This window comes from Vipera berus, assembly GCF_964194415.1.
Source record: "Vipera berus genome assembly, chromosome: 2".
Lineage (NCBI taxonomy): Eukaryota > Metazoa > Chordata > Lepidosauria > Squamata > Viperidae > Vipera > Vipera berus.
In genome coordinates this window covers 58,184,386-58,328,564 of record NC_138203.1, presented here as the reverse complement: position 1 = coordinate 58,328,564, position 144,179 = coordinate 58,184,386, and the positions used below count along the sequence as shown (strand labels likewise).

Here is a 144,179-nt window from a genome sequence, read left to right as displayed (position 1 = left end):
AGAATTTTGTCATTAAGCCTTTCTGCATAGGGTTGCAATCATAACTGCTTTATTTAAAATACAGGTAGTCCTCGACTTACAACAGTTCATTTAGTGATCGTTCAAAGTTATAATGGCACTGAAAAAAGTGACTTATGACCATTTTTCACGCTTACGACCTTTTCAGCAGCCCCATGATCATGTGATCAAAATTTGGATGCTTGGCAACTGGTTCATACTTATGACCGTTGCTGTGTCCCAAGGTCATGTGATCCCATTTCGCAACCATCTGACAAGGAAAATCAATGGGGAAGCCAAATTCGCTTAACAACTAAGTCATCCATTGCAGTGATTCACTTAACAACTATGGCAAGAAAGTTCGCAAAATGGGGCAAAACTCACTTAACAAATGTTTCATCAACAACCAAAATGTTGAGCTCAACTGTGGTTGTAATTTGAGGACTAGGTGTAATGCTAGTCTTTCTGCAGCCAGGAGTGGTCTTGACACCTGACTGAGAGTTATGGAATGGATATTAAGAACCATTTCAAATAAGAGCACACCCCTTCTCTTTTGTCTTTAAAATTTTCATTGGAAGGGACTAAGTTCAAGCAATAGAACGGACCTAAAATGGAAGAAAATGTAGCAGAGGATTTCACATTGGATAAATATACTGCATACTGTACATTGGGCATGAGAAGAATATATGTAATGAGGAAAATAGATCGATGTAAAGCTGGGAGGGATGAGAGAATAGCTTTGAGAAGCAAAATGCTGTAGAACAATAACTAGTGACTTACACTGAAAGTAGACAAAGCAGGAAACCAGACTGAGGCAAGGTAGCAGAACTGTGTTGCTATTGTGAAATGCTTTGACGTGCCAAAATATATGTTCCATGATATTTTTACAGCAATTGTAAGTTCAAAATGGCATCACAGCATGATTTATTTAGGAAAAGGTGCTGAATCATTATACTGGAATAGGCAAAAGCCATGAAGATGAATGAAGATATAGAACAGCAGGTAATATTTTGTGCCAAAAATAACATTTTTTTTCTGGCCTCATTTTCATTCTGAAACATGTGTGGCTTCTAACTGGGTAATAAATTTAAATGTGGCTTTCATAACATTCAGTTGTTCCATCAGATTCTAATGCTTTTGACTGGGGGACCAAATTATGTAAACCAAACTGGTGTCGGTTGTCCCAACCACCAAATTTCTATCAACTGTGTAGTTTTGGCAGAAACCAGACAATACCAGTCAAATATGTCCAAATATGGAATGTGGAAAACTAGAAGGTAAAATGTTATTTCTGGCAAAAAAAGAATAGCTTCTGGGTGATGTAAAAATGTGACTATTCTTGACTCGCATGATCTGCTTATATGCATTATTGGCACCTTTTTACAACAAAATTTAAATAGATTTATAGAAAAATCTTTTAATGTTAAAATAAGTTAATGTTATATCAAATTATATCCCCTCCCCCCCGGCCATATGTGGTGTTTTGTTATTTGGCTATATTGAGTGTGGGGAATTGCTGAGAGAATTAATTTGATACATTGGATAGATTCAACATATTAAGCACTGGATTAAGGAGATCTAGCTGGTAAAGGCAATCTTTTCTACTAATAAAAAAATAATGCAGTATGTTTCTCTTCTCTTAGATTTCATTACATGTTAGGACAATACAGTCCCATCCTTTTTTAAATTAGAAATTTTAAATAATATTTGCCTTGAAGAAATTTCCAGATAGGGAGTGCGATTTCTACTTACTGCTGCTTTTCTCATACAAAGATTTGAAAATAACTTCTCAAGTAACCAAGTCCTGTGCTATCATTTGTATGATATGCTGTATCATAGTTTAGGATTGGAACTTCTTATGTTAGTAATTTACTTATTTATTATTAAACCTTTATGCCATCCATCTCACTGAGGTGACTGTAGGTGACTTAAAGTCATTTAATAATAATATTATACTTCTTATAATAGTAGTTTATTCTGATTTATTTTAGTATTTATGTTCTCCATTATTTTTAGACTCTATTATCCTTATTATTTTTCTCTAATAGATATAAGTATATATCTATGTAATACATCTTTTATCCAATATCTTGTTTGTATCTGGCCTCAGGGCTGTATTTGAAATAGATATGCTTTTATTGTGTATAACTTTTGTTTCTTTTTTGATGATTTGGTTTGTTATTTTCAGTTGGAAGTATATTTGGGATATTTTATTATTATTATAATTTACAAGGTAGTACTTTAGAGAAGCCTGGCTTAGTATATCTGAAAAAGAGTTTTTGAAGGAAGAGATCAAAGTAGGTATAATGAAAGCTGGAATTTATAAGAAAGCTGGAATTCTTAGATACCTCAATGCTATGCTCCTTCATTAATAGGAAGAAGAAGAATTTGTTTCTTATCCCATGAGATCAACAGGATATTAGCTTCTAAACCCTTGTAAGAATTCAGTCTTTGATCCTTTCTATATTATAACATTCTAAAAAAAAATGCCTAATTCAACTTACAGTGGATGACCTAGCACTAAGAACAAGTTACTTATATTCTTCCCCCCCCCCAATCAATATTAATTCATTTTGATGAAAGCAAAGCAGGGCAGATTTTTTTTAGTAATTGTTTCAAAGGAGAAGATGATTTTGAGACCCTTTCATGGATAGAGGATGACTTTTTGCAACGATTTCTTTGAGAAGTGCCCAGGATTGTGTGTTAATGTTCTATGTTTTATCACATGCTCTTATTTTCTACAATACTTTTCTTTTGACCTTCTTTTGACCTTCTTTTCTTCTATTCTCTCTCTCTCTCTCACACACACACACACACACACACATATCCATGTGTGTTTGTGTGTGTTACATATTGCACACACACATTTAAGCTCAAGGGAATATTTCTTGATTACAAGGAGTGTTTTACAGTAGGAGCAATGCTATACCACAGTTTATGGGAGATGCTATTCTTGAGAAATGATAGGAGAATTTCTTATTCTGCTGTAAAATTTAAGAAATTATCCAGTCACTTTTCGTGTCTGCCAATTTAGTTCAAGTCGTCCTCACTTACTGACTGCCTCATTAAGTGGCCATTCAAAGTGATAATGGTGTAAAAAAAACAAACCTTTGCAACCAATCTTTGCATTTTCAATCATTCCAGCATCCCACAGTCATGTGATTGCCATTTGGATGCTTCACAAACAGCACATAGTTATAAACATCACAGTATCCCATAATCATATGATCACCAGTCCCATGCTTCCCAACTGGCTTGCGACAACCAGAGTTAATAGGGAAGGCAGAAATAAAATCATAAGTCACTGCCACATGATGTTTTGCTTAACAACTGAAGGGGAAGGGAGGTTGTAAGCCCACTGCACCCATGTGATTTTCCACTTAGCAACCAACAGACTTGGTGGTCAGTTGTGGTTGATAACTAAGGAATACCTTTACAGATATTTGAAGGACAACCTGACCCAGTTCCAGAATAAACTCACAATTTGCTTCTTCTGTCTTAAAAGAAGTAATGCCATGATGCCAGGCATCTATATAGATAACGGCTGTTTTCTATAGAGCAATAAGAAGCAATTCTCCTGCTATACAAGCTGTTCCAGGGCCTACTTTTTTGAGAAAGCAGTCTTTTTGAGTAGAGAAAAGCAGTCCTTTAGAGAAAGCAGTCTTCTTCTCTGCTTATATAAACAGTTCTACTGATATACAGCACTTTGTAATATGTTGGTAGTGAATTTGTTTTTTCCTCCATTAACCTGATGATAATAATGTTTTTGTTTTTAACATGTGTAATCATGATTGCTTTTTAACAGCAGTAGCTCTAATTGAACCAATTAGGAGTGTCAGGTTTTTTCCCCTCTTTAAAGACATCAAGCTGGGACTCTGGATGGGTATCAGAAGAAAAGGAAGATGAGAAGATGGAGGGCATCCAATGAGTGGCAAGCAGTAGGAGGTCTCCCATACATCATAGAAGGTTCTAAACAAAGCCAAAGGAAAGGAATTTTTAGCAGGACTTTTAATGCTTGGACTGGTAGTAAGTTCCTCTAAGTCAGGGGTGTCAAATTGCTGGCCCGCGGGCTGGATGCATCCTCAGAAACCGTGCCACCCCAGCTCCGGCAAAGAGAAAAAAGTCACAATACGTTGCAACATGTCATGTGACATGGCGAGTTTGACACCCCTGCTCTAAGTGGTAGACCACAGATCCAGGCCTTGGAAATAAAAATTCATAAAATTTGTGATGCCTGGTTCAGAGATGTAGAAGGTCTTGAGGCCAAAAGCTTTTTCCAATCAAACTGCTATAAAAGGGATATCTTAGAAATGGAAACTTTATAGTTGAAGAAAAGTGACACCTTTGAAAGGAAGAAAAAAATCATTGTATGAAGACAAGCTGGAGGGAATGACTTAAATTTAATGATTTAATTAGTCCATATGGATTTTTATAAGCTTTAACATATGTATTGAAAGAAAGCATTAAGGTAGCTTTATATACAGCTCAAAAAAAATAAAGGGAACACAAGATAAGACATCCTACTATTAAATACAGTACATTGTGTTGTTTAAGTGTTCCCTTTATTTTTTTGAGCAGTATATTTATACAATAAGTTTGTAAATGTATGCCCTTGGGGTGTGGGGGTGTATTTTGTTTGTTTGTTTTCTTTTTGTTTGTTCTTTCTGTAATACTGTGAAAGCCCTAATGTCGTTTTGGGTTTAAAATGAAAAAGGTTTTTTGTTGTTGTTTGTTCTGTTTTCATTTTTATGTATAATTTTTGAGTATTGCTTAAAGTTAGTAAAATATCAAAACTAGGGAAAGTGTTTTCTCCCTTTAGTTGTGAACTAAAATTCCAGAAATTGTACTTTTGCAATTGAAAGGTCAAAGAACATCTTTTGCTACAGCCGTTCTTCGGGCATCTGCTTCCATTTTTAATTCCCTGTGATTTCTACATTGCACTTTTGAGGTGCAGCTTTACCTCAGACAATATATGTAACATGCAGACACATTACCTTTGTCAGAAGGAGAAATATTATTAAGTCAACATGTCAGAATTATGTCTCAAATGTTACTGTTTCAGAAATGAAACAGGCTGTTATTGTCTTCCTGACTGCATTATCAACAATTGGCAAAAAGAAAACCTAGAATATATTTTCACTAGATTATTACATATATGAAACTTTCTTCTCCTTGCTGTTGATATTGTGAAGGTGATGCTAATTTTGTAGCAACTTCTTGATTCTATTCTCTTTTGAAATACGTAAAGAAAGCCCTAAAATAACATAATGTTCAAAGTCTGACAACCAGAAAGGATCAATGGAATGGAGATTATAGCATTTATTTTTTTACTCCATTACCTTTAGTATATTTGAATTGTTTTGGTTCTATTTTTATGAACTTGTGTAACAATTAGTGCTGCATAATAAACAAATCTAAAGAAAATAGTTTGATGCAATCAAGCTGGAGCAAAGCAGAATGATTTTGCACTTCCTCAGGCCAAGTATTTTAAAGAATATTATATCATTTCTCTGAGTCTTCCATGCTGATTTTGTGCAACTCTAAAAGCTATAGGTGGAATATCTTACCACTCTAACACCATATAATAGAATACTAAAGAATGGTTTGATTGACTCCATGTTTACAACATCCAACAACTGTAGTCTTGAGATAGCTTATCATCAATTACAAAATGAATTGGTTTAATAATAAAATATTAAAACTCAAATAGATCTATAAAAATAGGTTCTTGAGTTCTTTAAACCAAAAAAAGATGCCTGAGGTCAACCACAAGATTTGTGGAAAACCTAACAAGAACAAAAACATAAATTTTTTATTTGATCTATATCTGAACTCATTTTACTTTCCCTTTTTACACATTTATATACTTTTCTTATTTCATTAATAAATTTCTGTTCAGCTGCTTTGCTGTATCATTTGTTAAGCTTAAAAGAAGCTAACTCTAGAAAATATAAAATGGGCCAAATTGTTTATATGACCAAAACTTCCCTTGCCTGTATCTATCTACTGAATCGGCTACCACTGATATTTATAGAAGTTAGGCTCTATATAATGCAGTCTTCTCTGATCTGATGCCTACCAGATATGTTGGATAAGTTTATTTACTACTTATATTCTGCTGGTTACACATAACCGTTGATGGTATGAAAAAATGCATTTTTTGAAGGGGTAGCTTCTAGTCAGTGTTGCTGACACCTAAAAAATAACTAGATTAGTCCCTGCAATTTGATCATCAAGAATTTGGATGTGGTTAGCCATTAATTCTTACTAGAATTAAGAGAAAATGACAGGCCTAGGGTCATCCAGCCAGCTTTCTGCCTAAAATGGGACTAAAATTCTTCTGTTTTTCAGTCTGGTGTGTTAAACACTATACCAAATTGCCTCTCTAGAAATGCATTAAAATAAACCAATGTAGTATATACCATCATACTCGGTTTTTAGAGAAGTTGGGAGGAAGGAGAGAGAAAGGAAGAGGAGAGGAGAGGAGAGGAGAGGAGAGGAGAGGAGAGGAGAAGAGAAGAGAAGAGAAGAGAAGAGAAGAGAAGAGAAGAGAAGAGAAGAGAAGAGAAGAGAAGAGAAGAGAAGAGAAGAGAAGAGAAGAGAAGAGAAGAGAAGAGAAGAGAAGAGAAGAGAAGAGAAGAGGAGTGCTTTTAATGAGACCAAGTCATGGATTATTCCTGAGCACTGGAAAACAAATGTTCTGGAATCTTCATATTATTTCTTCATTCATTCTTATATAAATATGGAATCTGCATAGAAAATTATTGCCTTGGCTGTGTATGTCTTTGACTGATATGCTAACATCTCCCAGAATTAATTATGTACAACCTGACATCTGTAATATATATATATTATATTATATATATATTATATATATTATATATATATATATATATCCCAGAACACTATTGTGTATTATCCCATAAGTCTTTTAAAAAGAGTAATAACCTATTTTGATAATATCTATGGTCAAGATGTAGTTTCATTCAAATAAACTAAAATATTTTCTACATTCATCTTCAATTATCTAATGGAAAATATTTCACAATCCAATTTTCCAAACAGATTAATACAAATTTAATTGTGCTAAATTTAGAATGCAAAAGGCTACAGGAAAGAGAGAATTTTCCAGCTGTTTTTATTCAAACAGCAAAAAAAAAATCCACCCCACAACTCAGATCATGTTCTAAAATCAGAACTTAGAAGGGAAGGGAGAGCCACACATCAGGCACAAGACAATGAATACAGACTGCAGTGGTAATTATGGGACTGAAGGATGCTGGGAAGGTCATAAATGAAATTAGTCATAAAATATTTTATAACACTGACGTAACTTTAAACAGTCACTGAATGAGACATGAGGTAAGCGAGGGCCTCATACATGTTTTACCATTTAAGAATGTTGCCAATTTATCAGACAATATTGTTTGTGTTTATTAGACTCCTCTAAGAATGTTTAAATGAGGCTGGATATCTTACTGATTATTACTGTAAGAAATTTGAGGTGATTATTCATATGATTTTGTCTTGTTTCTTTTTCTTTAAATTGTAGCACATGTTAACACTGTCCTGGGGAAAAATATAGTTTATAAAGATTAAAACATAATGTTGAATTGCACTCCTAAAATATGGAATTTGACATTTTATTAAGCTATTCAACTTTGTTGAGATCAAACTCAGCAGGAAGAGTACTTTTATATAAATGTAAAAAAGTTATATGTAGTCAATTTTTGAAATACTTTTATATTCTAGAAATGAAAAGATGGAACAGCATGTTTCTATATTATCTAGATTTAATGATGATTAAGGACTGAATAAATCTCATGTTGAATGCTATGTGTTACTTATTTAAAAAATAGTTTTTCTTCTTTTATGTTTAGTTTACTTTAATCACTGTAATTATTTAGGTTTTTTAAATTTACAGTCACTGCTGTATCTTTGTTGTTTGTTATATTTTGGTGTGTTCTTTTAATCTTTAGCACTACATTGAAACAGGCACGCTATTTTTCTCACCCTCTTAGGAACCATACCTACAGTTACTGAACTTCACTATAAACAACATTTCATAAATGGCGTGAGGAGAGGCGGCGGATGGATGACCTGAAACTAGGGGAAAGCAATGCCAACTTTCCTCACATGAGAATTACTAGATTTCCAACAAAGGGTTAGTTACTATGTGAATTTTAAAAGTTCCACATAAAATGTTATTTATTCTTTATATGCCATCTGTAATTGTAATATATTTGCAAAATGGCACTTGACAAGCAAACTGCAAACAATGTACATTACTATATGATTAGAAATATACCTGATTCAACAATGTGAGCAGTCACAATTGACCATTGCTCTGGAAAGCATTTTTAGATCTCAGTCCCCTCAGGGAGCCTATTATTATTATCCCCTGCTGTTTTTACTTCAGGCATCACTTTCAGCCTTCAATTCTGAAAGGCAAACCATTGACAGCTTGTATTCAACAAGGCCAAGCTCTTGCAGACTTTCTCGCAGATGATTATGCATCAGTGAAATCTATTTTTCCCTACCCTCTGACGTTCAAATTATTCAGAAGACATGTTTCCATACAGCACAAACGTTTATGATGAATGGATGGCATCTCTGCCATCTGAACCCAAATGAATAGGCTAGATTAGCATGTGCTGAGCAAATTATGTCATTTAATCTTGCCTGTAGTTAAAGTGGATTTTTCACCCCTTTTCGTGAGGCTTTTCTATAGCAGAATTCAAGAGTGCTGCCTAGTCTTTTGGGTACAAAAAGCCTTCTGTGCAATGTTTGTGCTTCTTAACCATTGCTATTTATATTACTCCAGTTTTAAGCAAAGAAGGCACTGATGTAGAACTCAAGATTAGTGTCAAAGCCGTCCACGCTGAAAGAACGACAACAACGTGGTACGGGTAACGACGAGGTTTTCTTTACTTCAGAAAAGCTTAGCAGATACAAAGTCAGCGTTGGGAGCTAGCCATCCCAACGCGTCTTTTATACATTGGGGGTGATTAGCCCCACCCCTCCCCATGCAAACCAGCATCCGGCTGAGTCTGCTCAAAACCCGCCTCCTTCCCAGCTCTCCGCACATCACCCCGCCCTTTGTGCCTGAGCTCCCACACAGCCTCCAGGTGAGTGTATGCCCCTAACCCCCCCTTTTGTGCTCCCCCATCCCTCCTCTGTGCTCCCCTCCACCGTCCAGCGTGTCAGTGTTACAGCCCCCCTAACAGCTCCCCACAACGCCCCGCTGTCCGGACTGCGTTCTGAGCCGCCCGACACCCCCTCTGAGCTGCCCGACGCCCCCGCCAAGGAACAGGCGGCTGGATAATCCCAGGACGAGCTGCGGCTGCCGGTCTGACTGCCTGTGGGTCCCTTCAGCAGCTCCATCGATGCAGACACGCCAGAAAGCCCCGGAACAGCTGCCCGTCGGTGGCATGGCCATGGGACTTGTGCAGCTGCCCGTGGTAGCTGGCGGCCGTTTGACTGCTGGATGTGCTGTTCTCGGGTAGCTCCAGCAGGAAGGTTCGGGTGGGCAGTTTGCGCGGCGTTTCCCCTGCTCCCCTCATGATGTCGAGCCCACGGGGCTTGACAATTAGCTTGGAATGAATACGGATAACATGTCCTCATTTTGGAGATTCTGTAGTTATTCCCCAGAGGGGGTCCTCCTTGCCATCAAGTAGTTAATGGCCGATGAGCTGTTTGCCAGCAGTCTTTAAAATTACTGCACAAAATACCTACATAATATCTGGTTTAATTTGTTCAATTTGTGCTTATAATTTTAAAAGACCTTTGCATATGAAAGTTGGCACATGATTACTTTAGGAGAAGGTTGTGTGAAGTTATGGTGCAAACATATGCCTTATGTGTGAAAGAGACTTAAGATGACATTTGACCTAGTAACAAGCCTGACCCCTCCCAGATCACAGTAACACTTGTCTGTATAAAGGTGTTGCATTTGTAATTAAAAAATAATGCTGCATTTCAGATGGTCTCTTTTTAAAGCTTGATGTGCTTTACAGTGTGAATATGCAGTCAGAAGTAAGCAGCTGGGAATTCAATGAAGCTTAGGCTCAGACAAATAACTATGCATAGTGATTGTAGTCATGTCCCATGTAACTGGAGAGATTTTATTAGTCTTCGCTTGTGATTTTTTTTATGGAGGTTTCTTTAAGTACAAAATAAGAGAAAGTTGTGCTGGATTTTTGATGTTGATGAAATGATAGAAAAATAGGATATAAATATAGTCTTTGGGCAGTCATACGAATCTAACTGGAAGCAGGGATATAGAGGCAGTATTATCTACTAAGCTATCATCTAATCAGAAGGCACTTAGATCTGGGCAAACAAGCTTGGTTTCTGGGTCTGCACTTAACATCCTTTCCTAGCCTCCTACTTTCTAGAAGTATTAATTGCAACGTGCATAATTTTTACTTGCAGTCTCATCCTGTATGGATTTGCTGGTATGAAAATCCTGGTCTAAATGATATGAAAAGTAATTAAATGCGCCATCAGGCTGAATAGTAAAATGAATTCATTTTAAAATAGAAACACATTTTTTAACATTCTATTTAATAGAGAAAGCAAGTCAAGAAGAAAAAGAAAGAAAAAGGAGATATTTCATAATACCTTTAAAGCAGATAGCCCTTAATCACATGATTCCATATCCCACAAGGGCCTGAAAGAGTTAGAATTGGGAATGCTGAGTAGGGAGCAAGATCCAAGGGATGAACAAGCAAATTGAACAAGCCATTGAAGATGGTTTAATGTAAAAAGTTATTACATTTGTCCAGAATGAACGGCTTTCAATTTTTTAATCAAAAGTAACTGTTTGGTTCTGATAGACGAGGACTCAGAGTGGTTTAACAAGGAATGAGTTTATTGAATACACAAAGTCAACTGCCAACTGTCAAATGTTGCAACCTTTTTATAGTGGAACTGCTTGAACTGTAACCAATCGTTAGAGACTATTTTCCCGCTTCTTGTTTATGGCAACCAATGATTGCAACAGAATCTCCCGCTCAAACCCCACTACCTTTGCAATCTGCAATCTTCCCTGTTTGCAACTATTTACATACACAACACCCCTTACCCCCCAGTTGTTGTTATTTCTGAACAAAATCCTTTAGATATTTTGGTGGCTTATGGATTCTAGAAGGGTATCTATTGCTCTGGCTGCAAGGGACCCCTTTTTCAGAATTTATGCTTGGCTGATTGTCTCTGTTGGACCTGGGCTCTTGGCTACCCGACTCTGATGTTTCCCTGTTGCTGATTTGTGTATTTGTTTGTGCTTGAAGATTAGTGGTCACTGGCCTACCTCGCAGGGGCGCTACCCAGTCAAATTGACTAAAAGGTTGTTGTTGAGTACCAGGGGGTGAATTATTTTGCCTTTCCTCTCCCTCACTCTCTGGCATGATGTTATTACTGAACCTGGATGTACTATTTCCCCCCAATATATTTTGGTCCCCATCTTCTGGCAAGCATCCACTAGATCTCTTCCTCAGCTGATCTAGATGTCTTTTAATGATCCTATTCCCTTCCCCCTCAATAATGTACGACAAGGGACCCAAGATTTCAGTAACCACCCCTGGAATCCATTTGTCCCCTTGGGTATAGTTCCTGGCCCAGATTAATTCCCCCACTTTAAATGTTCTGTTTGGCATGTCCAATTCAGCGCTTGGTATAAGTCTGTCAGGGTGTAATCTGTCCAATTTGGTGGTCAACCTCCTTCCCCACCTCATTTCAGCTGGACTTTTGCCTGTAGCAGCGCATGGGGTCGAATGTTGGGCCAGCAAAAATTCGGCCAGTCTTTGATGCCAGTCACCCCGAATGATTCTTTTTAAGGCGTCTTTCGTGGTCCTCACATTTCGTTTAGCCAAGCCGTTGGTGGATGGGTGGAAGGGTGCCGATGTCTTGTGCTTAATCGAGTTGGCCTTGAGGAAATCCTGGAATTCAATAGATGTGAATTGTGGCCCATTATCAGACACAATGACATCCGGTAACCCATGAGTGGCAAAGAGGCCCCTTAATACCTGTATTGTTCTTCCTGAAGTTACTGAACTAACTGGTACTACCTCTAGCCACCTAGAGAAACTATCAACCACCACCAGGAATGTTAACCCTTGGAAAGGTCCAGCAAAGTCAATATGAATCCTGGACCAAGGATTTCTAGCTATCTCCCACTTATGCGTACGGGTGTGTTGTTGTTCTGGCCTAGAACGTTGGCACAAATGGCAATTTGCAACACATTCCTCAATGTCGTTGTCCAGACCTGGCCACCACAAGTGACTCCTAGCCAACGCTTTCATCCGAACTATTCCTGGGTGTCCTTCATGTAATTCTAATAGAATAGCTGATCTGTGGATCCCAGGAATAACCACGCGATTTCCCCACAGTAAGCAACCCAGATGAACTGATAGTTCATCTTTCCTTCTAAAATAGGGAATGTATTTTTCATCCGGGTTGGCATTTGGCCACCCGCTCAGGACCCAGGCCATTACTCTCTTTAAAGTGTGGTCATTATTTGTTGCCGCAGCTATGTCTCTAGCAGTTAGAGGCAAGTCAGGGATGTCCTGTAGGGACATTATTTGTCCCACTGGGGCAGGGTCACCCTCGGTGATGTTTAAGGGCAGTCTGCTAAGGGCATCTGCGTGCCCCATGTCCTTGCCCGGTCTGTATTGAAGAGAGAATGAGTATGCTGAGAGGAAAATGGACCATCTCAGCATCCGGGGTGACATGATTTGGGGAGTCTGTTTATCTGTGGTAAACAGTCCCAACAGGGGTTTGTGGTCTGTCAGTATGGTAAAGTTCCTTCCATACAGGTAGTCATGGAACTTTTTAACTCCAGCCACGATTGCTAATGCTTCCCTGTCTATCTGAGCGTAGTTCCGCTCTGCCTTGGTTAGTGTCCTGGAATAATATGCTATTGGTCTTTGCATTCCTTGGTTGTCTAAGTGGCTGATCACGGCCCCTACACCATAAGGTGAAGCATCACACGCTAGGTAAATTGGTTTATTTTCTATGAAGTGGGTTACAGTTGATTGGCTGGAAAGAATGTCTTTTAACGTTTGGAAACTAATTCTATGTTTCTTCTGCCACTGCCAAGGAGTCTTTTTATCTAAGAGCCTATGGAGAGGTTCTGCAATGGCAGCCTTGTGGGGTACAAATGTATGGTAGAAGTTTACTAAGCCAAGGAAGGCTTGTAGTTCAGCCTTGTTCCTAGGCTCAGGAGCTAATTTAATTGCTTTTATTTTTTCAGGGGTTGGATGGACCCCATTTTTGTCTATCCTGAACCCCAAGAAATCAGTGGACTTAACCCCAATGCAACATTTTTCCCTTTTTAGTTTTAAACCAGCCCTTCTAAATCTTCCCAATACCTGTTCCAGCCGCTCCACTAGCATTTCTTCATTTTTCCCAGCTATCAAGACATCATCAAAGTAAGGGCATACACCTGGTATGCCCTTTAAGGTCCTCTCCATCACTTCTTGAAAGATGCCTGGAGCTGCTGCAATGCCAAATTGCAGTCTGTGGACTCGGAACGCCCCCTTGTGGGTAACTATCGTCTGTGCTTCTGCAGCCTCTTCGGAAACAGTCAACTGTAAGTACGCATGCGCCAAGTCTAGCTTGGCAAACATGGCGCCGTCCTGGATCGTGGCGAGGACCTGCTTCACCGTCGGGACCGGGTAAGCATGTTTTTTCATTCCAATGTTCAGGGTGGCTTTGTAGTCAGCGCAGATTCTCACATCCCCATTGGGTTTGAGGGGTGTGACAATCGGCGTTTCCCACAAACCACCCTCAACAGGTTCTAACACGCCTTGGCCTACAAGCCTCTCGAGCTCGGCCTCGATTTTTTCCTTCAGGGCGAAAGGCACCCTGCGGGCCTTAAGCCTGATAGGTTTTACTGAGGGGTCTAGATTGAATTTAATTGGGGGTCCTTTGTATTTACCGAGGGATCCGTCGAATACGTCTGCAAATTCATTGCAGACTGATTCGAGGGTCTTATTTTTAATTATTGAATTTATTCCCCCGATCCAAATGCCCAGGGCAGGGAACCAGTTAATGCCAATTAGGCTAGTCCTATGACCCTCAGTTACTATTAAATCTAAATTCCCCTTAAATCCCTTAAATTCTACGCGAAGACTAATTTTCCCTTTAATTTTAATTGGGCTTTTTTGGAAATCGGTTAATTGAATTTTTGTTGAACTAAGTGGAATTTTTCTTCCACTTATTTGTTCAATCCTATCAAGGGTTTCACTGGAAATTATTGATACTGAAGCCCCTGAGTCGATTTCCATTCTGCAAGGAACCCCTTGCAGATGGACTATGATTTTTAATTTTCCTTCTGGAAAATTGCCATTTTTCCCAATTCTCCTGCGGTTGACTCGAGCCACCTCCCCTAATTTTGGAATTTTTACCCAGGGTTTAAGGGACTCCTTGCCACTAACGTTAGGGGTTACCTTACCTTCGGGCCACACATCGACTTCGTGGAGGCGGTTGTCTCGAGCACGGCTCCTGCAGATGGCCTGGATGTGGCCGGTCTTCCCACACGCCCTGCACTTTGCGGTGCGGAATTGGCAAGATGCGCGGGGATGGTTGCCGCCGCAGCTGCCGCACCGGTTCTGTGGTTCATTTTCGCGCGGTCTGGTTGCGGTGTCCCTCCATGGGCGTTGTGGCCCTGTCGCTTGTCTTTGCGGAGTTGCGGGTTGTTGACGTCGGTTAGGTTCGGGCCCTTCGCTTCTGGGTGGTCTTGGCGCCAATTTTCCGAATCGCCTGGAGACTTCGGCGATATCTTCTTCCCACTGCTGGTCCGCCTCCCCGCAGTCCACATAGCCCTCTTGGTTGATCTCGGACGATGCTGCCATGCTACTGCGGGGGGTGTCGCGATACCCGGTTGATTCGTACGTTAGAAGTTCGTTGATCACCTCCTGCAGATCGCCAGTGGGTTTGGATATAATTCTGTTTTGTAGCTGCTCGTCCCTCAAGCCCAGTACTACACGGTCACGAATTCTTATTTCAAGATTATCGTATTTACATCGTACTGCGGCTTCCCTGACGGCAGCGACAAATTTTTGTATGGACTCTCCCGACCTCTGGTTTCTTTTCTCGAAGATGCGCCGCCAGAATAGTTCGGATCTCCTAGGTGTAAAGTGGACCTTTAGTTTGGCAAGGAGATCGGCATACGGCACGCTTGAGACCGGTTGCGGTTGACACAGACCGACAGCGACTCGATAGACCGGTGTGCCGCAAATCGTCAGTAATGCTGCCGCTTTTTTCCGGTCGTCGGTGATTCCGTTCACTAGCAGGAACCCTTCGACCTGTCCGACGTATTCTTCCCAATCTTCGGGGAAGTTTGGGTCGAATTCCTTCAATGACCCAATCTGCGCCATTCGGAGAATTTTTTTATTCTGCCGCGGCCGCTCGGTTGACTTTGACACGTATTCGAATTTGCCGCCTTTGCGCGACAATTCCGCCAATTCTCTGGTCTTCTGTCTATCCCACCTTCGTCGCCAATTGTTTGGTTCTGATAGACGAGGACTCAGAGTGGTTTAACAAGGAATGAGTTTATTGAATACACAAAGTCAACTGCCAACTGTCAAATGTTGCAACCTTTTTATAGTGGAACTGCTTGAACTGTAACCAATCGTTAGAGACTATTTTCCCGCTTCTTGTTTATGGCAACCAATGATTGCAACAGAATCTCCCGCTCAAACCCCACTACCTTTGCAATCTGCAATCTTCCCTGTTTGCAACTATTTACATACACAACAGTAACTGAACTCCATATTAATTGAAAAATCAAAAAGAAATTCAATCAGCTCATGCACTCTCAGAAGCTTAAAAATGAACAAGTCTTTATTCCTAACACAAAAAAATACACACACACACACACTTCTACATCATCATGTCTTGACTGGCTGCCAGATTCTAGACGATGTATTAAGCTGAGAATTGCAAAATCTTTAGCTATCATCATACCAAAAGGGAGGGCCTGTAAAAGTATTAGTACTACCATGTTTCCCTGACAATAAGACCCAACTAGAAAATAAGCCCTAGCATGATTTTTCAGGATGCCTGTAATATAAACACCACCCCCAAAATAAGGCCCAGTAAGATTGTCAGCCAGACCAACACATTTAGTACTGTATTTCTCCAAATATAAGCCCTAACAGGAAAATAGTCCCTAATCCATCTTTTGGAGCAAAAATTAATGTTAAGACCCAGTCTTATTTTGGGGAAAACACAGTAAGAGACTTTTCATCTCACCACAGGACTTCTTTTGAATTTTCCTGTCCTGCCTGATACAGTAAAGATCAATGGCATAAGAAAAAAATGGTTCAGATCTATATCAAGCGTATTCATAAAACAGCAGTATGAAACAGTTAGTGGTAATAAGAAATCCATTCTGAAAATGGCTTTTTAAAATTCTATGTAAAACCTGAGTCATAAAGGATCTTAACAGACCACAAAGAAAAATAAGCAGAAGAAGGAGTATTATATATGTTCACCACCTTGAGTTACTTATAAAGTAATTAAGAGGAAACTAGAAAAACTTCAGTTGGTTAGGACACTGAGCTTATCGATCAGAAGATCGGCAGTTTGGCGGGTCGAATCCCAAGTGCTCCGTAGCAGAGTGAGCGCCTGTTACTCGTCCCAGCTTCTGCCAACCTAGCAGTTCGAAAGCACGTAAATGTCGGGCCTCGGGAGCCTGACACTCTTGGGGGGGCCCCTCCACCTCCCCGGCACCCCCTGCCTGGCACCCGCCAAACTTACCTGGCTCCTCAGCGGTCCGAGAGGCTCCGGAGGCCGCGCCGGTTTTGACCGGCTCCATGGCGGCCCGAAAGGCTCCGGGGCCCGCGCCGCCGCTTCAGCTGCCTCCAGACGCGCCGCGGCGGCCGTCTTCGCCCGGTGGCGCGTCTGCGCAGGGCTTCCTGGCCCACGGCGTGACCGGTAGAGGCCCGGAACCACCCTGCGTCTTGGCGGCCTGGGAGGCTTCGGGAGCCTCGGCCGCGCTACAGAAAACTTTGGAGACCCCGCCGCTGCGGCTGTCCCCTCCGGCCGACGCCATGCCTGCACGGGGCTCCCCAGCCGGTGGCAAGCCCAACGGACGCTCCAGGCCAGCTGAGGGCGGGGCCGCCGCTTCGGGAGCCTGCAGCATGACACCGGCCTTTCCCCGGCGTTGGCTGCCGGAGCTACGTTCAGCGGACTGTGTTGTTCGGGAGCTGGCGGGCCCGTTAGGGGATGGGTCCCTCCCCGCCGCGGTGCCTGGGTGGCTGGGGGTCCCGAGCGTGGACGATGATGGGGGGGTTCGGAGTTGGGCACGGCAGGGAGGGGGTGAGGGAGAGGAGCATGGTGGCGGCAAAGCACGGGAGGGGGCTTACCTGACTGGGCATCGGGCGAAGGGGCTTGTAGGGGAGGGGTGGGGAAGTTATAGGGAATGGGGGGGCGTGGGCGTGTTTGGGTGGAGTATGGGCGGGTGTTTCGGGTGTGTATATAGTAGCGTTGGCTGCAGGTAGCGGCCAACGCTGGCTTTGTTTCTTGTTGTGGCTGTTGCCTTGGAAAATAAAGTGCTTCCAGACTGCAGCGGAAGTCTCTCATTCCTGTGTTCGGCAGTCTGCCCTGCTTGCTGCAGGACGAGTTTTGACAGAAAGCCAGCGTTGCATAGCACTGCGGCCTTTCTGCCTTCCTGCTGTGTTCCATTTTGTGTGCCATGGCAGAGGGCTTGCAAGGAGCCGCCTTGGAGACTGGAGTGGAGGAGGCTGGTGTGGCCGGGGCGGAGGCGACACCACCTGTGGAGAGGGAAGTGGAGGACGCCCAGCCAGCTGTGCGGCCTAAGGTGCGGGAAGCACCACCAGCAGACCCTGCGGTGGAGTCCCAGGGTGCCAGTAGCCAGACCCTGGGGGGAAGTGGTGGCTGAGCTCGTTCCTGGGGCGCACGGGACTCGAGCAAGGACGAACGGGCTGGCCAGCTCCCGAACAACACAGTCCGCTGAACGTAGCTCCGGCAGCTGAAGCCGGGGAAAGGCCGGTGTCATGCTGCGGGCTCCCGAAGCGGCGGCCCCGCCCTCAGCTGGCCTGGAGCGTCCGTTGGGCTTGCCACCGGCTCGGGAGCCCCGTGCAGGCATGGCGTCGGCCGGAGGAGACAGCCACAGCGGCGGGGTCTCCGAGGTTTTCTGTAGCGCGGCCGAGGCTCCCGAAGCCTCCCAGGCCGCCAAGATGCAGGGTGGGTCCGGGCCTCTACCGGTCACGCTGTGGGCCGGGAAGCCCTGCGCAGACGTGCCGCCGGGCGAAGACGGCAGCCGCGGCGCGTCTGGAGGCAGCTGAAGCGGCGGCGCGGGCCCCGGAGCCTTTCGGGCCGCCATGGAGCCGGTCAAAACTGGCGCGGCCTCCGGAGCCTCTCGGACCGCTGAGGAGCCAGGTAAGTTCGGCGGGTGCCAGGCAGGGGGTGCTGGGGAGGTGGAGGGGCCCCCCCTCGAGTGTCGGGCTCCCGAGGCCCGGCAGTAAAAATGCAAGTAGAAAAATGGGGACCACTATGCTGGGAAGGTAACAGCGTTCCGTGCGCCTTTGGCATCTAGTCATGCCGGCCACATGACCACAGAGACGTCCTTGGAAAAGCGCTGGCTCTTCGGCTTTGAAACGGAGATGAGCACCGGCCCCTAAAGTTGGAAACGACTAGCACGCATGTGCGGGGGAACCTTTACCTTTACCTTTTTTTTTAGAAAAACCTAACAATAAGATTATATTATTGTTGTTGTTGTTGTTGTTGTTGTTGTTGTTGTTGTTGTTGTTGTTGATGATGATGATGATGATGATGATGCAAGCAAAGGTAGTACCAATAGTAATAGGTGCCTTGGGTGCAATCCCAAAACAACTGGAACACCACTTGGACACAATTAGCACTGACAAATTCGCCATCAGTCAATTGCAAAAGGCAGCCTTACTAGGAACAGCTTCCATCCTGTGAAGATATCTGTAATACCATCAAACATCCACACATCAAACATCAAACATCTGCCTATTCCAGGTCCTTGGTAAGGAATCGATAAGTGGACAAAAATGCCAAATGCAATCTGAACATCTGGCTGACTGTGCAATGATCAATAATAATGATAATGATAATGATAAATAATAATGATAATGATAACAACAACAACAATAATAATAAATGGACCAATTTGCTTTTAATTATGAGACCATCATCTCCACATTTCAAAGCCCTAATAAAAGAGATGTGGAAAAAAAAATACAAGTTCTATGAGTGAATGCAAGTTTTCAACCCACACCCCCATGTTTGCTATTGATTAAAAGGGGAATCTGTGTTCAACAACATAGAAAAAACCTGATAGAAGCCAGGCATGTTGGGATCTAGGTGTATTGGATGTGCATTCCATGCCCTGTAATGAATAAAATTTGTTTCATTTTCTTCTCACATTATCCAGATGCTTACAGTAGCACATATGGAAGACAAGCGCACTTCACAATTATAAGAAAAGATTTGGTTGCTACTTTGAGAGAAGCTGAGAAATTATTTTTTATTACACATTGATTAGCCCATTTATTTCACTATACATTATTCGCAGAGGAGACAAAAAGGAGGATATATTAATACTGGTATCATCAGAAATAATGAGAATATAGTTTAGGCTTAAACTGAAGAAAGTAGGGAAAAGCACTAGGCCACTCAGGTATGAATTAAATCATATCCCTGTTGAATATACAGTAGAGGTGACAAATAGATTTAAGGAATTAGATCTGATAGACAGAGTGCCTGAAGAACTATGGTCAGAGGTTCGCGACATTGTACAACACGTAGCAACCAAAACCATCCCAAAGAAAAAGAAATGCAAGAAAGCAAAATGGCTGTCTGAGGAAGCTTTGCAAATAGCTGAGGAAAGGAGGGAAGCGAAAGGCAAGGAAGAAAAAGAAAGATACGCCCAATTGAATGCAGAATTCCAGAGAATAGCTAGAAGAGATAAGAATGCCTTCTTAAATGAACAGTGCAAAGAAATAGAAGAAAACAATAGAATAGGGAGGACCAGAGATCTTTTCAAGAAAATTGGAGAAATGAAGGGAAAGTTTAATGCAATAATGGGCATGATAAAGGACCAAAATGGCAGGGACCTAACAGAGGCAGAAGAGATTAAGAAGAGGTGGCAAAATTACACAGAAGAACTATACAAGAATGAGCTTAACGTCCCTGATAATCACAATGAGGTGGTCACTGACCTCGAGCCAGACATCCTAGAATGTGAAGTGAAGTGGGCCTTAGAAAAGCTGAGCAACAACAAAGCTAGTGGAAGTGACAGTATTCCAGCTGAGCTATTCAAAATCTTAAAAGACAGTGCAGTAAAAGTGCTACACTCAATTTGCCAGCAAATTTGGAAAACTCAACAATGGCCACAGGATTGGAAAAGATCAGTTTACATTCCAATTCCAAAGAAAGGCAGTGCCAAAGAATGTTCAAACTATCGCACCATTGCACTCATTTCTCATGCTAGTAAAGTCATGCTTAAAATCCTACAAGCTAGACTTCAGCAGTATGTGGATCGAGAACTACCAGAAGTACAGGCAGGATTTCGAAGAGGCAGAGGAACTAGAGATCAAATTGCCAACATACGCTGGATCATGGAGAAAGCTAGGGAGTTCCAGAAAAACATCTACTTCTGCTTCATTGACTATGCTAAAGCCTTTGATTGTGTGGATAATAACAAATTGTGGCAAGTTCTTAAAGAGATGGGAGTACCAGACCATCTTATTTGTCTCTTGAGAAACCTATATGCAGGTCAAGAAGCAACAGTGAGAACTGGACACGGAACCACTGATTGGTTCAAAATTGGGAAAGGAGTCCGGCAAGGCTGTATACTGTCGCCCTGCCTATTTAACTTATATGCAGAGCACATCATGAGAAAGGCAGGGCTAGATGAATCAAAAGTTGGAATTAAGATTGCCGGAAGAAATATCAACAACCTAAGATACGCAGATGATACCACTCTAATGGCAAAAAGTGAAGAAGAACTAAAGAGCCTCTTGTTGCAGGTGAAGAAGGAGAGTGCAAAACTTGGGTTGAAACTTAACATTAAGAAAACCAAGATCATGGCATCTGGCCCTCTCAATTCCTGGCAAGTAGATGGGGAAGAAATGGAGGTAGTGACAGATTTTATTTTCCTGGGCTCCAAGATCACTGCAGATGGGGACTGTAGCCAAGAAATTAAAAGACGCTTGCTTCTGGGGAGGAAAGCCATGGCAAATCTAGACAGCACACTAAAAAGCAGAGACATCACCCTGTCAACAAAAGTGCGTATAGTCAAGGCTATGGTCTTCCCAGTTGCAATGTATGGCAGTGAAAGTTGGACCATAAGAAAGGCTGAGCGCCAAAGAATTGAGGCCTTTGAACTGTGGTGCTGGAGAAGACTCCTGCGAGTCCCTTGGACCGCAAGGCGATCAAACCGGTCAGTCCTAGAGGAGATCAATCCTGACTGCTCTTTAGAAGGCCAGATCCTGAAGCTAAAACTCAAGTACTTTGGCCACCTAATGAGAAGGAAGGACTCACTGGAGAAGAGCCTAATGCTGGGAAAGATCGAGGGCAATAGAAGAAGGGGACGACAGAGAATGAGGTGGCTGGATGGAGTCACTGAAGCAGTAGGTGTGAGCTTAAATGGACTCCAGAAGATGGTAGAGGACAGGAAGGCCTGGAGGAATGTTGTCCATAGGGTCGCGATGGGTCGGACACGACTTCGCAGCTAACAACAACAAGCCCATTTATTTCACTATACATTATTCGCAGAGGAGACAAAAAGGAGGATATATTAATACTGGTATCATCAGAAATAATGAAAATATAGTATTTTTGCAGTAACAGCTGTCTAAAATACTTTCCCTTCCTCTCTCTCTCTCTCTCTCTCTCTCTCTCTCTCTCTCTCTCTCTCTCTCTCTCTCTTTCTCTCTGTGTATAATTCTTTGTGGCAACCCCTGAGATATAGCAGTATTCCAATATCTCAGGGGTTGCCATAAAGAAGAGGGAGTCAAACTATTCGCCAAAGCACCTGAAGGCAGGACAAGAAGCAATTGATGGAAACTAATCAAGGAGAGAAGCAACCTAGAACTAAGGAGAAATTTCCTGACAGTTAGAACAATTAATCAGTGGAGCAATGTGCCTCCAGAAGCTGTGAATGCTCCAACACTGGAAATTTTTAAGAAGAGACTGGACAGCCATTTGTCTGAAATGGTATAGGGTTTCCTGCCTGAGCAGGGGGTTGGATTAGATGACCTCCAAGGTCCCTTCCAACTTTATTATTATTGTTATTGTTATTATTAAAAATGTCTCTCTTTATCTAGAAAGATATCTTCCCTCTATGAATACTATGATGAACAGGCTTCCTCCCCATTAATTTATAGACTTTCAGGTTAACATTTTAATTTTTTTTGTAATTTAAAATGTGATAATTTAATATCTTTTCCTAGATTTACATATGAAAAAAATAAAAATATATTGCATCACTAAATAAATTAATTCTCTAAAGAAATTATATTAGATGGGATAGAGAGAACTATGTGCCAAAGAAAAGTGTGCATCTGTATGGCTGATAAAGTAGCTTCAGATTGCATGGAAGTAAGAGAAAAGAAAGAATGGCACTTTATTTAAAAGATTACATTTATATTTGGAAATTGATATAAATGCCACCATGCATTCAATTTTAATTCAGCAGGAATAAATACTAATGATACAAGAGCAGTGCGGTAGCCTCCTTTTGAAGACACTTGCCTCCAACTTGGAAGGTTGAGAGTTCAATCCCAGGCAGTGACAGATGTTTCTCTATCAGGGCACAAAGAGAAAATATCTGCTGTGTACTCCACATAGGCATCAGGAAGGGCATCCAGCCAGTAAACACTCAGCTCCGTTCAGTCGCCCTGAGATGAAGTCATAAAAAGAAAACACTAATAATACAATTACCAAATAATGTAATCTGTTTTGATTATGTATAATCAGTGCTTTTTTTGTAAAAGAAAAAGGTGCCGGAACTCACACGTGTCATACAACCCGCCTTGTCTACCCTACAAGGTTCTATCCAAAAAAGGTGCCGGAACTCCGTTTTGAGCGTTCTATGAGAAAAAAAGCCCTGTGTATAATGATGTTGGTGTCAACTCTTAGCAACCAAAAGACATACTTTCTCCATGATAATCTGTCCTCAACCTGGTCTTCCAGGTTTTCCAATGATCACCCCAACACCACTGTAACTGAGTCCATCCACCTTTTTGCTAATTGTCCTCTTCTTCCATTTCCTTCTATTCTTACTAGCATTAGACACTTCCCTAGAGAGCTCAAACAAAATACATGTGAAGTAGGATAATAATTAGAGCCATATGTGTCTTGAGTGAAAACTCAGGGTTTATTTATTCAATTATCCATTTATTGTATTTCTTGGCTATCCATACTATTTTCAGGAATCTTCCCCAGCAACAACATTCAAAAGCATCAATACTTTTCTTATCTTGTTCCTTCAAAGTTAAATTTTTGCTTCTCTAGAATATCATAGGGAATAACATTGCTTGCCCTATTTCAGTCTTTGTAGGTATAGACAAATCATGGCATCTGAATATATTTGCCAGAGACTTCATGGCTTCTTTACCAAGTTCTGCAGCATATTTCTTTTACTGCTTATTCCTTTAGTATTGATAGTATAAGGCAGAAACTACTTTGATATCTTCATTATCCATTGTAAGAATAGTTGTTGTATCTGTTATCATTAGCTTGACTTCAAGATATTAGCATTCCAACAGATTCTACTTTCTACTAGACTGTCTCCTGCTATGCCCACACGCCTCAATTGTTCCCTCCATTCGACAAGCAAGAAAAATAAATAAATAATTGAGTTATCTCTACTTGTTTCTATTGCCCTCCTGAAATACTGCTGAAATAGTTCAGAATGTTATTGGCTGTCAACTCACGTTAACCAGCACTGATGATAGCTCTACTTTTAAACAACCTAGACTTAAGAATTCCCATGAGGATAACATGACCAGGCTCCAATTCCATAGCAATTTTTTGCACGTAAAGTGGACAAAATGTGTAATTGAGAGGATGCCAGAGATGATGTCCTTAATAGATGTTGTTTTAGGTACTGTCAAAACTTTCTATCTTTACTTAAATTGTTTTGTCAGAGCTGTGATGTAGGAGAGTGCTTCTGCTATCCATTCAAAGTTCCCTTTGAAAATGACTCCCAAGAACTATTGCACTGCAGAAACAGCACAGTATATGTTCTCTTTGTTAAGAGCATGAAAAAACTGAATTTGATGGATGATGACTTTGTTGGTGGAAGAAGAGATTGAAAGTGGTGATCTCTGGTAGATAACAACTGCTGGAAAGAATCACATCAACTACAGCTGAAATTGTTGAGAAATCCCAAAGCCATTTATATTTTTTAAAAAATCTCATTTTAAAACAGAGCTGTAAGACCACTTGCCCTTTTAAAAAATGAATTACTTTATAATGGGTTTTGATAAAGGGCAAACTATCAGATTTACTTTCTTTTTATATATATATTCTCACCTTCAGTGTAAACTTCCCTGATGGTTAGCACGTGTGCTTACCACCAAAATCTATAAAATGTGAAACATAAATGAGCATCTATTTTTACTTATGCCCCTTCGCTTTCCTAGCAATGGAACTGGTAGGATACTGCTTCATCCATTGTGTTCGATCTTTGGTTTGAAAGAGGAAGAACAACTGCTTGGTAGTTTTGTCTACAGGATTTCTGAAGTTCAGTTCTTATCTCCAATTAATAGGATCAGATGAAATTATTAGAGGCAGTACTGTCTCAATTCTAATTGTTGGGGAATTAAATGTGAGATGCTACTGCCTAGTGACTTTTCTATATATATATATATATATATAGAAATCCTGTAGACAAAACTACCAAGCAGTTGTTCTTCCTCTTTCAAACCAAAGATCGAACACAATGGATGAAGCAGTATCCTACCAGTTCCATTGCTATATAGTATTTATTTATAAACCAAACGAAACATTAAATCAATAGCAGTCTACATATAGATTTTTCCCTCAGTAATTTTCTAACTCAGCTCATCTGCTGTAAGTTAGTGACAGCTCTGGTAATGTTGGTGCATATAATATCTATGCCTAATCTCTTAATATTTTTTTTATTATGATGCTAGTTGTTCCTGCTTACATCAATTTTCTTCTTATTTACACTATCTGCCATTATTTATGCTACCCTAGTTTCTGGCTTGAAAGACAAAATGTTAACAACAATTGTCCCAATACATGATAAAAAGGACAGCTGCACCATTTCAGCAGAGTTTTTTTTTATTGAAAAGTTTTTCAGTACATTTTATCTTTAACAAAACAAAACCCCTCCCAACCCCCTCCCCTCTTCCCAACCCACCCCAACACCTCCCTCCCTCCCCTTCCCCCCTCCCCGACTTCCCAGAGCTAAATACAAGGTATAAAAGTAAAAACAATCATAATCTACCATATGCAAACAACAATAAGCTATTAAATCTATCGCACTTTAACTCTTATAAAATGACTACAAGCAATATAAATATCACATCAATACTTATTCAAATGCTAAATGAAACTTTTTAGTCCCATATTTATTCTGGATGTAATCAATCCATTTTTTCCACTCCACAATATATCTCTGTTGCGAATGGTCTTTCAAATACGCTGAGATCTTTGCCATTTCCGCCAGGTTCGAAACTTTTAAAGTCCATTCATTTCAGCAGAGTTTTTAAAAACAAAGCAAAACTGAATGTGGATTCAAGGTTTATTTTTATTTATTTTATTTTTATTTTAATTCCATTTATATCCTGCCCTTCTCCGAAGACTCAGGGTGGCTTACAAGCTTAGCAGTAGCCTTCATTCTATGTATATGCCTGCTTATTAGGGCTTTCACACACACCCCAAGCGGCATTATTACAAAGTCAGCTTATTGCCCCCAACAATCTGGGTCCTCATTTTACCTACCTCGGAAGGATGGAAGGCTGAGTCAACCTTGAGCCTGGTGGGATGCGAACCTGCACTAATTGCAGGCAGCTGGTGTTACTTAAGGAAGCATTAGCCCACTGCTCCACCAAGGCTCCACCAAGGTTTATATGATGACATGGAAGAAGTGAAGTCACCTTGTTAAAATATCTGTAGGTTAAGAAACGTAATTGTCATTGTCAACATTATCTGCTCCAATTCATGTTAATTAATAGAAACAATTGTGAAATATGACAAGCATTTTATTAAGCAGTTGAAGGTTATCAAGGCTAAACAAGTAGACTCAGAACAAGTTAGTGTTATTAAGTGAAATTGATGATGAAGAAAGTTAAGAGAGCTTCTTCAAGGACAAAGATTTTACAGTAATGCTTTCAGAGGAATTGCATTGCTATGAAAATAAATTATGTTCAGGAATACTTGCTTCAATTAAAGCAATCCCTACAATTTAATAGTTCCTTTTGCCAGTTTGTGTTCATTCATGCAAATGAACTCATTTGGCTTCTATTCAAGTACAGATCCCCTTCATGGATTACTGCCTTGTCGTGGCGAAGGGGCTTGCGTAATTCAATGAAGCTATGAGCTATGCCGTGCAGGGCCACCCAAGACGGACAGGTCATAGCTGAGAGTTCTGACAAAACGTGATCCACTGGAGAAGGAAATGGCAACCCACTCCAGTATCTTTGCCATGAAAACCCTATGGACAGTACCAAAAGGCAAAACGATATGACGCTGGAAGATGAGCCCCTCAGGTCGGAAGGCATCCAATATGCTACTGGGGAAGAGCAGAGGGCTAGTACTAGTAGCGCCAGAAAGAATGAAGCGACTGGGCCAAAGCCGAAAGGACGCTCAGCTGTGGATATGTCTGGTGGTGAAAGGAAAGTCCGATGCTGTAAAGATTTTTTCTCCATAGGAACCTGGAATGTAAGATCCATGAATCAAGGAAAGCTGGACGTGGTCAAACAAGAGATGACAAGACTGAACATCGACATCTTAGGTATCAGCGAACTAAAATGGACAGGAATGGGTGAATTTAATTCAGATGACCATCAGGTATACTACTGCGGGCAAGAATCCCTCAGAAGAAATGGAGTAGCCTTCATAGTCAATAAAAGAGTAGGAAAATCAATACTGGGATACAATCCTCAAAATGACAGAATGATCTCAGTTCGAATCCAAGGCAAACCATTCAATATCACAGTAGTCCAAGTCTATGCCCCAACCACCAGTGCTGAAGAGGATGAAATTGACCGGTTCTATGAAGCCCTACAGCACCTTATAGAAGTAACACCAAAAAATGATGTCCTTATCATCATGGGGGATTGGAATGCTAAAGTAGGAAGCCAAAAGATAACTGGAATAACAGGCAAGTTTGGCCTTGGAGTACAAAATGAAGCAGGGCACAGGCTGATAGAATTTTGTCAAGAGAATACGATGGTCATAGCAAACACTCTTTTCCAACAACCCAAGAGACGGCTCTACACATGGACATCACCAGACGGTCAACACAGAAATCAGATTGACTATATGCTCTGCAGCCAAAGATGGAGAAGCTCTATACAGTCGGTAAAAACAAGACCAGGAGCTGACTGTGGCTCAGACCATGAGCTTCTCCTTGCAAAGTTTAGGCTTAAACTGAAGAAAGTAGGGAAAAGCACTAGGCCACTCAGGTATGAATTAAATCATATCCCTGTTGAATATACAGTAGAGGTGACAAATAGATTTAAGGAATTAGATCTGATAGACAGAGTGCCTGAAGAACTATGGACAGAGGTTCGCGACATTGTACAACAGGTAGCAACCAAAACCATCCCAAAGAAAAAGAAATGCAAGAAAGCAAAATGGCTGTCTGAGGAAGCTTTGCAAATAGCTGAGGAAAGGAGGGAAGCGAAAGGCAAGGGAGAAAAACATAGATATGCCCAATTGAATGCAGAATTCCAGAGAATAGCTAGAAGAGATAAGAATGCCTTCTTAAATGAACAGTGCAAAGAAATAGAAGAAAACAATAGAATAGGGAGGACCAGAGATCTTTTCAAGAAAATTGGAGAGATGAAGGGAACGTTTCATGCAAAAATGGGCATGATAAAGGACCAAAATGGCAGGGACCTAACAGAGGCAGAAGAGATTAAGAAGAGGTGGCAAAATTACACAGAAGAACTATACAAGAATGAGCTTAACGTCCCAGATAATCACAATGAGGTGGTCACTGACCTCGAGCCAGACATCCTAGAATGTGAGGTGAAGTGGGCCTTAGAAAAGCTGAGCAACAACAAAGCTAGTGGAAGTGACAGTATTCCAGCTGAGCTATTCAAAATCTTAAAAGACAGTGCAGTAAAAGTGCTACACTCAATTTGCCAGCAAATTTGGAAAACTCAACAGTGGCCACAGGATTGGAAAAGATCAGTTTACATTCCAATTCCAAAGAAAGGCAGTGCCAAAGAATGTTCAAACTATCGCACCATTGCACTCATTTCTCATGCTAGTAAAGTCATGCTTAAAATCCTACAAGCTAGACTTCAGCAGTATGTGGATCGAGAACTACCAGAAGTACAGGCAGGATTTCGAAGAGGCAGAGGAACTAGAGATCAAATTGCCAACATACGCTGGATCATGGAGAAAGCTAGGGAGTTCCAGAAAAACATCTACTTCTGCTTCATTGACTATGCTAAAGCCTTTGATTGTGTGGATCATAACAAACTGTGGCAAGTTCTTAAAGAGATGGGAGTACCAGACCATCTTATTTGTCTCTTGAGAAACCTATATGCGGGTCAAGAAGCAACAGTGAGAACTGGACACGGAACCACTGATTGGTTCAAAATTGGGAAAGGAGTCCGGCAAGGCTGTATACTGTCGCCCTGCCTATTTAACTTATATGCAGAGCACATCATGAGAAAGGCAGGGCTAGATGAATCAAATGTTGGAATTAAGATTGCCGGAAGAAATATCAACAGCCTAAGATACGCAGATGATACCACTCTAATGGCAGAAAGTGAAGAAGAACTAAAGAGCCTCTTGTTGCGGGTGAAGAAGGAGAGTGCAAAACTTGGGTTGAAACTTAACATTAAGAAAACCAAGATCATGGCATCTGGCCCTCTCAATTCCTGGCAAATAGATGGGGAAGAAATGGAGGTAGTGACAGATTTTGTTTTCCTGGGCTCCAAGATCACTGCAGATGGGGACTGTAGCCAAGAAATTAAAAGACGCTTGCTCCTGGGGAGGAAAGCCATGGCAAATCTAGACAGCACACTAAAAAGCAGAGACATCACCCTGTCAACAAAAGTGCGTATAGTCAAGGCTATGGTCTTCCCAGTTGCAATGTATGGCAGTGAAAGTTGGACCATAAGAAAGGCTGAGCGCCAAAGAATTGAGGCCTTTGAACTATGGTGCTGGAGAAGACTCCTGCGAGTCCCTTGGACCGCAAGGCGATCAAACCGGTCAGTCCTAGAGGAGATCAATCCTGACTGCTCTTTAGAAGGCCAGATCCTGAAGCTAAAACTCAAATACTTTGGCCACCTAATGAGAAGGAAGGACTCACTGGAGAAGAGCCTAATGCTGGGAAAGATCGAGGGCAATAGAAGAAGGGGACGACAGAGAATGAGGTGGCTGGATGGAGTCACTGAAGCAGTAGGCGTGAGCTTAAATGGACTCCAGAAGATGGTAGAAGACAGGAAGGCCTGGAGGAATGTTGTCCATAGGGTCGCGATGGGTCGGACACGACTTCGCAGCTAACAACAACAACAACAACAAGTACAGATCCTGTCAAGTAAAGGCTTTTGGAAAATGCTGGACCCATCTAACTTTCTAGTTGGACTTTTGTGGAAAATCCACCTTTTGGAAAATGTCAGAAGTGATTCCATATGAGCTCTTTATTCACCTACTTGCAATAACTTCTTTATTTGCTTATTTTGTTTCTCATTCAGTGGTCCATCTATTTAAATGAAAAGGAGTCATTTCTATAATTGATTATTATGTTCATCACATTGTACCTCATAATTTAGATGTTAAGGGCTTTTTTTTAAAATAGAAAGATCCCCAGCTACAAGTATGAAAAAATAAAAAACTAGCATCTAATTAAATATTCTATTGAAGGGAAATTTCAGAATTTGTAGTAAACTTCTTTTGCCTTCCTACAGCAAAATAGATGTCTCATTAAGTAGGATATTTCAGAGGCAGGATTCTGTTGTCTCATGTGTCTTCCTTTAACTAGAAACCATCTGAATGAAACAGGATGAATGCCAAGAAAGTAGCCTCTGAGTGTATAGACAGTTCTCTTTTGAGTATTGTCTCTTGTTCTTCATAGATGAAAATCATTAAATGACTGGCTTCAACACATGAGGCACCCTGAAGGAAGGCAAAATTCTGTGGAAAACTCTGAAAATAGAGCATTTCTCCCTGAAGATTAACAAGCCTCATTCAATTCTGCAAAACAAAGCTCACTGAGGAAAATAAGTTTTTAATGAAGCTGAAATGAAGGTGTCTACTTACCTTTAATTTTTTCATCCAGTGCACAACTGGCAAATTAAGAAGGCTCATTTGAGTGTTTGGAAAAAGGGAAATTTACTTTCATTTTTCAGCTTAATCTGGGTTCCTGGATCATTTGAAGAAAATAATGCTTTTGTATTGAGATCGACCATCACTACAGATATCTCAATGGATTAGCAACCCTGAATTTTAGGGTATATTGATCTACTTCCTAAATGATATCTTTTTTTTCATATTTTCATCTTAAGTTCTTTAAAACCTGGAAGTTCTCAGGTTATATCTTTGGGGTCAATATTATCTTTTGGGTAGCAACCAAAAAGACCCAGTTCCTGGGTCATTCAAAATGAAATTCTTTGATGAGCAAGACTTACAAATACCTTTCCTATTGAATTAAATGGAATAGGTAGAAACAATTGCATAGCTGTGGCACCATCTTGATTTTTTTTCCTACCTTTTTCCTCCTACCTGCAGTTCCCTGTAAATGACTATTTATCAAGGGTATGTACGTTTCCAAGCCATTTTTCCCCTGACATGGTGCCAGCTTGGTGGCTATATGGGCAGCAAACAAATTAAATAAATAAATAAACAAACTTCAGCAATATTCTTCCCTGCATCAGTAGAGTCACATTTTTGGACTCTACCAAAACATATGCAATCCTATTCTAGAAAGTAGGCAAAATTGAGTACACCAATATACCTTTGTTAATATACTCCTGGATATTTGCTCCCAATATTCTAACATACAATGCATTGTACAGTAACATACAATTTATAGCTTTCATTAGTTCGTTGGTTCATCTTGTTTTAATAATAGGAACTTTCATTAAATTCCAACAGATGCTACATGATTAGTGGAAATCTCAATAGCTTCTCAAAACTACCATTTCTTTCCTTTTTATTTGCTGAAAATGTCATTAGTGATAATATCCTCATTAGGGGGGAAAAAGCTACACATTTTTTTATATTATGTCAGTTTGTTTCCAGGAAGAAAATATATTTTATATACGCAGTTAATGAACAGTTTTTACAATAGACTTGCACAGATACAGAATGAAATATCTACCTTATAGAAGAAATATAGGTATTTTTTCAAACAGTAATAAGACATGAAAAGAACATTACAGAGTCAAAACTAGATCAGAAACATAGAAACTACTTCTATATTTAAATTAGGAAGCCAGTACAGTTCTCATGTTTTTTTAAAAAACCGGTGATGATTATGCTATTTCCCTGCCATTTTGATTTTCATCATGGAACTAATATATGTGAGTGGGTATGATGGCTCAGTGGTTAAAGATGCTCAGCTTGTCAGCTGGAAAACTGACATTCCAGGTTTGAGACCCAAGCGCTCAGTGGTAGGATTCAGCCTGTTTGGCAGAACCGGCAGCTAATTTTTTGTTGCCCAGGCCCAGAATGGACTTCCGGAAATGGCATCCACACAGAGAACTGGTTGTTCACATATTTGAATCCCACCACTGCAAGCACTGCACAATGGTGTGAACTCCCATTCTGGCCCCAGATCCTGGCCACCTAGCAGCGGTGGAAAAGTAACAGCCTTCTGTGCACCTTTGGCATATAGCCATGTTGGCCACATGACCACAGAAAATGTCTTTGGACAATGCTGGCCTCTTTGGCCAAGAAATGGAGATGAGCTCCATGCCCTAGAGTCGGACATGACTGGAAAACCTTGACCTTTTACTCATACATGGCAAATAAACTGATACTCAAAAATGTACTCTAGAATCCTTACCCAAAATAAGACAGCAATAGAGTAAAATAATTATAAACTCAGCCATTACAGGTTTGAGTAAAGAAATGAGATTTAATTGGTAGAAAGCAAGAGTCCCTTTGGAAAAGTTTTGGTCAGGGCTCCAAATTTTGATTTGTCCTTTGAGTCAAAAAATCTCTTAAAACTGGTGAAATCTGAGCAGATTAACAAAGTCCAGTTAAAATTCTAGGACTGCATCCAACATTGATGTAATGGAAATTTTGCTCAGTTTAATCCCCCTGAATATCTTCCATATGCACTCCAAATACGACATGGAAGATTCTTCTAATACACTTTTGGGATGCATGCAATATGGGTAGGGAAGGAGAAGAAATTTATCACCTGCAGACTCCATCTGTCAGAAACTAGATTCCCTCTAGCCATGTATTTTATGTGATCTATTAGCATTAAATTATATAAAAGGAAAAATACAATTAAGCATCACAGTATAGATTTCTAGTGGTTTCACACAGATGTAAAATAGGAGGACGTAACTAGTTCAGGAACTTGCTATACTGCAAATGCATTTTCAGAATGCATTACTTTCAACCAGACAGAAAGCTTAGAAGAGTAGCATTATTAAACATACTGAAATGTAATGAGATTTCAAATAAAATGAAAATAATTACACTATCCCACTCCCAACCCATATGGAAAGCTTAGAAGAATACTGTGGTCTGAACATACTGAAATGAAATGAGATTTCAACTAAAATTAAAATAGTTATACTACCCCAAAATTTATCCTGGTGTAAATCATTTTTCAGAGTAATTAAGACAATTTCAATATGAGACCAGAGGCAGAAGCCAGAAACGAGATAATGTATTATTAAAGGTAGTCTGGAGTATCTCCTTCATCTCACTGAAAAAAGGCAATATTCGGTTACTGCTTGAGTCCTGGGAAGCTGTATTTCATTTTGTTTTATTTGTTTTCCAGCTATCTTCAAATCACCTAGGAGCATTACCTCCTTCAGTGAATCATATATCACTTCCAAGATCTAGCTTTTCATCCTGCCAGGAAAGGTGAAGTATTGAGCAAATAGATGTTAGTATATAACACTCCAAACACTTATAATATCTTCTTGTTGAAACTCTGAAAATCTTTCATGCTATAACACAGATCAAAAAATATTTACTTTCTGATGAAGCAGAAAAGATTCAGGGGTTACAAACCACGTTATAACTGCCCTGTGTATTAAGTAGCATTAAGGCTGCAACTGATACGTGTAATCTTATCCATACCCCAAGAGGTTAACAAATACAGCATAATAGAAAATGCATGCACTAGAAAGTGCTTATTAGGATCATCCTTGTAACCAGGAACATCTTATAACATGTTTTTTTAAAAGGTTATATTATACAAGTAAAATTTATACAACTACAAAATAGAGAAATATATTAAAATTAAAAAATTTAAAAAGTGCAGAAAAAGAAAAAGAGGAAAGGAAAAAAAGAAAAATATAAAAGAAACCAGCCCCTTCATTTCCAGTAAGTATAATCAACTTTAACAATTTATCACTCTCTCTTCGAATAAAACCAAATACCTCTTTATTCTATATCTCACCTCAATTTTTAAAAATTCATCTCTCTAGAAATTTATCCTGCCCTTTTAAACAGCAAAAACTCAGTAAGGCTTATCAGAAATATAAACATTGCAAAATATATCTATTACACCCAATCTAAATCCTTCCTTTCCATTTAAACTTTCCCAAAATTACCATCATCATCCAGTCCTAATCATAAAAGCCGTTAAATCTCCTAAAATAGCAACCCATTATTTTAACCTTGATCAAATAAATCAATGCTGAATTCTTTCTTCTTTCTGCAAACAATCCTAATTCATTAAGGAAAAGTCTAGCATCTGCTTTCCCCTATTCTTTGTCTCTTCTCTTAAGAGTCTCACCATCATCTTTGCCAGTCTCCCTGCATACTGCCAACATGGCAACTCTAATCAAATCTAAGGAAATAAACTTAAATCATTCATCTGATTTACAAACTTCACAAACAAACCAAGTTGCGTAGCTACTCTGTAAGCGAATCATGACTCTAATTTAACATTTTCCAGTTTTTCCATCTACCTCTGCAGCTTTACCATTTTTCAACTTTCTCAGCTGCATTTATGAATTGCTTTTCTTCCTTTTTCCCGCTCAGACCTGAGCATTTATATAGCATTTTTTTCAGTTCCAGTCTTCAGCACTATCAGTATCATTCTCCTACACATCTCACACCAGCATTCGCTCACTTGCGTTTTCCCAAGTCATTTCATTGCTTTTATTTTTAATACTATTCAATCTGCTAGAGGCACCTTACTTAGTGCTCATCATTGCTTCCAAAATAATTATTTTTAATTTCCTCAAAATCACTTTGTGTTTTCTCTGCCTTTTTAATCTTAACCACTTCTTTTTAACTAAATTCTCTGCAACTATCTTTTTCTGTCTACACATTTCTTTTATTTTTCTCAGCGAACATTCTCCTACATGCATTTTTTTCCACATTCACAGCCTCTTTCATTTCATCATTGCACCAAACATTTTTTTCATACATTCTGATCGAAAAACTCCTTGTGCTTCTGTAGCATTCCGTAATTCTATTTTTTTGGGTGGGGGTGGGAGGAATCATTATAGTAGAATTTTTTTTTTCTCCTAAATTGTATTGATTCAGAATATTGCACATTTTTCCCAAAGCTTATCACTAGTTCTCATATTGCCCTCATTATCTTTTTCTCCCTGTAAGATAGAGAGGCTATCATATCCATTCATATATAGTGTTATTGCCTATCAGTAAGGAGAATATCAGTTACTTTTGGCACATATTCATTGCTATACTGCAAGCACAACTAAAGTTCAGTTATATCCAGTGCTTTTTTTGTAAAAGAAAAAGGTGCCGGAACTCACACATGTCATACAACCCGCCTTGCCTATCCTACAAGGTTCCATCCAAAAAAGGTGCCGGAACTCCGTTCTGAGTGTTCTATGAGAAAAAAAGCCCTGGTTATATCTCAAGGATGCTCACACTATTCTGTGTAATCTAGGATATCTAACCTCTGTAAGCTAACATACTGCTCTTCATATTCCATGAAGTAGGAGGTTCCAAGAAGGCATTATAAGAGGGGGGGGAATCATATAATCAAGGGCCTTGTTTTCAATGTTTATTCAGAACCTAGAACAGATGAGAATATGAGAATGAAAATATATGAGAATGTCAACTCAACTCATTTGATCCATCTGTTCTGGTACTATCTCTGTTGACTAGCATTAGATGGTTCTTCAGCTACAGTATATCTGGAAGTCCTGGAATGAAATATAGTATCTCACCATACTGTAAAAAGGATGAAGACATCCTTGAGTGTGGGGTTATGCAGAAGCAACTTTTAAACAGCAGCAAATGTCACTTTTTATTCAGCAGTGAGAAGAACTTGAAGGCTTCAAGAGAACATAATACCACATGTTCCATTATACATTTCCATTAGGTCTCCCATTATTTGTTTCCATTGCTTTCTTCAATCATTTTTGTAACCACCTTTTCACTGAACAATTGCTTTATTGTTTGGCCTGGTTAAAGGATTGTTAAACATTTATTAATGTTTCTTCAGTCCTTTATTGATTTTACTGAGCTAGGGGGCAGAAAAGGAGAATATTAGACCAAGTTATAAATTTGTCCCAAACTGAGCATTCCTCATCACTCATACATTTTACACAACAGTTGTTTGTTTGAGAGAAAAAAAGGTTCTAAATTATGCACATCCTAAAATAAGCAGGAACTGCAAAAAGAAGATAAAAATGCATGAAGGAATTTGAGCACCTTACAAAAGAGCTGCCTTTCTCCCAACACAATTTGCTGTGATAAACACTAATGGACTATCACCATTCAGTGGGATTACGCTTTGGAGGAGTACGACATGCTTACATTTTATGGTCTCTAGAGTTACCGATGCATGTAACTCCATTAGTATTAATGGGAACTGCATATAATCCTCTCCACAAAAGAATAGTCACAGCCCTCAAGGTAAGATTATGCTACAAAATACTTGCAGCCAGATATGAAGGCCAGCAAAGAACAGACAGTGAAGACCATGGTGTGGTGTGAAAGCAGAACAGCACTGAATTATAAGTAGCTCATCAACAAAGTGACTAAAGCTTTGCTGAGAAAGACAGTTGAATCTATCAGGCAATCAAAGCCCATGCCGGCATCTTATGAAGCAGGCAGAAGTAGCTATTTCATAAGTCAAACTCTCTTGTCTTCTAATATTTGATTTAGGCAACAGCAGCCTGTGAGTCAGATACATGCATATCATAAGACAGAGTACATGCATATAAGATTTAGCTCTTCATTCTCCTTCTATACACATGTGAAGGTTAAAAAATATAGAAGAGTGAAAATCTACAGATAAACTCCACTCTTTTCATTCTTATGCTTATATCAATTTCTGACCTAGCTAAGATAGAAAGGAAAACATCAGTCTGGTTAAAGCTGAATGAGATGGATGACTACTTCAGGGGTTTTTCTTTCTTTCTTGTTGATCTTTCCACTGCTATTAATATTTTTAAAAATAATTTTATTTTTGCATGTGTCTTCGATAGCAAGAGGGGATTGAAGTTAGAAGTACATACATTTAAAACATGCATACATAAAACTATGATCTTCAAAAAAACTCAACATAAACATAAGTGTAATAAATCACAGGTACAAATAAGATAATCATAAATAAAATAATAAAAAGGTTTTATCCAAGATAAAACCTAGAATCAATACTTCTGGCTAAACTCCCAGTGATAGCCCTAGTTCTAGAATTCATTTCTTTTTAGGGGAGCAACTACCATATGGCATAAGAAAATTAAATAGAACTCTCATGGCCTACTAAGTAATATTGTAATAATACTATTTTTAAAATATTTGGTTAAAAAAAGACTTGGATTTCTGAATCTGTTAATCTCGAAAAAGAGAGACGTTGTGATACTTCAAATTCTTTTAGATGCAAAGGCATTACACAACTTACTCTACTTTTTTCAGTTACACCTTTTGCTATTCTCTTTGCTTCTTCATCAGCTCTAAAAAGAAATCTGACAGGTAGACAGTGGAAAGTTTTAGTCAGAACATACATGCCAGTTCCTAACTAGAAACAACAAGAAAAAGGTTTCTAATGGGCTGTGTAAATAAGCTTGTGAGGCAGAAGAACTACAGTCTAAACAATGTTCTGATAAGAGAATTTTTATCCAGTCCAAAGCAATAATGGGGGTGGAAAAAGCATCTCATCTTTGGTTTTCTGGGATATATAGGCAGGGAAGAGGAAAAGCACTTTCAGACTTGCAAGATTCTGCTACTGTAAGATTACAATAAGAAATGTAATAATTGCAATAATATTAGTATTCTTGGTTTTAGCTTGATAGTTCATTCTTGTCCGAACCATCTAGAAGGGCCGATGAGATCAAACTAAGGTGGAAAATGAGTGAAAATCAATAGGAAACAAAAGACACTGCAAGATCATTCTGACCTTTTGGTTTAATTTATGGGAAGATGTAGACATTTGTCATAGATTCAAGGTTTGTTTTATTCTATCTTTGTAGTATGCAAATATAAAGGGAACACTATTCAGTGAAAATAAATAAATGTCAGAAATGTGCAGTCTGATGTGTCCATGTATTAATAAATAGCCAGGTTTTGAGTCAGGATGTGAAATATAGTTGTTATGAAAACTGGCATAATTCCCTGGTTCTGATGAACAGTGAAATTCTACATAAAATAAATAAATAACCAAAGCATCAGGTGTAAAATGTATTCAAGTTTCACTATATCAAACACATATTTGAACATAAAATATATTCATTTTAGAATCTCCTTTATGGGCTTAAGGATTAAGACTGAACTGACATTATGCTTTATCATCTATCATGTTTTCTCAATTCCTGGATGCTTTCCCCATTGGCTAGAATGAGAAGAGCAAGAAATATCTGTAAGACTATTTATTTTACTTAGAGAAAAAAAAATACAAAGTACTTTATCACATCTATGTCCTACGTTTCTTTGGCAGCTTCCATTATTTTGTCTTCAACCCAGTGAGATACATCTGGCTGACTGATCCTAACTCAGCCAGTTTTTGCTCTTATTACTATTGTTTTTTTAAATGGATTTTTTCTTATCTGAGGCTTTCCCATCAAGCTTCTGGCAAATAAGGCTTTCCTATGTCAACTTTGGCTTAGGGCTCTTCCAAAGTGTAGATTTCAGTTGCTTAATTCCCATGTGTAGATTGGTTGAAAATGAAATTGGCTTAAGAAATCTCTTTCTTGATTTCAGCCTTCCTCCATGTCAGTCATAGTAATGGCCTGTTCTTCTACCTAGACCACATGTACTATGGCCCTGCTTCTTTATCTTCTCGCCTTTCCTGGGACAGCAAAAACCAGTTGTCTTCTTTTTCATATGTGGTCTTCAAAGACTTTGATAGTTATGTTAAGAGTTTCTTCATTGCCTCTGTTTCATATTTGACACTTTCCCACCTGATATGTTCACTGTGGGTCAGCAAAATGACAACTTTACCATTTATCCTATCACTTGAGCTAGAATGGGAAATGATCAAGAGGAGGAAAGGAAGTAATTGTTTTATCATTATTTCTGTCATGGACCCTAAGGAGGAATTGATTGAACTCTTGTTAATTTAGTAGAGGGAGGGAGGGAGGGAGGGAGGGAGGGAGGAAGGAAGGAAGGAAGGAAGGAAGGAAGGAAGGAAGGAAGGAAGGAAGGAAGGAAGGAAGGAAGGAAGTCCTGCTTGTCCACAGGTTTGACAGCACAGTCAGAATGTCCAGTAGCCAGGCAGACTGGAGGTGTTTACCTACAATGAAGATCTCAATGCTGCAAACATTGACATATTTTTGCACTGACAATATAAGAGAAAGCCTGTTACTTTAAATTGCTTCGCTTGGGGGGGAAACAGCAGATGTTTTGAGAAGAATGGGAAGTGAAACCTCATATGTAAAACTAATTGGATAATGTGATTTATGACGTGTAGATAAGGGCGGGGATTGTATGTGTTACAATGGGTTTGGGGGGAGGAGATCTCAGATTCTGGCATCCCTCCATGAGTGCCAATGTTTCATTTCATTATTAAGACTTTTTAGATAAACAATGCCTACATTTTGTTTGAACTGTCTCATTTATTGGAACCATGACAGAAATGAAGCATTACAGACTAATCAGAAAATGCTGCTTGAGCTGACATAAATTGGAAAACACTGATATTGACATGTACCTAGCAGAAAAGAACAGATAAAAGTTACTTCCCATTGGGTTGGGGGCTAACGGGTGTACATTCTTATCCTAAAAAATGGTTACTTGCTTTGCTCATGCTGAGGCAACCTAGTCATGCAGATTAAACCTTGCACACAATGTTTCCTCTCTTACATCATCATTTCTCCATTTCTCTCTTTTGTACTTAGAATTCAGGCTGCTTGCATATCTGCTGCTGTGACAGACAATGCTAGTCAAAAAAGATAGACTTCCAGTGGGTCCCTGAGTTTTTCTGCTCATCAGGAAATAGTCCTCTTCTTGAATGTGTTTTGGAGGAGGGAGGCAGAGCCAGTGTCATGATCGTCTCTCTGCAATTCTTGCTGTCAATTCAGACTGTAGCAAAAGTGGATAGAAATAGTTTGTGAGCAGGTGAAATTACTAAGCATTTAGTCGTTTGCAAATCCAACAGTTAAAGTAAAAGCTAGGGGAGTGGCAGAAAGTAGAATAACAGACATCTGGAGTAGCCAAGAAGCAGTGTGTGCCTACAAAGAACATCAGTGGGAGGCTGTTAGCACAAGAAGAGCCAGCAAAAATGAGAAACAGAGAGTAGGTGGGTCTACTGCAGCTGCCGCTGTTGTCTGTCCAGCTCAATTCTGGATAGAAATTGAGAAACCCACATAAAAGGCTTCTCTTGTTCTGTATCCTTTGAGACCTATTCCAATTGGAAATAAAAGAAGACCACTGATGAAAAGTAATTCCCTTTTGAAGTTAATCATAAAGACCTGATAGGAAATTTCCCCTTTCCCCTTTGATACCTGGTGCTTACCATTTGTGGTGGACTTTCAGAAAAGTATATAAAAACAATTAAATGTATACAAAAATTTTTCAAACCACCTTGCCAAGAAGCCAAGACTGAGCTAATCTCTTATAAGTAATTTATTTCCGATCTTGAGTTATCTTACATTCTGTGAAGCATCTCAGGTTTGTATCTTATCTGGGGTAACCACACAACTTTGGGAACACAATCCAACTTTCAGAGAATCATTGAAGTGAATAATACCCACACCCCAGGCATGCCTAGCTGAGGAATTCTGGGAGTTGAAGTCCACAAGTCATAAAAGGACCAAGGTTGAAGACCCCTGATCTATATACACATTAGGCAATATGATAACGTTAGCCCCTATATTGTGCTGAAGACGTCAAAGGAAAAAAAGTTGCCTGTATAAATTGTTTGCAAGTACAGGTAGTCCTTGACTTATGACTACCATTAAGCCCAAAATTTATGTTGCTAAGTGAAACATTTGTTAAAAGAATTTTGCCCCACTTTATGACTTTTCTTGCCACAGTTGTTAAGTAAATCACTGCAGTTATTAAGTTAATAACACCATCATTAAGTGAATATGGCTTCCCCGTTGACTTTGCTTGTTAGAAGGTCACAAAAGCTGATCACATGCCCCCAGGACACGGCAACTGTCATAAATATGAGTCAATTGACAAGCATCCGATTTTGATTATGTGACCATGGGGATGCTGCAACGGTTGTAAGTATGAAAAAAGGTTGTAAGTGACTTTTTTCAGTACAGTTGTAACTTTAAACAGTCACTATACACTGTTATGTATATGTTTGTGTTCAACATATAATAAATTAGATGACCCCTTGAATGAGGTTCCTGAAAGAATGAGTTCGCAGTTAACATGGTGGCTGCGAATGCACTCAGAATTCAGTTAGAGAGAAACTCTATATTGTAATTTCTGTAGGTGGGTTTTATTTTTTCTAGCCCTGTTGGATTAGTCAGGTGCACATCTAACTCCATATTCAATTTTCCACGGTAGTCAACCTGATGCCTAATACAAATATTTTAAATTAATTTGATCCCGACTCTCCTACAAACTAAAGAAAAATGGTGATCCATCTATTCCTATGAGAAATAGATCTTTAGATCTTTATTTCATACCTCTTATTTCTAGAACTAGCATAAAGCACCCAATCCTTCCAGTCTAAATTAGTGGGGAGTGGAGTGGAATTAGTTTTTGCATCCTCCAGCAATTTCTTTTCATTTTTAATGAAAAGCTGAACTTTGCTCTTAGGATATTGTACTCTGTAAGTAAAACATATCTCATAAACTGAAACTATGCAACCAGAAGGAAACATAACGGAAAGGAAATTTTCTTGTGGCTAGGGAGAGGATTCCAGACATATTGATCCTATTGTCATGTACATCACTTCCTTATGAGTGTGCATGCTTGGGAGAGAGAAAGCACTGTTATCATCTAATATTGCACTGAATCCTCAAAATGGTATGTCTGCTTTCTGTATTGTATTTGGCATAAAAAGCTCAGTCATCAAAAGAGATGATGTGATGATGGCTCAATTTGATCAATCCCCACTCTCTTCAGCTTTTCCTGAGATTCTTGCCTCCTAAAATTTGGACATTACACCATTGCAAGTTTTATACAGGAAGAAAAGTTGTCATAACATGACAGATATTGGAGGAACCAACGCTTTGTAATAGGGCAATGATTATGAAGAATCCTGAATCATCATTCCCCATCTTCCACCCTCAGCCTCTTGCAACTGTGATCTCGTTTGATTATTTCCTGTAATTATAGGGATAAAACTTCCATTTGGTGAGAACAAATAAGACCCATTGTGGCACAGAGGTTAGTATGCAGTATTGCAGGTTAACTCACTGCTCACTGCCAGGAGTTTGATCCTGACCGGCTCAAGATTGACTCTATGCTTCTGGGGTCAGTAAAATGAGGACCCAAATTGTTGGGGGAAATTATGCTGACTCTGTAAACCTCTTAGAGAGGGCTGTAAAGCACTGTGAAGTGGTATATAAGTCTAAGTGCTATTGCTATTGTTATCTAGAGACTCTGCTGAAAGGCTGATTGGATAACATAAAAATCATAAATGCTGATTAATTTCAATGCAAGAGGACGTTTTCAAAGCAAACATTTTTAAGACAAGGAGAACTGAGGTGGCTTTTGTGAATTTGCCCTGGATGAGGAGGATGACTCAATAGTCTTTTGTAAAGACTTTGGGAGTTCAACCTTTTGACCAGCCAGAGTAAAAAAAGCAATTTATTTTGTGAGCTTTTCTTTCCCACCGAAGTTAGCTACCTCTGATCTTTGTAAAAATTTTGCTTATCCTAGGGAATCTCTTCGAATCATTTAAGGCCAGGTCTTCTTAACAGACTAGACTTGAGTCCAGCCAATAGAACCACCAAGTGAGCAGAAGTTGTTGGAGTCATCCATTTAATTGGATCCCTGTCATAAATTTTCTATGATTTTGCCTGCTTAGACTCCTGAAGGAGATTTCTAGATCTCCTATTGTGACCTGGCCTCAGAGAAGAGAAAAAAACATCCATGCAACTGGCAGGCAAAGTGTGTTAGATGAAAGGCCAAGGTCCTGGGTGGGAAAACACACACTGTGGAAGGAATACAATGTTTGGAGCAGAGTATTTGTAACAAGGCTTGTGAAGATGTCAGAAGATGGAGAAATGGTAGAAAATACTGTAGGTAGGGGAGAGGCAACAGAAGAAAAGTTGGGAAGGAAGAGGAAAAGCATATATGTACATGACACAGTTTAAAATCTCTTCCTGCCAAATATGCATAGCTGAGGCTTTCCTTGCCTGGTAGTTTCCAATAAGGAGGCACCAGGCTAGCTTGCAGAATCAGCACCTTGCTGCTTGCTTGCAAGGTTCTTACCTTGACAGGGTGCAGGATTCTCAGGTCAGGGGAGGAGTTACCCTGCTTCTTGGTATTCATGTTGGTTCAAGAAGGATCAGTATTGGCTTAGGAGGGACCTAGGTGGGTGCCAGTGTTGGATACAGTGACTGCGGAATCAGTGGCTACAGTGGGATCCGATCCACCCGTGTCTAGGAGACAGGCTTTTTGGTATGACATCTCCACAGCACTCTTGTTGAATTGACTTTCATAGCCTGGCAGAACCAGTTGATGTAATCTGATCCATTGGGCTGAAGTCATATAAAATAGCAGAAAAGTAACGCCCACATTCTGGACTGCTCTGAGTCCCGAGTTGCAGGAGAAATATGGCTTCAGGAAGCCAAAGATTATGCTAAGTTTGTCCAGACAAAAAAAGACATGCTATTGAAGTGGGCCCTTTATCTTCTTTTCTCACCCACCCCTCTACAATTTTCTAGAGTTTTGTCCAACACCAAATCTCAAGGACTGTGTGGCAGAAATGTATACCAGTAGCCCTTCCTTCCCCTCCCTACAACCTGGGTAACTTTGAGCTGCCTTATCTATAGAGTAATTTCTCAGCCCTCACCCTCCTGGTTTTTGTTCATTCCTTAAATCTTCTCTCCCCGTGTTTTACATATAACTGGCTTTTTAGTCCTCCTTTGGCTCCTGAACCTCAGATTTTGGCAGTGAAGGCTGACTCCTAACTCCCTTGTCCACTCTCTCTTTTTCTCTTTCAAGGCAAAAAGAAAAGGCATGCATAGTCTACATATTGGACTTGCTCTCTTTTTTTAAAAAAAGGCACTAGACTTGGAGTATTGTTTCTTGTTATTCTCTCAATTATTGTTTCAATGCTATTTCCCCACTATTTCCCCCATTATCTGAGGGAACACCTGCTGCCGGCATCAAGCTCCCTTCGTCCAGTGCGCTCCCACAGGGAGGGTCTTCTCAGGGTCCCACCGGTAAGAGATTGCCGGCGGGTAACACCCAGGGGTAGGGCCTTCTCAGTGGGTGCGCCTGCCCTGTGGAACCAGCTGCCTGCGGAGCTTAGGACTGCCCCCGACCTCCGTTCATTCCGCCGGGACCTGAAGACCTGGCTCTTCGAGCTCTCTGGCCCAGGCTGAGAATTTTTTAATTTTAATTTTAACTGGGTTTTTTATTTTTCTCAGGGTTTTATTTAATCTTTTTTTAATTCGTTTTAACGTTTGTATTGATTTTCTTTTAAATGCCCTGTAAACCGCCCTGAGTCCTTCGGGAAAGGGCGGTATATAAATCTAAATAAATAAATAAATAATTGCTATATCCCCCAGTATGGCCATTAATTTTCCTACTGAGTAGCTTGTGAATGTTTCTATCATTATTCCTTCAACACAACATTTTTTTTATTTCCCCATTGAATGCTACTACATTTCTCCTACTTTATTATTCATTGTCGTTTCATACCACTATAGTTTCATTGTGTTGTACATCAGTCAAATCCAAACCCTAATCCTAACCCTTTCTCTCTGCATAGGAAACGTTTTTTTGGGGGGATCCACATTCATTCTGGGATGTTGGACAGATAATTTTACTTTGGCCAGGGAGTAGCTAAGTCAAAATACAACAAACCCCAGCCACAGAGGTATAATATATTTAAGTATAAATAAAATAATACAGCACTGTACTTCATGAACTCCAACAGTTAAAAAAGACAAGAAAAAAAGTCATACAATTAATTATAAATGAAGTCTAATACCAGATACTGAATCTATAGTGCAATAGATTAACAATATACAGTAGATATAGGACTGTGACATTTAATAATCTAAAATATTAAATTACAATTAGTAGCTAACTCATACTTGACCAAAGATTGATGGAATAAATATATTCATGTAGACCAGAAATCACACATTGACTTTGCTACATTATGCACAATAACAATTTTAAAAAATCTGATTGGAGGCAATCCACATAGGATTTCTCAGACTGGCCTTTAGCATGTAACAGCAATGGTAAGATTAGTATTTGGGATATCATTACAGGAATACCAGTGTAACAGCGTATGGATGATGGATTCAACTGCATCCTTACTTAAGCATAATAAGAACAGGCTTAGGGTATCAACAAAAGGGTTGCACCAGAGACTTTCTCCCCCCCAAAAAACAGTTATGCTCTTAACTCTTTCAATCCATACTCAATTTTAGTCATTTCTTTTTGGAATTGTCCTTAACTGCTATGTTCAACTTTAATCTGCATTAAAAAAAAACATTTTGAGGGTCCTTGGTGCTCTCTGAGCTTGGTTGTTTTTTGTGCAGACATTTCATTACCAAACTCTTCAGTGCTCATTTCAACCCTGAGATATGTTTGTCAAGGGGAGTGATTATAGCTGAATAGTTTGGTTTGAAGATGTCAGCTATCACATTGTTTCTGTCTCGTGGCGTGACAGCTTTGCTTCCATTGAGAGCACCATGGTTGGGCTGTTCATAGAGCATTAGTTGGCTTTAATCCAACTGTGATTCAACTGAACCATCACCACAAGGAGAGGCTTGACTAGCTGTGGGAACTTTATTAAAACTCCCATATAAAATTGCTGAAGGCAAGTTGTTGTATCTTGCTCTGAAGAAAAAAAAATCTTTGCTGAAATGGGAAGATCAGTGAAGTAATGTAATTAGCTGGTTTCCACCTAGGGTGATTAAACTGTCTTTGGATAGATTCTGGAATAAGGCCTCTCTCATTACTTCTTGCAATATCTAAAAGCCATTGTCTGATACTTCTGTTAACTTGAGTAAATTCAATGAGATGTAGGTAATCAAGGAAGAAAGCCATATGGTGAAAGTTTTCTAAAAATTGGAACCAGAAGGATTAGAATTTGTCAGATGGAAGAAATGGGATCAAATTGACTGAGAAACAATGGGGTTTAAACCAATCACTGAAGATGAATAAGCAGCTCTTACCTCAATCCTCAACTGGCCAGCCTCTAGACTCAGAATTATACTGAATACACATTTGAAGCTTGAGGCACTGCTATTATGAACTCAGTTTGTACTATTTCCATCAGCTAAAATTTGGGTAAAGGCCTAACTGGGATCCATCAAGCAATCAAGCTCAGGATTTTACCATAAGCAGTTTTAAATCTATAGAGATACATTCCCTATCTTTTGCATGGGGAAAAAACTGATTCAAATAGCCCGAGAACTTATTTGGGCCTATGAGACCACAGCACCATTGTGTGCACTCCATGAAATTCGATCTTGAAGACCAGAGACAGATATTTAAAAGTCCCCACTTAACTCATTTTCCTGGCCTTTTATCCCTAATTGCAGCTTCCAGAATGTTTTAATGAAGATCATTACTTTAGTCTTCTGGAAGTTTATTACAGGGGAATTTTCTCTGCAATAATGCACTAAGCTATTCAGTGTTTGTCGGAGGCCAGTTGGGAGTCCATGAAATGCAGACTGCCTAAAGCAAGAGTTGGGCATTCATGTTTGTTATTTTGGTGTGTGTGTGCTTAGGCTTGGATTCCAAGGCTTCTTTGCAGTGAATTTATATGTAAGTCAAAAGAGGGGCAGGATGTCCTACTCCATTATGAACAGAGATTGGGATTGATGATAGGCCTTGTGACTCACATTTTATCTTAGAATGTTTTGGCAGCTTCTGGATTAGGAACAGTAACCACAGATCAGAACCCATTCCCTTTGGTTTCGGTTTTCCATATAAGAGGTCTCAAAATTCAATCAAATGCTGATTTGACATCAGCAAAGGCCACATGAAATATCAGATCTTCCAATGATTTGGACTGAACCCAAATGATTTGGATTGAATTCCAATGATTTTTTTTATTAAATCAGAATTTAGTCTAGTGTAGAAAGAACAGGTCTAAGCCCCATCAGTTCACAGCCAACACTAGGTTCATTTGGCAACGCTTTTTGGATTTGTTCAGTCCAAATGGCATGCATAAATAGCAAGTTTATAGTTTGATAGTTGGTAGGATCATCCTATCACCTTTCTTGAAAATCATGGCCACTCCCTAATCTGAAGACATATTTCCATATTGTTGATGTGGAAAGCAAGGCCAAATAGGAGTCCACAGATTAATATAAGATTTGCATTTTTATTTTTTGAAATAATTTTTATTGAAAAATTTAATAACAAAAACTGAAACTAAACTCAGAAAGCAACTAAAGAAAAAAATAAAATGTATACAGAAAAAAGAGAAAAAATAAAACAGAAAAAAGAAATATAAAAAAGTAGATTCTGGTCTTTATCATAAGTACAAACTTAATAATTTATCACCCCCTCCAAACATTACATATAAGTATCTTTTCCTCCCATACCCATCACTTATCCATATGCAAGTCTGTTAATCATTAATATTGAGATTTCCAATTTTAGTATGTGTGCTGCTAAAAAGATCCCATTAATTGGATAGCCTGCCATGTGATGCTAATAAGAGAGAAGCAATCACCTGTTTCTTACTATATTGAAAAATTACAGGACCATTTGGGCCAATCTTATTTATCCTTACTACACAAACAAGCTGGAAGATCAGAATCTTGTGAGAATAATCCACACATGAAGAATTAATTAGTCACATTATTACTCATGCCTATTTTACAGGAATCTTCCCATGCTAATAATTCTCACCTGGGCCTGACTAGATAAGGTTCAAAGGAGTGAGGGGTGGATCTTTCCCTCTTATGTTACATAGGGATCCCTGACTAAATCCCCACTTGACTCCTCCCTCTAGCTTATTCTCTCCAACACCCTCTGTCACTCATTCAGTAGCTGAATTTTATATTATCACGATGGAAATAAGGCAAACGCTGATACATGTATAATTTTTATTGATTCCCCCCCCCCCCGTTCCATATTGTCATCGTTATACTTTTACAATCCTACTTTTTTGGTTTTAAAAATGTTTTAAATTTCATTCTTTTAATCTTATAGATTATAATCTGGTTTAGAGATCTCATAATATGCTCTTATGCTACTTATATCTACCATTTGAGATGTCTTTGGGCTGGGATTAGAATATAATAGAATAGAGCTGGAAGGGACCTTGGAGATCTTCTAGTCCATCTACTCAAGCAGGAGAACCTATACCATCTCAGACAAGTGACTGTCTAGCCTCTTTTTAAAAATCTCCAGTGATGGGAGCGCCCACAATTTCTGGGGGCAAGCTATTCCACTGGTTAATTGTCCTCACTGTCAGGAAGTTTCTCCTTAATTCCAGCCTGCTTCTCTCTTTGATCAGTTTTCAACCATTATTTCTTGTCCTGCCCTCTGGTGCTTTGGTGAATAATGTGACCCCCTCTTCTTTGTGGCAGCCCCTCAAATAGTGGAATACTGCTATCATGTATCCCCTATTTCTTCTTTTCTTTTGACTTGCCAAACTCAAGTCCTGCAGCTGTATTTTTTGTGATATGGTGACCAAAATTGGCTGCAGTATTCCAGGTGTAGTCTATTTCTCTGTTTCTTCTGTTCTGATTCTTGTCTGCCTTCTGAAGAAAAGGATGAGATTTCAGCAGTTCAAGGAAGATACAATCACTGTTAGGCTTGGTTTAAGGCCACTGATAAACTTTTTTCATTTCAGACATCAACTGAAAGTCTGACAAAGTTTCATTATTTTGGTCTGACACTGTGAGTTCCTAAGGTTTATATAGAGTTTTAAAATGAGCTTCCCAATGCCCCATGGAAATCTGATTAAATACAGTATATGAAAAGATTGTCATTAACCCATTTTGCTATCATGTGCCAAAATAGATTTTTATCTTGAACTGCAGAAAACATCTGTCATTCTTTCTCTTTTCTTAATGTTCAAATGTGATTTGTGTTGGCTTTTATTAAATTTAGATATTGGTGGTTCTGTAGGGTCTTGTGGGCATAGTTTGGAGATATTTTGGTAGACTCAGACTCCTGATCAAACTGTTTTTTCATCTATACTTATAGCTCGACTTTTGCTTTGCCATCACTTTGACAACATATTTATGTAAATTCTGATTAAAATGCAATTTCAGCTGCATGGACTTGTCCAGGCACACACTAGGAGACAATACTGACTTGAAGGGACCAACATAAAGAAAATTCAAGTAAAGGGGAATCGGCTCTTACACTTGCCATCTTTGCAAGTATAGATGAAGATTTTGAAAAAAGAAAATATGCTGTTTTTCATACTACTTAACACATGAGATTTGTGTCTGTTTCTACAGGTGGAATATACTTCTCTATACATTGTTCTAGTTTGAAAGGTATGTCAACCATTACAATCAGGGGAAGTTGCATAGTTCAACTTTCATAGAATTTACATAGATAATTAGAAGAGATCAGCCAATAATATGCTGTTGACATACCACACCTTATCCATCATGAGAATTCAATGGGGCAGTGTCCTCCTACATCCTCATTTAACTCCATATATTGCAACAATTGATCAGCCTTGTAAGGGAAAATCATGAAAGGTTGTAAATCCCATCCTTAGCTACATAAAAGGGGAGGACACAATATTCCTCTTTTGCTCAGTAAGGAAGTTACTGTATAATAACAAGAAAAAGGGATTACTGCATCTTCTCCCATTCTGGATTTATATCCCCACCAAATATGGTGAAAACTGAAGATTTAGACATAATACAATTTTCAAATAATTGTTGAGCTCTTTCCATATTTGTCTGCTCTGTGTTTCTGAAGACAGAGAAAATATATATTGAACAAAAATATTGAAGTCTTAAATCTGCAAGCACAGGGCTGTTGCCAAATATGCATGATCTGGTAGGAGGATAATCTCTGCCTGTAAAATCATTGAGATTATTTTATTTTACTATTTACTTTTATTTTATTTTATTTACTTTTATTTTACTATTTACTTTTACTATTTACTTTCTATAGCTGTCCATTTCACATACTGGACTCTGGGCAACTTACAATAAAATAAAAAGAAATGACAGTTGAAGTTTCCTAAAATAACCATCAACCAAGCCCAGAGATGGGCTTTATCATACTTATGAGATCCTTGGTCCAGATACAAAACCAAGTTTTTACAGTCTTGCACAAGGCCAACATGGCTGGGGCTAATTTCATCTGGACTGGTGCTCCACAGGGTGAGGAGCACAACAGAAAAGGCCCATCTCCCATCAACCAAAACTCCTTAGCTAATGGCACTCAGTGCATGTTCTGCTGGACCATGTGGGATAGTTAGGAACAATTGTGAGAGAAATTGCTAATATTGCTGAGTCTTCTTTTGACCCTAACACCCTTTCCTGTACTGTTCTTATAAGATGTAATTCTGTTTTAAAATAAAAGATGTCACCCAGAGATATAAATGGATTAAAAGAAGCACCTCCTGCCTTCAAATGCCACCCCACTGTATTCCATGATATTAATAAGAACAGACTTGAATCTGCTAATTGCCAGCTAATTTGACTAGGACTTATTATTACTTGAACAAAAACTGTAGATGTTGAAAAAAAACAACCACCTGTAGATGTTGTAAGTAGCTGATTTACTTCAGAGAGGCATCCAGAATTGAGTAAGTTGATGGTAGCTCCAATACATAGCGTCCTCATCCTTTTGCTCATCCTTCTGTCATAAGGGTCCCATTGCAAATATTACCAGGGAAAGTCCGAATAGTATTGCCCACAACACCTGTCCCTTTTTTTTGTTTTACTGAACACATTTTATGTCAAATGGTATCAGTAAGGACGGTACAGGAATCTGCAGGAGTGGACTTGTATCTCTGGGTGATGTGTTTAAATCAACAAGAAAAGATTTGGTGACAGATTCAGGTCCTCTAACCTAGGAGAGGATTGTAGAAGGGCTAAAGCATTTCCATTTTTGCAGCTAACTGTGGGGTTAGGGAAATCAAATTGATTAGTGGGACAGCTGTTTCATGCCTTGCAGATAAAGTTTGCTTGAGATTGTTCAGTCTCTTCAATAAATCCTCCTGCTTGCAACTTGGCAAGGCTTCAAAGAGATGAATTACTTCTGCCACCAGAGGCTTAGCAGCCCTCTCTCCTCCTATCCTTACCATCAGCTGTTTATCGGAGCAGGTTGCTCTCAAGAGCGCTGCTGGTTGGTGCCGTTGTGCTAGCTGCAGCTGCCACTTTGAGTTTCACAGTTAAAGTACTGATGGCATCTTGGTGGCGTAATTCAAAAAGTGAAGGAATCTGTGCCTCACAAAATATCCATTTTGGAAGTATGGGGTGCTTAAATGACAGTAAAACTCACTTGCTGCCCTTTTTCCCTAGGACACCACTTTACCCCCAAGAAATCAATTTTGTAATGTTGCAGCATAGTCACTGGTTTAAGAAAAAAAGCAATTGCTTTATTTGAATCCCACTAATCACTATTAAGAGTGATGTAAGGAAATCCAGTTAGTCTGTAAGATTTGGTTGTTTTTACTTCTGATCCTTCATCCTCTAGTGGACCAGGAGGCAAACTCTTTCTGAATCCAATTAGAATTTCTGTTGGATTCAATATTAAAAGTCTCAATTTTGAGTTAAGCCATTTTGTTCATTTTTAAACTTAAAGAGTTTTGTGCTATAGCAATCCCTGCTAATTTACTGGGAATGACAGGATAAATATATCAAAGAATGCCTAGAGAGAATCCACCTTTGCTTTTATTGCTTTTAGATACTGAAAAAATTGAAATTGCAGTCTGTATAGTCTATAAGCAGGGCCTGGATATAAAATTTGTGTTATCATTTTTAAGGATTTGTTTGGGGGCAAATGCTTGTGGTACGTGCAGCAGCTAAACAGGCCACAGAGGAGGAGCTCCTGCAACTGAGAGCCTGGGGATTTCCAATTCCTTAGGGTAAATGAATATCACACTCATTTGGCAAATCCTACCCCAGCACATCACATCAATTTAGAGTATCCAAGGTTTCTTATATCAGTGTTGTTACTATTACTATTTATTACTTACATTATCATTCCTCTTATTTAATCTTGTAAGATCAGGGAGAGGGGTTGTCAGTTAGATAGTTTAAGAAATGTCAGCACACCAAAATTTATTCTGTTATTTGTTACTTTCCCTATCCTATTTTCTTATACAGACAAATGGAAATAAAAGTTTCTTAGCCAGTAATGGGTAAGGCTGGCTGCATACAGTTAAATGGTAGGATATGATAAAATTAAACAAAGTAACAAAAAAAAATCATGCCATTTTTAGTTGGAAGATCTTGCTTCCCTATCAATCCCTGTTCAACAATCCCTGCATATTCCTGGAAGATTAGAAGTTTAGAACCTTCAACCATTTTCTCCCCAAAATAATGTCACACAAGCTGAAATTGTGGTAAGAACTCATATGAAGATATGAGATATGAAGTTATTTCATTCTTTTTCTCTACTTTCCTAATATAGAACATCTTCTTGAAGACATTAGGCTTGCAGAAAACTCTGGTATGGTGTACTTGGACTGAAAGGACCCAAGTTGCAGAGAATTCATCAACGTGATCCAGTCATTTTGGTTCTTTTACAGGGTATCAGCCCTTCATGGTAGACCAGACCAGAAAAGAGACTCCATCCTTTTATGTTATTGTTGCATGGTATAATAATGGAATCTTGAAAGCCTCTCTCTACTACCAAAGAGAAACAAGGATAACCTTCAATTTCCTTCTCACTTCCTCCTTTCTTTGAAAGCTAAGCTAATGTTTATATAACTGCCCTTGTAGTCCTTCTTCAAAGATTCTCCTCTACAGTGTGTAACTGTTGTGGGGAACATGATTATGGGATACTCCCATCTATGCTGCCTTGAGCTTCCAAAGAAACTGTTGAGATTCAAATACAATAAATATTCATGAGAATGGACTGGAAAAAAATGTCCCACTATTTGCAATGCTAATCAAGCATTCAATAATGTGGGATTTTGCTCAAGGAAACCAAGTACTGGGGGATGGGTCTAAGGAAGGAGAAAGTTTTTCCAGTGTCACTGCTGCAACATTAATTATATATATTGGATCTCCAATCCAATTCTTCTCACACCATGTACTTCATGGCTCTGATTCTAATATTGTGCTTTCCTTCTCCTGTACTGCTCCCTTTGCTGCTATTGACAAAGTTAATTATATGTTCTACTAGCCCCAAACAACAGAAATGCTATAAAAACCCTGAAGTTTGTTCCCTGTGCAAATGTCCCCCAAATTCAAGGCCAAGGGGTTTGCAATGACTCCTGCAGGACGACTTAATTTTGTATGCCATCAGCAATAGTGATCTACACTGTTCAAACTTCCACTGTAGCAATTCTTGAGAGAACCTGAACCTTGATTACCCCTCCAATATTTTAAAGTATTGATCTTTTCCATGTGCTCTAAAAGATAGTATATAAAAACTACATACCATGTCAGTAAGAATGAGCAAACTTCTAAAGCATAAAATGTTAATTTAGGAGAACATTACTCTCCTAGATTGTGAAGAATTTTTAGATGTCTGTTCAAAATTGTGGTAGAAAAAATCCCAGTCCGTGCACAGAATTGAATAACATCCTTCTCAAGTCATCTATATTTTAGTTTATATTACTTATGTCCATTTCTTTCCTCAGTTTATACTCTTTATATTTGTTCTTCAAAAGAGTTTTATGCTCAACAAAAAAAAGTCAGAATTTACACCTGCTTTTTTAATGATATCGGTTAGTAGCTGATACAGTAAAATCATGTTACCATGAGAATGGATTAAAGCCCAGGCTTTTCTTTAATGAACCTAAAAATCTTATCTAATAAAAGCCCAGTTCTATGAAAGCCATATTAAATGTCAGACATTAAGAGATCATTATGGTTCATATGCCAATAACGTGACTGCAATAATCAAGCTATTCACCTAGAACAGGGGTGTCAAACTGCCGGACCATGGGCTGGACGTGTCATCCAGAAACTGCGCCCACCCTGTTGTCGGCAATGGCAAAACCATCCTGATATGTTGTGCAATGTCACATGATGTTGCGAGTTTGACATGTCTGATCTAGAATGACCAACATGTTTTTCCCCTCCCTGGTTAAATTCAGAAGAAATAAACACACTGTTCAAATTATTTTTTTGACTTCTTGGACTTTCTCTGAAATAAGTGAAAATATCTTTCTAAATATTGAAATGTGAGGATTTTCTCTCTCATGCATCCTACCTAACCTTCAGTTAGCAAAATGAAGATTTTTAATAAGTTCTGACATCACGGCAAAAATTGATTTTGCGTTATAAATACTAAGTTTCATTATCAAGGTCTATATTCTGTATCTATTTATATACTACTAAAACTTACGTGTCTGTTTATAACCTTCAGTTGTGCAAAATTGGAAGGTAAGTTAAGTATTACTGAACCAAGGTAAAAGAAATGAGCTAACTTAGAGAATGCTGGATCTCATGGTTCCTGAGGAACTGAAATTTGGGGAAGTTGTGGCCGTTCAAGTCCCCTTAGACTTCCAACTATACTTTCCAGAAACCTAGAGGTTGAGTTGCACAAGGGAAGGTGGTATCCCTGTGCTATTCCCACCTCCCACTGTTCTTGCACCCAATTGGATGGTGGGAAGGCCTGGCAAGGGAACGGAGATTGACTATTTTGGAACCAAGGCTAAAATGTGAAAACTCTTAATAGTGGCGGGTGGTAAGGGAAGGATCAGAGAGTGGTACACATGCCTTTTGGTGAGGTAAGGCTGACTGGGGGGGTCCTCTCGCCCCTTCTGTTCAACATCTACATGAAACCGCTGGGTGAGATCTTTCGTGGTTTTGGAGTTGGGTATCATCAGTATGCTGATGATACCCAACTTTTCATTTCGACCCCAAACCACCCCAGTGATGCCCTCGACGTGATGTCCCGGTGCCTGGAGGCGGTCCGGGTCTGGATGGGGAGGAACAGGCTTCGTCTCAACCCTGACAAGACGGAGTGGCTGTGCGTACCGGCATCTCGGGATATTCAGGATATCCCACCCCTCATTATGGGGGGTGAGTCTTTATCTCCTGTAGATAGGGCTCGCAACTTGGGAGTCCTCCTAGACTCACAACTCTCCTTAGAAGATCATATTGTAGCTGTGACTAGGGGGGCGTTCGCCCAGGTTCGCCTGGTGCGCCAGTTGCGGCCCTATCTAGACCGGGATGCCTTGCGCACGGTCACTCATGCGCTCGTGACCTCTCGTCTTGATTACTGCAACGCTCTCTACATGGGGCTACCCTTGAAGACCACTCGGAGGCTCCAACTGGTACAGAATGCAGCCGCGAGAGTTGTATTGGGAGTCTCCCGATACTCCCGTGTTACACCTCTGCTCCGCGAGCTGCATTGGTTACCAGTTGTCTTCCGGGTGAGGTTCAAGGTGTTGGTAATGACCTACAAAGCCCTCCATGGCATGGGTCCAGAATACCTTGGGGAGCACCTGCAGCCGGCGTCAACTTCCCTCCGCCCAGTACGCTCCCACAGAGAGGGCCTCCTCAGGGTGCCGCCGGTCAAAGAATGCCGACTGGTGGCCCCCAGGGGGAGAGCGTTCTCTGTGGGTGCACCGGATTTATGGAACCATCTTCCGGTTGAGCTCCGGATGGCGCCCGATCTCCGCTCCTTCCGGCGCGACCTTAAAACCTATCTCTTTAAACAAGCTGGCCTGGCCTGATGGGACGGGGTGGGATTTTTATTAACGACTTCAATTTTAAATTTGTATTATCTCTGGGCATTGTTTAATTATGTTTTAATAATCTAATTTTAACTTTTGTATCTAATTTTTATGTATTGCCCTGTTCACCGCCCTGAGTCTCTTGAGAGAAGGGCGGTATATAAATTAAATTAATAAAATAAATAAATAAATAAATAAAATAATTTGATATGAGGAATTTGTTGTTTGTAAAATCCAAATCCTTGATCCAAATAACTTGATAAAGATTCCACACTAATCATCAGCAAAACATCCCATCATCTTTAAATATCATATTTGTAGTGTATGTCAATTAATCACATTTTTCTATCATATTAGCTTGTCACAACATTATAGCTCTGCTCTTCAGGGTAAGAAAACATGAGCATTATTGAACATTTTATGTAGTAGCTTGATTTTGTTGTGCATGTCAATTTGGACTGTAGATACCCTTCAGATAGGAGTCTTCCACTTGTGATTTGAGTGGGGTGCATTCAAGTCAGTGTGGACTCTTGGTTACTGCCTGGATGCTGCAGTTTTCTTGGCAAGGTTTTGGGGAAATCATTTACCATTGCAAGCATTCCTTGGGAAGGAATGGGAAATTGAAAAGAGCTCTAAAAAAGCAGAGCCATTAACTATGGGAAAGAGTAAGGAACCTGTGATCTTAGAGACCTTCAGAATGACAAATTTGAAAATGTTGGGTGAGTCTGTCTTCGGTTGTGAATGAAAGAAAATTTTAACCATAAGCTTAAGAATGTGAAGAATCTGAAATAAACAGCAAGGAGCTTTTTCATCTTAGAAAATCATAAATGGAGTAAGAATCCAGATAAAACTGAAGTATTGAAATGTCTACATTAAATTTTTGGAATTAATTACAAAGAACAAATAGATTTTTGTGGGAAATAGAACTTGTTTTTATTTTTACAGGGCAAAACAAAGATAAGCAATTTCATGATTTCAAAAACTGGACAGGTAGAAGAAAGATTTACAGGCCTATAAAATGTTATAAAAGTTTATAGAATAAAAATACTGAAGGAGACTTTTGAAGAATAATACCCACAATATCAATAATGTTAGTAATGATTACTTCTATGGATAAACTATGTCCAAAAGATGTTATTGAAGAAATGGCAGATGTAGAACAAATTTAGACCAAGATTATAGCTATTAAAGGAATGTTTCACTGGATCTACAAAAAGAAACTGGCTGAAATTTTAAAATTTAAAAGGGAAATGCAAATGAAAGTAGATCAAATCCTACATTTGAATGAACTAACAATTAAGACTATGAGAAAGAAAAGGAAGGAATATAAAATTGGTTACTTCTGGCTATCCTTTATGGACTTTCTGCTGACATAAAAACTGAAGTTTATGTTTTATGGATTTGTTTATACATAAAAGATGGGATTTGAAATGAAGATATGTTTGTTAGCTTAAAGGGGGTAATGAGTCTCTAAATTTGTTCATACTTGTGTGATTGGAACTCACCTTTTTATATATTTCTTCCCTTTATTATATTATTATTTTCTTTTTTCTTGCATATTCTTCTTTCTATTCTTTCCTTTTTAAAAAAAATAGTTATTAGATTTTACTATTATTATCAAAATTCTTAATAAAATTGCATGAGAGTGTGGTGTGCGTGTGGGCCTAAAGCAGGACTGGAAATGCATTTTTTTAAGATAGTTTATTGAAAAATAAGTTTATAATATGGCAATTTTGATAAAATATTAAAATGTTTGTTAGAGATGAAGATTTGAATGCATTAAAAAACCCTACAGATTTTAATGTAGAAATGGTGCTGTCTTTAAAATAATTGAGGCCTTTGAACTGTGGTGCTGGAGAAGACTCCTGCAAGTCCCTTGGACTGCAAGGCGATCAAACCGGTCAGTCCTAGAGGAGATCAACCCTGACTGCTCTTTAGAAGGCCAGATCCTGAAGATAAAACTCAAATACTTTGGCCACCTAATGAGAAGGAAGGACTCACTGGAGAAGAGCCTAATGCTGGGAAAGATCGAGGGCAAGAGAAGAAGGGGACGACAGAGAATGAGGTGGCTGGATGGAGTCACTGAAGCAGTAGGCGTGAGCTTAGATGGACTCCAGAAGATGGTAGAGGACAGGAAGGCCTGGAGGAATGTTGTCCATAGGGTCGCGATGGGTCGGACACGACTTCGCAGCTAACAACAACAATGTATCCCTAACCCAGCAATGTTGAATTTACATTAAACCAGTAGTCATTTTATTAAAATTCCACACTACTGAAAATAACCTGATCGTGCTGTTTTTCTTGCTGTAACTAAGCCTTGTCTGACAGTATTTATTTCCGAAACTGAGAAAGGATTGGTTTTGGAATTCCCTGACTTTAAAGGGATTGCTGACTGAGCCAGGGAAGGAAGCAATAAAGTAATAATATTCATGAGGCTGCTGAGCTATTGTGGTAGGCAAATGGAAACTATCAGCAACAGAACTAGAAACTCTTCAGCAAAATGGATACCCTTAAGCCAAGACCAGAAATATCTGTATTTTTAAAAAATCTGTGGTTAAGGAGGAAAGGATATAATAAAGTAAGAAAATCCTGGGATGTAGTAGTGGAAGAATGAATCATGGAATTCTGTAACCAGAGGATGATGGAAAAGGCAAACTTAGAGGAAATAAGATATTTGGGCATTTGCTTTTATGTAAAATGAGAAGTGCTCTCCTGATTAAAAGTAGGTTATGTTACTTTATGTTACTTTATGTTACTTTGGAGGGAGAACGATGGCTTAGCAGTTGAGATGCTGAGCTTGTCAGCTGGAAAGCTGACAGCCTGGGTCCTGAGCATTGCATGACGAGGTGAGCTCCCGTTACTTCGCCCAGCTCCTGCCAACCCAGCAGTTTGAAAGCATGCAAATGCAAGTAGATAAATAGGTGGAAAGGTTATTGAGTTGCATATTTTCACACTGGCCACATGATGATGGTAACATCCCTCAGAAAACACAGGCTCCCTCGGCTGAGATGAGTATCTCCCCTTGAGTCGGTCATGACTGGACAGGGAAACATTTAAACCTTTGTTACTTTATCACTAATCTTTTCTGTAACAGTGTGATTAACCAATATTTAAAGCACAGAAACTAAAGGTCCAATCCCTTTCAGCCTTCCAAAAGTGAGTGTTGGTTTACTTCAAATTAAACGTCACAGTTAAGCTTATGGATGTAAAGCTTACTCTTGCCATCTGAACTATTTCAGCACCCATTGTGGCAGTAATAAGGTTAGTCTGAGGGAGCCCTTGATAGGATTCCTTGGCCAAATGGCCCTTTACCCTTCCTGCTCATATTTATTATTTATTTATTATTTATTTATTAATTTAATTTATATACCGCCCTTCTCCCGGAGGACTCAGGGCGGTGAACAGGGCAATACATAAAAACTAAATACAAAAATTAAAAACTGTTAAAACGTGATTAAACAATGCCCATAATAAATTAATACAGATTATTGTCACCACTATAATGGCCACTAGATTTTGTATGGCGATACTTAAATCTTCTCCTGCTCCAAAATCCCCCTACCTTAAAAGGAATAATTCCTTTTCAGGAAGGGGGTGTTTTGCTTTTTTAAATAAGGAGTCTGGCTAAGCAGTGACTATGTATGGCTTCTTGATTGGCTTGATGGTGCTGGGCACAGCCATGTTTGAAGAAGAAAAAGGAACCAATCCCATTTCCTCCTCCTCAAATCTGTTTGAAAGAGGGAGAAAGTTATATCATTTTATCTGTTTTGTAAAATGTTTAACAGTGAGAATAATTCATTGGGAGTGTATTTGCGGGGCACCCTGATAATCCAAAATGAACACCAGTGAGTTCCTTCACGCAGTTACTGCTCACTTGATACAGCAAAATTGCATCCATTATGATTATATCATCATTAAAATGGTGCTCCTCCCCACAACTAATACAATTTATCTGAGTACAGTTATTCCAAAGACAACACAATATTTTATAACAAACATTTATAATCCAGTTTACAACAAAGTAATCCATCATATAAACAAATGAATTGGTCATACACTAAATAAATATCTCTAAAGAATAAGAATTAACATTTCTTTTTTTTTCATTTCAGGACCTGATCCGGCAAGTCCTTTATACACAGAATTCCCTGTACAGTCATCAAGTTTAGTTCATGCTATATGTTGAAATTTTGTCTGAGCAAACCATGTTAATTTAAGGCTATGGACAAATATTCAACATTTTTATCAAGGAGTTAATGTAAACTCTCATGATTTTTTGCATTTGAAATTATCAGGGAGCTTAGCTTTTCAAATACAGTTAATTGACATTTTAAAAACTTCAAGTTAACAAGAAATATTTGTTTCCCAAACAACAGATAAAGAAAAAAATATCTAGAAAAGGAAATTACAATATGACAATATAGTAAGAATACAAATTTTGGGGACACGGTTTGGTTTTCACAAGTAGTTATGCATGTCACTCCATAACTATAAAACAAATTCAGACAATGTTTTTAATTTTTGTTACCCTTTCTAAGTCCCAAAGTGATGAGAATTCTTTAGCCTGATAGGTCTAGGCAGCATTCTGGATTTGAAAGGAAAAAGATATTTTGGAGTAAGCTGAGGTGCAAGCATAGCACCTGCTTGCAACTTTTTAAAGCAGCTATATTTCTTCATAGGAATGTGGATATAGGAGATGAGGCTGAGCCTGAGGGAGGGGTCAAAGATGTTATCAGTCATAGTCCCTTCACACCTACAAGAGATCTAAATCCAGCCTACCCTGAATTCCTTTGAATTCCTTGAATTTATCTACCACCAATTTGCTTAGTAGTAGATCGCCTAAGCTTGCAATAAATCTTTATATTCATTTGAACTGCTTGGATCTTCTGATTTTCCCAGCTCTTGCTAAAGGAGCACCAGAGATGCATTTTAAGGAGTTGCCACAGTTGATGTCAACACTCCAAATTATTTGTTTGCCTTAAAATCTCTTTACCTGTAGTCTCTCTTATTTTATAAGATAATAGATGTACTAGTACTTCATTTGTGAGTCAAAATAGCATTTCAATTTTTTTTTTGCATATCTCATGTATAATTGACTTCATTATTTCACTTATGAGTCAGGCTTGACTCATGGCAACCACATTATTTTCTTGGCAAAATTTTTGGAAATAGTTTGCCACTGTCTTATTCCTAAGGTTGAGAGAAAAGACTGGCCCAAAGTCACCCAGCTGACTTTGTACCTAAGGCAAGGCTAGAACTCACAGTTTCCTGGCTTTTAATCTAGCACCTTCAACCATTACACCAAATTGACTCTCTTAATTCATATTATTGTTTTGATATTCCATACGCTAATTGTGAATTTGAGAATGTATGCAAACATCATCTTACATTACATTACATTAAATGTTAAGTAATGGGCCAACTAAAAATAGCAGCTTATTTGCTACACCAGATAAGTAATGAAGCTAGAAAGGTTGGTACAGTAGAAACCCAGTCATATAAATAAAATATACCAATTGTTATTGATCTGGGAAGGATTTGCAATATGTAATTTTGAATCAGAATTAATTACAGCAGCAGTGGGATTTGTACATGCATACATAGGTGTGAAAATGAAATTATACCTCTGTATAAATGTTGCACACAGAATTGGAACACTGCTGGGAATGACATTTAAAATTAGAGAAATTACCACTGTCACAAGAAAATACTAGAGTAACATGCTGTGAAAAAAAGGAATATACAAAAGAAAAATAACATTTAAGGAGAATCTTTGGTGTAATGGTCAAGAGACTATGTTGCTTTGTGGTGAATTTCTAAACCTATAGTAAGAAATACGTATTTCTTACTATACTTAATCTGTTAATAATATCTTGATTCTGAAACATGATTGCCATGGTTATTTTTGTTATTTGTAAAAGAAAGTTGAATAAGATACAAGTATCTCTTATTCAGAATACCTATCTCTTGCTCTTTCGCAACTTGATTTAAGATATATACTGCCAAAGCAAGCATGCTATGTGCCAATTAAACTGTGAGAATTGCTGATTCCATTAAAAGTTTCAAGAAATAAGTTCAGATTCTATCATGGTCATTATAAGATATACTGTACAGCACCTTTTCTTAAAAATACTAGATATTATTTATTTAGAAGTGCTTGCTATGTTCTTTAAAGTTGATCACATTATATTGGTCATCAGATTTAGCATATATTTCTTGAGAATGTTTCAGATTTTTAAAAAATGTTAGAGTTACATGTCATAAACTTGATCAAATCACCATGGTCGTGGTTTGTGTTCATTTTAACAGAACATAACCATCTAATATTTTTTCACTATCAATAATATATTTTCTGGAATTTTTGGATTTTCCAGAGAAGGAAATCTTAACACATTCCACTTTCTATATATCTTCACTATTATAAATATATTTGCAAGAACTTTGACCAGCAATAGTACCTTCATAGTTAAATAATTACATTTTCTTTAAAGTTTAACAATTGATTTATAATATGAATATTAACACAGAATTATAAAAAGACAATATTAAGTACCCTTTGATTTCCCTTTGTAACAAGTGCAGTCTTATGAAAGGAATTAGAAAACTATGTATATATTAGACGTTCAATCTAAACAGAAAGAAAGCAAAATATTATCATAGAAAACACAAGATCACATGCCTATTCTTTATTATAAATAACCATATTGTGTCATGATTTCTTCTTGCCAGCAAATGAAGGTGATTGGTTCGTAACCTTCTCAACATATGCAGATATCTGATTAAGCTATGTTTTCTTGTGAAAATACAGTCCATTTGAAGAATATTGAAGAGGTCAATTTGATATGCTGTTTAAGGGTCTTGGTAACCAGTACCATTGCACCTGGAAAATGTATTTTTCCCTTATTTTAAAAAATAGATGAGTCCATTATTTATTAGTTAAAATTATAAAGAATAGTTTTTATTTCAGTCCTCATATAAATTATAAAACTCAAGTTTGCCAGAGTCTCTTTCCCAGAGGAAGCATAAAGCACTTTTGTGATACCTTCACTGAAAAATATTTGTATCACATTAAGTTTGACAGACACAATCAAGATCAATATTGCATCCTGAAGTCCAAAGAGACTATTCTTCTGATGTGGTCCTAGTGATGGATGTTATCTATGCAATTGCTCTCTTGCAATGATTTCATTCAGTTTATGAATCAAGAACAGAAAGACACGTCAGTTCAGCAGGAATCTCTAATATTCCTAATAGATGTTTGTTAAAGATCCAAGACAAATCCTTTGGAAGACAAAGAGAAGTTTAAGAATGCAATGATAAAAGGAAAAAAAGCAATGAGGTAAACTTCTCCTAGGAAGCCAGTCCTAGTTAAAGTATCAGGATAACGTATGATTATACTTAAAACCTAAATTCTTTTCTAGCCATATTTCAGCTAATTGCATTGCAGAGCCAAATGTACTTGCTTTAGACCCCAAGCACATCTTATATTGTTTAGACTCTAGACTGGGATCACAATGAACTGGATGGAACACATGCACAACCCCCACTTCTTGGCTTCTAAATGCCTTCAAGCCAGAAGTTATTACTTTAGTGAAAAGGTCTACATCCTCAAGTCCCCAACCTTGAATTGAGGTATCAAATCCACCTGCATTTATCAGATCACTTTTATAAATGCAAGTGATACCAAACCCATAATCTCTCCAAAACCCTGTTTTCTTGGTGAAAACAAAGTAACTGTCCAAAGGAGGGTGGTTTCCATAGGTTACTTTAGGATCATATTGGCTGAAAATAATAGGATAGTAAACTTGTTCTCCTTGGATAGTGTTAACTCGACACCGCTGAAGAAAGTCTGGAGTAAATATTAGGTCAACATCACAGAATAGTAGCAATGTATCATTATCAAACTGAGAGGAAGCCGTTTCAAGACCCAAACCTCTTGAAAAAGCTCCTGTCATAGGAATAACAGTGATGTCTGCCATAGGATACTTATTGCGATATGCATTGATCAACTCTATGTGTTTAATGGACTCCTGACTAGAATCTGGGCTAAAGAGAATAACTGCCAGTCGCACATTCTGCTTTGTAACAAGGCAAGTCTTTTCAAAATTCTCCATAAATCTCAAGAAAATATTGTATCTTCCTGTGAGAGGGACAAGAATGTGTATCTTCTTGTTATTGCTTCCCCTTAATTCTTTGGTGTCTTGAAATGGTGAAAACATCTTCAGGGAATTAGAAAGGAAAGAGAGGGATTGTGCGTCACTCTGCCCATTTTCCATCACACTTTTTACATCCAGGTCTTCTTCCTCTCTGAAAAAAGGCTTACTAAATAATTGTTGAAGATAAGCATGTCTTCGAACTGGAACAGTGACTTTTCTTCCTTTGTGCCTTTTATATAAAAGCAGCAAATCTAATATATACTCTACACCATGCAGAGGGTCAACCCTGCGGTATCCATACTGTATTTCATTGAAGTCAATAAGCCTTCCTCTAGATTTAGAGTTCTCATTGATTATTTCCATTACCTGCATTACAGTGTCATCTAATGCTGCTCGAAGGATGTTATTAATGTTTTGTCTAGGTGGCTGATTCTCAGCTATTGAATAAAGGAGCTTTCCAGTCAAAAAATCCCATTCAATGACTTCATTCCTGTCACGGGGCTGGAAACGACTGAAAGATGGTGTCATTCCCAGAAGCTGATCTTCTTTGTTTATTTCATCATTACTGAACTTGCTCATGAGAGCACTTTCTCTATGGAGCTGGATGGTGCGGTAACGCAGTTCTGAAATTTTACGGGTCAATATGTAGTTATGAAGTCTATATTGATAGGCTGGTCTTTTATTTGGATGAAGTGTAATTGCAGTGTGAATTTTGCTGTTGTGAAGATCCTGTATGTAACCCTTCCGGTTGCGTTCATAGTTTTCATGGAACAATTGCTGCATCTAGGAAAACAATAGAATAGCATTAGGTATCAGCTAAATATTAAGTAAATCATGTTTAATTTTATTTTCAAGCATAAACATATTCATTATTTGGAGGTTATTTGAAGCTATGTTTTATTAGAAGATGACATGAATATACAACATAATTAATCTAAACCCATTCCTAAAGACTTATTAAGAATTAAAATCAGAAAGGAAATCACATGCTTCATGGGGACAGAAGAGACAAGAGGTCACCTGGTGATATGATGATTTATTAAGTTCTAGATCATATGTAAATCTTGATAAAACTGCTTGAAATTCAGAGTAGACAACCAAAATACAGTAATATTATATTTGTAGATTATATGGGTTTTGTCTCCAATTGTTTGTAAAGTGATATCTTCCTAAAATTACATGAAAAGCTAAAATCAAAACAAACCAGAAAGAAAAAAAAATTCTGACAGGAAATTGTTTATAATGCCCATGAGCATAGTAATATAAATCATATAGGAAATGAGGAGAAAAGTAAAAGTAAAATTATACAGTGCATTGAAAAGCTTTCTACATTTTTAATCAATATTAAAGTAAAAGTCATGAATAAGAGAATTTAACTTAGAGGAGCTTTTAATTATTTTTCATATTTATCAATTGAGGCGCCATTTTATTCCAATGTTGCAAGGTTAAAAAAAGAGAAGCAAATCCAATAATGTTGCCTAGAAAACCCAATGAGAAAAGCCATCACCCCCTTCATATAAAGCATTACCTTGTCTATCTCACAAGCAACATATTTAGGACTGCTGAAATATTTGTATTGCAGAAATCACAGTTGATGAAAGCAGTAAATTGAATCTCCCTAAATGCATCATTATTACATTTCATTTGTCCAAGGTAAGGCAACTTACAAGTTGATAACTCTGGCAGAAATATTTGCTGGATTAACCCAAAGCTAATTCATAAGATTTTTAGAAAGAATGATGGGAATACCACTGTTGTGATGCCTACCACACTAAAAACAGTGCCCAAAATGTGTCCAGCATACTACAACATATACATCAGTACCTTAATCAGTGTGGGAGTGTGCCATGCTAATTAGTGCATTATTTTGAAAGAACAAGTGCCCACTTTAAATAATATCAGTAGAAGAAGGAATGGCAGAACCTGGAGATGGAATGAAAAAGGGGATCAGTCTAGAATCCCTATACTGTATAACCACTAGCAAACTAAACCCAACCTCTCCTTGAGTGTCATTGACCCTTATCTAAATCTAAGCAAGTGCTGACCATTAGTTAGAAGATTCCTCTGCATAGGCTTTCAGAAATAAATCAGCTTAATTGAACCTTTCAGAGTGGACCTATTTTTTTTGCATCTAACAATATCTCAGACACTGTTCCTTGCTATTTTACTAAACCTATTTTTATCGTTAGATATAATAAAATAAGGCCTTAGTCCTCAATGCATAATCTATAAAATTAAGAGCAATTTCCTCTTAGCTAATTTTATTAACATTAATATTTTATAATAACTTATGAACTTCCCTAGAGCTAAACATCCAATTAAAATAACATAAGCATGGCCAGACGTCTATTACAGCGTTTCTGTTAAAAGAAATTTTAATTATATTGCCATAATACTTTTCTACAGCCATAGTTATGTTTTGTTAGGAGATGAGATGAAAATACTTCGTAATTAACATAAATGCATTACTAAAAACTTTTGAAAACTGAAATCAGATAGGGAATTACACACTTCATAGAGATTGGGGGAAAAAACCCATTTATTTCATACTTTTAATTAAGGGGAAAATAGGGAGGGGAGCTGCATAACAGATTTGTAATGCACTAACTTAAAAACAGCTCCTATATGCCTGAGGCACTTTTTGGTATCTTAGAAATATAATGAAACATAACAAAATAGTAATATTTTCTCCACTCATTAGTTCCCCATCTGTATTCCCTCCTATTTTCTCACAACCCCATTTATAAAACTGTACCTTGAGGTCCTGTTAATCCACTCTCTAAAGATTTTTTTTATTATTATTGGCTGTACACCCTCATCTTTCAGTTTATGTATACGCTCAAGGCGGGCTAGAATAATTTTGAAAAACACACATTATAATTAACACAATTAAAATCATGGACAAGCAAGCAGATCTTCTCTTCCAAATACAACACTGTTCTAACTTAAACTCTAAGCCATATGCCACTAATCCAAGATATTCTCCATCCCCCAATTTGGAACCAGGGCAAGACTCAGAAGTACATTATGTCATGGCCCCTGGACAAAGGAAAAGGGAAGGTGAGGGGGAAGCATTATAGTCCTGGCCAGGCTGCTTTGGGGGCTGCACAGGAGTGGCTTTGGGCGGTTACTGTGAGTACAAAGGCAGTGGCTTAACAAAAACCATAATATAACCATGTGCAGCCAGAGTTTTATCCCTTCAAAATTGCTTGTGTCCCCAGGGATTGCCACCCACAATTTGAAAACTCTTTTGCTATATTAAATGAAACAAATTGTAACTGTAAGCTACACTGTATCTTGTGTATTAAAAAACCCCTGCAATGGTATGTGGGAAAGACCCTGGGAGACAGGATGAAGTGGTGCTACCTATGGAATATTTAGATAAGTGAGGGCATACCCTGCAGCTGGATAATGGGCAGAGGAAGAGACTCAGAAGGGGCCCTCCCTATTTTCTTGGAGTATAAAGGAAATAGCATGAGTTTTGTGCTTTCAGCCTTATAAGATTCTGTTAATATAGCCTTAAAATAACATAAAATTAACTCATCTGGTTGTGTTTCCTGTCTGGTCTACCTGGTACAGCTGGAAAAAATTGGATACACATCTAAAAATTGGATGCACATTAAAGGTTTAGAGTGACTTTTTATAAATATGTATTTTATTTTTTAATTTTAATACATTTTCTATCCGGACGGTGGTTAGATGATCTTGGGGGGGGGGGTTCTCCAATTATTTCACCCCTGTCATGGACCGATCATCTCCTGCGGATGGTCTTCCGTTTTGCCACTCCCTGTCGTGGGGTTGCTGAGCCAATAAGATGGTTCCGCCCTAGACGCCTTATGGACCCTGAGCGGTTCCAAACGGCGCTTGGGCCCCCACCTGCCTCCTTCGCTCACAGCTCGGTCGATGCCCTAGTGGAAGCCTGGGAAAGGGCAGCCACAGAGGCACTCGACCAAGTTGTACCCATGCGGCCCTTGACCCGACACAGATCTCAACGGGTCCCATGGTTCTCCATGGAGCTCCGCGAGATGAAGCATCGGAGACGGGGCCTAGAGAGCTGTTGGCGGTCCAGCCGATCCGAATCTGACCGGTTACGACTAAGGTCGTTTACGAGAACTTATCTCGCAGCGTTGAGGGTGGCTAGGTCTAACCACTTTGCCACCCTCATCGCGTCCGCAGATAATCGCCCGGCCGCCCTGTTTAGGGTAACTCGCTCCCTTCTTAATCAGGAGGTGAGGGAGGAACCCTTGCAGGGTCGAGCCGAGGAGTTTAGTCGATTTCTGTCGGACAAAATCGCTCGGATCCGGACCGGTTTGGACTCCGACTGGGCAGAGTCTGACGAAGAGGATACGGGCGGCCTTGTCGATTTAATCTGGGAAGAGTTCGATCCTGTGACTCCTGAAGAAGTGGACAAGATCATGGGGAAGCTGAACTCCACCACGTGTTTGTTGGACCCGTGCCCCTCCTGGCTGACCTATGCAGCCCGGGATGGGACACGAGGCTGGCTCCAGGCAGTGATTACGGCCTCTCTGAGTCAGGGTAGCTTTCCCGCCGCCTTGAAGGAGGCGGTGGTGAGACCCCTCCTCAAGAAGCCTGCCTTGGACCCAGCAATTTTAAACAACTATCGTCCGGTCTCCAACCTTCGCTTTTTGGCGAAGGTTGTTGAGAGCGTGGTGGCGCAGCAGCTCCCTTTGTTCTTGGATGAAGCTGATTACCTAGACCCGTACCAATCGGGTTTCAGGCCCGGGTACAGCACGGAGACGGCATTGGTCGCGCTGGTGAATGATCTCTGGCGGGCTCGGGACAGAGGTTGCTCCTCTGTCCTAGTCCTTTTAGACCTCTCAGCGGCTTTTGATACCATCGACCATGGTAACGTCTCAGAGGGTTAGGAGTGGGAGGCACAGTTCTCCAGTGGTTCTCCTCTTACCTTCTGGGACGTTCGCAGTCGGTGTTGGCAGGGGGGCAGAGATCGACCTTGAGACCTCTCATTTGTGGAGTCCCTCAGGGATCGGTTCTCTCGCCTCTCCTGTTCAACATCTATATGAAGCCGCTGGGTGAGATCATTCGTGGTTTTGGAGTTGGGTATCACCAATATGCTGATGATACCCAACTTTTTATTTCTACCCCAAACCACCCCAGCGATGCCCTCGACGTGATGTCCCGTTGCCTGGAGGCGGTCCGGGTCTGGATGGGGAGGAACAGGCTTCGACTCAACCCTGACAAGACTGAGTGGCTGTTCGTGCCGGCATCCCGGGAAATTCCGATTATTCCATCATTGGCCATGGGGGGTGAGCTATTACCCCCCGTAGATAGGGCTCGCAACTTGGGGGTCCTTCTAGATTCACAGCTCTCTTTGGAAGAGCATATTGGAGCTGTGACTAGGGGGGCCTTTGCCCAGGTTCACCTGGTGCGCCAGTTGCGGCCCTATCTAGACCGGGATGCCTTGCGTACAGTCACTCATGCGCTCGTGACCTCTCGTCTGGACTACTGTAATGCTCTCTACATGGGGCTGCCCTTGAGGTCCACCCGGAGACTTCAACTGGTGCAGAATGCAGCCGCGCGAGTTGTCTTGGGGGTTTCCCGATACTCCCATGTTACACCTTTGCTCCGCGAGCTGCATTGGCTACCGGTTGCTCTCCGGGTGAGGTTCAAGGTCTTAGTGATGACTTACAAAGCCCTTCATGGCATGGGTCCGGATTACCTACGGCAACACCTGCGGCTGGCGTCAACTTCCCTCCGTCCAGTGCGCTCCCACAGAGAGGGCCTCCTTAGGGTGCCGCCGATCAAAGAATGCCGATTGGTGGCCCCCAGGGGGAGAACGTTCTCTGTGGGCGCGCCAGACCTTTGGAACCGCTTACCGGTTGAGCTCCGGATGGCCCCCGACCTTCGCTCCTTCCGGCGCGATCTTAAAACCTTTTTCGAACAAGCTGGCCTGGTCTGATGGGATGGGGTTGGGTTTTTATAAATAGCTCTAATTTTAAGATGTATTAATTATTATGGGCATAATGGTTTAATCGCTTTTAATTTTTGTATTCGGTTTTTTACTATGTATTGCCCTGTTCACCGCCCTGAGTCCCTCAGGAGAAGGGCGGTATACAAATTAAATTATTATTATTATTATTATTATTATTATTATTATTATTATTATTATTATTATTATTATTATTATTCATGATAAATCAGTTTCCACTTTCACTAAATTTAGTGTGCTATTATCACTGTTCCATATGGCTAGATGCAAATATTCTATTGCTTACAATATTCAGAAGTAGCAACAGAAATCCAAACTAATTGAAATAATCAATTTGATGGAGTAAAAGGTGATCCGGAATTAATAATGGGAATATTATTTATATAAAAAAAGTTTCAATGCTGCAAACATAATTTTCTGTTTAAGCAAACATACACATCATTTGCAGTTACAACTATTTTTAAATTAATCTGTGACAAGTTAATACACATGAAAAATATATTAAAACCAAAGAAAAATATATACTGCTTAAAAAAATAAAGGGAACACTTAAACAACACAATGTACTGTATTTAATAGTAGGATGTCTTTTCTTGTGTTCCTGTTGTGACTCAGGGCCAGCCTGTGGGTCCGACAGCCGGCTCCGATGTATCGGAGGACTCAGATGTGGGGGAGGAGGGAAACGAACCGGCTGATGATGATGATTTGGAGGCTTTGCAGAGTCCTCAGCCGGGGACCTCTTCTCAGCTGTGTGAGCCCGAGAGTGCGGAGGATGATGACCCACAGCTGGCCCTGTTCAAGGACGCCCGACGCAGGAGGCAGACGAGCAGGGACAAACAAAGAAAGACTATGGGACTCCTCGGGAGGAGGCACAGGGAGACCACGCCCTGAGCTCTCTATAAAAGAAGTGTTTGGGGAGGGGCTGGTTGCTGAAAGCAACTTTTCCGCTTGAGAAGACAAGCTCTTGTGTTTTTGTTAACTGCGTAATTAAATCTTGGCAGAAGCCTTTTAGCCTTGGACGCTTTCCAGACTCTTCTTTTGATTAGGGGTGCGAGAAGAGGGCTGGTTCAGAACAGTTCCCTTTATTTTTTTGAGCAGTATAGAAAGAAATGACTTCCATCTAGTATTTCAACCAAAAATCTCTTCATCCCATCTTTCATCTATTAGCAAATAATAAACCCTCATCATTCAATCTTATTCAGCAACATTAATATCTTCCAGAAATAACAGTATTTATTCAATTTAGAAACTGCCCATCTTCCTCACAGATACACACAAACACTTTAAACAAGTAAAACCATTTCTTGTTACCAGAAACCAGCTACCACAAACAATATATTAAAAATTGTAATCTTTTAATTCCTTCAAATGACATCCCACAAATTTCTTATCATCTCTTCATCTTCTCTCAATTTTAATACCCATACTTATCATTTTCTCTATAAATGCAACAGAAACTCTCTTCTTCCCATATGCTGTACATAAACAAATACTTAAAGCATCATCATTCAGCCCTAGTCAAGAAAAACCCATTAAAAGCTACTTTAAAAAGATCACACACATTTTAACTTTGGTCGAATAAGCCAATTTTGTAAACCTTTGTTTTATTTTGAGGTCTTGATGTTAATTATCATAATCATTGTCCATATCGAAAGGATAATTTATACCAAATTTGCTAATATAATATATTTATGAAAACTGAACTATTAAAAATTAGACAGGGATGGCAAAAGGGGAGGGGGATTTATGACCTCTCTCCTTATGGGCAGGATCAGTCAAGGGTGGGATTAGATTAGGCTTAGTCTGCTATGCAAAAATTATCTCTGACTCTACTAGTGCTAATGCATCTTTTTGGAACTTTTCAGAGATGTCAGAATTGAAGTGAAAGAACTAGAGAAAACAAGAAAATACAAAGACTTGTACATAGAAGTAGAGTGGCTCTGACAAAAGAAAGTAAAGTTAGTATCAATAGATGCCTTGGCTGCAATCCAAAAGCATGTAGCACACCACTTGAACACTCTTAACATTGACAAAATCACCACCAGTCAACTACAAATGGAAACTTTACTCAGAAAAACTTACATCATGCAACGATACTTTTAAACGCCATCAAACAACCTCCCTCTGCCAGGTCCTTGGGAAAGACTCAGTAAGCCAAATCCAATGAAAACCTCTGGCTGACTGTGCAATCATCCATAACAGTAATACAGCAGGAACAGTTGACCCAGATGGTACTTTGTAACTTAGTTTGGAAAACAAGAAAACATATACCATGCTCTACATCCAAAAACCAATGTTGATCACATATTTACAAGAACCAAAGAGGACAGAGGACTCCTATAGGTGAAACAAACTGTGAAAAAAAGAAAAACATGGTTTGAATACTAAGGCAGACTAAGAACCCTTATTGAAGGAAGTCAATCAAAGAAAGCTCTTGAAAACAACAAAGAAAAAGGCTGAGTATAGAAAAGAAACAATCCAAAAAAGATGTATTAATTGGATAAACAAGCCAATGCATGGTCAGATTCACTCACTGTTTGTATACAGTGGCTTGCCCTGCCAATGTTGGTGGGATCATAGTTTCCCTTGGTGGTTTCTTGATTAAGTATTGTTTTCTGCTTGTTAGTCTAGTGATAATCCCAGATTATCTAGGTGTACAGTAGACTGCTAGAGAGGATGTGTTCTGGTCTTTGGTTTCCTTCTTAGCTTTTTTTTAAATTTTCTGTCTTCAATTATGTGTAAATGTGGTGCATTTCTGTGTCTATTGATGGTTTTCTTACAATACACACTTTTGGTAAAACCATATTCATAGCATTCCAGGTACTTTAAATTTAACCTGATACACCCAGCTCTAAATTGCATATAGCAAAGTGGGTAGAAACACATTCATTCACAGCTATTTTCATTTATTTTCCACAATAAATTATATACTTCCCTTTATTAGATTTGTGTCTTAATATTTCTCCATCTATTTCCTTGGTTTAGTGAACATTTTGTTTATTGTTACCGCTTGTATCTTTTGAACCTGAACTCTGTCAAACTTGTCCTCAGGCAAGCTTAGACGACTAAACCTCTTGTGTTCACTCCTGCTGTCTTTCCTTTTGTATAAGGGACTAATAATATTCTCCAATTGTCAAGTATAAGTGCAGTCTTCACAATATGTTAAACAAGATAAACATCACTCCATAAGCAGGTTTTATGTTTTAAGATAATGGCATTTGTGTTCATAACTTTTTTCAACGTTCTCACAGTATTTATTACTTCATTATTTTCCCCCCATGGATGCTAAGATTCATAATCTTCACTTCAACTGCCTTCTTTAACTTCACACTTTGAGACGTAGATCTGACTGTTTACCAATGCAGTGTAAAGATGATGGCCTGATTACATGTGACTGAGATTTAGCCTGTTTTTTTTTTAAAAAAATCAACTGCATTATTCCTCATGCATCTATAATAACTGCTGCTGTGTGGTTTTTTCCCCAATTCTTTTTGAAATATTTAAAAGCCGCCCTGAGTCCTCAGGGAGAAGGGCGGCATATAAATTTAATAAAATGAAATGAAAATGAAAATGAAAAGCCATATTTAAATTTCTGATATATTAAACCCAGAATTTCATCATGTGTTTCACCCTAAATTATTACATCAGTTTTATTCTTTAAGTGCATTCACAGTGTTGGAGGCTTTATCCCTTTTTACTCTCCTCCACTTTTGAGTTTTTAAATTTGTTTCCATAAAAATCACACTGCAATTTCTTGCCCATTTTTTTTAATCTGAACCATTTTTTGCTCTCATTTGATACATTCTGTGTAACTATCTTTTTTCCCTCTATATGCACTATAAATCTTCCAATTGTCTTCATTTTTTGCATTTAGTTAATTTCCTTTTTAAAAAAAAAACACTCAGTGCCAGAAAGGAACTGTTCCATGAAAAGTCAGCAAAAAATGGGAAATGCTTTATTAATACTTATGGTAAGAAAACAAAACCATAAGCATACTTTCTAGATGTAGTTATTATTATTATTATTATTATTATTATTATTATTATTATTATTATTATTATTATTATTATTATTATTATTATTATTATTATTATTATTATTATTTTATTATTATTATTAATTTTATTTATATACCGCCCTTCTCCCAAAGGACTCAGGGCGGTGAACAGGGCAGATGTATAAAATACAAAAAATACAAAAGTTAAAAAGAATTAAACATAATGCCCGAGGTAAAAAACAATAAATACAAATATTAAGAAAAATAAAAAACCCAACCCACCCCCCCATCAGGCCAAGCCGGCTTGTTCAAACAAATGCGTTTTCAGATCGCATCGTAAGGAGCGGAGGTCGGGTGCCATCCGGAGCTCAACCGGCAACCGATTCCATAGCTCCGGGGTGCCCACAGAGAAGGACCTCCCCCTGGGGGCCACCAATTGACATTCTCTGATCGGTGGCACCCTGAGGAGGCCCTCTCTGTGGGAACGTACAGGGCGGAGGGAAGTTGATGCCGGCAGCAGGTGCTCCCTAAGGTACTCCAGACCCATGCCATGTAGGGCCTTAAACACCATTACCAGTACCTTGAATCTCACTCGGAAGACAACTGGGAGCCAATGCAGCTCACGGAGTAGAGGTGTAACATGGGAGTATCGGGAGACTCCCAACACGACTCTCGCGGCTGCATTCTGTACCAGTTGGAGCCTCCGAGTGGTCTTCAAGGGCAGCCCCATGTAGAGAGTTCATATGGTGCATGAAGAAGGTAAAAATCTTGCAGTAATGAGTTGGTTAATATCTGACTATTTTATCTGTGTTCATTATAAATTACTTAAATTTGTAATATTTTATCACAGAAAAGCATGTCAACTACCATAAAGTAAAATTTATTTTACTTATGGGGATGTGATTTACAATTGATTTAATTAAGGGGTTTTAAGAGAAGAATCCATTTTGGAAAGAAGGAACAACTACTGAGTTAGGTCACTAATATACAAGTCAGGATTTGATGAAAGCCCAGCTTTATATGAACAAAAATCCATTTAGACTGCTAGGAAATTAGAACTACAAAACAATGTGAAAATAATGCAACCTAAAACATATAAACCAGATGCAAATAATCTATTTCTTTACACATCTAAGACAGAGCTAACACTGTCAGTCTATGAAGGTGTTTTAGTAACTGATACGATATCTGCTTTTTTCTCAGTCTTTTCCATATATTTTTTTAAAAAGATAACATTCACATGTACAATATACATTGTGTTTATTGTCTGAACTTTGTGTGTATAAGTGGCAAATGTTTGGGGACAATTTTTAAAAGTACTTCATGAAGTTATTTAGTATCATGACAGCTATATTTTGTGATATAATGTCATGATTCTGGAAATATGCAGGGATATCACAATTTCCTGCTGACAGTGTAGATCAGTCCCACTTAAACATGAAGGCTGAAACAAAAATAAGTTGAGATAATCCAGACTTAATATATCTTCTAGTATATTAACTGTGATCCACATTTGGCAATGTGTTCAGTAAATAAGCATATTAAGAGCGTGAGGCAGTAGTGGGATTCAAATATGTGAACAACCGGTTCTCTGTAGGGATGCCGCTTCCAGAAGTCTATTCTGGGCCTAGGTAATAAAAAATTAGCTACCAGTTTTGCCAAAGTGGCATGAACCGGTTGAATCCCACCACTGGCTTGAGGTTAAGAAACTAAAATTTAAGGTCCAAAAGGATAAGCAAAAGTTTATTAGGAAATGTACATGTTTTAGTAGAAAGCTTGAATATCTTCATTTTCTAGCCTCATCATGGGAAAAAGAAGGCTTAAGAGAAAGCCTAAGAGTCTTTCACTCAGATAATATATAAAAGAGACAAAGAGGGAATCCTTTGCTTGTATATCTCAAAGCCTCAAATGGTCATCGTACAAAGAATGGATATTTCCATAGCTTCATCTCCAATAAATAGAATTCTATTTCTCTTAATAAATCAAGAAATGTGAATAATCTGTAACTTCCTAAGTGAACCATTTAGTGCCAATTATCTTGTTGAAGATGGGGGCTTCTATTGAATTGTTTTGAATGATTTTTTTTACAAAAATGAGTTGAACATCAATCAATTTGTATTTCAAAGATTCTGTTGAACGTTTGTTAAATAAATGGTGACTATATCACTCTAATGACATCTTTACTTTCTAAAACATGTCCAATTATGCTTGAACATAATTGAATGCAGCAAACACTTCATGCATGTAACAAATGAGTTTTGCCAGTTCAGTCAAATTTCCATTTCACAAATACTTGTTAAGATGGATGTTGAAGTAGCATTTCATGACTTGTCTATTCATGGCCAGCCTTGGATTATACTATAGATAGTCCTCAAAGTACGATGGCAATTGGACTGGAACTTTGGTCATTAAGGGATGCAGTCATAAAGCATGACATCACATGACCACTTAGCTTAGCAACAGCAATCCTGACAGTCATTGTAACCCCAGGATTACATGGATCATTAAGCAGGATGAGATGGATCCCCAGACAAGGAGTGTAGGAAGGTGGGGAGGGGGATGGGAATGGTGTGAGCAGATGCTACGGAGCACTGACCAGCCAGCAAGGGCTGTAGCCAGGCACTACAGATATGGGTGGGTCATCAGAGGCCAAAGGCATGGCATAATAGGGGTATGTGGGTGCTATGGAGTATGAAATAGAAGACCTTCTCAGGAGAAAAAGAAAAAGCAGCAATAGCGTCTTATGGAAGCAACATACAACTTTTCCTCTCTTCTTCCTCATTGACTTTGTTTGTGGGAAGCTGGCAGGGAAGGTTGCAAATGACTGTGGGATGCTGCCAATTTCATTAATGTGAGTCAATTGCCAAGTGCCCAAATTGCAATCATGTGACCATGGGGGTATTGCAACAGCTGGAACTTTGAGGTCTGGTATCACTTTTTCAGTGCCATTGTAACTTTGAATAGTTTTTGAGCAAGTGGTTGTAACTGGAGACTACCTGCATTTCCAAATGGGGCAACTGTCAAGGAATGTCTACATATATGAATCTCCAAGAGGGACTTAACTAAGTATGATCTTAAATGTATATTTATATTCAATATTTATAGAAAAAGTAATGGGATTCAATGTTATACCTGCTGATGCAATATTTATGTATTTATTTGTTTTTAATGTCCATTAAAATTAGTGCTTGAATGAATGTTGAGGTGAATACTAAAGCAACAGAATTGTTGCTCAATGCTTATTTACATCTTAACACAATACAAGAGTAGGGGCTTCTCAAGGCACTCAAAATCTATCTTTATTTTTCAGAGATCTAATATCCTACTGAAAGATAAAATCTACATATGAAATTGTCCTGTGGAGAAGACAACTATATCTTAGATGTCCTCAAGTGCCACTTATATTGCAACAATTTTCAGGGTGAAGAAAAAAGTGAAAATCTCTTGCTTGTAACCTGTTTCAACGTAAGGCTATTTTCAATTAATAGTATTTATTACAAAATGTAGATTTAATTAAACAATTCTAGACCCTTCTTTTTATTGTAGTTTGACACAAAGGCAGTTCCTGAACATTTAAAGTCTACTTCCCTAGATTATGACTTTTGGATATTTTTGCAACTGGTATCATCCTGTTATATTATTATTTCAGCTTGGTTTAATTAGCAATTTTTATGTATTGTTTGTGATAAAAATTACTTAAAAAGTGAAAAATAATCGTATTACCAGTCCATTTACTATAGACAATACAAATGCTTTCCAAATTACTAGAAAAATATCTGGATATATCTATGAAGTCACTAGGAGCCAATCTCATGTTTGTTTTTTAAATACAAATAACTAAACTCAGAAAGTACCACTAATGAAAAATTTGAAGAGTAGATTACAGTATATTGTTGTTTCATAAATTTTACAAAATTGCTTGCTTAGAATATGTCTTTCAGAGTCCAACCTTTAAAATTTTTAGGGCTCAAATACTGGTATTTTTTAGAACAACTCTTCTTTGCCAGAATTCTATACAACTAATCTAATCCAAATGTATTGTGTGTAATGTTGGAGTTTATACATAAAATGTATTTATCAATCAAGCATACATTCTGGGGCACATCATCTGCTGTAGAAAACTGGCAAAGCACTCTAATTCAAAATGAAAAACTTCAAATAGTTTTTGACATTTTCAGGGAGTTTAGCTACTCTAAACCACAAAATCTATTTCATGAGCACAACTGCCAAAGAGAGAGATCTGCAGCTTGTATAAATGAACAAAACATTTGAGATCAGCCATTAAAGTCAAAATTATTCAATTTTATAGAATTATGTGCATTTTATTCAGGATGTTTTTTATAGTTGAATAATATTTATTTGTTTATATATGTAATTTATAAAATTTGTATGCCACCCATCTCACTGATACAGCAGTTAATATACTGTTCCACTCTTTTATGAGCAGAATATTACTTTGATCTAGAGCAAAATAAATAATACCAATGCTACATAAAATTGTTAAATAATTGTGAAATTTGAAGGAACCTGTAATGTATTGGGCCTTGTTTTGCTGAGTGTACCACTTGGGGGTTTTGAATGCTGGAAGGTTGCTTAAGCAAGGAGCTGGCTAACAGCTCCCAGCTCCTCAGACAGCCTGTCTCCAGCGCTGCCATTGGCTGCCTCTAGGGGGGGCAATAGGTTGGTTTAAACCTATTGGCCGCCACCTAGAGGCCAGGGAATAAATAGCTGCATTCACAGCCCTGTTCCCCAGTTCAGTTCCTGCAAGCAAATATAGAATGTTCCTGACTGAACTCACTCGCCTCGTCTCGTCTCTCAAGCAACGAACCCAGTACACAACAGAACCCTATATACTTATTAGAGTGATCTCATGTGGTACACAACATTGCTCATTTAGTGTCTCAAGGGTAATCACAATTATATACTTCAGATAATATTGTTTGTGTTGTCCATAAATACAATGGCTTTTTGACAACAAAGGCATTTTTTCCTCTTAACATTCCTGATTCCTCAGGGTTGCTTTTATTTACTTACTGATTTACCCTCTCCCTCCCTCCCTCCCTCTCTTTCTCTATATATCCATCCATATCCATCTATCTCTGCCTATCTAATCTCTCTCTCTCATTTATATAGCTCTCCAAGTGATTATAGGCAGTGTACAACATAACTAAAATTAATATCTAAAATCATTAAATATTAAAACATTAATATTTTTAAAAGAGATAAAAAACAATAATAAATGAAGGAATGTTAATAGTAATGGAGCTACCTCACTAATTCACCAGTCTCCTGGGGTTCCCAGATCTGCTGGCATAACCAAGTCTTGTAAGTAGAAGGGGGAGAAGATTGCACAGTGTGGGGGGTCACAGAAAAATGAGCCCACTGCCTAGGAACCCAGAATTAACTTATTATTCAATAATTTATTCAGGTTATTTTTTCAAAGGAGTTTTAGAATACAGTTATTCAAGCTGACAAGATCCAGCTAAATGTAACAGTGATGTTTTAATTCTTTCTCCAACTGCTGGACAAATGCCTACAGCTGAGTACAAATCTTAACTGATTTTTAATTGACATTAAAGCATAGAAAACTTTAAATATCAGAACAGGAGGAACGAAAGGTTGCTTCTATGCAAAGTAATGTAATTTACATCATAGAAGATAGCACTGCTTTAAATCCATATAAGATAATAACAACCTAAAATATTTATGTTTATCTTTAAAAAAAAACTTTGTTATTGGGTTTACCAAAAACAGATTACGCCAGACAAATCTTATTGCATTCTTTGACCAAGTGACAAAATTAGTGGACCAGAGGAATGCTGTGGATATAATTTACTTGGACTAGTGCTGCCCATAGTGTCCCACCAGTACTAGCCCCGCCCCATTTGCAGGACTCGGGCCTGCACAGCCCTTCTTTTGGATGTCAGTGTAAGCTGTTACATAAACTTGGTTTCCTATGGCACTTTTTATTATTTAACAAATTCAGTTATTTCAGAATAATAGACAGTTAGACAAACTGTGCATTAGAAGCAGTAACTAACCTGTCCATATGGACATACCTGTACTGTTTTTGAGTATTACCAGTTGAACAAGAAGGATGATAGATCTTATTATGTCATATAATCGAGGATGAAAGGATACAATTAGACAAATAGAGCAGGGTCACTGACATCTTTGAACTCATTCTTAATTACTTTCTACCATACAAATGTAAGAACAATTTTGTTTTTCAGGCCACATGTTGAAATGAAATACACATTCTTGTTTATAATACAATTCATATTTGCAGGGAAAATGAAAATAGCAGAATGTAAACATGCCTAAGGGAGCAATAATACTGCTTAATTAATATAGACTAGTACGGAATTCAGCATAATATTGAATGATGAACTGAAGCAAGTAGATATCTAATTAAAATATCTACATATAGAAAACAAAACATAATCTTTATAAAACAACAAAAGCCACTTTTCATAGAGAAAGAAAGGGGTAGAGTCATGTGATTATCTAGTTTATCTTATTATCCTGGGAAAGAGATGAAGTTCCTGACATTTTTTTCCAGAGCTGCTAGGTGTGAAGACTCCCATGAAATTATTGCATCGCTGCCTGGTGTTACAGAGTACTTACTCTTAAGTACTCACAGGTATCATGGACAAGGTAAGCTTCAATGCAGGATGAGACTATAATCTGCATATGTAAGTCTTGCTACTGTATAAGAATTCATCTATCCATTTTTTTTAAAAAAAAATTGAACTTTTTGGCAGCATTTTAAAAATCAATTCATCTTCACTGGGGATGCTGCAATGGTTGTGTGAAAAATGGTCATAAGTCACTTTTTCAGTGCCATTGTAACTTCGAAGGTTACTGAATAAATGGCTGTGGGTGAGGGCTACCAGTATTCAAACTATTTAAGTGACAAGCAATATAAATCAACCTGAAGACATAACCAATAATGAAACTTTCACAAACCTAAACTTTTTAATTGTCTACAAAAATACATGATGTAAAAAAAATTATGTGCTGAACAAATTCATTTCAGATAATGTGTGCTAACATCTATACCCGAGAATCAAGATGAATGACATACCAAAACTGACTCTTGTACACTGTTGAAATTCTTCACCAGCCTTGCCTATTTAAACACATCAGGTAACCTACTCCTTGCAATCTATAAAGGGGACTCATAAAATCTGTTTACATCAATCAGTCACAATAGAGCTGGAAGACTAGAGTCTTCTTGTCCAACCCCCTGCTCAAGCAGGAGAACCTGTGCCATTTCAGACAGGTGGCTGTTAGTCTTTTCTTAAAAACCTTCAGTGATGAAGCACCTACAACTTCTGAAGGCCAGCTGTATAATTATTAGGAAGTTTTCCTTAATTCCAGGTTGCTTCTCTCCTTGAGTAGGTTTCATCCACTGTTTCTTGTCTTGCCTTCTGGTGCTTAGGAAAATAAGTTAACCCCCTTGTTTGTGCCAGCCCCTCAAATACTGGAATACTGCAATCATGTCACCCCTAGTCCTTCTTTTCTCTAGAACGGCCATTCCCAAATCCTGCAACCGTTCTTCAGATGTTTTTGTCTCCAAGTCCTTAATTATCTTAGTTGCTCTTCTCTGCACTTTTTTCAAAGTCTCAACATCTTTTTTGTAACATAGTGACCAAAACTGGATGCAGTATTCCAGGGGTGGTCTTACCAAGGATTTATAAAGCGGTACTAATACTTCATGTTATTTTGATTCTATATATTAGTCATTAAACAATGACCTTATATAGTTAACAATTCTGTTTTAAGAACTATACTTGTTATAAGGATGCTGATGAAAACAGCATTTCCATGGTATAGTATTTCCATCTTCAAATATCTTAGATTCCTAAATGACTGTACAGTAGCTGCCAAAATATCTCAGTTTAAGCCATAAATATTAACATCCTGAGTTTATATAAAATAATGAATCCACTGAATTAGCTAAAATTGACCAGCTGTCATTCTGTACTTAGTCATGGGCACCTAGTTATTTCTGATTTATTACCTCATCATTTTTGGCATCTTGTCTGTATGCTTATGCAATAATTGCTTCATGGCCTTAGTTTTCTTTATGCTATTGTTATGAAAATTAACACTAATGCTGTTACATTATTGAATTAAAGGACTATGCATGTTGCCATACATAAATACTTTAACTCTTAACTAATTTCAAAGACTATAACATAATTTTCTGAAAGGTTTTTCAATGAAGTAAGAAAATATATTAAAGCAAACATTTGTTCTCAGCTACTAACATATGTTGCTTCAGCAGTAGCAGAAAAATTGGACATTTGCCAAACTAATGAGTTACAGAACAAATAATGTTCCCACCATCCATAAAATGAACAGGGAAAAACTAGATTTTGATTTTTACCATGTGAAAGAGAAAAAAATGTTCTACACTATTAAAATGGAAAACAATCATGGGAATTTCTACTTAAATACAGTTCAAAATATTTCCTCTTGATGCACAGTTGATAAATTATTCCCATTGCCTACTGCAGAAGAAAAGGAAATGAATTCAGGATAAGCAAATTTAACAGACAGACCTAAATAACATTTGGTTTCTAAAGTTCTCCTTTTTTGTCTTCTATGTGTATCATTTCATGTCTGATCTAAATCTTCTAAAGAGTTCTTAGAAGGTTAAAACACTTATTCACAATCTAAATATGTGCTTATATTTTTTGAAAAAAAATAATTTTAAAAAATTTTGTTCTAGGAATTTGCTTCTAACTTTAATTCTGTATACAGATTCATAGAAGTAAGCTTTAAGATCAAATATATTCAAAAATAATCTATGTAAAGCAGGTAAATTGTCTAAGACAATTAAGTTTTTACATAAGGTATTATCATATGTGAAATTGTATTATAAAGACAGTTTTATTGTGCTGGCTTGAATTATATTAACTGACTAGCTCCTTTCTCTCTTCGAATATTAGAAGAGATATTTATGTAATCAACCAAAGTAAAATAATTGACAATATTTCATTGTCTCAATATCTAATATTTGGACAGTGAAACATTCACTATCAGAATTCACTAGAATTGTCTTTTTTTAACTATAAAGTATGAACTTTATCTCATTCCTAGTGATGTCTATCTCCAGGATTACTTGTACCAATTAACTTAATTCTTGAACTATATTTCTGCCTCTGCATCTTAAGCTACTAAAGTGAATAGAGAGAGCAATGCTAAATGACGCATGCCTTCATCATCTCATATTCTCTGGCATAAAAAATGCTTCTTCAAATGATTGATTGGCAATCTCTCATTTGAGTTGTTCACATATCAGACATCACATCAAGAAACTAAAGGCACGAAACTCAGGAAGAGAGAGAAGATGTATTCTAAGGAAGGATGGCAATTGATCAAAAATAGACAAGAAATAGAGAATGCACCATAGAAAGTAGTCACAATTCTAATATCGGCATTCTGCAAGATATGGTATCCTTTTCATTATCATATCTTTGTGAATTCAAGAAATTCATCCCTACTCTGAATTGTATTTTTCATTCCAAATGAACTGACACTGGAAATATCTGGTGCAGATAAAGAACCAAGAGCTGTGCATTTCCTTACAGTAGATATAAAAGTCAACACTTACTTATTTTATTACAAACACACTATACCTGCATTTATAATTACTAATTGATCCTAAATATTTAAAGGAGCTTGTGTCCTCTAAAAACGGTTATATGCATTCTTTCATGGACATGTAGCTTTGTACAGAAGCAACCAGAGAGTAGCCTTGTACAGAAACAGCCATCAGCTTACCCATCTTCCTTTAAGTTGACAAATGCAACAGGGGGGTTAAATGGCAGAGCCACTGCCATAGTTCCTTCTTGCTATGTCAGAGATATAGCTCTAGATCAGGGGTCTTCAAACTTGGCCCTTTTATGACTTGTGGACTTCAACTCCCAGAATTCCTCAGCCAGGCACACTGGCTGAGGAATTCTGGGAGTTGAAGTCCACAAGTCATAAAAGGGCCAAGTTTGAAGACCCCTGCTCTAGATCAAGGGTCCCCAACCTACAGTTTATGGACTGGCACCGTCCACAGCATGCCAGCAACTGGGCCGTGCAAACAAGTGAAGCCCCATTAGGGGGATATGCAGGCAGCAGACAAAGCCACACACCTTCCGGGATGCAGAAAAACCTTACTCCATGGAACCGATTCCTGGTGCCCCAAAGGTTGGGGGCTGCTGCTCTAGACCTGGATGTGGCAGATGGAGAGGTAACATCAGCATCATTTCTGTCCCTGATTCAGGTCCTGAGGCCTATTGGCTTTCTGCCAAGCGTGGGGGCATTGTTTCATTTCTCGAAGCACTTTTCGATATGACAGCCATCCTAGACAAAGTCCATAGTGAACAACAACTCCAACCAACCCCCTGCCTCTAAGACCCAAGTTGATTTAAAGGTCAAAGAGAAATAACAAAAACAACAGGTCTGTTTCACAGTAAAGGATTTCTGTGTAATCAAATTGTTTTTTGTGGCTTACCACCATACTCTCATTTTTTTTCTGTGCATACCACAGAAAAATACCCAATCTACTGCCAGCAAGTGTCAATGTCACCATGAAGGAGCTACAGCAGCCTCATCTGCTGTAAAAAAATATGCTTCTTAACGCCTCCAATGCTCCAGGCCTCATCAGCATTGCCAGCTTCATCTCTGCTCCATGCCACTAGCCACTAAACAGCTGATTGGCACACCAGCTATTCCTTTGTGGCAATTATTATTACGAATATCAATGTGGCGCCTTGCCCTCTATGAGTTGTGGCAGCCTGCACTAAGCTTTCATAGCAATGAATTAAAGGGCTTTAATATTGCTTCCCTCAGGCTAATGAACTAGTTCTCACATAGCCCTTGTGATTACTGGAGCTTGAGATACCTGCTCTATATCTTAAAGCCTTTTGAGATGAGAACTATAACCTAAGCTTTATGCATGACTTCCTGAATTACACACTGTTCTTATGAGCACAGCTGTAACAGTCATCTGCCCTGAGCCAAAGCTGTCCTTTGTATTAGATTTGTAGTGCAAAAGAAGACACATCGATACAAGAAATCTTTAATCCAGCCAGCCATGGCATTTTGTAAAACGCACATGGGGAAACAAGCAATGGAGTCTGCCATCAGAGATCATAAATATAACCACACACATAATCATATCACACAATCAAGAAAAGAGACTGCATAAATTCAAGAGGATGCATATGGGTTGCCAGAATGTTCCATAAAACTCTGCCCAATTCTACCCAAAGAACTGTATTCCTATGAGGTTCAAGGGTAGGATAAAAACAGAAGTAAATTATGTACTTACTTCTATGTCAGATTCTGTCAAACAGCTGTAAATTTTCAGGAAAAATAAAACATGATTTCCCCCCCCCCCTCTCCAAAAAAAGACACATTGCAAAAGATGTGTCAGGCACTCTTTATAAAACTAAGTTCACTTTTACTGTTTTTGAAATTTGAAGAACATTATATTCAGACTCGATAGTGTTTAAAATAGGCTCATGGAAGTGAACCTGATATAATTAACTTTAATAGCACTAGCTTAAACTATAAAAATATTGGTGTGTCCGCCGATAAGAGTATTTATTTTTGATTTGATTGCAAATATGTAGCAAGAATTAAGATATGCATAATTTATAGAAATATCTATTGAAATTAAGAACACAATGAATTAACAGAATATTTCAGTCACTTGAGATAGGTGTGGATTTTTCATATTAGGTGAAAGATAATGACCATACATGTCAAAGCACATGTACAAGGTATACCTTTTAAAATTTATTTTAAAAATGATTGTGCTTATTAAGTAGAACATCCTATAAGTACTATCCTATACTTCTTTAATAAACACTTACCTACTGGGGAAAAATATTTCTAGTTTATCTAGAAAAATATAATGAAACATGGAAAAAAATTCTGGATTTTGCTTTGTTATGATATTTTCATAATGATAATTTGTATCCTAGTTCAATGTTGTTCCTCTCGAGTCTTGTTATGCTGCCTCAGCATGGTGATGGTGGTGGGGGTATTACTGGAAGGGATATTTAAAGGGTATTAGGAGTGTGTGCCAAGAGTATATACACCCAGAAGGGTTACCCAAAAGTGTGAACATCACCCCAGCTGCCAGGCTAAAGGTAGGCTAAACCTAGAAGCAGCATCAGTATAGAAATATACTGTTGGAGGCAAATGATTGCTTTAGTCACAGGACAAAGGCAGCATTTCATACCGTGGGAGAGAAGGCAATGGTAATAGTTCACTGGTCCTGCCTTTTACCAAGAAAATCACCATGGACAGATAATATAAAGTGAATGATGATGTGCTGTAGGATGGACATTCAGGTCAGGAGGTACTCAGCATTCAAATGAGGAACAACTGGAGACTAAAGAAGACTAAACTGAAGAACTGGAATACGAATAGTGCTTATGATTAAACTGGATTGAAGTCTTTGGGATAACTGCTGATGTTGCCACAGAGGAAAAGAAAATGCAAATACTAACACAATCAAAGTGGGAACAAAGAATATAAAAAGCATGTTTGTGGAGAGTGGAGGCTCGCAATGAAGCAGCTGGAGGACGAGAGGCGGAGCAAGCCGAGGCAAGCTGGGCGCATTATTACTCGAGACGCACGGGGCCTGAGGTGATATTGTGATGGCTCCTACGGACTGTGGTACCTGTGATTGCGGTGCCCCTTGGGATTATATTTATTTAAGATCAGAGGTGAGCTTCCTCCATCGTCAGCAATTATTTCTGCATTCTGCGGCCTCTTACAGCCCTTTTGGTCGTGATTTTATCTATGAGTTGGTGACGGATGACTGGCCCGGATTTTGTAGCCGCCATCTGACATCTTGGCTGCTTAGAGGTGTTGGTGGTGGGGCTTGACGATGTTGGGTTCAGGGAGGCCCGGCTGCTTTTGGCCGGGCCAGGAACCTGATGCCCGAGACTAATTTACATCTACTCATCGCCAGAGCTGTGGATGCCTTCTCCAATATGGACTTACCATCATCCCAGACTTTTCCCTCCCTATGACCAGCCCGGAGCTGGATAGTGGTTCTCCCTGAAACTGGAAGATCATGGTCGCTACGAGAGGGCGACCATGTTTGGGAGTCACTGTCTAGCTCTGGGGTTTTAATATTTCTTTCCATCTGTCCTGCCAATATGTTTCTTCCTGCTTCTAATCATCTTAACGTTTTACTCCGCGGATGAACTTTTTGCCCTGAGGGAGTCCCCCCTCTCTCAGGTGTGGCCCTCTAACCTATGCTGCCGGTTCCTTAATGATGGATCTTGGGACCCTGAGAGGTGGCATGGCACTAAAAGGAGGCTTTTGGGTTTTCTTCTTAAACTTTTTAATAAGTTAGGGAGTGGGGAGGGATGCAAGGCCCAGAAGAAAGATGGGAGGGTTTTGCTGGACCTTCCTCAGTCCAGGTTGGTAGACGGTCACAGCATTGGGGGGGCCGGGATGGGGGGTCTCGGGGCCCGAGGGGATGGGGTGGGGACTGTGATCCCCACAGTGATTGGGAATGGCAGCAGATGGATGAACAGAGGGCCATATCGAAATATGGGATCGCGCCCCCGCTGTCTTCGAGCAGTGGTGCGCTCCGACCCTCTGGCTTCATCCTGCTTTTCCGGGGGTGGGGGAGGACAGGTACCTGAGCTCAGGCTGGTTTATTTGAATGCCAGGTCTGTGGTGAATAAAGCTCCCCTCATCTGAGATTTGATCGAGGAGGAATGCGCAGACTTGGCATGCATTACGGAAACTTGGTTGGGACCAGAGGGAGGAGTCCCTTTGATTGAGTTATGCCCACCAGGTTTCTGTGTGCTTCACCAGCCTCGGGCTCAGGGTAGGGGCGGTGGGGTGGCAGTTGTTATTAAGGAGGCCCTTTGTCCGCGGGAGGCCACTGCCTCTCAGATAGGCTGATGTGAGTCCCTCCTCTTGAGGTGGGGCCCTGGGGGTCAGATGGGCCTGTTGCTTGCCTACCTCTCTCCCAGCTGCGTGGCAACGGCCCTGCCCAGGCTGCTTGACGCTCTCTCGGGGTTGGCTGTTGAGTTTCCCAGATTTATGGTTCTGGGGGATTTTAACCTGCCCTCCCTGGGGGGTGCGTCGGGGGTGGCCCGAGAGTTCATGGCTTCCATGATGGCCATGGACCTGACCAGATTATTCAGGGTCCGACCCATGAGGGGGGAAACACACCCAACCTTATTTTTATCTCCAGGCAGTGGCTTAATGATCTGGGTGGGGTTTTTCCTTCCCTTCAACCCCTTTCATGGACAGATCATTATCTCTTGCGGCTGGGCCTCCGTCATGCCACCTCCCACTTCTGGGAGGCGGAACCGACTAGGTGGTTCCGCCCCAGGTGCCTGATGGACCCGGAAAGGCTTCAGACGGCGCTTGGACTGATTCCTGCCTCCCTTTCCCACAGCTCGGTCGAGACCTTGGTTGACGCCTGGCAATGGGCTGCTTCGGAGGCTCTCGACCGCATTGTGCCTTCATGGCCTCTGACCCGGCGCAGGTCCCGGTTGGCCCCTTGGTTTTCCGTGGACCTACAGGAGATGAAACACCAGAGGAGGGGCCTAGAGAGCCTTTGGAGATCCAGTCGGTCCAAATAGGACCGAACACAGTTAAGATCCTTTACCAGATCTTACCTTGTGGAAATGGGGGTGGCGAAGCGTGCTTACTTCGCCAGCCTCATTGCGTCCGCAGATAATCGCCCGGCCGCCCTGTTTAGGGTGACCCGGTCCCTTTTAAATCAGGGGACAGGGGAAGATTCCTTACGGGGACAGGCCGAAGAGTTTAGTCAGCATCTGCTGGACAAAATTGTTCAGATTTGGACCGGTCTGGACTCCAATTGGGCAGTATTTGACGAGGGAGAAGCGATGGGTCTGGCCAATATTATTTGGGAGGAGTTTGACCCTGTGACTCCAGATGAAGTGGACAGGATCATGAGCAGATTAAGTACCGCCACGTGTTTGTTGGACCCATGTCCCTCCTGGCTGGTTTATGCGGCTCGGGAGGTCACACGAGGCTGGCTCCAGGCAGTGATTAATGCTTCTTTGAGTGAGGGGTGCTTCTTTGCTGCCTTGAAGGAGGAGGTGGTGAGGCCACTCCTCAAGAAACCTGCTCTGGACCCAGCTATTTTGAATAATTTTTGTCCTGTCTCCAACCTCCGCTTTCTTGCGAAGGTTGTTGAGAGCATGGTGGCACGGCAGCTCCCGTTGGTCCTGGAGGAAACTGAGTACCTGGATCCATACCAATCGGGTTTCAGGCCCGGGTACAGCACAGACACGGCATTGGTCGCGCTGGTAGATGATCTCTGGCGGGCTCGGGATAGGGGTTATTCATCCGTCCTAGTCCTATTAGATCTCTCAGCGGCTTTTGATACCATCGACCATGGTATCCTGCTGTGACGTCTTTGGGGGTTGGGAGTGGGAGGCACTGTTTTATGGTGGTTCTCCTCCTACCTCTCGGGCTGTTCGCAGATGGTGTTGGCAGGAGGACAGAGGTCAACCCCAAGGCCCCTTGATTGTGGGGTGCCTCAGGGGTCGGTCCTCTCTCCCCTCCTGTTCAACATCTATATGAAGCCACTGGGCGAGATCATCCGTGGTTTCGGGGTGAGGTATCATCAATATGCTGATGATACCCAGCTTTTCATCTCCACCCCGAACCAACCCAGTGATGCCCTCGACATGATGTCCCGTTGCCTGGAAGCGGTACGAATCTGGATGGGGAAGAACAGGCTCCAACTCAACCCGGCCAAGACTGAGTGGCTTTACGTATCAGCATCTCGTGCAGTCCAAGATCTACCATCTTTGGTTATGGGGGGAGAAGTGTTGCCTCCCGTTGATAGGGCGCACAACTTAGGCATCCTCCTGGATGCACGACTCAGTTTAGAAGATCACATAGGAGTCGTGGCCAGGGGGGCATTTGCCCAGGTTCACCTGGTGCGCCAGTTGCGCCCCTATCTGGATCAAGATGCTTTACGTACAGTCACTCATGCGCTTGTTACCTCCCGCGTAGATTACTGCAATGCTCTTTACATGGGGCTGCCCTTGAAGACCACTCGGAGGCTTCAGCTGGTGCAGAATGCAGCCGCGCAGGTTGTGATGGGAGCATCCCGATACTCCCATATTACACCCCTCCTGCGTGAGCTGCATTGGTTACCGGTTGTCTTCTGGGTGAGATTTAAGGTGCTGGTACTTACCTTTAAAGCCCTACATGGCTTAGGCCCGGGATACTTGCAGGACCATCTGCTGCCGGGAACGACTTCCCATCGCCCAGTGCGCTCACACAGAGAAGGCCTCCTCAGGGTACCGTCGGCTAGACAATGTCAGCTGGTGACCCCCAGGGGGAGGGCCTTCTCTGTGGGAGCGCCAGCCCTATGGAACCAGCTCCCCCCTGAGCTTTGGATGGCCTTCTCTGTGGGGGAGGGCCTTCTCTGTGGGGGCACCTGCTTTGTGGAATCAGCTCTCCTGGGAGCTCCGGACGGCCCCAGATCTCTGGTCCTTTCATCGTGACCTCAAGACATACCTTTTCCAACAGGCCGACCTGGACTGATGATAAGGGTTTTAAATTATGTTTTTAATGTTTTATTGGTTTAGTGGGGCTTTGTGATAGTTTATTTTTTTTAATATTTATATTTTGTATTTTATTGTTGTTAGCCGCCCTGAGTCCTTCGGGAGATAGGGCGGCATATAAGTCCCATAATAAATAAATAAACAAGGGAAAGTGCAACACAGTGACAGCTGAAATGAACCAATAAGTTCACACAATTTACTAGTAGAAAATGAAAAACAAGGAAGAAATGCCATTGCTTTCATAGTGAGAAAGGATACAGCAAAGACACACCCAATATCCAAATAGTATCAATTAGACTTCACAGGAGATCCTTTAATATGACAATTATCCAAGTTTAAGTTCCAATTACTGATGCAGAAGGAGGTTATTGATGAGCTTTATTATCAAGTTTACTTTGAAATCATAATAATAATAATAATAATAATAATAATAATAATAATAATAATAATAAACCTTTATTGTCAAAGTACAACATGTGTACATTGAGATTAGCTGAGCCTTCCCCCGTGCTCTCTCCCCCCAACACACAGTGACAACAAACCCTCCATCCCACCACACTATGTGAACCAACTACACCACACACCGGCCTCCCAAGTCAATTCTGCATAAGATTATGTCCCATTTAAAAGCCTAACAGCCAACGGATAACCTATATCTCCTACCGGATGGTAGGAGAGTAAAGAGATACCATCCAGGGTGTGAGTCATCCCTGAGAATCTTCCTCACTCTTCCAAGGCAATGAGCCCTGGCGATGTCATCCAGTGGTGTCAGGGAACAGCCCACAATGTCTTGTGCTGTGCTCACTACCCTCTGTAATACTTTCCTATCCGCAGCTGTCAGACCAGCATACCAAACCACAATACCATACGAGAGGACGCTCTCTATAGTAGACCGGTAAAAGAGGGTCATTAGCTGTTGTTCTACCCTGTTCTTCCGCAAGACCCTAAGAAAGTGAAGCCTCTGTTGGGCCTTTCTAGCCACCTGAGTTGTGTTAACTTCCCAGGTCAGATCTTCACAGAGGTAGACTCCCAGAAATTTAAAGGAGGAAACTCTCTCTACACAGTTCTCTCCGATGTAAAGTGGGGCAGGTTCCTCCTTTTTTTCTCAACAGAAAGTCAACAGAACATGTAAATAAGATGTGCTGCTTGCAGTTAGACTAGAATAACAAACTTGGAAGTATTAGAGAGAAAATGTAACTTGATCATGTAGCCTAGGAACTGAAATGAAACAGTACTTCTGGAGCAAAATATAGTTCAAAATTTCAGATGTTCACCTTGATGATCAGGCAAAAAAATAAATCTGAAAGATATAGATGCCAGTTAATCCAAAGGTACTGCTGCTGGATATTTCTAGATAAATATATAACAGATAGTTGGTATTCAATACAGTAACAAAATATGAGATGGGAATTATACTAAAATGTTGCTTTAAAAATTATACGGAAGAGAACCGAATGACTTCAATGACATACTGAAAGCATTATCCTAAGTGTTACGGGTCAGAAACACTGCTCGTTTTATATTCTGAAAATAAAATGACTTAAATCTTGGAATTAAGCACTTCTGTTTCTTTCTTCTCTAGTATATACATAGGTTTGCAATGGAATAAACAGTTTGCAATTTATTTTTATATCTGATCAGGACAAGCTTCAGTTATGCTATCTATATTGCTGATTAAAATGATCTATTCTAATGTATATTGTTTAAACTAATTGCTCTTTCCAATTTATATATACCACAGTAACAAACTGTTAGTCTAACAAATAATCCTCCTATGCACCACTATGTCAAAGTAAAGTAGGAAGTAACATGCTCAGATTTGGTACTAAACTGACTCATTCTCATAATGAATACATAAATTGAGACTTAATATTAGCATTTTTATGTTGAGAAAGAAGGTACAGAAAATGATTCATGAAAATGTTTAAAACATGAGTTTATGATGCTCCACATTTAGAAATAAAAAATACAGCAAACTTAAATAAAACTACACTATTAAAAATAAATCAGTTCTAATCAGCTTGAGACATAGTGCAATCCTAAAGGAGGAGGTAAAATCAATTAACATTTTAAGAGCTTTCTTGTAATGAACGTACTATAATTCTAAGAGCTGTGCAGCTATTGTTAATAAATTGTTGTGAAATCTTGAAATAATGTGCACATACACTTTATTAATTTAGAGACTAATATAATTTTAAACTAGAAGAATTATAAACATCCTAAGCATATTCTTTAAAAGATCAGAATATTTAGATCTCTAAGGAAATCATGCTGGCCTCATTTTAATTCTTGATGAGACACAGCATTAATCCAGGAAAACCTGCTTACGTAATACATAGTAGATGGGATGTGATTACTTTCTGGTAGACCGCATGCACAGTGGATACATGTACAGAATATGTGCAGAAAAGAATTTACAATGGCAGGTTTAAAAAGCCAAGAACACCACTCCAAATCTAAAAAGACAAGAACTCGTTAAATAAAGTTAAGATGCTTAAACACAGCAAGAAGCAGTACATGCAGTAGATTTACCATTTGACCTATTAGAAACCTCCAACGTTTTTACTTCCGAAGACAAATGAAATAAATAAATTTGCTTTTAAATTATGCAGCTGAAATCTAATCAAAATGTTTGCACTGATTAAAAAGTATTACAGCTAGTGCTTGACTTACAACACTTCATTCAGTGACCATTCTAAGTTACAATGGCCCTGAAAAAGGGACTTATGACCATTTTTCCACACTTGTGACTGTTGCAGCATCCTCATGGTCACATGATCAAAATTCAGATTCTTGGCAACAGATTCATATTTATGATGATTGTGATGTCCCAGGGTGACATGATCAACCTTTTATGGCTTTTTGACAAATAAGTCAATGGGGAAGCCAGATTCACTTAACAACCTTGTTACTAACTTAACAAGTACAGTGATTCACTTAACAATTGTGGCAAGAAAGGTCGTAAAATGGGGCAAAACTCACTTAGCAACTGTCTCACTTAGCAACAGAAATTTTGGGCTCAATTGTGGTCATAAGTCAAGGACTGCCTGTATTTACAAGTCTGATATTCTCCTATTTACTAGGTTCTAGTTGGATGATTAATGTAATCCAATGACCAATGTATGAAATTAATATTAATGATATAATAGTAATGATGGAATATTGTAACTGCAGAGCTATTATTTTGTGCAGGAATGAGATGCTGATAAAGTGCTTATGCTTTATCATAATTTTACAGATTAGAAAGTAAAAATTTATAGAACAAGAAATGTAAGTAGAAACTTTTTATTTTTTATGATGAGGTTGGCTCAAATCCCAGAATTGAAAGTTAAAATACTTACTTGGTTTATGGCAGAGAATCTTAGGTTAAATTGGCAGGACTTTGCCTTTTAGTCCATGAGTGTATATTGGAATGGCCAGCATTAAACCATTTTCAAGAGCTGAGAGAACTGAAGTAAACTTTAAGGTACTGTGTATGATAGGACCAGCTTTGATTTGCCAAGAGGAGGTCAAGACTTGTTGCTGTCCATATTAAGAGCTGAGAAAGTGAATTAAACCCTAAACAATCTTAACCTTACTCTCACGGAAGACTTCTAAGAGGCAAACTAGTTAATGAGCTAATAACATTAGCTAGTACAGTAGAGCTGGATTCAAAAGCTAACTCTCTGCTGAAATCTACTATTTGTCAAGGTTTTTCCAGACCAGATCTGGTGACCCTTCCTGTGAGGTACGGGTGGTGCTTCCAGCCTTAAAAAGGCTATGGTCTCCCCCTTCCTCAAGAGGCCATCTTTGGAAAACTGCTCTGCAAGTTTCCACTGCTTACCAGGTTGCTTCCAGGTGAGATTCAGGTGCTGGCTGGGGACTATAAAGCACCACAGGACATATGGCTCAGTTATTTAAAGGATTGCCTAGGTTCTATGGTGCCTGCCAGGCCAATTTGAGCTGATAGTATTGGCATGCTCCAGGTTCCTTCAATTAAACAACACCATCAGGACCCAAGAAGTATGCCTTCTTTGTCGCAGTGCCTGTCCTATGGAACAAAATTCTCTTAAGAGATTTCAACTATGGCTCTCCAGAGTCAAGTGTCTAATTTGAATAAGTCAAACTGTCCCTATCCTTTCCTCTTTAAATGAGCCTTGAAAATCTGGCTAATTTCTCAAATCTTGAGGTAGAACAGTTATTGGGCCCTTTTCGGCTGGGTGTGTATGAGAAAGAGTTTGCTTTTACACTGTTTTTTACATTGTTTGGTGTATTATAAAAACAGCCTAGAGACATTTGGAGTTGGGCAACACCAAATTAAATAAATCAATAAACAAAGAAACTTTCAGCAATTAGGAGACTTGTATTACAAATCATTTATACAATGAAGTTAGTGATGTGCAACTGAACTTACAGTCCTTTTGATTAAATAAACATATTTTCTCCCCCCCCCCCCAACCCATTCTTGGACTAATTATTATGGTTAATATAGTTCATTTCTTATCTGACCAATTTTAATCTTATTTAATGTTATGTTTATACTGCTACATTTTGATCTTTTGGGGGTTACTTTTTTATCCCAAATATCTTTCTTCATTAATCCATCTGATACTCTGATACTTATTCTAGCTTCTCTCAGCATATCTTACCTCTACCCTTTATATACATTTATTCTTCCTTCCAATACTTCTATCTTTGCAACACTCAATCTGAAGTTAGCCTTGCTCCATAGTCTTCTCTGGGTCCAACTTGAATGGTATTATGGATTTAATTTTTTTGTTTGAGAGAAAGTATTTGCTGTTGTCTAAGAGCTTCAAGATTCTGGCAATTCCCATTTCTTGGTATTCTACTAGTTTCTGCTTGCACCACAGGCCTTCAATCTCCCTTGCCAAGTTCCCAGCAGCTACCCTGGAAGTTACGCTGCTGATTTTCACATCCTGTAATTCCTACCCATGTTTTCCATGTAAATCATGGTTTGTGCAATCGGTAGTGAAACAAAATATGTTGTGCCAAAAAAGCAACAAAAGAGACAGGGAAATCACACCACACAAAAATAGAGGATAATGCAAGCAAGATCGAGATTATGTCATTATAGTTAGATAATAAACACATTTGGATTGTACAACAAATGATAAGCATCTGTTACCTCATTTGCGCAAGTGAAGTAACTAGGCAATGAAAGTCCTCAGTGGGGACTGAGGGACTGAGGCAGCATTAAGTCTCTGGATGAGCTATAGTTCCCAGATTCCCAGCTATCATTAAAAAAAGTCCTACTTTTTAATCTTGCTACAAGATGAGGTATAAAAAAAATCTGTCATCATTATTTGCTCATTTTATTAGAAAGTGTGGTCCTGTTTTTCCATGTTTTTAGCTTGAAAAATCCTTGTTCAGCCCTAACAATAATTGATATGGATTCTGGCTAGAGAGTAAAACTATGATTGAGCAATAGAGGCTCTACTGAAAAACAAAAGTTAGGAAGAAAGACCGTAATCTGTAATCTGTAATAAATTGAATCAGATTTTTAAAACAGTAATTTTCGAAAATTTCTAAAAGTTATTTTATCAAGGGAGGTAGAGGAAAAGGAAGACAGAGTTATGCCAGTGCTAAAATGTATTCCAATATTGCTGTACTCATTTCTGGGACTGGGAGCAGGGGAATAGGGGAATACTTTAAGACAAGCCTACAAAATCATGCTATTGTTATTTTCTAAGCAATCTAGCGTCCCTTGATTTGCCTTTGATGGACCATCTGTTTTAACACTATTGTTTCAATTTATTTTTTCATAAACCAGTCAATGATTGCTATTAAACACTGTTTTAAGATATAACTATTTTCCATGGATTTCAATCCTTGTGGGTTTTTAAACCTAGGAAGAAATTGTCATGAAAGGAATACCTATACCAGGGGTAGGTAACCTTGGCTCTTTTATGACTCGTGGACTTCAACTCCCAGAATTTCTGAGCCAGCATGGCTGGCTCAGGAATTCTGGGAGTTGAAGTCCACGAGTCATAAAAGAGCCAAGGTTGCCTACCCCTGACCTATACCATACCTATACCTATACCATACCCAAAGCCAATCTAAGTCCTGCTCAGGCTGCTCACTCATTGAAACTTTCAAAAATTGTAGACTTATTCTCTCAAACTGTCAGGCATTTTTTAATTAACTGAACAATTAAACATAAAATGTGCAGTTCTAGGACAAAACTACAATTTCAAGACCATTGGCACCATATGATAATCAAGAAACAGAAAAGCCATGTTAGCTGATTAAAATAGAGGTTGTCAACAATATAAAAGTTAACATGAACTCAAAATCCTAGTAATTTCTCTCCAGTTTATACTGCCATTTCTCCTCCACAGAATGCTTATCAGTATTTCCAAGATAAAGAGAACAACAGTCTGTAGCTCAGTGGCACAGACTCTGTTTTACATACAGAATAATCTAGGTTTAATCCCTAACCTTACCTCATGAGGCTATGAAAAGTTGCAGCCTTGAATTCTGGAAACATAAAACCAGCCAGTATGAACTCTGAGCTAGATGGACATTAGTTTGATTCAATATAATGATTTCATTCTTCTGTTCTACACGAGGGCCTTCTCCTGGCAAATTATGTAAAAATGTCTAATGAAAAGGAGTAGTTGCCAAAATATATTTTAAAAAATGCACATCTGAGAAAATGGATGGATGTGTAGCAATGTGCTATGCTTATAAATTACAATGAATCTTACTTTGCAGCTTTGTTCCTCTTAAATTTTTGTGGATGACCATGTGGCTAGAAAACTGCTTTCCATAGTTTTTTTTTATATAATCCATTCTGTCAAATTCAGGATACTTCCAGCTACAACTAATCAAAGTAAAAACTTATGTTCATTTGTAAGGATACTACTGCCTGACTAGTTGTACCTGAAAGTATCCTGCTGGCAATATTGCAACTTTACAACAAACCATAGATGGTTGTGAAAAAAGAAGGAAGAAAGGAATTGGCTGGTGCAAGGATGTGTAGTCAGATAAACTGTAAAAATGTGCCATTTTTATAGTTTATCCGAATAGAGATATAAATTTCATATAGGTTGTTCAGAGCTCTCTGATTAATTCTTCATATTCACTCTATCAAAAACATTATTTGTACACCTCTAACAATCACTGCAGTGAGAGGATGGCTCTAGAAACTATTTAAATAAATCAACAAATATTTGGGGGTTTGGGGATGATCTCTTTTCCCTAGAATGACTGCCATAGTAAGAGTGACCAATAGTAAATTAAGCACTTACAGGAAATGAAACTTCTTTCCTCCATCTACTCTAGATTTCCACAATATTCCATAGCACTTTGGTGAGGGGTGTGTGTGAGTGGTTGTAATTCTTTCTGGATACCAGGCACACTTCCAAACCAAGAACTGCAGTCACTCGTAATTTTTTAAAAGAATATCTATGAGGTCTATGTAGGACTTATGACTTCCTTGGAAACATAGATTTTTCCCTAATGCTAAAGCTCTGCTTTGCAGCATGCCAGCTTTTTACCCATCCATCATTATTTGTTTATTTCCCGCCTTTATTTTTTTTAACAATAACTCAAAGCGGCAAATATATCCAACACAATCCTTCTCCTGTTTCCCAACAACAACATCAACAAATAAATTGGGCTGAGGGGGAGTGTCTGGCCCAAAGTCACCCAGCTGGCTTTCACAGCTAAAGTGGAACTTGAACTCATGGGCTTCTGCTTTCTCACCTGGTGTCTTAACCACTAAACCAAACTGTCTAAATAGATATAGGGAGAAATGGGACACCTAGAAACAGACAACTTCTATTCTATTAAACTTGTATTTACAACTGTTATTTACTGCTACCATAGATAGTTCTATCACCTTAGAACAGACATGTCAAACTCCCGAAGTCACATGACATCGCGCAACGTATCAGGACAGTTTGGCCATTGCTGGCAATGGGATAGGCATGGCTTCTGGATGACGCTTCCGGCCCGCATTAGAAGAATGCTGTTGAAAATAAACAGTAAACTCCAAAATAAAATTGCCCTTAGTCACCAATAGACAGCTGCCAGTGAAATGTGAAATCTTTCTACAAAAGTGCTTACAGAACTCACTACTTTGTCCAGATGACACAAATGTTAGAAATATACAACATAAAACATGCTTCCAGAAAGTATTTCCTTAAGAATGTTCAAGCAACCAGTAAATATTAGTCTTTAAACATACTAATTAATGAAAGATGACCATCTATATGAATATTTCATTTTATATGCCAAGGACACTTTTTGAATTGCTAACTGAATCAAAAACTCCTGTTTTAAAATATTTGTAATCAAAATAATCAAATATAAGGTACATTAAATAAACAAGCATGAGATTAGGAGCATTCCCTGCGACAATTGAAGTGAGTTACTATTTTGCAAAAGTGGAATATATTGGTTATATCTAAATCTTGGAAAAAATAAATTATTTTGTAGATAATAAAGAGTTTTTTAATAAAGTGAGGAAAAGTGTTTTATGTATAGGTTACATAAGCACCTATAAAAACCAATATTACATAGTACAAAATACTATGTAAACTATTTGAACTGGGCAATGGATTTTCTTAAAGAAAGCAGTGATTAACTTAGCAACTGATACAAAAAAGGTTGTAAAGTCAGGCACAGTCACATGATGACCCCTTAATGACTGGTATGACTTACAACAGTAATTCTGGGCTCAATTACAGTCGTAAGTCAAGGATATTGGCATTAAATTCAAACCTGTGGCTTCTATCTAATCCTCTTCTCCACCTCCATTCAAAACCCATAAGTAAAATATAGTGTAATGTATAAAGCTCCGTAAGGTTTATTTCCAGGCACATGTGTGATCTATACATACATCAATACACACCTGACATAAAGCATGAAGTTATGGCATATAAGATTTTAAGAATGGCAGCAGGTATCTAAGTCACTTTGAGATTATATGTATTTATTCCATTTTAGCAGCACGTGGTCTTCCCAAAAAGGAAAAATACAGAATGACATAAAGGCTTTGTTAAATTACGTTTTAAATATTTTCTTAGTTGTTTAACAGTCTCAGGAACTGAAAATGTTTTAAAAGCCTTTGTTTTCTAAGAGTTTCAATACATTTTGCATGGTAAAATTATTTCTGAATTGTTTATGTTTACAGAAAGAATTGAATATTAATAATTAGATATTAAAATGATACCATATAGTAATAAGGAATAAGACATTCTCTAAGTATATAAAAATTGTTTAGCCAAAGAAGAAACAAAATCTAGCTTAAGAGTATGCATTCTTACTGGAATTAATTATATTTAATTCTCATTTCACACAGCTCTGAGCTACGTATATGTCTTCTTAACCAACTGAGACTTATCATAGTAAGGATTATTTAGAAGAAAGCATGAACTGTTAGCTTTAAAACTTGAGAAAAGAGAGGTTTAGATGTAAAAAATAACAGTGGCATAAATCAAATTAAGTCAAATCAACCAAGGTTTTGAAAGCTATGTTCCTTGGAACCCTAGGGGTCCATGAGACCTTGATGGAACTACATGAAAAACAAAGGGCAAGTAATAATAATAATAATAATTTTATTTATATACCGCCCTTCTCCCGAATAATAAATATTCTTTCAAATATGTAGACAAAGGGTTTTCCATGGTAGACAAAGCAATGCTTGTTCTTCTATAAAAAATGCTACAGTCCCAATATTGTAAATCAGAGGGTCTAGGGAATTTTTTTTTAATTAACAAGTTTCATGGCATAAAAAGGTTTGAAAAATCCTAGTATGAATTTGTCCTCCATTTATTGTATAAATCACGCTCTTATCAGCAGATGTGAAACAGATTCAAATTCTATATTCAGTTCAGTACTGCAAACATAATAATAATAATAATTTTAATAATTTAATTTTTATACCGCCCTTCTCCCGAAGGACTCAGGGTGGTGTACAGGGCAAAACAATAAAATACAATATATAAAAATTAAAAGAAATATTAAATACAATAGCCCAATTAAATAAATTAATACAAAATGTTAAAATACCCCTAAACCCATCAGACCAGGCCGGCTTGTTCAAATAAATATGTTTTTAGGTCACGTCGGAAGGAGCGGAGGTCGGGAGCCATCCGGAGCTCCACCGGTAAACGGTTCCAAAGGTCTGGCGCGCCCACAGAGAATGCCCTCCCCCTGGGGGCCGCCAGTCGACACTCTTTGACCGACGGCACCCTAAGGAGGCCCTCTCTGTGGGAGCGCACTGGACGAAGGGAAGTTGATGCCGGCAGCAGATGCTCCCGTAAGTAACCCGGACCCATGCCATTTTGGGCTTTATAGGTCGTAACCAGCACCTTGAATCTTACCCAGAGGACAACCGGAAGCCAATGCAGCTCACGGAGTACAGGTGTTACATGGGAGTATCGGGAAGCCCCCACCACCACTCGCGCGGCTGCATTCTGCACCAGCTGGAGCCTCAGAGTAGTCCTCAAGGGCAGCCCCATGTAGAGAGCATTGCAGTAGTCCAAACAGGAGGTCACGAGTGCATGAGTGACTGTGCGCAAGGCATCCCGGTCTAGATAGGGCCGCAACTGATGCACCAGGTGAACATGAGCGAAGGCCCCCCTAGTCACAGCTCCTATATGATCATCCAAGGAGAGCTGTGAATCTAGGAGGACACCCAAGTTACGAGCCCTATCTACGGGGGGTAATATCTCACCCCCCATAATTAGCGATGGAATATTCTGAATCTCCTGAGACGCCGGCACACACAGCCACTCAGTCTTGTCAGGGTTGAGTCGAAGCCTGTTCCTCCCCATAATGAACATAAAGCACTGTAAATATAATGAAAACAAGTCAGATTATTTGAAAAAGCAAAATGGGAACATTATTAAGTTGCAAGTAGTGATATAAGTGGCAAAGTAGATCTTCCTATAGCTGTAACCACTACATGGCAAATGACAACTATTTATTTTGATCATTCTCCTTACAAGTCTTACACTTTCATATTTTAATCTCTAATATTTGTGTAATATAGTAAATCTATAATGCTAGAAAGGTATCCAGTGGGTCATTGTTCCATAGTAAAATCATAGTCTTGGATCACTCTGCTACGCGGCACTCGGGATTCGACCCGCCAAACTGCCGACCTTCTGATCAACAAGCTTAGCGTCCTAACCCACTGAGCCACCGCGTCCCATATATATATATATATATATATATATATATATATATATATATATATATATATATATATATATATATATATATATATATATATATATATATATATATATATATATATATATATATATATATATATATATATATATATATATATAAAAGCAGTCTGAGCTTCAACTCGTCCCATCTGCTGATTTCCTCCCCATTTCCTCACCTTTTGAACACCCTGCATTCCTCCACCCCAACACTCTACTCTCTGCAGTCTCCACCATCCTGCACTCTGCCATCCTCCTTGTCGCCCTGCCAGCTTTGCTCTCCCAGGTAAACTTCACCATCTTCTTCCACTGCTGACAAGGTGCAGATGACTTGGCCCTTTGAAGTCCTTCCAATATCTCAGGAAGGCCCCAGCAGCTACCTTATAAAGGGCTGGGTGGTGGGTGGTGGGTGGTGTGGTGCCCAAAAGGTTGGGGACCTCTGATATATAGAACTAAACATAATACAGTTCTTATACAGGTGTTCTTATGATTGGTAAATCCCGCACCCCATATTCTAGAATTGTGGTTCTCTTAGGGGAACCACCTATCTTCTAAGGAAGGATGTTACCTAAAGAAAGTTAAAATAATCAAGTTCATAATTGAGCAATCCTAAATTAACAGTTTATATAGTACAACACTCTGTTCAGTCATAGGTTACAGGAAATCTGCAAACTACACCTGAATATGGCTTGTATTCTCCTACTCAAGTGTGTGCCACCAGTGTTTTTTAAGAAATAGTCTGTCTCTGGTATTGAAGTTACTATTTAGCTATCATGACTAGTTATCACTGACAGCCTTATCATGGGAGTCATTTATAATCAACATATTTTTGTATTGAACTGCAGTATGTATATCACAGTGGAATATATCTGACAAGAAAACAAATTAGAAAATCTCATCCATGGCACTTAACAGCTGATCAGCAATAGATTTGGCACTCCATTCTCCCACCTCCTCTTTCTTGTCTCTACCCAACCTCCCCATCACCAAAACCATGTTAGCTAGTCTCGTAGCAAACAAATAACCAGGCTAAGAGCGCATCAAGGACTCCACACCTACAGTTTAACATTTTTAGAGAACCATCTCTGACTTTTCCTCAGAAGCCTGTATCTGTACTCAGTTCATTCTGTAGTGATCACTGGTTTTGTTTGAGAAACTTCTAATCTTTGAAAAGGATTTTAGGCAAGCCTAAAGGCTGATATGATTGCAGATGATAAAGTTAAATATATGATTGTAGTTGAGATAAAATGGAATTTAGGTGTTGTTGTTGTTGTTGTTTTACCCCATCCCAAAATTTTCTGTAATGTGACCATTCAAAAAGACAAATAGTTCTCAATGCCATAAAGACTGACCAATCAATTTTGGCCTCAATGATACTTAAAGATGCTTTCAAGAGTTAGTTAAGCCAGCATACTTACCATGTGATTACTCCAATTAAGTCCCGAGTGTCACTCAAGTGATGTTTCCTGAAGCATATGTGCACTGAGCATGAATGGCTGCGGGAACAAAGATTTAACTCATATGCAGGTCAATACAGTTTTTCTTCTACAGACATTTGTGTTCATTATATGTATGTCTGTAGGAAAGCTGATGTCATCAGAATGATAGATTCATAATGCCTGGATGAATTTAAGATATGAAGAAACTGCTTTTTAGATGAACGTATTTGATTCCAAAGAGGTCCTTGGTATTTCCATTTTAATCAGTTCAATCCAGGCAAAATTACTCAAACTTTCAATAGTTTAAATAAAAGGGAGTCAAATTAGTTTTGATTAAAGCTGAATGGAACTACTGTATAAACCAAGGAGACTTTCCTGGCATTTAAGTATCACTGTGGATTGATCGATTGATAGTTTGATTGATTGGTTGATTGACTGATGGCTGTCCCAAACTGTATGGCTCTGAGAGGCTTAGATGATTCATGGTAAAAAAAAAAGCAATCAAATATGGAATACATAATCCAAAAAGAAGTCTGGGAAAAAATAACAATTAAATGACCAAAATATTCCATTCATTGTAGCCCATAGTTTTTTCACAGAATCTTACAAATGCTGAAATGGCTGCAATATACAAATGTCAAAAGCTTTGTTGCATACTTTATATTTAGAATTCTTTACACCAAAAGAAAATTCCTCAAACTGAAAATTACAAAACAAAATGGCAGATAAATTAGGTATGCAGGCAGAAAATAAATAAATAGTGCTTTGAGGGTATAACAAGTTGAGTTTTATACTGGCTATTTTTTCATTAAGGTATGAATGAATAGAATATACTGGTAGTTATGGGAGCACACTGGCTCCTGAACGCCATACAACGGGGTGAGCTCCCATTACTTGCCCCAATGCCTGCCAACCTAGCAGTTCAGAAGCATGCAAATGCAAATAGATAAACAGGTACCACTTCAGTGGGAAGGTAACAGCATTCCATACACCTCGTGTGTAGTCATGCTGCCCTCATGACCAAGGAAGTGTAATGCAAGTAGCTTTGCAACTAATCCTTGCATTTACAACCTTTGCAGGTCCATAAAGCAAAGAAAAGCTGAAGTAAGCACAGTTGAGGTGACTAAGTTAATGACTTAATGACTAAGTTGCCAGTTCCAATTGTGCTTGCTTAGAGAACTATCTATACCATGCAAATTACCGCTTTAAATTAATCTTTTCTTCTGAATCTCTGGCCTTCTAACTTTCTAAAATGATTTTAATTTAGTCTGCAAAAAACCAGTTTGAGATATACAAAAGTCTGGGTGGTTTTTAGTTTTTTTATCTTGCTGGGACTGCATAAGGCTAGAGTAGTTGCTAAAAAATAGTACTGAACACCGACCTTCTAAAAGTTAGAAATATAGCTGCTGTTCGCTTTAGGACAGGCTAGTGTGGACAAAGCAGATTTATTAATAGTCAGCTTTGTACTGAATCTTACACATATAAATCAAAGAACTTTATTGTGGATTAAAGCTTTACCCCCAGGTCTCCTGGAAGGGAAATTAGTAATATCTCATTGATCCATGTGCTTACCTGAGACTGCAAAAAATAAAATCAGTGGATCATGTACTATTTGAAGTCCACTATACAGATAATACAGAACAATTTAAATAGCTCTTTTTATAAAGGAAAGAAGGGGGCACAAATTAATGCACATGAACTAAACCTGGCAATATTTTTAATTTTGTCTGCTGGATATACGTATGTGGCATAGGGATCTGTAAATCTGTAAACCATCTCATCCAAAATGTCTTTAAATTTCAGCTTAACACAAATTAGTTTAGATCTCGTATTGATTCCCCCCCCCCCAAAGTGTTTTCATTGTACTTTTGTGGAAACAAAGGGGAGATCTATCCATTGCATAATTCTTAATCTTGGAATCTGCTCCCTTTTTTTAAAACACCCCAAAATATGATATAATGATGAATTCATCATTACTACAACACAGCTCGACACCTAGGCTTATATAGCAATGATGAAAAAGTATACAAACTTGTGCCTGCTTCTTCAACTTCTATAGCTAAAACTTACATATGTTTTGAAATGCTTTTTTAAGAATAAACATTACACATCAGCCACTGTCAGGGTATAAATCTTCCTAGCTATCTCAGTCAGTATTCAAGATGGAAAACAATTTCCTGAAACTAAAGACTAGACATCTCCTTCCTCCCACACTTCTGTACAGCAATTTAAGAAAAGGCAGAAAAGATGCTTCTTTTATTTAGCTTTCCCAGTTGGCAATATAAATTAAGATAAACCATAGCTTTCTCCAGAAATTATGCACATATCATCCAGGTTTAATTAAAGAGTAATGAAAACTGTACCAAAAATGCATCAAAGCCTATGTTACAAGCTGAGATGCAAATGTTTGCTCAGACTGTATATTTCAGAGTCAGGCAATATTAAAAATTGTAATCTCATATGTATTGTGCTATGCCAAAGCCCACTTTTCTTACTGAAGGTAAATCTTTCTAGACCAGGGGTGTCAAACTCAATTTCATTGAGGGCCGCATCAGCATTGCGGTTGCCCTCAGGAGGCCGGGTGGGTGTGGCCAGGGTGGGCGTGGCCTACTGGGTGGGTGTGGCTAGAGTGCGTATGGCCTACTGGGTGGGTGTGGCCAGCTCTACATCATTCGCATCAAGGGTGCCTATGGGAGCCTGGGCAGGAGTGGGACAGATCTGAGGGTCTCTGGCAGAAGGAGGGCCAGGACCAAGGCAGTGGGGGCCGTTCCCTCACTGTTTCCAGGCTGGCTTCGTGGGCCACATGAAACCACTTCGCGGGCCGGATCCGGCCCCCAGGCCTGTGTTTGACATGTCTGTTCTAGACCAAGTGGGCAATTCAAACTCTAAATTGGATGCAGTCTACAAATATTTTTCTTTCTCCTCTTTCCCTTTTCCTTTCTGTAGTACCTACAAGGCCCTACCACCAAACCTCCTCCAATAACTGCTAAAAATTACAAAAGCAGTTGGGCTTTTAGGTAGGAATATTTATTCATTTACATGGATAGGTAGGTGTTTATGTACTATCAACTTTCTAGGACTCAAAGCAGTTTACAGTAACATTAAGCAAAACCATAGCAGTATCCCCTCGACACTGCAAATACCCTCTAGGGATCCTGGCACCTAATCTGAGATGAGATAAAATGGTCAAAAGGGTGTGTTCCCCTGAAAAAGTTTCCCTAACACTCAATTCCTAATTAAGAAAAAAAAAACAAATTATCCCTAATACCTGGGCAAAAGAAACATAAAAACCTGTCTCCATTTATGTATATCCAGGGCTTTTTTTGTCATAGAACGCCTAGAACGGAGTTCCGGCACCTTTTTTGGATGGAACCTTGTAGGGTAGGCAAGGCAGGTTGTATGACATGTGTGAGTTCCGGCACCTTTTTTTTTTTTTTTACAAAAAAAGCACTGTGTATGTCACATTGTTCTGCTCACTTAATACTCTCACTATGGCCATTCTGCCAGTTAAGCTTATCTTAAGTGCAGTTCGCAGCACCTAAAATATTGCAATACTGAATTTACCTGTATGAACTCAGGCTAAATGAGGACCCAGATTGTTGGGGGCAATAAGCTGACTTTGTAATAATGCCGCTTGGGGGTGTGTGTGAAAGCCCTAATAAGCAGGCATATACATAGAATGAAGGCTACTGCTAAGCTTGTAAGCCGCCCTGAGTCTTCGGAGAAGGGCGGGATATAAATGGAATAAAAATAAAAATAAAAAAAATAAAAATAAATGTTGGAATCAGTATCTAAATATTGTCTCTGTACAAATAAATATTTCCAAGTAGCAAATTAAATCTTGGGAAAAGAATTCTAATCTAGCCTTTTCTCTAACATTCTGCAGAAAGAATATTCAACTATATGAGCAACATAATATTCAACTATATGAGCAACACCTACTGCCGGCATCAAGTACCCTTCGTCCTGTGCACTCCCACTTGGAGGGCCTTCTCAGGGTGCCGCCTGTAAAAGACTGCCGGCGGATAACACCCAGGGGGAGGGCCTTCTCAGTGGGTGCGCCTGCCCTGTGGAACCAGCTGCCCGTGGAGCTTAGGACTGCCCCCGACCTTTGGTCATTCTGCCGGGACCTGAAGACCTGGCTCTTTGAGCTTTCCGGCCTAGGCTGAGAGTTGTTTTTTTTCCCCCTCAGGGATCAAATTTAATTATTTTAACTGTTTTTAACTCTTGTATTGTATTGATGTTTTTAAATACTTTGTAAACCGCCCTGAGTCCTACGGGAAAAGAGGGGTATATAAATTCAATAAACTTAAACTTAAACATAATGTAGCCTAGACACAGGGTTTGCATTTTACCAAGAAGACTTAAGTAGATTTATAGGATTTATTTATTAATACAGATCTACCTATTGTGAGGACAGGAAGGCCTGGGAGGACAGGAAGGCCTGGAGGAACATTGTCCATGGGGTCGCGATGGGTTGGATATGACCTCGCAACTAACAACAACAACCTATTGTCAAATCACACTTTGCTTACCCATACCAATTTGAGTATCAAATTAACAAATTAATTTATGAGACAGCTGCTTATTACACAAGTGCACAGTGGCAGTGGAGCCTTTCGCCATCACTCCCTCCTGGCTCTGAAACGGTGGAGGGCAACCACACCTACCCCACCCATCTTCCATACGGTGGCATGGCAGTCCGGCTCAGGAGGGGAGTGAAAGGGAGCAAGGAATGGCCTGGCTGGGGGGGGGGGGCTGAAGGAAACAGGTGCAGGGCGCGTGGGGCAGCTCCACCCCTTCCCCTGCCTACCTTGCCTCGTTGTGGCAGCAGCAGCACAATTGCCACGTGGCTGCAGCAGAAGTGGGCCAGCAGCCATGCGGGCTCCTGCTGGATGGGAGGCGAGGCAGGTGTCATGAAAAATATAAAACACCACCCAAAAATAAGACCTAATGCCTCTTTTGGAGGCAAAAATAATATAAGACCGGGTCTTACATTCGGGAAAACACGGTAGATCTTCACATAGGACATTGTGTTGGATATTGCTTTTAAAAACTTAACTATATACTTATCTATAATCAAGAAATACATTTAAGACTTAATGTCAAACTAGTACAAGGGAGAGGCAAAGGTATAACAAGGTTAGAGAGACATGCCCAGGCTGTGCACCTTTGAATGAAATGAAATGAAATAAAATGAAAAACCTTTTGCTCTGTCTGCATGTGCAATTAATTTGCTTAAATCTGGCATTATAGTAGTAAACATACATATAACCTATCCTCTTATAATATATTTTGATTTTAAGGAGAAATGGAACCCTAATTTCTCCCTTTAGAGTTTTGTGAGAAATTTCTTACATCTTTGCAATGTTTTACTATGGCAATCTTTTCTTTTTTGATCTACTCTATGACCATAATAAAGTTTTATCTATCTATTATCCATCAAGACATCTATTTATTCCTTGCACTCACAGTGACTTCATTATTTTAAAAAAATAACTTGCAATATTGATCAACTTTTCACTGTGCTTAAAAGTTTTCTGCAGACAGTATAAAATATTTGATGGTACTGAGCTTTGGTGTTCCAACAAACATTCACACTAATCTTTAAGTGTTCATTGATATTATCTGCTTCTAACCCTGACCTCTATCATATGATCACATATATCTCCAAAAGGCATAGCTGTATGAGAATACTGATTTATTCTGATTGGTATTATACTCCTAATACAGTACAATTTATATACTTAATTAAAATCAGGAATGCATATTACTGCGAGGTTTAAAAAGGTAAAAGGTAAAGGTTCCCCCGCACATGCGTGCTAGTCGTTTCCAACTCTAGGGGCCGGTGTTCATCTCCGTTTCAAAGCTGAAGAGCCAGCGTTTGTCCGAGGACGTCTCTGTGGTCATGTGGCCAGCATGACTAGATGCCAAAGGCGCATGGAACGCTGTTACCTTCCCACCGTAGTGGTCCCTATTTTTCTACTTGCATTTTTACGTGCTTTCGAACTGCTAGGTTGGCAGTAGCTGGGATGAGCAACAGGCGCTCACTCTGTTACGCGGTACTTGGGATTCGACCCGCCAAACTGCCGAACTTCTGATCGACAAGCTCAGTGTCCTAACCCACTGAGCTATAGTTAATTAATGGAGCAGGCAAACCTATTATCAAATTATATTTCTTTATGAGTAATGTGGAACCTATTCAGTCTTAGAGCAAGCATTCAATGTCAACTCTATTATCACTTATATGCTATAAGAACTTTACAAGTTTGATGGCATTGGCCTATATTACTTTATCTTGACTACTAGCTTTATAAAACTGGATATTTGATCAGGCAAATATTGTTTGCATACCTGTGGTGTGAATTTATATAAGCTGTGAAAGAATTTAATTTAAATATTAATAAATATTTTAGTATTGAACTCCTGAACATAGCCAGTAATAATATAATAGCCATTACAGAACAATCATGTAACCTAGGTTTCATACAGTGGTAAAAGTTATAAAGATGGGAGAGGAAGTGGGTTAAACTGTTAGCAGAAAGTTTTATTGTACAGTATCACTATAAAGGTTCAGGCTGACCTACTTATTTTAATCTTTGAGTTCCTGGGTAACCAATTGTGCTCTTTTTTATAGACTCATATCTCCTTGCTATTCTGTACTAGATAAATGTGTGCTTCTTTTGTTTGGAGAATATGGAACATTATTGAACATGCCCATGTGTGGGTTTGACCTGGCTTTGCAAACCCATGATAAACTTTGGAGACTGAATTACTCTATGTTGTCCAGATTGAGTAGAGAAACCAAGCTTCATCTTGTCCTTGAGGATAAGGGCAAAGGGAGAAGAATGTGGAAGTTTAAAAAGAGATAAAGATAAATTCCTAAGTTCCCTCTCATAGATTTTTGTCCAACAAAGTCAAATTCCCTTCTTTCACTAACAAAGGCCAAAACTGTTGCTTTCTAAAATAGCTTAGAAAACTTCATCCCTGCGTTTGAGTTGTATAATTTATGAAAAAACTCCTGAGACTGATTAAATTGTTTTCTCCTTGTGAAATGTAGCACATCTGAGACGAAATGACAAAAACTGGCACTAACAAGCATTCTAAAGATGGAATGGCTTCTGAGGTGTTTAATCATACAATAACCAATTAATGAGTTATAAGTAAGAGTGAGTTATGTTCACTCTTACTTCCAAGTGAAAAATCATGTGATACATACAACACTCTATTCATTATCCTAAACCCTTTCTCTCTCCTTTTGTATAAATATGTATTAGAATGAATCCTTACTTTTCCTTCAAAGACATGTCTTAAATTTCTGTAATGATGATATAACAATATAACCTCAATTTTACATGTTTACAATGATACAAATTTAACATGAAATGCTAATTATGTGACACTATGGTAACAAAGCATAATCCAATGTGGAAACTTAATACATTTTCTCCTATCTTCCAGTTCTTATATTTATATTAGCTCTTTGTTTCAACATAACAGCAGATACAGTATAAAGTAAGAAATGGAACTCTGTGTGTAAGAAAAATAAAGCAAATGTACTTTCTACTTTATATTCTACTCAAGAGTAATTTATCAGAAGCCTAGATGCAAGAAACAAATAACAGCACATTAATTTAAAAAGTTGAAATTTGGTTGTATGTATTCAAAGAAATTCTGAGTGAAAGAATTGTAGTAAAGAATGCAAATGTTCAAAAGTTTGTCTACAGTGTTTATTGCATGATTTACAGAAGTCCTTCTACAGTTGTTATGGACTCCTTGAAAAAGATTTGAAATACAATTGTCTGGATTTATATATTATTTGACTCTATACTGTGTCATGTTTATTGTTGCAAAAATATATATAGAGATGAGAGATGAGAGATATGAGAAAGTGCCACAAGTTATTTATTCCCCAATTCTTTTATTGTATAATTGCAAGTTTCCTGTTTCAGCCCCAAACATATCTTTATAGTTGTCTGAAATCAGTGATGGATATCTAAACTGACCTGTGAAAATTTCCATAACACTGACCTCCCAAACCTCATGTTATATTTATTTATAAGGACTTATTTTGATTTAAAAATCCAAATACTGCAAGAGTTTCCCACCTTTTGTCGATACATGACAAAACATTAGACCATGAAATAATTTTATTACACGAGTAAGAATATTTCTATTAAAGAAACGTTTCTATCTAATTTAACTAGCATCAAAGTCAACTGAAATATTTTAATCTATTTTATTGATTTTAAAAATTAATTTAATTCTATACCCATTAGTTCCTTTTTCTTCCTTTATCCCAGGATAGGCAATCTGATTCTCTCTTACCATTTGAATAGATCACATAATTTATCATAACTAGCCATGTTGGTTGGGCGGATGTTAATATGGAAGCATCAGATTACTTTTGAATCAAATATTTACACATCGTACTCAGACCATGATGGTCGACTATACTGTATTAATATATTTTACACACCTCTAACATATCTTTTAGAAATATAGGAGCACAACTCTAATCAATCCTAACCAGCTATTTATATTATCTAAGCTGTAAGTGTATAAAAATGGAGAAAATTACAAAGCAAAGGTTCACATACTTTTGCTACACATAAATATGTAGCTTTTGATTATTTTTCTCAATCAATAAATAAAGATTACACTTGCCCTAAACCACGGGTCGGCAACCCGCGGCTCCGGAGCCGCATGCGGCTCTTTGAGCCGTCTCCTGCGGCTCCCAGCCGCCCGGTGCGCGCGCACCTCTTCGTATGGGCAGTGGTGCGCGCGCACCTCTCCAAATGGGAGAGTGGCACCGCCCATTTGGAGAGGTGCACGCGCACCTCTCCGAATGGGCGGAGGTGCGCGCGCACCTCCCCAAAGCTTTGGAGGTGCGCGTGCACCTCCGCGCGAACGGGCAGCGGCACCGCTTTTTGAGAAAGCTGCCGTGGCACGTTTGCAGGCTGCCAAAAGCGGCAGCTCTGCAAACGGGCCACAGCAGCTTTCCCAACAAGCGGCGCCGCTGCATATTCCGAGAGGTGCGCGCGCACCTCTCTGAACGAGTGTAGGTGCGCGCGCACCTCCCCAAACCTTTGGAGAGGTGCGCGCGCACCTCCGCGCGAATGGGCAGCGGCACCGCTTTTTGAGAAAGCTGCCGTGGCACGTTTGCAGGCTGCCGAAAGCGGCAGCTCTGCAAACGGGACGCGGCAGCTTTCCCAACAAGCGGCGCCGCCGCCAATTCCGAGAGTTGCGCGCGCACCTTTTTGAAGGGCGGAGGTGCGCGCGCACCTCTCCAGGCCGCCGCCGTCCGTCGGCAGGTCTCCGGACGGCGGCGGCTTGGGAGAGGTGCGCGCGCACTCTCCAAACCGCCGCCATCCCGTTTGCACAGCTGCCACGTTCGTCAATGTTTGACGAACGCGGCAGGTCTCCGGACGGGACGGCGCGCACCTCTCCAAAGGGGAGACCCGTCGCCGCGCAGGTACCTCCCATTTTGCGCATGCGCAAAATGTTTTTTGTGAATGCGCGTGAGTGGACACACGCACGCGCACTTTTTGCGGCTCCCACTTTTTTGTTTCTGTGATGGAACCGGTTCTGAGTGGCTCTTTTCCTTTTTCCGGTTGCCGACCCCTACCCTAAACCTACTAGCTTTCTGTAATGCCTCCATGACCTGGGTTTTTTGCTGAGCTGGTGAGCTCATATCTTGGTTGTGTTGATTCAGTTTTTGTTTTTAATCTCAGCTCCTGATCTGTTATTCACTTTTTTCTATTAGGTTTCTTAACTTGTTTTTATTCCCTGTTAACACTTCAGTCTTATATTTGAGATGGGTGGCCATATAAATTAACAATAAATAAATATACCTATCCACACAGAAAAAGACATACAATTACATTTACACTGTAACTTTAAGAAGCTCAAGATGGTATTTAAAATCCTTCAGATTTGTATCCAAGTTTTTCCCCCGTGGCTGAGAGCTCATTATAGGTTATATATAATTTTGATACTGTAATAATAGTCATGAAAATACCTTCCCCTACCCATAAAGAACACAGAGTAGAAAGTTGCAACAAATGCATATACCTTGCACATGCTAACGTCACTATATCTGCCAAAGTTCTGTGATTCTCAAACAAAATTTTAATATCATGCTACTTCTCTTGGGAAGATTTTAGAACAAGCTTCTAAAAAGGAACTAAGGAACTAAATTAAGCAATCATACGATGAAGGCTTCATACTGTGTTTCTATTCTAGTTTCAGAAACAGCACTTCATGTGGTTGAATAGCATAAATAATTTAAGATTGTCTATAATAAAAAAAACTGCATGCCAAGGAATATAGTCATTTAAATAATATTGCTATATCATTTTTAAAGATAATATTCTGCAGTCAAAAGTAGAAATATGATTAGCACATTAATGTTTGACAGGATTAAACTCTATAGTGACCATGTGCTAAATCATAGTGTGGTAAGCAGCAAGTTTAAACCTTTCTGGTATATCTGTATTATTATATCCAATTACTAAGTCATTAATAGTAACAAAATGTTTTTTAGCAGTGTAAAAAAATAACTTTGTATTCTGTATTGCAATTAATGGTATGATTTTCAGAGCTAATTTTCATTGCTACAGTCAAAACTAGTTACACACTTTCTGCTACACATCCAAACAGTAATCTCAAAATTAATGGAAAATGGAAGGACAACTTTCTCATCAGAGTAGACTTACTGATCAAGAGAAATGAAAAATAAAACATCAGCCTAAGGTAGACAAATTTAAGATTTTGAAATTCAAACCATATGATTAATGTAGCTGAGCAATATGTAGTGCAAACTGACATGCATTTGTGGTATACCAATTCACCACAGAGTTATTTGGCTGGCAAGACAAGGAAGAAATTTTGTCAGCATGCTGAAATTAGTAGGTATGGTTCAGAATAGTTTTTCATCCTCACAGTAGTATTCCTCATTCTGAAAACTCAAGCTGCAGGTTGTACTGGAATTACCACAAAGTAAAATGGATGAAACCAGAAATTCAAAATGTACTATGTCCTATTTTTTCCCTAAAATCAGGTTACCTAGTACAGGGCTTTTCAAATAGTGGTACGCGTACCACTGGTGGTACACAAGTACCTGGCTGGTGGTACGTGGCATTGCCTTCCTCCCCCTCGTCTCCCCCGCCTCGCTCTTTCCCAGCTCGCTTGCGGAAAACATGCTGCTTGGGGGCGGCCTGCAAGAACCCTACCAAGGGCACACGATGAGTGCAGGTGCAAAGCAAGGCCCTGCCCTCCCCAGGGATCATTGTGCAGCAACCAGATTCACTTCTTCTTGTGCAGGATCCACTTCCCTTCCCCCCTCTTCTTACTTCAGAGGAGCGAGTGTCTTGCTCGTCTTCCTCCCCCTCCGCCTAGAAAATAGAGCGGGCCCTGGAGAAAGAGGGCGCTGCCCGTTACTAGAGGGGGCTTGGCCAGACGGAGGCTCCCAGCCAACCCAGCGTGCTCCCCCCGCGGTTCCAAGGATGACTGTCACCAGCAGCAGGGCCGACACCTTGCAGCCGCCACTCCTGCCGTGGAGCAGAGCACCAGCAGCCACGAGGCTGAGCCAGCCTGGAGCGAGTGAATCAGGTAGGAGGCAGGCAGCCCCTTCAACCGTAACCACCCCTTCCCCCTGCCCTGCCCCGAGAAACTGAAAGAGACACCTCCCTTTGCACTCGCTCCTCGCTCCCCACTGAAAATGTCCAGGTTTAGTTTGGATCTGGGACCCGCCAAGGAGCCGATCGGCTTCATCAAATTCCTGCAATGAGTAAGTGGTCGTGGCTGGAGGTGCCCAGTCAGCAGGGCCTCGGCGGGCTATGCAACACAGAGCCAGGATGCCATGCAGGGGTCAAAAACAGAACGCAAAAGAGGCAACCGGGAGGGTGCCACGCATGCATGCAAATCTGAGCTCTGCGATTTCCCACTGCCCCCGCCGCCCCTGGGGGAGGATCTTGGGTGTTTTTTTTTGGGGGGGGGGTTTGCAGCCAGTTCCTTCCACCCACTTGTCCCGAGCAGGATAGGGTGAACTTTCCTCCCGCCCACTCTGATTTTGGCCAGTTTAGCGCCTCTCCCTGCATTTTCCCCCCTATCTCTGGGGCTAGCCCTCTTGCTCACTCGCTCACTTACTCCCCCGTCATTTTCAAACACTTCCAAATGCCTCTTGCTCACGAGCGAACAAGTGGCGTTTGGAAGCACTTGGAAGTGACGGGGCAGTAAATGAGTGAGTGAGAAAGAGGCCTTTAAAAGAGACAGAAAGCAAGCAGAAACCAAGAAGCAGAAACCCTGGGCATCTCCTGGAGAGTCGGGGCTGCTTTCCCTTACTGGAAAGAGCCTCTTCTCCTTCAGCTTTATCTGGCTTTGCAGTCTGGCGCCTGGGAAGGTGAATTGTTAAAAGAATCCCCAGCACTCCAATGGCTTTCCCTGAGAGGGCGGTGCCTCCTCTCAGCTCAGGCAGGTCCGCGTGGGGGATCTGGGGAGGCCGGCATCCCCAGTGCCTTCTCCCTCCTCCTCCAGTGACTGCTGTGGAGGAGTGTGGGTGGTTGTGTTGGGGACAGCGGGAAGGGCTGTTGTTAGCAGTGCTCGCTCCATTTGAGATACCGCAAACGCACTACCATAAAGTTATTTTGCTTGATCATTGTAATCTCGGCTCTTTTGGAAAATCTTAGGCTTTTGTCTCAGGAAAGGGGTGTGGCTGCAGGAGGTATGAGTCATATATTAATTGTGGAGTTTATTTTGGTTGAATTCGCTGCGGGAATCTGGTGCTCGATCTGCTCAGGATTCCAAGTTTTCCTACTTCGGTTACTGTAGTTACTTTCAACCTGGAGCAGTTGGGTTTGAGAGCTGTTCATTGGCCCCGACTCTCCAGGTCCAGGAGAAGCCCAGAGTTTGAAAAAGAGCAAAGGCAAACATGTGAACTGATTTCATAGGAGGAGGCTCGGAAACACTAGCGCATGTGTTGCTGAAGTGCCTGGTAAATAGACGCAGCAGCTCGTTCGTCTCCTCTGCTTCTGCCCACTGAGCGGTGAATTACATGTGGATACAATCGCAAACCGGATCGCATTCTACCACCTTTTAAATTGCTAGACCTCGAGGCACATGTGCCTTGTTACCTTGGGAGTGACATTGACTTGCCCAAATCTGGGGCCAAAGGAGCATTCGTTGTCTGGAGGAAGGAGTCGCAGCTGCTCCGGTGGGCCGCTTCTGTGGCAATGGGGCATGCTGGTGCCCTGCATTGCGCTCCGTCTGCAGGGGCCACCCTGGGAAAGGTGGAAGCGCAGCTGTGGTCCAGGATGATTAACTGCTCTGAGCCCTGTCTGGCTGGTTTTGTGCCTCCGTCCCCCAAGAGTAGCTGGTTGTGAGTTGCTGCCGTGCACTTCCCTGAGTGCGCCTTAGCTCCGGATCTCCCCCCACCCGGGACTCCAGCTGCATCTGCAGAAGGCGAGCGGGGCGAAGGATGCTTTGGTGCGTCTTCCATCCCTCCCATGTGAAGGGCGCCTTCCTGCCCCGCGGTCCACAGCAGCATCGTTGGCACCTGTGGATGGACTCTGAGCAAATGTGAGGTGTTTCTGTTGCTGGAATAAAGCTTATTACCGTAAATGAGCTGGCAACCTCCAAGTATCGTTGATAGATCATCCCCAACTTTCCTCTAGTGGTTCAGGTTTCTTGGTAAAAATAGATTTGGAAGGAAGGAAGGAAGGAAGGAAGGAAGGAAGGAAGGAAGGAAGATAGGAAGGAAGGAAGGAAGGAAGGAAGGAAGGAAGGAAGGAAGGAAGGAAGGAAGGAAGGAAATGACAATGAGAGGGAGGGAGAGAGGGAAGGAGGAAGGACAAAGAGGGAGGGAAGGAAGAAAGAAAGGAAGGAAAGAAGGATGGGACAATGGGAGAGAGGAGGGAGGGAGGGAGAGAAAGAGAGAGAGGGAGAGAAAGAGAGGGAGAGAAAAATAGAGGGAGAGAGAGAAAAAGAGAGGGAGAGAAGGAGAGAGAAAAAAAAGGAGGGAGAGAGAAGAAGAAAAATAGAGAGGGAGAGGGAGAAAAAGAGAGGGAGAGAGAGAAAGAGAGGGAGAGAGAGAAGAGAGAAAGAAAGGAAGGGAGAGAGAGAGAAAAAGAGAGGGAGAAAGGGAGAGAAAGAGAGGGGAGGGAGGGGGGGGAAAGAGAGGGAGAGAGAGAGGAGAAAGAAAGAAAGAAGGAGGGAGAGGGGGAGAGAGAAATAGAGAGAGGGAGAGAAAGAGACACAGAGAGAGAAATAGAGAGGGAGGGAAAGAGAGGGAGAGAGAGGGAGAGAGATAAAGAGGGAGAGAGAGAAAAGGAGAGAGAAAGAGGGAGGGAGAGAGAAATAGAAAGAGGGAGAGAGAGAAAGAGAGAAAGGGGGAGAGAGAGATTAAATTAGTAACATGGTTGTTAAGTGAATCTGGCCTCCCCACTAACTTTGCTTGTCAGAAGGGGGCTGGAGGCTAAAACATATAGGGAATGGTTGCTGGAATTGGGTATGTGTAGTTTAATGAAGAGAAGGGTGAGGGGTGACATGATAGCAATGTTCCAATATCTCAGGGGCTACCACAAAGAAGAGGGAGTCAAGCTATTCTCCAAAGCACCTGAAAGCAGGACAAGAAGCAACGGATGGAAACTAGTCAAGGAGAGAAGCAACCTAGAACTAAGGAGAAACTTCCTGACAGAACAATTAACCAGTGGAACAACCTGCCTCCAGAGGTGGTGAATGCTCCAACACTGGAAGTTTTTAAGAAGAGACTGGACAGCCATTTGCCTGAAATGGTATAGGGTTTCCTGCCTGAGCAGGGGGTTGGACTAGATGACCTCCAAGGTCCCTTCCAACTTTATATTATTATTATTATTATTATTATTATTATTATTATTATTATTATTATTATTATTATTATTATTATTATTATTATTATGTTGCAAAAGGTGATCACATGACCCTGGAACAACGTGACCATCATAAAATAAATCGGTTGCCAAGCATCCAAATGTAAATCACATGACCCTGGGGATGCTGCAACAGTCATAAGTGTGAAAAATGGTCATAAGTCACTTTTTCCAGTGCTGTTGTAACTTTGAACAGTCACTAAACAAACGTAAGTCAAGGACTACCTGCACTTTATCACTTTTTCCCATTTATTTGGGCGGGGTCATCAAGTTTTTGACACCTTGCTAGGTGACTGGTGGTACTCGAATGTGGTACAATCGGTGAAAAGGTTGAAAAGCCCTGATCTAGGGCTAGAACTCCACAACAGATTCAAAACAAAATGTCCTAATATCCTATTTGCAACTATCATTTCCTCCCCCACAAAATAACAGTTTACTTCCCAAATACAATAAATATAGTTTTTGAAGTTTCATCTAGGGTTCACTATTTATTTCTGAAGAAATGGAGAAATAGTAATACAGCTTAGTTTGAAGTCATTTTTAGCAGCTATTAACCAGCTTGTTTTTCCTCTTCCTATTTTCATTTACACTGTCTCATTTAAACACAAGATGCCAGTCGCAATCTTACATACACCTTTTTTTAGCAATCATCTTATTTCAAGATAAAATTGAAACAACAGTGCATGTATGAAGTTGAAAAGTGATGCCTTTTCACATCTCATATGACCACAAGAAATAAAACTTGTGGAGAAATCAAACCCTTCTTTAAAAATAAGCATAAAAGAAATCATTTAATACACTCCTGAACAGGAGCTACACAACCCTTAATTCTAGAAAAAAGTCTGCCAAAGAGCTCCATGTACATTATTCTGGTCTTCTCAGGAAGGTGGTAAGAGTATAAATAAAGTAAGTAAAGTAAATAAATCATGATTTTCCTAGATATAAGAATATTTGCCTCATCCGATTGCTACTTAGGTACAGTCTGCTTCCCTCCAATTATTTGAAGAAATGCAGCAAGTTAAAACCAAGACTTATTGTGCTTTCTAAATTTTCTTCAAAAATTCAGTTTAAAAGGATATAAACTATTTTCCACCCTCTTGACCAGACATTAATAAGTTTCCTAATACTCTACATATAACTACTACTATATATGTTAATTGTTTCAATTCTAATTTGATGTAGTCATCGTACCATAAGAACAGAATGCAAAGAGCATATGACTGCTATTTAATTGCTAGACTGCACTGCCAGAAACAAAGAAACAGACCCATGAAATCAGTGGGAATTAATTTAGTCAAGACTAACTTAATTTTCTTTAATTTGTATTGGTTTGTTGTAGACATGATTAACCCAGGATCCAGCCCACAGTAATTATACCCTGAATAGCAGGTTTCTGTTTCTTTGGAATCCAATATATAAATATCTATATGCACAAACATGTCTTCCTCCAGACATCACACAAACAATGTTAGGTATTGTGGAGCTTCCATCTCATGCCAATGACTTAGTTTCAAAATACCTGAACAAGATTATTAACAAGCTAGACAGAATCTTTGGGAATGCATTATTATCATTTTATTTATGGAGTATAATCAATAAAAATATATTCTGCTTCTCCTTTTATCTTTAGTTCCCAGTATCAACTGATACTTAATCAATATAATTTAATTTAGGATAATATAATTTATCATACCAATAACTACATTCCTATAATCTTATATAAATGCTGACATCTCACAGTGCTAATACACAAGCCATTAATAACTTAGGATACTCTTAACCAATACTGGCTTTATACTAATATTCTTATAGCTCCAACTAATATTGGTCAGGCTTGTATCATGTTATTTCCAGGTAAAGGAAATGCATTTTTAGTATCACAGGATTTCTGGTTATCACAGCAGAAAGCTAGCATTTCATGTCACTATTTATTACAAAGTGCTTTCTGGAACAACAATGCTAAATGAATTAAAAAGAGGACTTAGAAGTAAAATCACTGCCCTCCTGTGGAGAACACAATGTGAACAGATTTCAGGAATCACAACTGGAACTCCAGTTGAGATAGGCTGTCTGATGAACTCCCAATCACCCAATCAAAAAATGGAGTAATGTCTGAATTACCCCCAAAGAGCTAAAAATCTTAAAATATATGTAGGGGGGTAAAACTAATGTTTGTGTGCTCAATTCCAATCCATATTATACTATAAAAGAAAATAAGCATTACTGTGCCATGTGAATCAAGTCCTGTATGTGGGAGTAATCATTAGCTATGACTGTGATTTTAACACAGCCTGGTTTGTAGAACACACTGAATCACAAATATATCTAATGTGTTGGGCAAATTCACTGAGTAATCTTGTGTGTGAAATAAACACCCCCATTACAGCTGCATCTGTACAATGCAATAAAAGCAGAATCAGTTGCTTCTCATCTCCTCCTGTGCAAGCATTTAACAGTTTGTGTCATCTGAAATGAACTCATTTGTTCATTTTAAATATAACTTATTTGAAGCAAATCCATTTCTTGCCCATATGACCCAGAAACTGATTATGCATATTAAAAAGATTTAAAATTATTAGCTTCATTTTAACATTCAAAGGTAGCATAATGGAAAACTAAGAAAAAACTTCCAGATTCTCGCAACTACACTAGAGGAGATCACATGAGCAGAAGCAAGATTAGAATTAGCCCTATTAAATATACACCACAATTTAATCCAATAGTCCAAGATATCTACTCTGTTCATTCCCCAGAACAGAATACTGCCAAATTCTGTTAATTTAAGATACTATGAATAAAGGCACTATTACTATGCATAAGATGTAAGCATAGGCAACATTCAGCTCTGTATTTGTTAGTTTATTGCTGTTTAAGTGGTTAATATGCATAAAAATGGGTTCTTCTTCATTAGCAATTACACTAGCTCATTGACTGAACAGATTCACCAAATGAATGTTGTTTGCCTATTAATGTATAATATTAAGCTATTACATTTTGTAACAAATTTATCACAGAAAGCTCTATCAGAACAATAATTATGTACATTTTCTTTTTCTTTTTTTGCATTTTCCCAGTATTGCTGCATTAGGATATACTGTAATATCAAAATCATCTTTTTTGTTGTGTGTTCCTTTGTGGTTTGTCAAACAGGAGCTGATTCCTAGTGACTCTACGGATAAAAGCATTCCAAGCTGAACCTCTCACCATATAATGTAATTCTTGATGATGCCGTCCTGTAGCTTCTGTCTTAGCTATATTAACCATAGTTCACTTGAATTGGATGACCAATAAATTTAAATAAATAAAAATTTGCTATCTTAGAGAGCAGAAGTGGTAAAAGAGCAAACGGAAAACATGATTTAGTCTTGTAGTACTCTGTTAGTTTTGAATTATAACCAGATGAGCTGTCCATTTTATTATAATAATGAAAATTTCAGGAACCAATTAGAACTAGCACAGAATAGAAAATTTATGATTATATTTCTGGGAAAGAATCTAAAAAAAGAGGACTTTTATCTAGAAAAGATACTCTTCTGAGTACCTCACAAATGCTTCCCAAAAAGAAAGTTATTTTAATATAGCATATAATAAACAAAACAGAAAGGGAATCATCAGCACTTAGCCAGAAATAAAGCATAAAAAGGCGTTCCAGAATCTAGCATTTACTGATTTTAAAAAGCATTATCCCAGCTGATTTAAAACAGATCTTTTGTCCCATTTCCATAGATGATGACCATGAAATCGCACATCCCTTTTCTCTGCAAATAACAAGAGTCAATCAGAAGGACTGCCTACATGGAAATAACCAAATATCCTAAGGTCACAAGGTACGTACAAATATTTCAGATCCAGGATGCACATTACAATTAGTCAATATTTCTTTTTGTTAGCTATCCAATTCAAGTCAGTGATTCTAATAAAGATCACTGTCACTGCTACCCACCCCTACTGCAGGTATTGTCTCTCAAACCTTAAATCTCTGCTATTTGGGTGAGACGTACAGTTGGTAATCAGCACAGGAAATTTTTTAAAAAGTGTCAAAGCAACGAAGACTAAAAAAGGAAAAAATAGATGAAGTTAAAAAAGAATCTTCCAATCTTCACAGCAATTATGGACTTCCCTCCCTTCAATTCATCAAACTTGTTTGCTGCCCATCCCACCTAGAGATTTATTATTAGAATCCTGACAGTCACTAAATGTGCCTCACTAATCCAAATTCACTCAGAGTCCCCAGCTCCCTATCCCACACAGTCACTCTGTTTGCAGATTCTGCTACTACAGCGGTTCCCAACCTTTTCTATACTCCGCACCCCTAGAACGCTTCTGATATATTCTCGCACCCCTTACAAAAGTTCGAAACAACGGCAACAAATTATGCATATACACTATAATTTTGAAACCCCAAGTTTTTGCACGCCCTGGAATATCATCTCACACCCAAGGGAGTGCAAGCACCCCCTGGTTGGGAACACCTGTCCTACAGCAAACCTTTATGAGCATCAGAGACTCCAAATCAGGAAAAAAACACATAGCAGAAGTCTCCCATATTTAAGTTTTGAAAATATTCATATATTCTTCCAACAGAATTCCAAACAAAGCCCAGTTGGGAAAACTGCTTTTATGCTTAATATATGATGTATGATAGAGAGGGGTGAGGTAGCCCGTCTTGTTTTCAGCAATTCTGCCTAAATGTCCCCCTTGCCAAACATGTGTCCAAAATTATTTGTGTCTTTTTTCCCTTCCATTCCTCGCCCCCCCCGCCCCCACCCCATTTCCCTCAGGGACTGTTGAGATTCAAGGAAGCTTCCTCTTTTGCTGTTGTTTTTCTCCCTCACGGAGAGAATTGTTTTTCTTGCAAGTTTGTGAACATTCTTGAAAGTGTGAAAACATCTTTTTCCCCCCGCTTTTTATTAGTTCTTTTTTCTTTACATACATATGTTAATTTTTCAACCAGCGTGCAGTCTGGGTTCAAAAGCGCTAATACATAATCAAGTCCTACTCTTTGGTTCTCTCCTCTAGCCATCTGTAAAATAATTTCCAGCTTTGGTAGTATTCTGTTTCTTCTTTATTTTTCAGCCTCATAGTCTGTCCATCTCAGCGCATTCCAATATTTTTTTAATTACTTCTTGCTCTAGTGGTGTTCCTTCATTTTTCCAGTATTGCGGGAAAGTTATTCTTGCTGCTGTTGTAATACGTAGGACCAAATATAAAATTTGCTTATTAATCTTTTCTGGTATTATACCTAATAGAAAAAATTCAGGATTAAATACTACATGTTCTCCCAACATTTTTTCTAACCAAGCATGTATTTTTTTCCCAATAAACCTTTGCTTTATCACATGTCCACCAGATATGATAGTACGTGCCTGAATTATGTTTACATTTCCAACATCTATCTGACATATTTTTAAACATTTTTGCTAATCTTGCTGGTGGCAGGTGCCATCTATAAAACATTTTATATAAATTTTCTTTATACGCAGTTGAAATTGTCAGTTTATAATTTCTTTCCCATAATTTTTGCCATTTTTCTAGTTCTATATTGTCACCAAAGTTTTTCGGCCACCTTGTCATTGTTTCTTTAATTTGTTCACTTTCCATCTCCAAAATTAACAAAAAGTTATACACTTTCTTAATTAGTTTCTCATCAGAGGTTAACAATATCTTATCAAATACAGTTTGTTCGTTATAAAACTCATACAGTTTCACATCTTTTTCATATCTATTTTGTATTTGTAACTGTACCCACCACGACAGGTAGACACCCTGATTTTTCAGTTCTTGTTTCGATTTTAGTGTCCCATCAGTATTTAAAATATCTCTATATGCCCACATTTTTTCAAAATCTACCAAATTTGGGGGTGAAAAAGCTTCCGTCATTGAGTCGCCCTGGAATTTTTACATATATTTTAGTTTTGATTTTTCCCCCCATACTGTTATCAAAGCATTTCTAATATAGTGATTTTGGAAATACTTATGAATTTTGTTTTTCCCGTACCACAAAAAAGCGTGCCACACCAATTGTAAGTCATGTCCCTCCAAATATAACAACCTTTTATTCCTAAGTTATCCATTCTTTCACCCATGTTAATACAGATGCTTGATAATACAAAGCCCACTCAGGTAGTCCAAAACCTCCATTTTCCTTAGCATCTTGCAACATTTTCATCTTTATTCTAGCTTTCTTTCCTTGCCAAACAAACTTCAAAATTAATGAATTTAACTCTTGGAAGAATTTTTTCTCAAGTTTTATCGGAACTGTTTGAAATAAAAATAAGATCTTAGGCAATATATTCATTTTAACTGTAGCAATTCTTCCTAGTAATGACAGTTGTAAGTTCTTCCACTTTTCCAAATCTAGCTTTATTTGTTTCAATAACCTTACTGTAGCTCCGACTGGAGCCCATCTGGACCTGGTGCTTTTTCCAGTTTTTTGTCTTTTTATGGCCTCTGATATTTCCATCATTGTAACCCCTTCATCTAACCTGATTTTAAATGCCTCTGAAATCTTTGGAAGATTATTTTCTTCCAGATATTTTACAGTTTTCTCTCTTGAAGTTTCCTCCTTGTCATACAATTCCTTATAGTATTCTTTGACTATCTTTTTTATTTCTTCATTTTTATATTGTAAATAACCTTTCCCATCTAGTAAGTTATGTATCTTTTCCCCCCTGTTTTTTAAGTTTATAAGCTAACCATCTTCCCGGCTTATTGGCATTTTTGAAAAAATTCTGTTTTGCTCTCTTTATCTGTTCTGCCACTTTTTCTGAGTCTAGCAGATTTAAGTTATGTTTTATTATGTCCATTTCTCTTTTCAAAGTCTTTTTTGTGGATTTTTTTGCAGTTCTAATTCTAACTTTCCAAATTCTTCTTTTAATAATACATATTGCTGTTTTCTCTGTTTATTTTTCCTTGCCATACATGTTATAGCTATGCCTCTAAAGTACGCTTTAGCTGTATCCCATACATTTTGTACTGTTGTATCTTCTTTTTTATTTTCTTTGAAGAAAAATTCCATTTCTTTTTTCGCTAACTTTATAAATTCTTTTTCTTTTAATATGGAATGGTTTAAAGTCCATCTTGGCCTTTTTTGTATTTCTTTCCAGGTCATTTTCAAAGGATTATGATCTGCCCATGTGCCTGTTTCTATTTCAATGTCCTGTACGTTCATTCTCACGTCAGCAGTCATCCAAATCATATCAATCCTTGACCAGGATTTTTGACTATTTGAATAGAAAGTATATTGCAATTTTTGTGGGTTAACTTCCCTCCAGATGTCTTGGATTCCCATTTCCTCCACCATATCAAAAAAATGTCTTAGGTAACCTTCTTCTTCCAGTTTTTCCTGTTTTGTTACTTTTATAATCAATTTTTTCATCTATTATTGCATTGAAATCTCCTAGTAAGCAGATATTTTGGTACTCCATTTCTATTATTTTTCTATGTAGTTTTTTGTAAAAATTTTCTTGATTGTTGTTTGGTGCATAAATTACCACTAACAATATTTGCTTTTGATGCAGATATACCGTATTTCTACCATTAAAATTCTTCCTTCTTTATCTGAATATACCATTTTAGAATCTATTGTCTTTTTAATATATACAGCAACCCCTCTTTTTTTTCTGCTGCGCTGATGCATAATAAAGTTTCCCAATTTTTGGATATTCCAATACTTTATAATGTTTTTCTTTTGTATGTGTTTCTTACAAACAAATAATATCTAAATTCAATTTCTGTAACTTCCTAAAAATCTTGTTTCTTTTAATTGGGGAATTTAGTCCATTTATGTTTACTGAAAAGATTCCATTTTCTTTCTCCATTTCCATTTACTTATATTTAGGTCTAGTAGCTCTAGTAGTCCTCTGTTCTCTGGCAGGTCCTTCATCTTCACCCTTTTCATCGTCTTTCTCTTTCTGTTCCCCTGTTTGTGCGGTCACTCCTTGAGTCCTCTCTTCTGTTTGCTTCTGCTCTTTAATCTCCCCTTGTCTTTGTTTCACTCCTTCATCTAAAATTGCTCTATTCCTTACTTCAAAATCTTCCACCTTCCAGATTGAGTCCAATCGATATCTTGTATTATTCCAATTTATTAAAATGCCTTCCGGTATCTGTTCTGTACCAGCCTGCTACCGGCCCTGTAGAAAAGGCAGGGACAACCCCTTTTACAAGAAGGCAAGAGGCTGGAATTACGCCTGCCAAATTTATTGATACAAAAACAAATAGAACAAGACACGAACCAAGAAACAGGAGCTTTTCAAGCGGTTGCCTTCAGCAAACCAGCCCTCCCACGCATTCCCCTTTTATACAGTTCAGGGCGTGGCTTCTCTCTGCCTCCTTCCGAGGTGCCCCATTGCCTTCCTCTGTTTACTCCTGATTGACTGCCTCCTGCGTCGGGCGTCCTTGAACAGGGCCAGCTGTGGGTAATCTTCATCCACGCTGTCAGGCTCACACAGCTGGGTCTGCGTCGTGACCAGGTGAGAGGGGCCTGGCTGAGGGCTCTCATCAAGCTGTCCAACCCCCTCAGCAAGCTCTTCAACACCCCCCCTCCTCCTCCTCCTCTGAGTCGTCCGACCCAACTGCCGAACCCACAGGCTGACCCTGAATCACAACAGTATCAGCCATCTAAAGTTTACACCATTAGCAATCAGCTTTGTAGTCAGGAAGTGATAATGTCTTCTAGTATCTCTTACTCTCTTAGATATCTGCTTTAAAACCACAATTTCTTTATTTTTGTATTCTATTGGCTCGTCTCTAACTTTCTCTTGTTGTCTTCTTTATAAACTGTACATGTACTTCTCTTGGCAGTTTATTTCTTCTTGCATAGCTTGAGTTCATGCGAAATATTTCATCGACCTCTAGCTGAATTTCTCCTCTGTCTGCCTTTAAAGCCTCCTCCAGCATGTCAGTAATCACATCTGCTATGTTCTCTTCTCTATCCTCAGGAATATTTTGAAATCTTAAATAATGTTCCGCTTTTTCCATCTCTAAAATCTTAATTGGGTTCTGTAATTTTTCATTTTCTTGTAATACATTTCTATCTTTTCATCTGTTTTTTTTTTCAATTTTGTGTATTTTCTGTTAATTTTTAATTATTTGATTTTGAGCTTCAAATTTTTCCTTTATATCTAAGATTTCTTCACTTACTTTCTAAAGTTTACTTTGTATTTATGATTTACCTGCATTTCCAGATGATTTCTTTCCAACGCCTCTTGATTACGTTGCATCATTTCTTGAAGCAGTTTTAATGAAGTCTGTGTTTCACTTTAAGCAGTGCCTATTTTTTCACATTGCAACATTGCTTCAATAGATCCCTGTGTTGTTGGACTAGATTGTCCTACTAAGGGTGCAGAAGAGGTTTTTTTCATAAGTCTAGTAATGAACTCATGAACTCGATGAACTCATTTTACAGCTTACAGCTTACAGTCTAAAGCCAAAATAACATCTGTGTAGTTAGCCAAACTCAATAAAAGTAACTTTGAAGAGTCTTTTCCCTCACAATCTCACAACAAGGCACTTTTGTTCTTTGCAGCTGTCTTATCCAAGGTTATTTTGTAAAAATAATTTTTCCAGTTCTCACTATATATCAGAAGTGTCGTTCTTCTTTTGCCACTAGATGTCTTCCTTGGCTTATTTATCAATGTCCAATATTCTTAACAAAGAGTATTTACCCTTCTTTGTAATTGCTCTCCACCTTTAACTTTAATCTTTCTGGGGGTCTTTACTTTTCAGCCCTTTCCCATCAGGGGCACCACATTTACAATCCTCATGGAGAAGGAAAGAAAAATTCTGGCTCACCCAGCTTCAGCACACAGTTGAGAATCAGCTGCTTTGCAGTACTTCTCTTCCTGCTGGAGATGACTAGAGCTGCCGTGGCTCTCGCAGCATCTTTTTCTTCACTTTTTCAGAGGGTTCTGCAGTCCACTCCGATCGGGTACCCCCTGATCTGAGCTTCTGAAGTACCCCTCCTTCTTCGTTGCCCCTCCAAGACAACTTTCCAACCCTTTAAGGGTCGCTAGACGAAGAAAAACCAAACTGGAAAGCCGAGCACCGGCTTTTCCCAGTTGTCCCGACGGCTGCCAAACAGGAAGTCAAAAGTGTGAAAATATCTTATTTTCATGACCCTATTGCAGGAGAGGGCTACCTTACAGTTGGTGTGGTGAGAAAGGTAAAAGCTTGTACAGAGCTCCCTCTGGCAGTTTGTCTTCTGCCTTCTGTAACTATGCTGAGGAAAGCACTAGAAGGGAGATACTGAAAGAAATCAGTGGGGCAGACAGAAGCAGGGAAAGGGTTACTAGAAGAGAGGACAACAAGAGTAACCAGAGTCACAGTGAATGAAAGCTGTGAGTTACTCCAGAACTATTCTTGTGCAAACACAACTGTGAAAAATAAAAGCATGAAAATTATATACATGAATATAAATTCACATATTCTATGGGACATTCTTCCACAAGAATACAAACAAGAGGTTGTTAGATGAGGAGGAGGATGCTTTGGTCATCCAATGCTTCCAAGCCACCCTATATTCCCACACCATCCTGCCACTCCGGATCCAAACGAATTATTCTATCTTCGTTACCATCCTAGAAAAAAACTAATCAGGTACTTGTATGGGTAACCACAAGGAAATTCCAGAGTTCTAGAAGTTTCCAAGGCTCTAGAACTTTTTCCATCATTCCAGAAAAAGGTGGTGGCAAACCACTTTCACATTTAACCAATTTCATATTTTTGCCAAGCAAATTATAGGAGTGTTTCCCTGATGGGTCAATGAGAAAGTAGAGATGGAAAGTTTCCTTACCAGAAAATTTCCAAGTTACTCTCTTCCCCTTCCCCTGCCATTCGAATTGAAAAATACACAACCAAAGAACCAGACGCTTTACTCACTTTTCCCCAGATTGATGGGAGTTATCTGCATCTGATTTCTTTCTGCAGTCTGTGTTTTGCTCCCTAAACCTAACCCCCAGGGTTCATTTGATTCATCTTTTCAATTCATCTGATCCATCCTTATAGTAAAAGCCTCCTGAAATAGAAATAAAAGTGTTGATTTAAGTAAAAAAAAAGTGTATCAGCTAGGAAGTTTCCCTTATCTTAGAAAGCTTACAGTTAAGATACCTTCTCGAAAAGAATGAACCCAGAATTTACAGAAACAAAATTCATTTGCAGGAAATGGGGAGGGAGGGTGCAGGCAGGGAGTGTATTCCCACTCTACTCTGCTCTTGGTCAGACCTCACTTGAAATATTGCATTCAGTTTTGCAGTTTGAAAAAGATATTGGTAAACTGGAGCAGGTCCAGAGAAGGGATTGAAAAAAGGTGAAAGAACTGGAAACCAAGTCCTACAAGGGATAATTACAAAGAAACATGAACGTGGGAAAGCTCAGCGCAGGAAAATATGAAATACATCAACTACAGGTATCTTTGACACAGATTCACAATGGACATCAGAATTTCTGTTGCTAAATGGTTGTTAAGTGAGCTGCACCCAGTTTTATGACTTTTTCTGTCTCAGTTGTTAAGCAAATCATCACAGTTGTTAAGTTAATTACATGGTCATTAGGCAAATCTGGCTTCTCCCATTGATTTTGCTTCTCAGAAGCCTGCTGAGAAGGTTGCAAAGGGTGATCCCATGATCTTGAGATGCTGCAGCCTTCGTAAATATATACTAGTTGCCAAGTGCTGGAATTTTGATCACATGATCATGGATCCTAAGGGTAAGGACAAACTGTAAGTTGCTTTTTCCAGTGCTGTTGTAACTTTGAACTGTCAGTCGCTCAACAAATGTTTGTAAGTAAAGGACTACTTGTACACTTAATGTCAATGAATTGAAATGAAGTACACTGAAGTTCCATACAGTAGGGGTCTGCAGATACCTTAAAGATATTCTCTACTTATAATCATCTCTGGTACTACAGGATGGAATTGTGTCAGAACTAAAGTCATTACCAAATTGGAAGGCTACAAGAACTGATGAAATATTTGCAGAAATATAATGTGCATTCTAATCAAACTCTACCAAATGTGGAAAATAATACAATTCCAATTTGGCCAATGGACTGAAAGAGGTCGGCCTACATGCCAGCAGCAAAGAGGAGAGACTTAACATGAGGATATTGTGCTATTTATCACACAATATCCTAATTTCACGTGCTGACAAAATAATCCTTACAATCATCCAAAGCAGATTAGAGCCCTACGTGGAAATTCAAGCTGATTTTAGAAAAGCTAAAACAGAAAGAAGGGAGATTATTGCAGATGCACCATAAATAATCAAGAAAGCCACAGAGATCAGTGTGTGCTTCACTGACTATAGAAAGACCTTAGTTATGTTAACCACGTTAAGCACAGAATGTCCATGAGAAAAGGGGAATTTGAAACATCTCACTGTTGTGATGTGAAACCTATATCCAGAAAGCAATAGTGGGGGGGGGGGAAATCAGTCAAACAGCCTGGCTCCAAATCACGGAGTGAGACAAGACTGTATACTGTCTCCTTATTTACTCAACTGATACGGTGATTATATATTGAGACTGGAACTGTATGAAGATAAGTACAGTTTTAAAACTGGAAAAAAGAAACATCAATAACCTGCACTCCCCTGTTGACATTATTCTGATAATTTAATGGAAATTTACTGGAGATTCTAATAATAAAAATGAAGGAACATGAGATTATAATTACCGTATATACTTGAGTATAAGCCGACTCGAGTATAAGCCGAGACCCCTAATTTTACCCCCCAAAACTGGAAAAAGTTCTTGACTCAAGTATAAGCCGAGGCTGGGATCCGCCGAGTGGCTTTCAGCACTGGAGAAAATGCAAAATCGCTCGAGACCAAACTCGAAGGAATCAGCTGCCGGTGGGAGCGAGGCGATCCGTGCGGTCCCGTGACAGCCAGTCGGGCAAGCAACGCGAAGAGCGGCAGGGCTTTATTTTTGCACCGTGGAGCTCCCCCTCCCCCTCCTCCCAAACTCCCCCTCTCTCCCCCTTCCCCCCACTTCCCAGAGCTGAATACAGGGTATTAACCGGCGGCGGAGGCTTGCAGAACGGCGGATCGAGCCTCTGTCGCCGGCGGCTGGATCCGCGCTCCGCAAGCCTCTGCCGCCGGCTGGATCCGCGCTCCGCAAGCCTCTGCCGCCGGCGAAGGCTGGAACCGCGCTCCGCAAGCCTCTGCCGCTGGCGGAGGCTGGATCCGCGCTCCACAAGCCTCTGCCGCTGGCTGGATCCGCGCCCCGCAAGCCTCTGCCGCCGGCGGAGGCTGGATCCGTGCTCCGCAAGCCTCTGCCGCCGGCAGAGGCTGGATCCGTGCTCCACAAGCCTCTGCCGCTGGCTGGATCCGCGCCCCGCAAGCCTCTGCCGCCGGCAGAGGCTTGCGGAGCGCGGATCCAGCCTCCGCCGGCGGCAGAGGCTTGCGGAGCGCGGATCCAGTGGGGGGAAAAGCCCTTTAGCAGGATTTGCCTGCATGCCGGCGGAGGCTGGATCCGCGCTCCGCAAGCCTCTGCCGCCGGCGGAGGCTGGATCCGTGCTCCACAAGCCTCTGCCGCCGGCTGGATCCGCGCCCTGCCGCTGGCAGAGGCTTGCGGAGCGCGGATCCAGCCTCCGCCGGCGGCAGAGGCTTGCGGAGCGCGGATCCAGTGGGGGGGAAAAGCCCTTTAGCAGGATTTGCCTGCATGCCGGCGGAGGCTGGATCCGCGCTCCGCAAGCCTCTGCCGCCGGCGGAGGCTGGATCCGTGCTCCACAAGCCTCTGCCGCCGGCTGGATCCGCGCCCTGCCGCCGGCAGAGGCTTGCAGAGCGCGGATCCAGTGGGGGGGAAAAGCCCTTTAGCAGGATTTGCCTGCATGCCGGCGGAGGGTGGATCCGCGCTCCGCAAGCCTCTGCCGCCGGCTGGATCCGCGCCCTGCCGCCGGCAGAGGCTTGCGGAGCGCGGATCCAGCCTCCGCCGGCGGCAGAGGCTTGCGGAGCGCGGATCCACCCTCCGCCGGCATGCAGGCAAATCCTGCTAAAGGGCTGTTCCCCCCCACTGGATCCGCGCTCCGCAAGCCTCTGCCGCCGGCTGGATCCGCGCCCTGCCGCCGGCAGAGGCTTGCGGAGCGCGGATCCACCCTCCGCCGGTGGCAGAGGCTTGCGGAGCGCGGATCCAGTGGGGGGGAAAAGCCTTTTAGCAGGATTTGCCTGCATGCCGGCGGAGGGTGGTTCCGCGCTCCGCAAGCCTCTGCCGCCGGCTGGATCCACGCCCTGCCACCGGCAGAGGCTTGCGGAGCGCGGATCCAGCCTCCGCCGGCGGCAGAGGCTTGCGGAGCGCGGATCCAGTGGGGGGGAAAAGCCCTTTAGCAGGATTTGCCTGCATGTCTCAAGTGCTACCTAATGTGCTTTCAGCCTCAGTCGGCCACTCCACATTGTAATCACGAAGGTAGCTCTCTAACGGAAAGGAAAGGGAAGGGAAGGGAAGGGAAGGGAAGGGAAGGGAAGGGAAGGGAAGGAAAGGAAAGGAAAGGAAAGGAAAGGGAAGGGAAGGGAAGGGAAGGGAAGGGAAGGGAAGGGAAGGGAAGGAAAGGAAAGGAAAGGAAAGGAAAGGAAAGGAAAGGAAAGCCCACCATCTCTCCTCTGCCGCTAGCTCTCGCCGCTCCAGCCCTGGCGAGCCAAAGAGACGAAAAGCCCCGAGCGATAGGAAGGGGATCTCTGCCCTAGAGCGGGAGGGGGGAGGGAAAGGGGGGGGAGGAAAGGCCCGATCGCTTTGTGTTGAGCTGGTTCAGCTCAGCCGGACTAGGCGGGGCTGCGGCTCCCAGCTGATGCCGCTGCCGCCATCCAAGTCCGGCCGGCAAGAACTTTTTTTCTCCCCGCCCCGCAGTGACGAGTAAAGCGCGACTTACTTCCTCCTCCATGCCCACGTTGCCTTCTCGCCCAACAATCCCAAGTAAGGGGCGGCCTCAGAAAGGGGCTCTAACTTTCCCCTACCACTCGAACCTATCTTGGAGAGGAAGGCAAAATCGGGAGAGGGAAGAAGAGCGAGGACTGGAGCAGCGCTTGCCCGGCTTCTCTCCCCTGCAGGGAGCGGCGGGGTTGGTTCCGCCTCCACCATGTTCTCTCTCGAGAGCCTTGTCCCACCCGCAAAATGCCAGCGCCGCCGCCGCCCCCTTCCTAGCCAGCCCTCAGCCGCTTCACAAGCACCCGTTGCCGGCCCAGTTCTATCAGACCCGCGCGGCGCCGCACGTATCCGTTTACATGGCCCCCCGTACTTCCCCCACACGTCCCTTCTCCCGCCTCCTTCCCATAACGGCCTCTACCTACCGGACAACGCCTCAGCTCCCCGTGTCCGCCGCCACCGCCGCCGCCACCCTGACCAAACCCTCTCTGCCTGCGCGCGCCCTCCCTCCCTCCCTCCCTCCTTCCTCTCTGTCTCTAGCTGGGCGAGGCTTCCAGCCGTCGCCGTGACGCTGCACGCCCAGCTTCTCTCTGATTTCCCTGGCCCAGTCCAGTGATGCTTGAGAGGAAAAAAAAAGCGAGCGGGCGGCCGAGGGGGGGAGGGAAAGGCGAGAATGACCGCTTTGTGTTACCTGCCATGAAACCAGTCCTTGCAGGCGTCGCACTCTATCATGAAGCGGGTTACATCGTAGGGCAGCCAGGCAGCGGAAAGAAGCAGGCAGGCAGGGCGCGGAGGTCCGGAGACCTGCCGACGTTTGGGGAGGTTTCGGGAGGTGCGCGCGCACCTCCCCAAACCTCCCCAAACTTCGGCAGGTCTACGGACGGCGGCGGCTTGGGAGAGGTGCGCGCGATCCCGGAAGCACCGAAGCCTCGGCCGCGCGCAAGTCCTCGGTAAGTGCTTACTGCTAAGCTTGTAAGCCGCCCTGAGTCTTCGGAGAAGGGCGGGATATAAATGTAATAAAAAAAAAAAGTTCTTTTTTTTTGTTCACTGGAGTATAAGCCGAAGTGGATTTTTTCAGCCCAAAAAGTGGGCTGAAAAATTCGGCTTATACTCAAGTATATACGGTATATATAAAGAAGAGCAAATTCCCACAGACACAGCAGCAATCTTAGCAACCAACAATGAAACGGCAGAAAACTTGTGTCTTTTATAATAAATTATCAACAGTAAAAAAACCAGTAGTCAATAAATATGACTACCATTTGAACATGTAGCAATGAAGGCCAAGGGAAAGATATTCAAATGCTTCAAGTCTCTATATCTATTAAAAAGAAGAAGGATAGAAAGAATATTTATGCTTCTGAAATTTGGTGCAGGAGAAGAGTCTTGAGAATATAATGGATAGCAAGATAACAAATGGACCATTAAACTAAACAACCCACAGTTGTTAAGACACTCAAATTATCTTGAACACAACATGTCAAGACGCATATCCTCTGAAAAGTCCATCCCCTGAAAAAGTGGGAGGAAAGAGAAGGTGGCAACCAATAGTAAGGTGGATATAGAATAAAACCTCTGAAAGTTGACCACCTAAGGGACTGCACGAAAGTGGCCAACATACGGAGGTGGTCAATGTACAAAATAACTGTATTGATACTGTATTTCCCCGAAATTAAGACTTGGTCTTATATTTTTTTTGCCTCCAAAAGAGGCACTAGGTCTTAATTTTGGAGAATGTCTTACCTTAGGACCACCACCACCAGGCCTCCCACACCCTGACACCTGTCATGCCACGGCTTGACTTCTGCGGCCGCTTGCCATCACTTGTGGCTGGATGCCATGTGGTGCTTTGCACCATTTCTGCTCCTTCCAGCACGATGCCACATGGTTCTTTGTGCTATTTCCACTCCCTCTGGCAGGATGCTGCATGGCCGTTTCCGCAGTGGAAACAGCCTGAAGTGTTACGTGGCCTCCTGCCACAAACAACATAAACAGCCCAAAGCAGATGAGCAACAGAAGGGGTCCGAAGCACGCAAGCAATGGAAGCAGCCTGAAGCGCCATGTGGCATCCTGCCAGGAGTGGCAACGGTGCAATGCACCACATGGCGTCTGGCCACAAGTGGCAGCAGTCACAGAAGTCAAGTAGCAGCATGACAGGTTTTGGGGCGTGAGAGGCCTGGCAGTGGTGGTCCTACTGGTAAGGTAAGTGGGAGCAGGGCACGTGGGGAAGCTTCACCCCCCCTACCCCACCCTAGCTTGATTTTTAGGGGTGCACCTTGCCCCAAAACTAGGGTTTAGTTTTGGAGTAGGACTTAAATTAGGCCCACCCCAAAAAAATTAAGCTAGGACTTACTATCGGGCTAGGTCTAACTTTTGGGGAAACACGGTATGTGCATGTGCCTCATTTTATTGTACAGCTTTTAACAGAGAATGTCATACAGAAACACACATGGTGAAAACACAGGAAATCATTCATACAATACTGTATCATACAAAATCAATATATTTACATATGTATTGTTTTCTCATGATTTGATCATTCTTTATGAAAAAAAGAGTCAATTTTAGTCTGTTTCTTATTCTTTTTATGAAGGTAAGTGGAGATAGCAGTCTCAGCGCTGGCTATACCACTCAGCATACCTGGGTATTTTTCCATGGCAAATGACTTCAAATGACTGGCATCCTCTTCTTTCAGAATACCTGCAATTTCTGTGGATGGCATGGACCCGTTCTTCTTCTTCATTTCTCACTCAATACCTGTTATCCATTCCTCAAAGAGGGCACCAGTCATCCATGCAGATTTGTTAGATTTCCAAGTGATGAGGAGGTTTTTAGGCTGTAGGCTCTTGAATGAATGTAGCTTTGCTGACTTACCAATCACCAAGGGTTTTAGCTTCTCTCCGATTAAGCTAGCACACAGCAGAACTGTGAAACATTCTTTAGAAAGTTTTCCACTCTTACAATTGTCACCCTTCATAACAAGGCTCCTGTCAGACATTGCCTTGAAAAAGAGTCCACATTCATCAGCGTTAAAGATGTTGTCATCTTTACTGCTGAATCAAAATCAAAAATATTGTATTCTTTGATATTTTTCTTGAAAAAAAAATTCATTGCTACCAATTCTGCATTTCACTTTTCTTACCCATGGTACAAACTGGACACAACTGGTTAAGTTATAGAGAGTAAATTAATACCGTGTGTCAAGGCCCAGGTGGTCAAGAAATAACTTACAGAGGTGGTCAGTATAGAAAGGTTGGCTTTCTATTGAGTACGTATAGTATATGTCCAGTCTATGAAAATTAGGTCAACTTAAAAGAGGTGGTCAACTATGGAGGTTTTACTATACTTAATTACCATGACAATGAGGGCAATATGTGAGACCTGAAAGGCAAACTTGGTTATAGATTATCCTGGAGAAGATCTATCAAGGGTATCTTAAGAGTTGACACTGACCAGACAGCACTTAATTAATCAACAGATATATGGCAAAAATGAATGAAACTACTTTTCCTCTGAATCAGATGACAGATAATGTTGCACAGACCCTTTGCCTAGGCCAGGGGTACGCAATCTTGGCTCTTTTATGACTCATGCTGGGTCAGGAATTCTGGGAGTTGAAGTCCACAAGTCATAAAAGAGCCAAGGTTGCCTACCCCTGGCCTAGGCCACTGAATTTTTGCTCCTCTCCCCCCAATTCAACTTCCCTTCGTCCAGTGCACTCCCACAGAGAGGGCCTCCTTAGGGTGCCGTCGGTCAAAGAGTGTCGACTGGCGGCTCCCAGGGGGAGGACTTTCTCTGTGGGCGCACCAGACCTTTGGAACCGTCTACCGGTTGAGCTCCGGATGGCTCCCGACCTTCGCTCCTTCCGACGGGACCTAAAAACACATTTATTTGAACAAGCCAGCCTGGTCTGATGGGTTTAGGGGTATTTTATAGTTTTGTATTAATTTATTGAATAGGGCTGTAGTATTTAATATTTTTAATTTTGGTACATTGTATTTTATTGCATTGCCCTGTACACCGCCCTGAGTCCTTCGGGAGAAGGGCGGTATATAAATTAAATTAAATAAATAAATAAATAAATTCACTCATATTCTTCCTTAAATAAGCTGCTGAGACAGGAAGGGGAAATTTGTTCCAACTTTCCATAATTTTAAGAGTTTCACAGGATTGCAGAGGTCATATATTTGTTCCTCATTATATTTTAATATTCTGTGGTTTACCAACATGAATGGAATTAGAAGATTATAGCAGATTTTTTTATGTTGCACACTTTATTTTTAAAATGTTTTTCAAAAGAAAATGGAAGCATGCTATGTTATCACCCAATCCAATTACTGTTCTCTGTCTTATAGCATATAACCTCATTCATTGGCCTACTTAAATTGATTTTTTTCCTGTTTAATGAGCTAGTGACACAAGGGCAAGGATATTTTAATGCTAAATTAGTAGCACAATAATTTAGAACATAAGTATAATAATTATACATCTTTATGTCTTAAATTTACAGGGTAAATCTAGGCAAATCATGTACTCTCAATACTATCTGATCAACATGGTGATCTCAAATATATTTCAATTAAATGTTGAGGTTTGGAAAAAAAGAGTTTTAATTTTGTAGTTCCAGGCATATGAAGCAACATGATTGTATAGTAAGAACTCTGACTAGGAAGAAGTTTGATCTGTGTCACCACAAAAAATGGCCACTTTGTGAGAAATCAAAAGGTGAGTTTGGGATGATGCATCAAAACTGTTGCTCACCAAACATAGTGGAAGATAACTTCAAATGGCATTCTCTAAAATCATAAATCTAAAACAATATTAGGACTGCAATAGGTTTTGCAGGAAATAAACCACTGTATCTGATTAATGCATTGTATGTTTCAATAGTGAAAACATAAATTATTTCTGCCAACTAATCTAATTCCATATTATATAATATGTAACATTATTTACCCACTCTGCATTTATAATCTACTTTTAATAGCCTATTAATGTCATAGTTAAGAATTGCTTTAAGCACATCCAATAAAATGATTTCATTTTTTCATGAGGCATACCATACAATGCCTACCCTATATACTCCTTGACAGTCTTTCCGTTTCAAAAATATTTTTCCATTAACCACAATTAAAATCACTAGATGAGGAAGGGGAACATCTCCCTCTGCAGAGTAGAAGAGTGAGAAAGTCCACATATGGTAATATTCAGTAGTGAATGAAATAGAATGCTATAACTTGGTGAAGCCTTGGTGGAGCAGTGGGCTAATGCCTCCTTAAGTAACACCAGCTGCCTGCAATTAGTGCAGGTTCGAGTCCCACCAGGCTCAAGGTTGACTCAGCCTTCCATCCTTCCAAGGTAGGTAAAATGAGGACCCAGATTGTTGGGGGCAATAAGCTGACTTTGTAATAATGCCGCTTGGGGTGTTTGTGTGAAAGCCCTAATAAGCAGGCATATACATAGAATGAAGGCTATTGCTAAGCACATTGATTTGTGCTTTAGAATTGTAAGCCGCCCTGAGTCTTCGGAGAAGGGCGGGTATAAATGGGATTAAAATAAATAAATAAATAAATAAACTTCCAGGAATCTATGACTATTTGGTTGAAAACATATATGCATGTCTTTACTGGAAATGCAAGGTTAAGATCTATTTTGATGTTTGTATCAGATACAAAAGAACCTATTGTGATTTCTGCTATATGTCAATGTATTAACATTAAGCCAAAAATACATTAGATTAATGTTACATGTAAGTAGATATGGTTTCGCCCTGTCTTTCTACCCATAAGAAACTCAAGATGAGGAACAATATTAAGAACTACAAGCCACTAGAACCATACCATCACAAAATCTAGCAGGAGACGACCTTTCTTAAAAGCAGTAAGGTTAGAGTTAATTCACACAGCAGATGTATGTCCAGACATATGTAAAACATTCATAAGTTTGAAATACCCTTTGACCATACAAAAGTATTCTAAGTTCCTACATCCCTGAGAGTGTTACTTTAGTTTTACAACTACATTTTGAGATCAAAGTTGCTGTTTCAAAGTCAAAATATTTAGCCTGGGAGAGATTGAGAAATCATTTAGAACCAAATTCAGCTCAGACACAACTGGCAACTTGGTGCCAGGCTGGATTGCAAGAATACCACTTTTCATAGGACAGAAAGGCCCAAATTTTGCTCTTTTCTGTTCCAACAGCACAATGCATTCTGAGAAGTGATGCCAAAACTTTTTCCATTAAGTCAGGCAGCTCTATACTTAACCAGAAATAAATCCCTGACAGGTATTGCTACAATCTGAATAAATATATGAATTAATACATTATTTATTTATGCACTTTCAAGTTAGTACCAAAACCATGAAATAAAAAAACAATTATACTTCAAGAATGTATCCTGTCATGGTGGTGTTTAGAATTATGATGAATGAGCACTAAATTTCATTCATACAACCCATTCCTCCAATTAACTGATTTCTAGCCCAATAGTACGTACAGTAACTTAGGATGGTATGATACTTTGGCATACATTGAACTCAGTGTAAGCTGATTTGTGGCATATCATTAAAAAAAAACCAAAATACATTAGGTTGCTGTCAGGCATGAATGCACTTAGCCCATGAGTAAATCATACGACATCTTATAACTTGCTGATTACATCCTCCACACTGCACTTTCTGTGTATTTTTGTGGACAGACATATGGGGTCAGAGTGTGTAGCCGAAACGTTTGGCTATCTAATATACAAATGCCATCATTATCATCATCATCATTCCTTACCTCATATGACCAGACACACTGAGTACCACCAAATCGCCGAACACATCTGCCCACTTCCACGTCCTCATGTGTTGTGTACATCTCTTGAAGACATTCACCTATATGTGGTACCATCCTTCTGAGAACCTCACGACTGAAGATCATCCCAGGCCCTCCCATGCAGAAGTTCTCTCCTGGTTCAAGACCCAATTTTCCGAGTTCTTCTGTATTTCCTAGTCCTGTCTGTCCCAAATAAAGAGGTTTGCTGCTATTCAGTGACCGAAGGAACTCTTCCAATTTTTCACCTAAAAGAAAAAAAAATCAAAAGATATTATTTACAGCACAAATCTACCTTTATGTAGAAAATAATATAATTGCCTTTTAAAGTCCTCTCTGTATAATGGGCCTTACTCCCAGGCAATGGGAATTAAATTACATGTTATTGTATAATGAAAATTGATTTTGTTAGCACTATCACAGTCTGCTGAGGCCAACAGTACACAAACCCTTCTTTCATAAACATGTTTCATAAACATGTGTCTTAAAACATCTTAAATAATAATCTATGTATTTCTCTCTTTTCATGCAAACGCATTTATATAATTCATAATTTAGCAAATATTTTTATTTGGATAAATTCAGAAGCTGACTAGTTGGTTTTGTCCCCTCTTAAGCAAGATTCTGAAAAATCAATTTTTCACTGATTAGTATGGAAAACCCATATTTTGCTGTAGGCAGACACAGTACACGGTATTCTTGAGAGGAATCCTGCCTAATTCCAGAGAAATATGTACAAGTATTTTGAAGTTCAATTCCTTTAAATTCTTACTAAATTTAAAAACTCAAATGTAAAATACAAAGACAAAGAAAAAATGCCTGTAATGTTTTGTCTTTGAAAAGAATTATATATTTGCAGGCAAAGGACATATTATTCCTCTAAAGTACTATGATTGGTGATACTAGAACAAAGCTTTGTCTATGATTAAAAAAGAGGCATATCAATCACTCAGCTCTACTCCCATTCCATTCTGTCGTTTTAGGGAGAAATCACAACACATAGTAGTAGCAAGGGGGTTGTTCTTTTGTAGTTCTGCAATACAAAGCCCACTATCCTACAAAGAATTTAGAGTCCTAATCAAATTTTTATCATTTTGCAGGGATCCCATTTCATTTCAGTGATCTCGCTATGCTGTTCAAAATGTAAAGAATGCACTGTATTACTTTGCAAAAAAATGATTTACATTCAACTATTTTAGTGGATGTCAGGCAACTATCCAAAAGAGCTACGGTAAGATGTATTTAGACAATACATGCAGTAAAGGCTGATTGATTAATTAAAGAATGATTTAGTTGTCTAGCTATCAAGTTTACATTCTTGTTCAAAGTATACTTTTCTAAGAACCATAGAATCACTGCAGTTGATAAGTTAGTCACCTGGTTGTTAAGCGAATCTGGCTTCCCTACTGACTTTGTCAGAAGGTTGCAAAAGGGGATCACATGACCCTGGGACACAGCACGGGTCATAAGTATGAACCAGTTGCCAAACAACTGAATTTTGATCACATGATCATGGGGATGCTGCAAAGGTTGTAACTGTGAAAAAACGGTCATAAGTCACTTTTTTCAGTGCCATTGTAACTTTAAATGGTCACTAAATGAATTGCTATAATTTGAGGACCAACTTGTATTACAAGGCACAGTTCAGTGAAACATACTGGATTAAAGAGTTAAATTAGTTGGAATTAGAGTTTACAAAGCAACCTTATGAACTGAAGACTTCAATAAATATTACTGATACTCCTTTAAAATTCTGGGGACCTGTCAATTCAGTTTACCCTGCAATTTAAAGACTATTGAAGCTAAGAGCTGGTATTAAAACCTTTGAAATGAAGAGAAAATAAAACTCACAACATCTGGCAATTTACTATTTCAGAAACTAAAAACCAGACTTCTACAACTTAATCCAGCTGCCCCCAGATGTGTACAATGCAATTCGTGTCAATGGGAGATGATGGAAACAGTAGCTGAAAACACCATCAGGTGGAAAAGGTCTTCTACAAACTTTTCTTTCTAATTCCACTCAAATTTATTTATGTTGCATTCTAGTTATGGACAGAGGAAGTCGGTTAACAACTTATTACTCTATTTCTGCAATTGCCATAGCACTGTGGACTTCAGATTTTATAAAGCAGAATAACAGAGTTGGAAGAGACTTTGGAGGTCTTCTAGTCCAACCACCTGCTCAAGCAGGAAACCCTATATGATTTATGTCCAATCTCTTCTTAAAAACTTCCAGTGTTGGAGCACTCACAACTTCTGGACGCAGGTTGTTCCGCTGATTAACTGTTCTAAAAGTCAGGAAAGCTCTCTTTAGTTCTAGGTTGCTTTTCTCCTTGATTAGGTAGCAGTATAAAAAAACATATTAAATAAAGTTGGAAAAATACTTTGTAAATTATTTTGTATGTTATATTAATACAGTGTTTGCATGTGGTATATTACACAAATACTAGTCTAGTTTATTTTGTGGCACTTCTCACTTTCCAAATCTAATTAAAGGATTAGATCACTTCTAATTATATATTCTATCCCATGCATTATTCTGAGTTATCAATATCATCAATTAAGAAGTCTTATATTCAATGCCTCACCTTGCATATTCCCTCTCTTGCTCTCTCCCACTCCATAACTTTCTCTAGGCACTTCAGCTTTAGCAACCCCCCCCTTTTTCCCCCTAAGGTTTTCTGAAAAAATATTTAAAATTAAAAGCATTACTAGACTTTGTTTTCCTGGGTTTCTTTTTTTAGTTAAAGGTGCACAGTGAAATTCTACAAAATCAACAACATGTTAAAAGTTTTTTGGGGGGATAACTCCAAATCAATACTCGATACAACAGTAGGCTGTATCTAAATGAACCACCCTGAGTCCTACGGGAGAAGGGCGGTATATAAGTCTAATAAAATAAAATAAATAAATAAATACAGTCCTTCTTATAGAATACCCTAACTATTATCAATGGTACATTATTGCCCCTTAGACTCAAGGCTTGCAGTAACTTGAAATCTATTAATATGTTTGCATGGCTATTGCCATTCTTCCATTAGATAATTCTGGACAAGGGATGCAATTACGCAACTACCAAGAGTTGAACTCAAATCACAGAAGTCTTTTTGTAAAGGTGTAATTTTTGTAGCTTGTTTATGAGTCAGTTTCAACAAGCAGATAACAAGGAACCAGTTATTAGGCCAAATAATAGGGTTTCTTGATGTGCTCAGCCTTAGCAAATGTTGAGCGTGTCCATGCAGAATTTCAGTAGGATCTGACCCCTCATAATTTCAAATATTTAGTAAATTTTGGAAGCATGGACATTACAGAATATATATATAGGCAGATGCTGCACCTTTTTTGTACTGCCAAAGTCAGATTTTAAAGCTTTCAAGAAGTCCTGCCCTTTGCAAGTCTACTGGTGCTAGTTACACTTCTCAGGTCACACCACTCCTGCCCTCTGCACATGGGTCAATCCCCCTCCTTTCTCTTTCTCTTTTGCACAAGACGAAATCACTCTCGATTCTCACACCTTTGATGTAGACATCGTCGTCCGCCCGCATAAACCACTCATAGGTGTCCAGGTAATGGTCGTACATATACTTGAGCATCATGAAGGATTTCTTCTGCGGCGGGTACGAATCGTCCACGCCAGGTAAAGCCACGACTGGCAGGGGCTGCTCTCCTTTTAGGCCGGGAGGAGGGACCGACCCCTCGCTAGAGAAGAACTCCACCCGTCCGGAGACGGAGCGAGCCCAGGTCCGCTGCGCTGCGAGCGCTCGGCTGCCCAGGTACTTCTGGGCGGTCATCACCCCGACGTAAAGGAAGTGGCGGGTTTTGGCACAGCCCGGGCTGCCCGCGTAGTCCCCGCTGCCGTTGTGGCTGCTGCCGTGGCGGCCGGCGCCGCCTTCTTCCTCCTCGTCCTCTTCCTGGGGGTCTCTTTCGGCGGCTGAAACCGGGACGCTCGGCATCGGCCCTTCTGCGGCGGGCGGCGGCGGCGGCGGCGGCGGCGGCTGTTGCTCCCTCTCCCACCGCCTGTGTCTCCCGCCCCCCAAGCCTGCAGCCGTGACCGCCGGCTCCTCGGGTCGCAGCTGCCTTTTTCCTCCGGGCAGACCAGCCACGCGGCCATAGAAAGCACAGAGGTTATTGCTGCCGCCGCCGCCGCCGCCGCCTCCACTCAGGGAGCCGCCGTGGCCGCCGCGCCTTTTCCTCTCGCTCAGCTCCACCACTTTGGGGGCGATGAGCCAGGAGGCGACGGTGAAGCCCAAGACCAGCCCCAGGACGACACTCAACCAGGGGCGCCGGGACCGCGCGGCCATGGTGGTAGCCACAGGATGGGGCGGCGGCGAGAAAGAGAGGGTTCCGTCCCGCCAGGAGACGCCCACCGAGCTGCGGGTCCCGCCGCCGCCGCCGCCTTCTTCTTCTTCTTCTTCTTCTTTCCCTCCGCCTCTTTTCTCGTCACGCTTCCAGAGCCCGAGACCGCCTTTGCGAGTCCGCTAGGCGTGGTCGCTTCCCACCGCAGCAGAAGCTCCGCCGCCGGCTGCAAAAAAGAAGCTCCGGGCTG

At 39.8% G+C, this 144,179-nt stretch overlaps 1 protein-coding gene across 1 annotated transcript; it reads right to left on the bottom strand.

Moving 5' to 3' along the window:
* Positions 1 to 63,093: 63,093 nt before the first annotated feature.
* CHSY3 (chondroitin sulfate synthase 3) lies at positions 63,094 to 143,934 on the bottom strand (the record flags this gene model as incomplete). The annotated part of the gene is made up of 3 exons (XM_081319780.1): positions 63,094 to 64,656; positions 139,595 to 139,878; positions 143,148 to 143,934. 3 exons carry the CDS (start codon positions 143,932 to 143,934, stop codon positions 63,094 to 63,096), a joined length of 2,634 nt encoding a protein of 877 aa, XP_081175906.1.
* Positions 143,935 to 144,179: the final 245 nt, after the last annotated feature.